Source organism: Capsicum annuum, chromosome 5 (genome assembly GCF_002878395.1).
Source record: "Capsicum annuum cultivar UCD-10X-F1 chromosome 5, UCD10Xv1.1, whole genome shotgun sequence".
Taxonomy (NCBI): Eukaryota; Viridiplantae; Streptophyta; class Magnoliopsida; order Solanales; family Solanaceae; genus Capsicum; species Capsicum annuum.
The window spans coordinates 36,599,558-36,743,736 of NC_061115.1; the positions used below are offsets into that span (position 1 = coordinate 36,599,558).

General features: G+C 35.3%; 1 protein-coding gene across 1 annotated transcript; it reads left to right on the top strand.

The window, feature by feature from the left end:
- The first annotated feature begins 43,010 nt into the window (after nucleotides 1-43,010).
- LOC124898471 lies at nucleotides 43,011-100,014 on the top strand. The gene is made up of 7 exons (XM_047412119.1): nucleotides 43,011-43,373; nucleotides 43,439-43,611; nucleotides 97,461-97,581; nucleotides 97,842-98,015; nucleotides 98,608-98,943; nucleotides 99,060-99,194; nucleotides 99,937-100,014. Exons 1-7 carry the CDS (start codon nucleotides 43,011-43,013, stop codon nucleotides 100,012-100,014), a joined length of 1,380 nt encoding a protein of 459 aa, XP_047268075.1.
- Nucleotides 100,015-144,179: the final 44,165 nt, after the last annotated feature.

The following is a 144,179-nucleotide window of genomic DNA, read 5'->3' on the forward strand; positions in this document are numbered from 1 at the left end:
TAGGGCTGAAGATAAAGCTGAAGTTGAGGAGATATGAGATAATTATAGATGTATTGTGTACGTAGACGTGGGTTTCAATATTCATTAATTAATATAATTAATATTCATTAATAATTTGAGGGGCACGAGGAAGACTAGTTAACATTGAAAAGACAAGATAAGACTACTCAATGAACACATTTTTGAGTTATCCAAGAAAAAAAATTCTTCATTTTTACCGCAGTTTGTAGTACTTACTACTTTATCTACTATGACAGAAGCTTGCTTTAAAATTGAAAGGAAATAAAGATTTTCAAACAGATATGTCATCTGTTGCAATAGATAGCAATATATTTTTAAAAATTCCAACAACACAGTCATCTGTTACAACAGATACTAATATCCGTTTAAAAAAACCCTTTCTATTTGATAAGTAAATATGTCAACTGTTACAACAGATATCAATATCTATTTAAATATTCCAACAGCTCAGTCATCTGTGACGACAGATACAAATGTCCATTAGATAATTAAATTAGATATATAATCTATTAGAATAGATACCAATATCTATTTGAAAATTTCCAACAGCTTAGTCATCTGTCAGAACATATTCAAATGTCTATTTCTTAATTAAATCAGATATGTCATCTGTTAAAAATTTCCACCATCTTAGTTGTTCGTTCCAATAGATTTCATTGAAATTGATTTTGGTGGAACTACGGATGAATGAATGAGCTCATAGGGTCAACTACAACTTCAATTAAGTCTTTGCAATTAGCGTTGGTATTGTGTTCATCTCAACCCGAGTCGTCGATCGATCACTCTGAGTTGAAATGAGATCTCATTAACTTAATGTTAGGATTAATATTACCTAAATGGATTTAGGTGGAAATATGGATGAATCAATGAGATAATAAGGTCTACTACAACTTCAATTGTGTCCTTACAATTGGCGTTGGTATTACGTTTATCCCGACCTGAGTCGTCGATCGATCACTATGAGTTGAAATGAGCTCTCATTAACTTAATGTTAGGATTAATATTTCCTAATTGATTTAGGTGGAACTATGGATGAATGAATGAAATCATAAGGTCAACTATAACTTCAATTGAGTCTTTGCAATTGGTTCTGGTATTGCGTTTATCCTAACTCGGGTCATCGACCGATCACTCTGAGCTGAAATAAGCTCTCATTAACTTAACGTTAGGATTAATATTACCTAAATTGATTTAGGTGGAACTAGGGATAAATGAATGAGCTCATAGGGTCAACTACAACTTCAATTGAGTCTTTGCAATTGGCGTTGGTATTGCATTCATCCTGACCCGGATCGTCGATCGATCACTCTGAGTTGAAATAAGATCTCATTAACTTAATGTTAGGATTAATATTACCTAAATTGATTTAGGTGCAACTAGTGATGAGTGCATAAGCTCATATGGTCAATTACAACTTTAATTGAGTCTTTGCAATTGGTGTTGGTATTGCGTTTATCTTGACCCAGGTCGTCGGTCAATCACTATGAGTTGAAATGAGCTATCATTAACTTAATGTTATGATTAATATTATGTAAATTGATTTAGGTGTAACTAGGTATGAATGAATAATATCATAAGTTCAACTGCAACTTCAATTGAGTCTTTGCAATTAGCGTTGGTATTGCGTTCATCCCGAACTGGGTCGTCGATCAATCACTCTGAGTTGAAATGAGCTCTCATTAACCTAATGTTAGGATTAGTATTACCTAAATTGATTTAAGTGAAACTAGGGATGAATCAATGAGATCATAGGGTCAACTACAACTTCAATTGAGTCTTTGTAATTGGTATTGGTATTGCGTTTATCCTAACCCGAGTCATCGATCGATCACTCTTTGTTGAAATCAGCTCTCATTAACTTAATGTTAGGATTAATATTACCTAAATTGATTTAGGTGGAACTAGGGATGAATAAATGAGCTCATAGGGTCAACTACAACTTTAATTGAGTCTTTCCAATTGGCATTGGTATTTCGTTCATCCCGACCCGTGTCGTCGATCGATCACTCTGAGTTGAAATGAGCTCTCATTAACTTAATGTTTTAAAAACTAGTATATCTTTTAAATTTTAAAAATTAATTAAGATAAATTTAGACCAAATTAATAATTTCAAAACTTGTCATTCTTTTTCAAAATTACAAATCAACCCATACAAATCATCCATTTGCTGGAAAAACTTTTACTCATTTCAAATATCAAGTTCTCACTCCTCTCTCTCTTAATAATACAGACAAAAACTATAAGATATTGCTCAACCCTTCAAAACAGATCGATTTTCTTCCAACAATGGATCTATTAAAGTTATCCACACCCCTTACAATTGGTATCAAATCCTATGCTGTTAAAAGTTACGGAAGTAGTATATATTTGGATTTATTTGGTTAATTTATTTGATTGATTAATTATGAGAAGACCATTTAAAAATAGTGAAACTTTTAGAAAAATTAAAGTCTTAACTTGTAATTATTTAGAATATAAATATTGTTTAGATGAATAACGTACAAAAATTACAAAAATATAAAGAGTTAAAACAAATAATATCTGAAAAACGTAAAGAATTAAAAATAAGGATAGAAAGACTACAGTATAACATAATTGCTGGAGTTAGGAAAAACTCAATAAATGCACAAAAAGAAGAAATATCAAATTTAGAATCAAAAATAGATAGTCTAGAATATATATATATATCAACATAACCTATATACATTTAAATAAAATGAACAAAGAAGAATTTATAATAGATAAAAAAACATATAAAAATCACAAAGGATTAAAAATAAAAATAGTATTCTCTAATTTAGGAAGGAGATATAAGAAAATAGGCGAACATTTATATTTAATGTTAGAAAAAGAAGAATTAAAATTAGAAGATAAGTTGGCAGCCATGGTAAGAATAGAAAGAGAAAATGAAGAGATAGACAGAAAAAATAAAATAGATAAAATAAAAAATCAAACCACAGAAGAAATACGAAAAATAGAAGAAACTAAAAATAGTAGGATTGCTGAATTAGAAAAAGAACTACAAATGCTAAAAGATTTATATGAAAAGAGACAGAAAGAAAAAGAAGAAAAAAATAAAGAACAAAAATTATTAATTAAGATAAATCAATTTAAAGATAAATTAGAAATAAATAAAGAATTAGAAACTAGTGAATTAGAAATAAACGCAACATCTATTGAAGAAAAAGATAATTATGACTCGGAAGGTAGTGAAACATATACAGAAATTTTAGAAAATATAGAAAAACTAGAAATTAATGAAAAACATGAAGTAATTAATAAAGAAAATCTAGAATTAATAAATACAGAAGTAAATACTCTAGATAAAAATATAATACCTAGTACATCAGATATAAGAAAACCAACCTATAATTACAGAAATAAGTTTAAAAGATATAATCCAAAGGATGAATATAATAAATAGACACTAAGACAAATAACTAATTATAACTTTTTAGATTTAGACTGTGTAATAGACACAAATAAAACAATACAACTATGGGTAGGATACATGTCAAAACAATTATTAGATAATAAAATAGATACAACAAATACACTAGAATATATAGAAAAGACATTATTAACAGTAAAATTATGGTTTTTAAACCTAGCCGAAGCAAGTAAAAAAGTATTAAGATCTGATACAAAAACAGAAGGAACATCAACACCTACAAAAATATTACCAACAGAAACATTGAAAAAATATGAAATAGCTATAAGTGATGAATTTAGCAGTATGACAACAGAAGAAGTAGAACAAAATAAAGAAAAATATACGAATAGGAATTTAATGTTAAAATTAGTAATATGTCATATGTGCTATATAGATGAATATACGTGCGCATTTAATGAATATTATTACAAAGGAACATATAATATAGAAGAACGTAAAGAAATAAGAAAATTATATTTTAGTAAATTACCTGAACCATTTAGTTGAAAAATAATAAAGAATTGGGATGAAGCAAAAATAGTAGATACCCTAGGAGCAAGAATAAAATTCAATGGTATAGAAATCTATGTGAAAAATATAGAGAAGAAATAAAAATGGAAAAAACATTAATAAGAAATTTAGCATGTTGTAAAGATAAAATAGCACCTCAATTTGGATGTAAAGAAAGATATTATAAGAAAAGAAAAAGACATAAGAAATACAAAAAATCAAAAATATAAATATAAGAAACCAAGAAAAAGATATTATGTAAAAAATTATAAACATAAAAGACCATATAGAAAAAAGAAATTTATAAAAGAATGTACTTGTTATAATTGTGGAAAACTAGGACATTTAGCTAGAGATTGTAAATTACCAAAAAACTCAAAAAATAAACAAATATCAGAAATAAAAATAGAAAATATAGAATATATACAGATAGATTATATAGATTATGAATTAGAAAGTGAAGATAGTATATATGAAATTTCGGAGGATGAAACAGATAATGAAATAGATAGTGAATTAGATGAATGAAATGACTGAAGAAGATATAAAAATGAACCAAATAACTAAAGAAGATATAAAAATAATAACAAGGAAGAATATTTAAATGAAAAAGGAACAGATCAAAAAATAATATTTGACAGTAATATATTTGACGAAATAAAAGGAAAAGAGTTAGACTTAAGTATAGAAAAATATTTAAAATACCAACAATAAAAAGCATATTTAGTAGAAGAAAGGAAGAATACTACGTAGTAAGTCAAAAGGAACATGTAATAGATTGTAGATATGCAAAAGGAAGAACTAGCATACCACTAGTAACAGAAAGAATACTTAATAAAGAAATGAACGATATAAAAAGTAAAGACCTAATAAAATATGTACACCTTGGAGGAATAGAGATATTAATAAAAGCATGTTTTAGAGAAGGAATAGATACACCAATAGAATTATATTTAGCAGATGATATGATTATAAAAACTATTAAAATAAGTATAATAACTGCTATAAAAGGAAATTTAATAAACAAAAAATTTAAATTTATAATAAGTGCGAATTATTCACTAGCAATAACAGATAAAAATATTGATAAATCATTAGTATTATATTGGAAAATATCAGGAATAAACTAACCCCAGGAAGTAAAATATTTACAGCAAGATGTAAAAATCTATATGTACTAATAACAAAATATAAAATAACAAAAAAAATAAAATTAATAAAATACAAATAGAAAGTCCTTTTGAACAATTCGTAAAAACAATTGATAATAATGACTATAGTTACAAAAATATAGATATAGAAGAAGATTTAGAAATAATAAATGATAGGATAATTACAACAAAAAGAATAGCTCACGAAAAATTAGAATCATCAAATTCATCAAAAAGAACATGTTATGAAACAACGTCAACAGTTAATTTAAATCAATATTATGTAACGGGAACAATAAATGAAAAAGAATATTTAATACTCTTAAACACAGGACAAAAAGAAAATTATATAGAAAAATATCTAGTAAAAAGTGAAGACATAAAATCTAATAGTGATATATTGCCAGATCTACCAAGGAGTCTAATAAACATTAAAGATACGGCAGAAAAAGAAATAATAATAGGAGTTAGAAAAATAAAAATAGAATTTGAAATAAAGGAAGAAATGCAAAAAACAGACATAATATTAGGAATAAAATGGTTAAAACAAGTAAAACCATACAATAGAACATACAGAATTATCTATAACATATAATAAAAAAATATTATTCATAAAAAGAATTTTAACATGATATGAAAATATATGTACTTGTAAAAATAATAGTAGAAACATATTATAATAGGTATTATACACCTATGATAGATACAGAAGCAGAAGCAAACTTATGTAGATACAACTGTTTACCAGAAAGTAAATGAGATAAATTAAAAGCAACAATAGTAGTCAAAGGATTTAATAATGAAGGAAGCTTAATTACATATAAAGCTAAAAATGTAAAAATACAGATATGGGATAAAATAATAACAATAGAAAAAATCTTTAATTATGAACTAACATCAAACGATATGCTTTTAGGAATGCCTTTTTTAGATAAATTATACCCACATATAATAACTAAAATAGATTGGTGGTTTACAACACCATGTAAACAAAAAGTAAGAGCAAAACGAGTTATTAATAAAATAAGAAAGTAAACTGATTGGATAGAAGGAAGTGAAAAAATTACACAAAAGTTAGAAAATATAAAAAATACTAAAGACACAATAGAACTAGTAGTATTTTCGATAAATAAAAAGGAAATAACTATATTTTCAGTAAATAAGATAGAAATAATTAAGAACAAATTAGAAAGATTATATAGTGAAGATCCATTAAAAGGATGGGAAAAACATAAAACTACTATAAAAATTGAATTAATAGATAAAAATAGCATAATAACTCAAAAACCATTAACATATAATTTTGACGATTTAAAAGAATTTAACATGCATATAGATGAATTATTAGAGAAACAATATATACAAAAAAGTAATAGTAAACATAATAGTCCAGCATTTATAGTAAATAAACACAGTGAACAAAAAAGAGGTAAAAGTAGAATGGTTGATTATAGAAATTAAAATGCAAAAACTATGACATATAATTATCCAATACCAAATAAGATATTAAAAATAAGACACATACAAGGATTTAACTATTTCAGTAAATTTGACGGTAAATCAAGATTTTACCACTTAAAGTTAGAAGAAGAATCTAAGGAATTAATTGCATTTACAGTACCATAAGGATTTTATGAATAGAACGTATTACCATTTGAATATAAAAATGCACCAGGTAGATATCAACACTTTATGGATAATTATTACCTAATTGTATAGTTTACATAGATGCTATATTATTATATACAAAAATCAAAGATGAACATTTAAAATTATTAGAACAATTTACAGATATAATAGAAAAATTAGGAATAAGTTTAAGTGAAAAGAAAGCCGAACTTATGAAAAATCAGATAGAATTTTTAGGAATACAAATAGATAAAAGTGGAGTAAAAATGCAACAACATATAATACAAAAAAATAATAAAAGAAGAATTAGATACAAAAAAGAAATTACAATCGTTCTTAGGATTAGTAAATCAAGTAAGAGAATATATACCAAAATTAGCAGAAAATCTAAAACCATTACAGAAAAAAATTATAATAGGATATCGAATATAATTACAATGACGAAGATAAAAAACAAGTCCATAAAATAAAAATACTTTGTAAAGAGTTACCAAAATTACAATTCCCAGACGAAAATAAAAAATTTACATATATAGTAGAAGCAGATGCAAGTGAATATAGTTATGGAGGAGTACTTAAATACAAATACGAAAATGAAGCAATAGAACATCATTGTAGATATTATTCAGGAATATTTAATGAAACGGAAATAAAATGGAAAATAAATAGAAAAGAATTATGTTCATTATATAAATGCCTATTAGCATTTGAACCATATATTGTATATAACAAATTTATTGTAAGAACAGATAACACACAGGTACAATGGTGGCTAACAAGAAAAATACAGAACTCAGAGGAAATTCAGAAACTAGTATTAAATATACTGAATTTTACATTAACGATTGAAGTGATCAATATTAACAAAAATGTCATTGCAGATTACTTATCAAGACAAAGATTCTCAAACTGATTTATCAATGGAAGAGGCTGATGCCAAAGATACCCAGACATTTATTACTTCAAATGTTTGAGCAAATAAAGTTATAACAAGAAAGAGTTATTACACTAACTACTGAAGTTACAAACGTAAAAGTGCAGGTTGAGCACTATAAAAAACAAGATATTGTACAAGAAGAGCACATTAAAAAAATAGACCTAGAAGGTGACAATGAGAAACACCTAAAAACTCAAATTACTAATGAAATTACAGTTACAGCTACAGGCGCAGGAGATATATCTAAAGGAAAAAATATAGTCACTCAAAATAAACCTGAAATACCAAAGAAAAATAATTACAACCTCAACCACATATTCTCAAAACCATATATATCAAATATACAAAGATCAGGATCATTTGCACCTCCCCAAATACATACATATTCTGAATCACTTAACCAAGAAAAAAAGACATACAACTATGTTGCCCCAAAATACATTAAAAATATATACACTTTCCAAACCATGTTAAATACCAAACCTATTCAAAGTGAAGAACTAGCCGCACAACAAAAAGGATATATTACCCAGAAATGCTAAAATTACATTAAACTTATTGCTTTTCAAGGCACAAGTTCAAATTTAATTAAATCATGTTACTATTATGGATTATTATCTACAGTTTACATAACTACTGGAGAAGAGTTAGTAGGAATTTCAGATATTCACAATGGATTTATTACCTACAAGAGAATTACTAACAGACAATTATTTTATGTTCGATTTTATTCCGCCCCAGCAGAAATATTATTTGACGAAGTTAAACAGACTATTACAGAAGTCAAGATAGGTATAACTAGAGATTGTATTATTCCAGAAGAGATATGTGAACAAGAAAAGATATCAAAGACACAGATACCAGGATTTTACCGCAAAAAAAGAGTTATTAGACTTAGTAATATATTATCAGAATTACTTAATAATTATTCAAATTAGAAACCCATTTGGATATATAGATCGAGGAATCAAACATTGGTTTATTCAACTTTTAAAGAAGTTAGAGACCAAGACATGGAAGAACATAGGAAATGGGGATTAACACTCCCCAGACCAGAAGAACAACCATTACCGAGATCTATCAAAAAAGGAATTATTTCAGAAGAAGCTATGGAACAATTTTGTGAAAAAGTTGGCCAAAAATACAATGATCACATATGTAGCAGATGTAGTGGAAGACACAACTTTATTTCAGATGTGATGCTACACTGACAAAAAGATAAAAAAATAGCAAACACGACAAAAAAAAGATAAAGAAAAGAAGATAGCAACGGATCAATAATGGAGATAAAAGACAAAGATATTAATTATAAAAGAGACATGTAACAAAATAAGATAGACTTTTTTATTTCTTTACGTAAATTATTAATCTATTGTATAGGTTTTTTTTACTATTGTTAGTCTAGGTATTAATAGCTTTTGTCCTTATTTGCATTTTTAAAGTCATTCTCTTCTTTTAAAAAAAGAAGACTTTTTGTAAAGTATAGTTAGGACAATAATTAGGTTAGGTAGAATACGTGTAAGAAAATTAGGAAAACTTTTTTAAAGTTTCTCATTATAAATGAAAGGCATCGAAGGCAGAAAGAAGCAAGCCTTCATGCGTTGAAGCAAAAACTCTCTCTTGTCTACAACAAATATTTTGATTATTTAAAAACAGGTATATTTCAATAGAAAAATCTATGGAGGAACAAAGTTTAGAATTATCAAACCTACCAGAACAGGTATATTCATTTACTATTATGAATAACTAAATTCATAAATTCCTAACAACCATGATATGATAAAATAAGTTTATGTTAGTTGCTTTATAGTAGAATTATTTGAAAAATAGCATGTTAAGAAGTTTATTAGCAAAGTGGAAAAGGAGAAAAATCCCTAAAAACTATGCCATCCTAAAGATGAAACCGGTGAGGCAAGAAAGCCGTGATAGGGGAGTAGCCAGAGTAGAGGTGCTGTTTAAGGGAAAAGTATCCAGATTACCATGCTAATAGTGACCGAAGAATATATTATTTAAGAATAATCTAGTATATAGTAATCTAAAATGATCATATGTTGTTATGTATATGATTGAAGTGAATATTTTGAAAAAGCATCATATGAAAAATGAATACTAATTTATCTGATGAAATGGTAGATAAATTTAAAATACTTGTTTTATATGTACTTAAGGATATAGAAATAGTAGATAAAAGAAAAATCATATTGGAAAAAATATTTGATAGATATTTTATGACTAGAATTAATTATATATCACACCTACCTAACTACTCTTATAAATACTTACATACCAAACCCCCACATCAACTATAATAAATTACATATATTTAGAATATTGGAAAATTGATATAAAATATATACAATTTGCTCAGGGAAAATATAGAAGAATTAATGAGATTAAAACAAAAAACAAAAAATATTATAATAAAGTATTTAACCAATTTTAAATGATAGATAATCTTAAAATATTAATCTTATATATATTTAGAATATAAAAATTATGGATATTAAGAGAATAATATTAGAAAAAATATTAGACTATGAAATTGAAGTTATAAATTGGATAGAACAACTATACCTAGATAATTATCTAGATGGATATTATTCAGACTAAAATGTTCGAATATATTAGAAAAATTAGAGAAAACCAAAGTGACTTATATGAAGAAATTAATTATAGAAACCGGCTCAACGAAATAATGGAAAATCTAAAAGAAAAATTAATATGGATAAAAGAAACCTTAGAAAATTTAGAAAAAAGTACAGATAATAGTTTATATAACATAAAAAAGTCATTAAGAGAAGAAGAAAGAGAGAATTAATAGCATTAATAACCTTAATTCATATATAAATTATAGTACAATTAGAGTAGAATATTATACGGAAATTAGTAAACATGCAACTACTTTAGAATAAAATGATAAACTATGAGTATTTAAAATATTGGAGACAAGATATGGAAGAAATAAGATTAGAAGAAATGCTTATGAAAGGGAATTTAATCGAATATTTCAGAACAAAAGATATAGAATATTTCGAATACCTCAAAAATATAATAGAAGAATTACAAAGACTAAGAGAAAAAACTAAAGAATACTAAGTAAAGCATTTAATCAAATACCATTTAATCACCCCCCAAGATATGAACATAAATAAAATAAAAATATTTAGAGAAGTTAAAAAATATCTATGCACAATTAAAAATAGATCCATAGCTACAATAGATATATTAAAGTTATCCGCACCCACATAGTTGTTATTTTCGACTTCATTCTCACTTGTATCCGTTGTTTTCTCTATCTTCACAGGTAACAGAGTTTGAGAAGAGTTCAACATTTGTTCTTTATTCTAAAAATTAGATCTTTCTAGTTAATGATGAAAAAGAAGACTTTTAGTTGTATTATCTGCGAGAATGGATTAACAATTTTGTGTTTTGATGCTAAAAAAGTAGGAATCACCCGAGAAAATCCTAGTTTTTGTCTCAGTTTGTTGACTATCGTGGTATTATTGGATGGTGTTTGTGGTGTTTTTGGTAGATGTTGTTGTTGGTGTCGGTATTTATGTTTTTGTTGGTGGTGTCGGTGGTCTTGGTGTGGGTATTGGTGGCATTGGTTGTGATGTTAGAGATCCATTTTTTGCAACAGTTGGAATATCTGTTGGGAGATATTAAATAGGTCTTCAGACAAATTCCCCATTTGTTCCAACTGGTGGCTTATCCGTTGGAGTATTTTTTTTGTAATGTGGCGTAGAATAAATTATTGAAATTTTTCTAACCTTTTTTTTAAAAATAATTATGCAGACATCAAATGCAATGTATTTGTTGTTTTTGCTATTGTTTGTAGTTAAAATATGTCCCCCAAAAGAAAAAGAAACTGAAAGTGGATCAACTTCTAACCACCAAACAAAACTGGCTTGAGTATAGATAGATTCAGAGAAACTTTCTAAACATTCTCAATCGGGGCAAAATGAAGCCGAGGAAACTGATAACTCCTTATCACCAATGGGGAATAAAATAATATCAAAATCCCAGTATGATTATGTCAAAACCATTAGTATCGACAGGTTTCAAGTTCTGATACCGATAGATAGCCCTGACAAATTAACTGGTGATTTTGTACTTAAATTCCAGTTGGGGAAACATTTTGACGAATTAAGGAGAATTATAAAGAATGAAAACACAGACAGACTTTTTAACAAGAGATGCTTTGCATACTTTCTCGAGCTGCCTAAGGACTGTACTCTCTGTTTCCCAATAAGCATAGTATATGGTCTTCTCAAGTGCAAGATCAAGTACACAGGGGATGATAAATATTTGAAGAAGCGCAAAAAAATGGATAAAATTTGGATTAACTATTGTTTCATGCCAGTTTGTTTTGGGTTGAAAGAGTTTGCCATAGTGACAGGCTTGAGATGCGATCGTCCAGAAGAACCTTTCATTAAGGAAACATCCCACAAAGGGTCCAAAAAATGCAAGGGAAAAAAGATGGGTTTTTGTCCATTGTTGGATGTAGTAGCTACAAAGCGGCAGATTTGATGGTAGATCTCGAGGATAAAGACATACCAAAGCACTGCAGGGAGAAATTATTCTTAGTTTGGTTTGTCCATTCTATTTTATTGGCAAGAGACATAAGAAAGGTCATAGAAGATGATTTGTTAGAGCTTGCACATGATTTTGACAAATTTAATGACTATCCCTGGGGATATGACAACTACTACTTGACAGTCAAATATTTTTTGACAAAGCTATCCACAGGGATGATCACATTATGTAGTTTTCCCTGGGCTTTCATGGTAAAATTGATCACTATTTTTACTCATCCATTAATTTATAATGAATATACTTACTATGAGTTTTTTTCTTCCTTCCTATTTATATTTTTTTAGGCTTGGGCATGTGAATCCATTCCTCCCCTCCAAAAGTAGTTCAAAGATTACCCAGATAAGGTTTCTCATCTAAGGATCCTTAGGAGGTTAGCGGCTGCAAAGGGCGGCAAAAAAAATATTAAGGAGCAGGACACTGATCTATTTAACCCTCCAGATGATGCAGTACATTTTCTTTCAACTAAAATAATTTGCCTCAAACAAAGATATTAAAATAAATGTTCTATCTATTGCGATAGATGGCCCGTCTGCTGCAACAGATTACCCATCAACTGCAATTGGTGCTACAGATGGGTAATCTGTTGTGACAGACGATCCATATTTTGTAATAGATTAACCATCTGTTGCTCTGGTTCTTTGAAACTGACTCAATAGATTACCCATCTGATGTAAATTATGCAATAGATTTATAATCTGATGCAACATATTGTCAATTTATTCTGACATACAGATCAGCTGTTGCAGCAGTTAGATCATCTATTACATAAGTTAGCTGTGTTAACATCCATGAAACCCAACTGATTGTAAATTATTTTTATATGATTTAAATGCATCCTATCTTTCTTTCATAGGTTGTGCATCCTTGGATCGTGCCTACCGATGATGAGCTGGGGATGACTTCTTTTATTACTTTGGGTTTTATTAATATAAAAGAAGACCCAGCGGTGAAGTTAATAAAGAAAGAATTGGCTGGAGCAACATCCATAAGAAGAGAAGTTAGGCAAGGTCAACCTAATGTTAATGCTCTTCACGACCAACCTCAAACTGCAACAGATCTGGATGTTTCTTCTGGGGGTGTTGCTGGTGGAGTTTTTTGTGATGGTGGCAGCCATCCTGATGCTGTTGCTGCTGCCAGTCGTAATTATGAGCATGTTGGTACTCAATAAAAAATAAATACTTTTGAAAACACCCCTTGTACATGTCCCTCTCACCCCTACACCGGTCCCTCCTACCCTTATAGTGGTCCCTCTCACCCCTCCTCACCCTCATATTCTCATTTCAAATGCAAAGTATGCAAGGATAGAGAGGATAAACTCTTTGAAAATCTTGAGGCTATTGCTGAAACTTTCAAGGAGTTGAAATCTAGGAGGTGTGTCTACCATCCAACAAGGTGAGGGAGCCATGCACTCCTACAGTGACGGTTAGAAGGAAGAGAAGAAAAATTAGACAAATTCTTTCCATTTTGAAAATAGCAAAAACTGCAAATCCTCCCTCTCCAAGAGTTATTGAAGTTCAGGGGCCGCTAAAGAAGGTGGACATATTCGTGGCACTTGACAAGGGCAAGAAGAAGAAAATGCAAGAAATCATGAATGATAGGACGAAGGTTAAAAAAGAATACACCATGCATTCATTTACCGCCAAAGACTTTATGAATATGACAAATATGTGTGTGTGGTACGAGTATAATATAAGTTTACTTTTGCTAACCTAGCCATCTAATCTACTCCACGAAGAACAATCTATGCAGCAAGTGTGTAATCTGTTCTAACAACTTGGTATTCTATTGCAACATAATACACATCTATTGCATAAGTTGTGTTGGCTGAGTAATCTATGAACTCATTTAGAGAACCCTCTACATCAGATTCTTTTCACTGTGTCTTTATTCTTTATATTTACTACCCTATTTAAAAATTATTATACCACAGTATGTTGATGAAATTCTTTGCCTCATGAAGGGTAGGCAATTAGCGTACCTGGATGCTTATGATACTGCCGATAGGATAATGGAACTCAACTTCTATAATAATTTTAAGGGTACGTACGCTGATCTCCATAAGCTAACTGATTTCAATGGATCCAAATTTAATAAGTTAGTTTCTACATTTCAATGGAATGAAGAAGTGATTAAATATGTTAGAGGAAAGAGGCCATATCCACACGGCAAGAGTTGGATCAAGGTAAAGAGAATCCTTACAGTCATGAACATGGAAGTCAAACATTTTCTTGCTATTGAGATACTACACTATAAGTGAAATATTAAGGTTTATGACTGCAACTTACCTGTCTTTAGTGAGGACACACTTTTAGCCCACATGCAACCACCCTTGAAGTTGTTGCCCAAGTTGTTGACGTAGAGTAAGCTGATAGATCATTTGCTGGCTGAAGTTTTGACGAAGGAATTATGGAATTTTGAAGTTTGAAATAAGAACATCGATCTCACAAAAAATAAATTGGTGCAGCGTGTGGGCCGTACTCCCTTACATACATCAAGTATTTGCTGACCGACATAAAAATGATTGGTATGTGCGACGCTGTAGTGGGAAAGATGCGATGGGTTTTGGATTATGGGGTACTAACTAAACGATGGGATCCCGTGTATAAAAAAGAATATGTACAAAGACAAAAACGAACAGGATAACAATTTTTTATTTCAAGCCACTTCACTTTACATGTAGTGGAAATGATTTTTAGGTCTGGCCAAGTTGGATTTTTATGATGCAACAAATTTTATATATGTTGTAACAGATATAATACCTGTTGTGAAAGATTGATTATCTATTGGAATAGGTTGGTTATCTATTGCATTAGTAGATATTTTCTAGTCTATCTGTTGCAACAGATATCTAATATATTGTAAAATATAATCTATCTATTGCAACTGATAGGTAATCAGTTGGAAAAAATAAAGAAAGTAGGAAGACCTGTTATATAATTTCCAGCAGAGGATCTACCTGTTGTATATCATGTTGCAATATATGTCTAAATTTATTTGATAATATATGTCGTTTGTTGCAGCAGACGTATTCTCTGTTGCGATATTTGAATCTAGTATTTTATTTCAATTAACCTGTTCAAAACTAAGGATTAAATTATATTCTTAGACAACATAAAATAAATTGAAGCCTTTGAAAATTATATGAAATAACTCAACAAATAAATGAAATGTAAAAAAATTTATTATAGGTAAAAATAATCTACTCTACAAATAAATCAACAAGTTAAACTAAGGAGAATAGGTTATTACATTGACGGACTCAAGATATAAGGATCTAATCAATATGGACAAGTTTTTCTTCATCCGGTATTATGAAATTTGGCTTTGATCGTCATGGATCTTTAATGTCGCTTGTGTACGGCTTTTGAGCTTTCGCTTCTCCGTATTTCCATAAAAGAGCAGCATATCTTTTACGGAGTAATTCAGCATCAAGTCCATCATTTGGTACTTGTAATCCATCACCCAAATACTCGGCGTAAGTGACAACAAAAAGACCATAATTCTTGCATTTTTAAAAAGCAAATAATCCATATCTTGCTGTTTATGCAAGCGTTGTTTTCTACATGATCATTTATATGTGTTAATGTCACATTCTTACAAATAGTATAAACCAATATCTTTAAAAATTGATTTATGTGCTTAGGCATGATGCTTTAACAGTCCATCGACAATCCATTCTGAATGGTCGTTAATCAACTGTGTTAGTTTTTTGGAACCTCGTCTCAGATATTGAACCCTTCAAATGGGTAATTCTTTTGTTCTCCCAAACTGACAGGCTCTACTTTTTATTCTTCTTTAGAAGAAGTTGATGGATTATCCACTATGATATTATGCTCTTCAGCAATGGCTTCTATGTGACATTGTAATACCCCAAATTTTTCTAGCTAATTCCATCCCAAGAATGCCTAGTATTAGCTTCTAAAGTAAATGATGATTATTCCATGAGGAATTTTCAATATTTCCACTTTTTGTCTTATGGGAAATTCGGTAAGCTTTCCACCAATATATGATTCACTTAAATCCGATAATCGGGTAAGAAGTTATGACTATTTCAAGTTCCCATCGTAAAATAGTCTCATATTAGTAAGTGGCGCACCGCGCCACAAGAGGAAATGGAATTTGGAAATTTCCAGTAGATGTCCATGATTATGGAACGTCGTGCCAGTGCTTAAATTCAGAATTGTCCTTTTTGCAGTGTCTCAGTGTGATTTTCCCTGCGTCGCGCCAAGGTTCCAGTTCACGAATGAAAGGGCAACGTGATGGCTCCACATCGCGCCATCCCTTAGTTTTCAAATTGTTTATTTCCAGTGACATGGAGTGATAGCACTATGTCGCTCCAGGGGCCTAGTTTGAGAAAATTTTACTGAAATTAAATGATGCGTCCAGGGTTAAAACGGTTAATTTCCTACCCCTATTTAAACACAATAACACGTGATTTAGCCATTCTTCACCCAAAATATACTAGTTTCTCTCAAGTTTCTCTCAAGAACAATATAGAGTTTCTATTGGGGATTCAAATTCAAGAAGGTTTCACCATCAATCTTCACGAAATCACGAACTAAGGTATGTATAGTGTTCATTCATGGACCCCTTTCATTCGTGAAGTCCAAGAATTCCTTTTCTAAAACTCAAGTTATAGATTTTCTTATGAATTTCATGATTGGGTTGCTTTTTTCATGTTGATAATAAGTAATTGAATTGTATTCCATGAATGAGTGTTAAATTCCATATGGGCTGATTTGTATAGGTATAGATTCATGAAATTCTATGACTAAACCCTTGAATGATTAAATTGGAATTGAATCATGACAGTTAATTGTTGTATGATGTTGTTTACACATTCTATGCCTACCATGTGTTTGATTGAATGCCTAGATGAATGAAAAATGTCTACTTAGCATAATATCATGAAATCCCCATGCATGTACGAGCTTATGCCTATTACATGTTTGATGAAATACTTTAATAAATGTATTATGAATTATGATGTTAGTCATGTGCTCAAGTAAGTTATGCTAAGTCAGTTTTCCTTCCATCGAGTCCTGGGGGTACTTGTACCCAAAATATTAGCTGTGTGCCTAGAGCCATGTCATGTTTTCACGATACTCTCAGTCAAGCTATGAACTCTTAGACTTCAGATAGTCTTATGACTCAGGAAAAATCTCTATGATCTCATAACTCAGTCAGTTATCAGATATCAGTAATATACCGTCAGTCAACAAAATTCAGTCACTCAGTTTATGTTCAGCTCAGTAAATCATGTTCAGTGTCCATTTAGATGGGAATAGGTATTAGCACCGAGTGAACCCAAGGATGGGAACTCACCTGTCATATGAGGGTGTGATTCTTAGAAGCAATCCTTGCATTCCAGAACTATGTAGCCAGCATAGGTTGAGACATCGTAGCCTGCTATATGAGGGTAGATGAGGTGGCTTAACCTGTTATATAAGGGTTTTGACTGTTCTCACTAGAGTTACCTGTTATATTAGGGTTTCTCACTTGTGGTCCTTACCAGTGGTGCGGTAATGACACCTTTCTAATCAAGGCACAGATTGGACCCCAGCTCAGCTATTATAGCATATTTGGGGCATGTCGGTTAAATACTACTTCATATAGTTTCATGTTATAGAATCAGGACTATCGACACAGTCAATCAGTCTCAGTAATAGAACTCAGATAGTTCTTCATATTTTAGGACTTTTAGATATGGTCAGTTCAGATACAATACGAAACTAGATAGTTCCATCAGAATTAGGACTGTCAAATATAGTCATCCATGTTATTAGTTATTTTCAGTTACAATTACGTATTTATGCATGTAATCTCACCCTCATGTTAGACAGTCAGTTAGCATTATTCATGCATGTGAACCCTTACATGTAGCCTACCTCACATGTATAATTAGTACATTCCATTGTACTGATGCATTTGTGCTATAGTTCTTTCTTTTTTATGTTACACCATAGGTTTAGAGACACGAGCTCCAGATCAGCAGTAGATTCCAGTCTCAGCAGTCATAGTTAGAAGTGAGTCCTCATCCTTCGAGGATATGATTATTTCTCTATTACCTCATTGATTAGTTTATTAGTGGAAGTTAGTTGGGGACATATCCCATCAACTCCTTACTCAGATTATTCAGACACTAGAGGCTTTTAGACTAGATGCAGACTAGATTCAGACTATCATATTTCAGACTTAAGTATTTCCAATTTAATTTTTGGGTATTCTATTACCCCACCCATATGTTATGTTATTCAGTTATATTCAGTATTTAACCTTATGGCCTTTTAGTGTATGTTTCCACATTTTTATGTCATATTATGCAGTGTACAGGTACAAATATCAGTCATGGGTTAGCTTGTGGTCATTTGGGGTCATGAGCACCGTGTAGAATTCCGGGCACCAGATTTGGGGCTTACAGAAATCCACTTGGAAAGCCAGAATTGTCAATGCTAATTACAGATATACAACAGATTGTCCATCTATTACAACAGAAGCGCCTTGTGTTGTAATAAATGGATCATCTGTTAGGTATAATTCGAATAGGTAAATCAGAGAAGTACGATAATTTTGGATAGATAATCCGTCTTTTGCAACATAAGACTTATCTATTGTAATAGATAACACATCTGATGCAACATGTTAGACAACAGTTGCAACAGATATATAGATCTATTTGATAATTTTCAACAGATGCATTATCTGTTGAAACATATATGTACCTATTTGTTTGTTGGAATAGGTGATGTACATTTACCTTCTTCGGCTCATGCTGCTCTCCTGTGGCCCTTGCATACTGAACATCAGTGCAAGACAAAGACAGAGGCATTGCAATTTTTCTTTTTTCGATGCTTGATGATGCTATAGAAGTATCTTTCCTTCTCCTCTTAGCCACCTTGATCTCTAGTGGAGTGTATGGATATTAAATTCTCTTTGATGGAATGACACCCCTCTTACATGCCATTTCCTTTACAGAAGCAGTTAGTGCATTAATAGCATTAATTACTCCATCGTGTTTTGCCTTGCAATTTTTATATTTGTATGCAGAACATTCGGTAGATATGGCAAAATCAGAAGAAAAATCTCTACAACCAGTATGATCATAATCATAATGGCTTGTTGTTTGAAAAATGATAAGAGGAGCCTCATTAGCCCCAACAACAACACCACTACCACTACCACTACGACTACTATCATCAACAGCAACAAGCCCACCCTCTAAAATTGTTTTTCTTGTGATTGTTGTTGATTTAAACAATTTTATTTTTAATCCATCAATGACCTCAGGGTCCGGTAAAATTTGCATAGATCGTAAGGTGAGAAAAAATGGCATCTTCAACTCTTGATTGGTCGGAACAAGCAACGGATAGACAATCTAAAATAAATCGGTACATATATTAGAATGATGATGAAATTATTTAAAATAATCATTAATTAAAACAAAAAATTAATTAGAATTGGACTTATTGCTTCCTTGGGGGGGTTGAAAAGATCATGCAATTTTGCATTTCTATCGGTTTTGGACGACAGCCATCTCAAGATTCTTGGACAGCAAACTTATTCCTGGTAGTTCACTTGTTGTCTCAAATAAGGAATGGCTTCAAATGCCCAAGCCTATAACATAACGCCAATAAATCAAAAATATTATTGAATAAAAAAATAATGAATCATATCATGATAAAAGAAATATTTACCATGAAGGTCCATGGAAAGCCATATAAGTTAACTGTCTTTGGCGTTAATGGAGTTAACAAATATTGGACAGTAATTTTAAGGCTTTCATAACCCCAAGGATAGCTGTTAAATGCATCAAGATCCTCGGAGAGCTTTATTAAACCAATGCTTATGCTGTTCTTAACGTTTCTCACCCAAAAAATATTATGTACAAACCAAACCAAGCACAATGATTTCTTATGCTTCTGTGAGAGTCCTTTACCTTTCAACACTTCTATCAAATTTTTATTTTTGAAGCTTGGACCAACAATCGACACCAGGTCATCACGATCACTCAACTTTCCTTTGCCTTTTTGGGTATGCGGGGTGCTTTTTTTTGGGTCAGAGTATGTATAACTTGAGAAGGAGAAGGAGGATAACATTTTAATCCTTCCAACCAAAATAAATAGGCATCCCATAGTAATTTATCCATACCTCATCTATCTTTTCTTTATTTCATACATAAACCTAATCTTGAGAAGATTGTATACTATTTTCATCTGGAAACGAGCATTGTTGTCCTCCGACAAATAAACATATTTCCCAAAGCAGCTTTCCCTAAAATAAGCATCCAATTTTATTCTCGAAGTATTTTTCTGAAGGTGTCGAAAGATTTTTCCATGGATGACTTAACCATAAAATAACCCATTAAATCTATGGCACCATCACACTGTATTCTCACAGGATAATGATCAATGTTGAAGGTTTTGACCAACTCTTCGATGAAAGGGCTATTAGCATTTGGATCATCTCTTTTGAGACATTCGTCCTCCCTGTGTTAATTATCTTCTTCTCCTGATTGAGATAATGCTTGTAAAGCAAGCTCATAGAGTGGTGGATGTAGCAAGATGCTGCACTTGTTCCTTTAGTTGAACTTGATTCAGTTTCTTTTCTTTTGGGAGCCATGTTATCTTAAATTAACAGGAACATAAAATAGATTATAATTGATTAATGCATCTTTAAAAAGGGATAACAATAGTCTAACATGCACAATGGTAAGGTAAAATAACAGTTCCAACAGACCACACATCTATTGCACCAGGTATATTATCTGTTGCAACATATAACCAATCTGTTGCAATGAATAAGTAAACTATTGGAAACAATAAAAATAGATCTATAATCTGTTGCACTAGGTAGTTTATCTGTTACAACATATAACCAACCTGTTACAAGGATGAGTAATCCATTAGAAATAGTAAAAATAGATCACTAATCTATTGTAACATATAACTAAACTATTGCAACGGATGAGTACTCTATTGGAAATAGTAAAAATAGACCATATATCTATTACACCAGGTATGTTATCTATTGCAACATATAACCGACCTATTGCAACAGATGAGTAAACCATTGAAAACAATAAAACTAGATCACTAATCTATTGTACTAGGTAGTTATCTGTTGCACTAGGTAGTTATCTGTTGCAACATATAACCAACCTGTTGCAATGGATGAGTAATCCATTGGAAACTATAAAAATAGATCACTAATCTGTTGCACCAGGTATGTTATTTGTTGCAACATACAACTGACCTGTTGTAATGGATTAGTAAACCGTTGGAAATAATAAAAATAGATCACTAATCTGTTGAAACATATCACTCATCTATTGCAAAATGAGTTATCGATTAGATCAATATTGTTTAGATTTTTTCCAAATAGAAGAGTCTTCTTTCGCAACAGATAAATGATCTGTTAGATTGTTTATCTGTTGCATCAGATTTTCATAGTTTCATCAGATTTTAATCTGGTGCATCAGATATTTTCATCTGTTGCATCAAATGTCATCATATATTACATCAGATATTTCATCTGTTGCAACACCATTTTTACCAAGATAAATAATAAATCAACCCAGCAACACCAACACATCATACACACACTCACACTAAGAAGAGGTATCCACTAAGAATATCAACTATGAACAAAAATCACCAACAAATTCGAATCAACAGTATGACAACAAGAAGAAGAAATGTCAGAAATTAGGGGTTTATTAAGTCCACATTTCGATTCTAGATGAGTACTTGGCTCAAGTTCCTCTATTTCTTCATAATTTTTTATCTGTGAAAAAGGAAATAGGACGATGAAGAACTCAAAGTTGTTGTCGCCAGAGAAGTCTTCACGTCGATTGATGGTTGAAATTTGAAAGGAAAATTGCCCAAATATTTTTTTCCAGAGATTGAAGTTGTAGGGGATTGAAGGGAGAATTTTGCAGAACTATTGATTGGGAGAGAGCTGAGAGAAGCTGTCGAGACAGAGAAAGGAGAAAGACTGGTTGATTTGGATTGAAGAGGGGTGTGGGTTGATTTGTATTTTTGAAAAGATTAGAAAGTTTTAAAAATATTAATCAAGTCAATAATTAACATAATCAAGTTTCTTAATGATGTTTGACCCTTTAAGTTGTTCAATGTCACCAATCCTTCATTCAAGTCTTAAAAGACACCTTTCCTTCAATTTTCTCAACTTACATGCATGATTTATTATTGAATATTTAAATATTAAACTAATAATTATTGAGGTTATTTTTAACATTTTAATTAATTAATGTAGGGGTAAAATGGTAATCTAACTTTACAAGTCTTTTGTTCCCACTTTTATTATAATTCAATTCTTTGGGTTTCTCGATTTTATTTTTCTAAATCAAAAATCAAACCAAAAAAACTAAAAAAATAAGCCAAAAACCAATCCAAATTAAAATCCAGTTTGATTTGATTTGATTTTTCAGTTTAGTCGGAATAATGCACACCCTATAATGGACAAGGGAGGGAGTACCTAGTCAAACTACCCTATATTTTAGCTACCATTAATGTATAAAACTTTAATATTCATATCCTCTCCATATATATAAATATATAAGTAGTATTTATCGTAATACCTTTCAACAACTAAAAATAAATAAAAATGCAATAAGTGATATTGAAGAATTGTGACAAGGCCATGCCAGTAATTGGCATGGGAACTTCTTATGATTCTTCATGTAGGCCCGGGGCGGACTCATCGGAGATGGTGAAATTCTCCCTTTTAGAGGCCATTAAAGCCAGCTATCGCCATTTCGATATGTCTTTTATTTGTCAATCGAAAAATCCTCTAGGAGAAACCACTATTGAGGCTATTCATTTTGGACCTATTAAATCAAGGGATGAACTTTTTATTACTACTAAGTTATGGTGCACTTTTGCTCAACCTCACCAAGTTGTTCATCCTTGTAAACTAAGTCTTGGGCAAGTGATCCACTTCTTGTTCCTATTTTTGTGATGACAAGATTGTATTATTTAATTATACTAAATTTAATATGACTGATTTTCAGATACATATCCCTTATATTTTGAAACCAAACTCTTATACCTCTTATATTATGAGAATTCTATGTCACACCCCTTTTTAACCGAAAAAGTATTATATTTTATGTTAGAAAGAGTTTTTATTATTAAATGACAAAAAGATGAAATTTGTTTCGAAAAGGATTCATTTTATAATTAACTCAGAGTCGCCACCTGGCATAATCGGGTGTTCCGAGTCACTTTTGGAAATCCTATTTCAAAACTATTTTTGACTCTTTAAAACTAGTTTGCGAATAGAGATTCCGACTAAGGAATTCTGTTAACCAAGAGGAAGGTGTTAGTCACCCCTCGATCCCGTGATTCAACCATGGTCACTTGGTGGAGCATATCATCTAATTTAACACTACGAATGGATAAACCACACAAAAGCACATAAAAACAATCAATCAAACAAACAAAGCAAAAAAAAACCAAAATATAGTGTCCAGTCCAATTATGAAGTCCAAAATAGAAAAATGCAAAAAAATATAAATCCTATTCTAAAGTAGTCCTAAATTAAGCTCCATCCGACGTTCTGGGCATTGATCGCATTCCATCTTCAAGTACAAATTTCTCCGGGCATTTTTTAGATAAAAATAATACAGATACCTCGGGGATTTTCCTGGCCAAATAAATACACTTGAATCAAGTATGATAGACTAGAAAATATTCAACACACATTCTACATTCAAACATTCAACAAAAACACCATTCCTAAATTTTGCCTACCTCGAACGTACCTTTGCCTACTAGTTTCGATCTAAAACGTGATATTATCAAAATTAACAAATTCGAATCCTATTTTTGCATCAAACAAACATTAATTAATCCATACAAACTAATCACATTCATTTTTGTCCACTGTTACATAATGTTCTTTAAATGCCTGCACTATCAGGCTCTAGTATAACCTGTATTATGCTTTTCAAGGTGAGGTAGAGTGAGTTACTGTTTTTAGCCCATATGTTGCTCATAATTTTTGATATATGTGGAATTTTGTATAACAATAACCGCCAAATGATAGATAGTTGAGTTATCTTTCTAATAATACCAATTTCAGCGAAAAGTTATGACCATTTTTGTGAGAAACAGTAGGGGGTGGTGATAGCCTAGGACTTTGAGGGCTGTTCCACCTTTTTGGAGGTCGCTTCGCGAGGGATATTCCCCAAGACTAGGGGTCATACCATGAGGTTTATTTATATGGGAAAAAGAGGCAAAGGATAATTAGGTCCCTTTCCCTCAACCCAAATCATCCAAAACATGATTTAGGACATTTAAGAGGGCATTATTTGCTTATATTTCAGATAATCACTTACTAGAAACCCTTCCCTTTCCCAAGAAATAAATTTCAAGCTTTTACTCTCATAAAAAAAAGGATTTAAGGTTTTATTTTAAGTTTCCTTAAGAATCAGTTCAACAATGGGTTTTTTTCATCTATTGAGCCCAAAAATCCTCTCTTTGTTTAAGGTATGATTTTTTCCTTCATTATGGAATTTCACATGTTCAAGATGAGTTTAATCTAAAAGTTTCCCTAGTAATTTGAATTCAATCCATTCACACTTATGATACCATGTAAAATAGGTTATGTAATTCTTCGAATTTCTAGTCCTTTTGCATATTTAAATTGATTTCATGTTAACTTATCCAATTCATGCTTTAATTCAAGTTTGTATATGTTCTTGCCAAGTTTAACTCATTCCCATGTTCCAGCTTATGAAATTCACCAGCTTAATGAAATGTCTTATGTTTTGGGATTTTAAACTATGATTTTTATACCATTGTTTTTAACATTGTTTACATAATTTGTGAGCATTTAGTGGTGAAGGTTTATGAATATCCGATACCTATCTATTTATACAGGTCCTTGTTCTCAAGTTACAAGTCAGACAAGTCATTATTACGATATTCCGATTACCATGATCATGCTGAGAACTTGTCAATCCAGTACCATGTCATATTAAACCATTATTAACACCAGTGTCATCAGTTGGGAGTAGGATTTAGCACTGAGCTAATATAGGGATGGGGGCTACCCTCTAGTTAGGACTTGGTCCTTAGTAGCAGTCCCTAAGTTCTAAAAATATGTAGCCAGCATAGAATTATAAGATTCCATCCCCTAGTTTAAGACTAACACTCTCTTAGGGGTCATCTGCCAATTTAGGACTGACTCACATCAGATTAGTAGATCCCCATAGCCATGTGTTAGTATCCGTGGTAAAGTGCTGACACCCTTCCAACAAGGGTTACAGGTTGGACCCTGATTAGCTCATGTTGGGGTATGTCCGTTACATGATAGCTCCCACAGTTTTAGTTACTATTTAGTTTATCTTAATTCAAGTTTGCTTGACAAAGTAATTTAATATCAGTAATTATTTAGTTGGAGTTACAGATTATTCATATTATTCAGATCATGTTAGTAAATTCTATACTTGGTCTTGTACTCTTAGGTTTACATGTTCATGTTTTCATGCTCAGTAGCTATACAAGACCCTCAGTTCAGATTTACAGCATATTCAGCTTTACATGAGATTTACATACAATATTCATGTTTTACCACTTCCCAGCTCAAGTTCTACTTATTCTACAAAAGTAAAGATTTAAGAAACTAAGTGTAGTACTTCAACAGATTAATAGATTATGTTTGTTACTCATGTTTTAAGATACTTCAGCTTTCAGTTAATTTTTGTCTCATGGTGAGTGTACCTACACTTAGCTGCATGTTTTAAGATTATGTACCTACTCAGTTTTATTTATTGAATTCACCCCAACTTACTCAGTACATGCCAAAGTACTTATCCATAAATATGTCTATGTGCTACATTGTCTCAAAATATAGGTACCAGTTATAGCCCACGCATCATAACCAGACAATTTGCAGCTTCTAGCCATTAGTTGACGAATTCTCCTATTTTGGGAACTCCAGTCAGTTGTAGTTCATGTACTATGTTGTTATTATTCATAGGTATTGATTAGTGGTATTTGGAGGCATGTCCCATATGTCTATAGTTAGCATAGTAGAGGCTTCATAGATAGTCAGTCATAATCATTATATATTATTCTTCTTTCTTTAATATTGTCATGATGTAAAATTTATCAGTATTACATTTATTCAGAGTTTTTCATGATCATGTTTTTGGTCAGAAAATTTAGTTTTTATACAATTTTAAATTAGTTGCTTAAGCGGTATACCAGTACATAGTTTAGATTGGGATTACTGGTGATTCTAAGCATCGTGTTGAGATTAGGGGGTAGCCTCGGGTCGTGAAAGTAACATACAACCAAGATCCCCTAAACCATATCCACATCATACGATAAGTAAAAATTAGTCATATGATGAATAAAAAGCTCAAATTCAGGAAATTTCTAAGGTTCAAAGCTCAGGGTGTTTCAATTTTCCCCCACTTAGATCATTCGTCCTCGAATGATTGAATGAGGTAGTACTAGCACGATTAAACCCACCAAACGTCTCTTCCCTTAACTTTAAGACAGAAAGCATAATACCAAGGAATCAATCTTTCCCTTAACAAAGTTTGAAAACAAAGATGTTATAAAGAACACATACCTTTTGCACAAATTTTTGGAGCAGGAAAAAGGAATAGATACGGGGACTTCATGTCTTCTTCAGCTTCCTATGTATCCTCTTCCACCTTTTGGTTCCTCTATAAAACCTTTACTGTGTCCATATATTTGGTCCACAACCAACTAACCTTATGATCCAAGATCTCAATAGAGATTTTCTCATAAGATAGGGAATTCGAAATACCAATATCCTTGATAGACACAATTTATGATGGATCACCAATGCAATTTCTCAACATAGAAAGATGGAATACCGGGTGAATAGAGCTAAAAAAAAGGCAATTCCAACTCATATGAAACATTACTAACCCTCTTCAAAACCACATAAGAACAGAGCCTCCCCTTCTTCCGAAACCACATCACTCCATTTATCGAAGACACCTTCAAGAATACCTTATCCACAACCTCAAACTCCAACTTCCTATGCCTCACATCTGCATAGTAATTTTAGCGACTTTGGGCGACTTTAAGCATATTTTGAATCACCTTCTCCATAGCTTAGTGAATCGAATCTGGGCCAAACATATTTGCCTCACCAATCTCGAACCACCCGATAGGAGATCTACACCTCCTACCACAGAACATTTTGAATAGATCCATCCCAATGCTAGAGTTGTAGATATTGTTGTATGCAAATAGAACTAGAGGCAAATGCTCAACCCAAATACTGCCATATTCAATAACACATGTACGAAGCATATCCTCCAATATCTGAATAGTCCTTTCTTCTTGCCTATCTGACTACGGGTTAAAAGCAGTACTAAGACTCACCTTAGTGCCCAACCTTTTCTTAAATGACCGCTAAAAGTGAGACAAAAATTGTGTACCACTATCAGAGATGATAGAAACAAGTAACTGATGCAACATCACATTCTAATAGAGATATAACCTTGCATAATCCTCACCCAAGAAGTTAGTCTTCACTAGTAAAAAGTGAGCCATATTTGTCATCCTATCCACGATGAACCAAATCAAATCAAATTGGTTCCAAGAATGAGGATGACCGATAATGAAAACATGTTGATCAATTCCCACATCCATTTAGGCAGCTCAATTTCTTGAAATAATCCTCTGAGCCTCATGTGTTCAACTTTCACTTGTTGGCACACCATGCACTTGGTTAAAAAAATATCCACATCCTTCTTCATATTGTTACACCAACACAACTCCTTCAGGTTATGATACAATCCTTCAAAGCAGGATGAACAACATAGAGCAACTCATACGACTCAGTCAAGATCTTTTCACGCAAACCATCTACGTCAGGAACACATAACCTCCCTTGGTACTAAAAAGTAGAATCACCATTGATATCAAAGGCCATCACCTTTGTCCAACTACATCAATATTTATCCTCATCAAGATAGGATCTAACATCTGCTTCTCCTTAATTTCAGTGCCAAGAGATGACCGTGCCACTTTATGCACTAACACACCATCATCCTCGGAGTCCGAGGGATAAATTCCAAGATTAGCCAAATGGTGAATGTCCTTCACCAACTCTCAGTGCTCCATATCCACAAAATCTAACCTCCCAATGAATAATCTGCTAAGAGCATCAGCAACCACATTAGCTTTACTTGGGTGGTAATGAAGACTCATGTCAGAATTCTTGAGAAGCTTAAGCCATCTCCTCTTCATGAGATTAGGCTCTTTTTGAGAGAACACATACTATAGGCTCTTATAATCAGAAAAGATATCCACATGCACTCCATACATATAGTGTAGCCAAATTTTCAATGTGAACACCACAACTAACAATTTCAAGTCATGAGTCGGATAGTTCCTCTCACGCATCTTTAATTTCCTAGAGGCATAAGCTATCACATTTCTATACTGTATGAGAATGCAACCAAGCCCCCTATGGGACACATCAAAATAGACCACAAACCAATTAGTGCCTTCAGGACAAGTCAAAACTGGAGCCAAAGTTAGATTATCCATCAGCTTCTCAAAACTCCCCTCACATGTATCAACTTATTCAATGGGGTAGCTATAGTAAAAAAACTCTCCACAAACACCCTGTAGTAACCTGCTAAACTCAAGAATCTTTGAATATCAGTTGGAGTCATGGGTCTAGGATACTTCTACACCACTGCTACTTTCAGCGGATCCACCATGATCCTTTACTAGAAATGGTACGACCTACAAAAGTGACAACATTTAACAAAAACTGACATTTCAAAAATTTGTTATACAACTATTGCACCTTTAAGGTCTGTAATACTATGAAGAGGTGATTCATATGATCCACCTCGCTCTTCAAATACACCAAAATGTCATCTATAAAAACAATGAATAACAGATCCAAAAACTGATGGAAATCCTATTCATCAAATCCATGAATGTTGCAGGGGCATTGGTCAACCTAAAAGACATAACCAGAAACTCAAAGTGCCCATATAAAGTTTGAAATGTAGTCTTTGGGATATCCAGCTCCCTAATTTTAAACTAATAATACCTTAATCAAAGATTGATTTTGGAGAAAAACTTAGCTTTCTAAAACTTATCAAACAAATCATCTATCCTTGGAAGAGGATACTTATTCTTTACTGCCACCTTATTCAATTGTTGGTAATCAATGCACATCCAAAGTGAACTATGTTTCTTATGCATGAATAACATCAGTGCACCCCATGGGGACACACTAGGATTGATGAAACCCTTATCTAAAAGATCCTTGAGTTGCTCCTTCAACCTATCTAGAGCCATACTATACGGGGGACTAGAAATTGGATGAGAGTCCAGAACAAAATCAATCCCAAACTTAATCTCCTTATCAGGAGGAACACCAGGAAGGTCATCAGGGAAGACCTTAGGAAATTCATTCAACACTAGAACAGAATGCAAAGAAAGACCACTCGAGTTAGAATCTTTAACCTAGACTAGATGGTAAAGTCACCCCTTGGAGATTAATCTTCGAGCTCTATGATACGATATAAACTTCCCCTTAGCAGCTAGAGAACTACCCTCCTACTCAATGATTGGCTTATTAGGAAATTTTAAGAATACCTTACGAGTTGGATAGTCTGGAAAAACATAGCATAAATTTAACTAATCCATCCTCAATATGACATCAAAATCCACCATATCTAATTCAAATAGATCCACTAAAGTTTCTTTACTGCCAACAACTATCACACCCCCTATAGTCTATTCTAGAAATCACAAAGTACCTACTAAGGTAGAAATAGTTAAGGGGTCTAAAACACACTCTGGACCAAAACTAAAATGTATTGCCATAAATAGGGTCACATAAGAGAGAGAGGACCCTAGATTAAGTAAACAATATATATCATAGGAAAAGAGTTTCAATTTATAAGTCATGACATCAGACGATGCCTCAGACTCCTGTCTGGTAGTGAGAGCATAAAATGGTTCCAACCAGTGTTGGAACTACATGGTGCACCCTTTGGTGACAGAGCTTATGATGAAGCAACTAAAACTTTTTTTCCCCTAAAGCAACCTTACCACCATGATAGATTCTAAGCATATGCACTGGCTGACCACAGTTTAAGCACCTGTCCCTCCCCTCATCACAAAAATGTTGATGCAATCTACTATAAAACCTATAAAAATAATATGATGGAGCATACTTAGCCCTACTAGCCTGAGATTGGGCACCCTATTCCTAAAAGTTATCGCCACCTTGGAAATACCTGTCACCCGATGTCTTTGGGTAGGGAGCACTAACCGTTGAGTATGACCTAAAATTTCCCCACTTCTTCTTGGGCCACTTACCATCATCCCTGCCACTCTAAAATTTTCCACCTTTCTACTCAAAGAACCTAAACTTCTTTCCCTATCTCTCTCCTACTTTAGCCTGCCTTTTCTTCTCTTCCATTACTTGTTGCATGAACATAAACCTGGAGATATCTATGTCTTTGATCAATAAGTCAACCTTACTCTCTAATATAACCTCTCTAGACCACCTAGAAGCAAACTTTCTTATCCTAGCCCTCATGCTAAAAACCATCTCCAGAGCATATTTAGATAGCTAGTGAAACTTCAAGGCATACTCCTTGACCGAAATCTTTCCTTACCTCAGATTAACTAAATCTTCTACCTCAGCTTCCCTCAATAATTAAAGAATGAAGTGGTTCAGAAATGGACTATAAAAACCTCCTACAAAGATGACTCAATGTCGTTACCCCTTGCCTAATCCTATTTCTCGTACTAATGGTATGCTACATCTTTCAGCTGGAAGGCGACAAAATTTATGCCCTATGCATTCATGGTATACATAACATAAAAGATATTTTCTATCTCATTTAGAAAACCTTTAGTATCCTCCTAAAATATATCACTAGTAAATATCGAAGGGTTTAACCTCATTAACTTGCCAACCCTTGTGGCATCAAAAGATGGAGTAATAAAAGTACCACTCTTAGATTGAGATGCTACCAACTGTGCCAACATATGAATAGATTGATGAAACTAAACATTTGTGACATCATTATGAGGGGCTTAAGGATGACTATAGGGAACCGGTGGAACTCCAAGAGTGCAATCAAAAACTAGACCCCTAGACTGGGTCCTCACCCTATAAATAGAATAGGTCACATTAGCATTGTCCTCAGGTAGGACAAAAGAGTTTCCATAAGATTTAGATCATCGAGGAGGCATGATCTGAAAAGCAAACAAACAAGAATTAGAGGAGAATTCAGGACATTAGACTCTATAGATAAAAAAAACACAAGAAAGAGAAATATTTCTAAATGTTTTATAGCCTCTCTATTATGAGTGTGGTACACTATATACCCTTAAAATACTCTACTTGACACAAATTTGTAGACTTCCAAGTGACCATAAACCTAGGGCTTTGATACAAATCTGACATTACTTGAACTAGGGCCTAGTTGTGTCGGACACCTCGGGTCCGATCAAGCCCAAAGACCATTCACAAAACCTAACCACAACTGTTGTGCACCCTATGTCGGATGTATTATAAAGATATGACAAGATGGAACAATCATATATCAAATACATTAGTTAAATTCTATACCTATCACATCGATGTTATCCCAATACCAATACCAATGCCAAGACTAATGCCAATACCGACACCGCCTAAGCCCAAAGTAGTCACATAAAGCCTCTATCTAAAAATAAAAAACATCTAGTCTGGACATGCCCTCGACCATAGCCAAAAACAAAGTCTAATAACTAAAAAATAATATTAGATAGTATGTATTGAGTGAAATAGAGTCTTTCAGAGTATGAAAGCTTACCACTTCTGTAACTCCGCAATTCTATACCTGGGGGACTACACAGTGCTCATAATCCCAAAGGACCATAAGCGAACCCATGTCTGGAACCTGCTGCAGTAACTGAATAATAATACTATTAACTTTTCAAAAATAGGCAAAAATTTTCCATAAGGTTCAAATATAAAATAAATACTGAATATGATATCACAATACCAAAACTAAACATCAATACTGAAAACTGAACAATTGTCTGAAAATACTCTAGTCTGGAAAGCCTCTGAATTATTTGAACTATGGAGTTGATGGGACAAGCCCCTAACTAACTATAACTACTAAAAATGAACTGAAATGCTGAAAAACAATCATGTCCTTGAACTAGAAGGACTCACCACTAACTCAGTCTGTTGAGAATATGAGCTACTAAGGGTGATTCGATCCCGTGCATCTGAACCTATGATATAAGACATCATAGTGCAAAAAAAAAGCATGGGTTGGTACGTTGAATGTACTGTTATGCTCAGTGAGGTAGGCTAAAATGCATGGGTTTATATGCATGAACTATACTAAATGAATAACATTATTATGATTGAATAAGAGTATATGCATGAATATACAGTCTACAACTAAGATTTTCATAACACTGAATATTGAGTCTTAATACTGATTTGTTGATATTTGAGTTTACTGATATTGTATTACTAATAATTGAATGGCTATATCTGATAGTCTTGATTCTGTGGAACTATACAAAGCTTCGTACTAAGTTGACTGACTATAATTGACTGTCCTGAGTCTGTAGAACTGAACTGAGTTCTATTCTAAGACTGAATTTGAAACTAAGACAGTAGGAGAAAATCATCTAACTGACATTCCCCTTTCTAAATAGATTGGGTTCAACTTGTAACCCTAGTTGAAAGGTTGTCAATACCATGCTATGGGTAGAAACAAGTTGTGAGTTAACCCTCTCTCACTGGAAGATCTTTTATCAAACCTCACTAGCAGGAAAACTCAAATAAGATGTATCATCCCTCGTATTATCTCGTAGAAAGATATCTCAACCTACGCTGGTTATGTATTTCTATAATGTAGGGATTGCTACTAGGGGTCAAACCCTCTACTGGTAGGAATGCCCCCATCCCTGGGTTCACTCGATGCTGAATCCTACTCCCAACTAAGTAAACATTTAGCTGATTAGTCTATACTAGGATGGACAAAACTGTTGCTGAATTTACTGAGTTCTGTTGACTGGCGGGATACCACAGAATAGTTTACTATGGTCCGAACTGAATACTGAACTAGATTAGATTAGTACTAAGTCTACTGAGTTTTTACTGAGTTCTCTGACTGACTGAGAGTACTACTGTTCGTGACATGACTGAGATTATCTTTTAACTGACACTGGCTCTAAGTACACAACTAAATTATCGGGTATCAAATACCCTCATGACTCGATAGCATAAAATAAATCATAAAATAGTCTTGAAAAGTATAATCATGTGCACTTGGTCACAACTCATTCATGAAGGCATTTTATCAAATACTTGCATGAAACAATTTGCACATAAGCTGACTTGACATGATTTACTTCTCTTATTGGTTCATATGAGCAATTCATAAAGCACTTAATGAGCATGATATATGTACATAACATTAAACACAAGTAAACATCATAATTCAACTCTAACTTTACTATTTCAAAGGTTCAACATGGATTCACATGATATTACATATATTTATTAATTAATCCCACATGAAACTTACCATAAACATGGATTAGAGTCTCAATTAACCATTTTAAACATGAATATAATTAAACCCAATATCAAATTCATAAAATTCACACACTAGAAGTCTAAAAATAGTTTCTTGGACTCCAAAGGTAGAAGGAAACATTGGATGAACACTTCACATACCTTAGTTGGCAAATTTTTAAAAATTAATGGTGGAATCTGAAGCCTTGAATTTGAATTTAATTTACCTGGGGTTTTTGTTCTTGAGCAATTTGTTAAATAGTGAATATAACTTGCTAAAAAAGGGCTAAATTATATGTTATGGGGGATGAAGGGCATGGGAAAAACACTTAATTAACCCTAAGGATGTGAACTTTTAATGACTCGAAATTGTGTTATAAATGCGTAGACCGACGTGCTACGTCGTTGGCATCACTGTAATGACTAACGCGCCGCATCAATTTGACATTAGTTTACTAGAATTTGTACTAAGCTGAGGGAAAAATTATCTGTCGACTCGATGGATGATATGATGTGTCTATGTTGCATAGACTCACTATTTTGGTTACTCGAACATGGTCTAAATGAGGTCCAAAAAATCCAAAACTTGTTCGGGAACACATATTCACCTTTCTGATAATGAACAAACTCAAATATCAATATTTAATGGACAAAAAGGTTGCAAAATAAGATTGCCAACTTTCAAAGGTTAAAATAACACTAAGTATGAATACTTAGAAAGAACTTTCTAAGTTTGGAACTCCCTTAACAATCTTAAAGGACTGAATTAAGCTAAAAATTTTACGGGATCTTACATTATCTTCCCCTGGGGAACTTTCATCCTCAAATAAGATTGAATAAGATGAGAATACTGGTAGACTGAACTTACTTACTGGAAATGAATATCTGAAATATAATTATCTGACTAACATTACTGATATATTGAATTTCATACTGAACATGTATATCTGATACATGAGTACAAGACAGAGTTGTTTCATGAATGCATGAATAGGATTACTGATAAGCTGAGTTCTTCTTATTGAACATGCATATCTGATGCATGAATACATGACTGAATATGCAATGATGACTTATACCAAGTTTGTAATGAAAATCTGGGCATAAAACAGAATAAGCTTAAGAAAAACTATTACCTTGGGCTGAGTCTGAGTTTGCATAGAAGAGGTGAGGATACTTGGTCTGTATATCTATTTTTGCTTCCCAAGTATCTCCCTCAATGGACTGATTCCGCCAAAGGACTTTGACCAAAGGGAATTTTTTTTTCTTAGTCCTTGAATCAGATAGTCATGGATTTCGACTAGAATCTCTTCATAAGAGAGGTTGTTCTGAACATCTATGCCCCTACAGTGACTATGGTTGATGGGTCACCTATGCATTTCTAAAGTTAATGATGATTATTCCATGAGTAATTTTCAAGATTTTTACTTTTTGTAATATGGAAAATTCAATAAGTTTTCCATCAATATATGATTTGATTAAATGCAAAAATCGGGTAAGAAGTTATGACTATTTCAAATTTTTGTCATAAAACAGTGCCATATTAGTTAGTGGCGCTCCTTTCCACAAGAGGAAATGACATATGGCAATTTTCAGTAGATTTCTAAAATTATGATGCGTCATGCCAGCGTTCCAATTTAGAATTGTCTGTTTTTCAGTGTCTCAGCGCGGTTTCCCCCACGTCGCACCAAATTTTCAGGTCACGAAGAAAGGGGAAACGCGATAGCTCTGTATTGCGCCATCCCTCAATTTCCCAATTTTGAATGTCCAGTAACATGGCACGATAGCGTCGCATCGTGCCAGGGGCCCAGTTTGGGAAAATTTTGATGAAATTACAAGACGCATCTAGGGTTAAAAGAGTCAATTTCCTACCCCTATTTAAACCCAATAGCACATGATCTAGCCATTCTTCACCCAAAATATACTATTTTCTCTCAAGTTTCTCTCAAGAACAAGCTAGGGTTTCTATTAGGGATTTAAATTCAAGAAGGTTTCACCATCCATCTTCACAAGGTCACGAACTAAGGTATGCATAGTGTTCATTCATGGACCCCTTTCGTCCATAAAGCCCAAGAATCCCTTTTCTTAATTCAAGTTATGGATTTTCTTATGAATTTCATGATTGGGATGCTTTTGTTCATGTTAATAATGAGTAATTGAATTATATTCTATGAATGAGTATTGTATTCCATATGGGTTGATTTGTATAGGTATAGATTCATGAAATCCTATGAATAAACCCTTGAATGATTAAATTGGAATTGAATCATCACTATTAATTGTTGTATTATGTTGTTTACACATTCTATGCCTTCCATGTGTTTGATTGAATGCCTAGATGAAGGAAAAGTGTATGATTAGCATGATATCATGAAATCCCCATGTATGTACAAGATTATGCCTATCACATGTTTGATGAAATCTTTCAGTGAATTTATTAGGATGATTATTATGTATTCAAGAAAGTCATGCTTTGTTATTTTCCTTCTATCAAGTCCTGTGGGTACTTGTACCTAAAACATTAGCTGTTTACCTAGATCCATGTCATGTTTTCACAATACTCTTATTCAGGCTATGAATCCTAAGACTTCAGCCAGTTTTCTAACTTAGGAAATCTCTATGATCTCATGACTTAGTCAGTTATCAGATATTATTAGTATTCTGGCAGTCAATGGAATTCAGTATTTCAGCTCATGTTTAGTTCAGTAAATCATGTTCAGTGTCCATTTATATGGGAGTAGAAATTAGTATCGAGTGAACCCACAGATGGGGACACACACTATCAGATGAGGGTGTGATCCTTAACAGTCATCCTTGCATTCAAAAACTATGTATCCAACATAGGTTGAGACATCCATACTGTCGATGAGGGTTGATGAGGTAGATAAGAACTATAAGATAAGGGCTCCACCGTTGTCGTATAGGGGACACTATCAGATGAGGGTCACCCACAGCTTGTCCTTATCAGTGGAGCAGTATTGATACCTTTCCAATTTTAGTTACAGATTAGACCCCAACTCATCCATAATGGCATATCAGGGGCATGCCGATTAAATACTACTTCCCATAATTTTATGTTACAGAATCAAGACTGTCAGCCACAGTCAATCAGTCTTAGTAATAGAAATCATATAGTTCTTTAGTTTTCAAGACTGTCAGATACAGTCAACTCAGATATAGAATAGAATTCAGATAGTTCCATCAGATTTAGGACTGTCAGATATAGTCACTCATGTTATCAGTTATATCCAGATACAGTTATTCATCCTATCAGTTATTAGTATGTCATGTTATCAGTATTCAGATCCAATAATTATGTTATCCCAATGTCAGTTATAGTTACGTATTTATGTATGTATTCTCACATTCATATTAGACAGTCAGTTAGTATTAATCATGCATGAAAATTCTTGCATTCAGCCTACCTCACATATATACTCAGTACCTTCCATTATACTGACGCATTTTCACTATGGTACTTTCTTTTTATGTAAAAGCATAGGTTTAGAGACACGATTTCCAGATCAACAGTAGATTCCAGTCTCAGCAGTCAGGGTTAGAAGTTAGTCCTCATCGTTTGAGGACATGATTATTTCCTTACTATCTCATTAATTAGATTATTAGTTGGAGTTAGTTGGGGACATGTCCCATCAACTCCTTCTTCAGATTATTCAGACATTAGAGACTTTCAGACTAGATACAGACTAGATACAGACTAGATATAGGTTATCATGATTCAAACTTTAGTTTTGTTTTGGGTACTCTATTACCCCACACATACGTTATGTTATTCAGTTATGTTCATTATTAAAACTTATGGCCTCTCAGTGCATGTTTATGCATTTTTTTCTTGTCATACTATGCAGTGTACAAGTACTGATATCAATCATAGGTTAGATTATGGTCCTTTGGGGTCATGAGCATCGTGTAGCATTTCGATTCAGCAAATCAGGGTGTTACAATTTTGAACTCTGAAATTTTTCTCAGCGATTGTGCTTTACACTCAGGTTACGACTTAGGTGATGAGTTATGAGGACTTATCATGAATTAAATAGTGCTAATTGTAGCTTAAACAGTAAGTATTTTCCATGTTTTTATTTGGATCATGGCTACGATGAGGTGTGACTCATAATGCAACCAGTAGAGATTGTCCTGGGCATTACCTAGACAATGAGTCATGGTGATTACTCATGACTAGTGACTATGAGTCATTACGAGACCCATAGGAATTGGGAGTTATTTTTCTATATGTTTCTCATTAAGGGTAGTTTAGTCTTTTCCCTTCCTTTACACTATTCCCATGACTTAAAACATTCCCCTAGCCCTATATCTACCTATTAAATATATTATAAATAGTCTATTTTCTCTCAAATTCTCAAGTCAAAAATAAAGCTAGGGTTTTAAAGGGTTGGTCATCTATTTCTTAAAGTGTGGTTTCTGCTCCAAATTTATTTGTCTTCAGCCATGTATCTCTTCCCTAAACTTGTATTTTTTCTTGGAATGCAATGGTTTGGTATTCATATGCTTTTAAATTTTGGTTTTGGAAATTGGGTTGAGGGTTATGAATGATTATTATTTGAATGGTATTCCTATGGTTTACATGCATTTATTTACGCTTTATTGATAGATTTTTTAAGTCATTGGGTACATGGGTACAAGTAATGGAATGGGGGTCATGGATCCCCCAAATTTATGAATAATTGAATGGGTTCGTGGATTCCCCAAATTTTTTTGGATTTTGATTTGGAATTGGTAATAACCTCAACCCACCTTATGAAATTGGCTTTGAAACATGATTATATACATTATTTAACAATTTTGAAACTATCGCATTACATAAAAGGTTAATGGAATATAAATAGTTTTGAAAAGCCTTAATGGACATGATTTGATTTTAAATTAGAGCTTTGGGGTTTCGATTCCCCCAAGTTGGTGGATGATTTGAATAGCAGGATTCTATAAGCTTGCAAGCTCATTAGTATGATGATACAACGGTAAATGCCCTAGTAATTTCTTGGATAAATGTATCGGTTATGTGTAAATATTTTAATTTGGGCTTAAAGAAGGGTTGTGTAGCTCACCATGAAAGGTGGATTTCTCGAGGGGACCAATACTTGAAACCATATTTACCAACATAGGGGTCTTTATGACTGTGTGTATAGTTCATACTATATATAATACACTTTTGAATGGTTGGGTTTGTGGATTACCCATCACTTCCTTGAAATTCTTTGGTTTATGCGGCTAATATGCATCGGAGCCTTTCAGTGGGGGGAGCCAGAACCATATTGCCAATGGGTGACCTTTGGAAATTTAGAGCTGAACAGTCTAGGTTAATGGTTTTAATCCTCATGATAAGCCTCCCTATCCCTACATCTAATATATATGTATGTATACACGTATGTGAATATGTACATTGAGTTTGGACTTTATTTTGGATTGACATTATTTAATCCCTACCTTGAGTTACATGCTAGTGCTCACCCTACTAATTGTGCTCAGATGTTATATCCTTTCATGATGTAGGGTCCTAGGTATTTCTTCTATTGGTTTGTGCAGTGTTAGGTGGAGCAATCATCTATCGAGTTTGTGGTAAAGCAGTGAGCTTCCATCTTTTGGAAATTTTGGTCATTCTATTAATTTTTTTCCATATTTTAAAATTGAAGAGTTCACATTAACAATATCATTGCCATTGTGACTCTCATGGTTGGGGGCATGTCCTGACCTAGTTTTATATTCAGATTTGTTTAGAGGCTTTTGTGGGCATGCATGGGTTGGATGGCATTGTTGACTGTTAGAGAATATTGATTATCTTTTGCATTATCATTATTCATATTTTACTAGGTTAAACAAGCTGTGGGGTAGTCGCCAGTCTTCAGTGGGCTTGAGATGCTCATCATGGCTTGGCTCGAGGTTGGGTCATGATAAGCTAGGTATTAGAGCCTCGGTTCAAGGTCATTAGGTGAAACACCTTGAGTTTTGATATATGAGCCTATGATAACACATTTGAGGCTTTTAGCTCTAAATAATTGCAAGATCTTGAGCAACTTTAGTTGTTTTTGATTAGTTTACTTTGATTTTCCAGTAAATGTTGAGATGCAGGGGAACCAAAAATAATGGAAGCAAAAAGGCCGAAATGTGTAGCAAATAAAAGACAAGTGTGGCTGACGACATTCATGATAAGTTTTAAGCCTAGTGATAAGCTATCAAAGAAAATATCAGCCTTAAATAGGAGATGAGTTTCAGCTGGAAAAGTTAATGATATTTTGTGATAGGCCATCAGGATGGTGATAAGGCTTCAAGGATACCATCAGACATAGACAGGACATAAAAATTAGAGCAGAAATGTGATGATGTTCTTAATAAGCTGTCAAAATACTGATAAGCCATCGTCATCATCGTCAGTCTTAGACAAAAAGAGCTAAAAGTGAAGAAGAGCTGACGACATCTATGATAAGTCATCAGACTCCTGATAAGCTATCACAGATATCTTTGTCTATTCGGACAAAAAGATGTAACCTTGATTTTTTTTCCATAATTAAGGTAAACTATTTAAAGTTTTGTTTTAGGGTTTTCTATATGGATTGGAGAGATTATTTGACACTTTGAGTTTTTGACAACATACTTTGATATTTTCTCTCTCTACTCCTAATCTTTAACAACACAACTATTTTGAGAGATTATTATCAGTATTTTGGAATTTTCCCTTGTGATCTAATCTACGATTCATTGATTATTATTCATATCTATAAGTTCATCTTTCAAATCATGAATTCAATTATGTGTTTCGTTCATTGCATCATGAGTGGCTAAACTCCATTAACCTGAATTATGGGATCTAGAGTTAGGTCTTGATGAGGTGCTAAGTATTCAAGATTCAATAGGTGGTAGGATCTCTTGATAATTCTGAATCTTTAATTAATGTCTGTTGGTTGCAAATAGTAGACACACCTGCTTTGATTTGCTTGAGAAAGAAATGAAATATAGTAGGAAGTGAATTATCAACAGGGACTCAAAAATACTTCGTTTAATAATCAGCGCTGTAACAAGGTTGATTAAACTGAGGTAAAATCTGGGCAGTGAATAAAAATTCCCTAAGTCCTATAGGATTAGGGAATTAAATGCTTAAGTAGGTCGAGAGACATTTAAGCATAACATCGATAAAGATAGCTTTTCATCCAACCCACCGCGAGAATCTTGAATCACCATTAGCATCTGTCATATACCAAAAGCCCTAGTGAACATAATTATGGTTATTTCATAAACTCTTGATTATAAAGTGACAAACAATTATTTGTTAAACTTAAACCCCCTATTTCAGGAAACATTAGACTATCAGTGAATTAAATCGCAAATGAATTAATTTCATACCATATTCTATGTGGGATTCGACCCCAACCTAGCTGGGTTTTATATTGACAATGATTGCTTACACCCATTTAAGAGTGTAGTTTGAGCGTTATAAAAAAGGGCACCGTTGCTAGGGAATACGGTTATAAACTAAAGTTTGTGTGCGCTAATTGACTGTTAGTTAAGTTTCCTAGATTTACATTTATTTGTTATTTTTATCTATTTACAGGATTTTTATAGTGTATGCCAAGCACCAGAAGTTTTGGAGAATAGTTATTATCACCTAATCCAGAACAGCAACGTATAGGAAGAATGGTAGAATAAGAAGAGGTTGATAGACTAGCAGCCTTAGCGAGAGCTCTGGTGAACATGGAAAATGTCGGGCAATATGCGCGACATCAAAACCTTGAGGATGAAGATTTAGGGGACAAGGAATTATTGAATCCTGGGAACCCAAGGAGTGCAGAGCAGATAGCTGCGCAAGTGCCACACAATGTTAACCGGAACCATCCATTCCAAAGAAGACAAGATTACTAGCTGGTCCAGTATGATATAAATTATAATGATGTTGGTTTAGACGGGGCAGGTGCAATGGGTGGAATCATTCCTCCACGTTGGCACCTAGAGACAAATTTAACATTATGAGCACTATGATCCAACTCCTTAATCTAAAGGGTTTGTTTGGAGGACTTCCTGGGGATGACCCCAACCTATATTTGGTGAATTTTGTCACCATTTGCAAATATTTTGATAACCCAGGAGTGGGCCAGAACGCTATCCGGTTGAGGTTGTTCCCATTGTCTCTGTATGGGAAGGAAACATTATGGCTGAATGAAACTTATGCCTAATTCCATCACCCACTTGAGGGAATTAAAAAAAGCGTTCGTAGAATAATTTTTTCCGCCCTCCAGGAGGGTACAGTTGAGAGATAAGATCAATAACTTTAGATAGATCCCTACTGACTCTTTGCATGAGATATGGGAGAGATTCAAGAATAAGTTGACACAGTGTCCAAACCATAATATGATGGACCTACACTTGATGGAGACTTTGTATAGAGCCCTAAACTCTATAACAAAGCCGATTGTAGAAAATACTGCTACTGACTCATTTGTTGATCTGTCTTTTCATGATGCCTCAGATATGCTGAATAGGATGACCAAACAAAGTAGATCTTGGCATACCAAGGAGTCTGTGGTAGCATGCCCCACTATTTCTATTGGTATGTCTACTAAACAATGCAGGAGAGATAAGGAAAGAGATCAAGATAGGGCCCATCTAAAGACTCAGATGGACTTTCTCACCAAGCACCTATTATCGGGGAAGACTGAGAAAGTGAAGGCTAGGATGTCTCAAGAACGAATTGATATAAAACCTAAAGAAGAGGTCAATTATGTTAATAATTAGGGGGTTTACAAGGCAATAGCCAAGGGAATCAAGGTCGAAACATTTATGTCAAGCGTGGTTACAAAGACACGGAGCATGGAAATTGGACAAGTAATAATGACAGGAGTGTTTTATATATTCCTCTTAGAAAATGTGAAACTACTACAACTAGCTCTAGAAAGATGTCCATGGAGGACATGATGGAGAATTTATTGAAGAGAGTTGAGGCCACCAACTTTAGTGTAACAACCATGAAGACTGATATGACATCCATCAGTCAGTTGGTGCACTCACACTCCAATGTAATCAAACAGTTAGACAGCAGATGATCCATCTTTCCATTGCAATCAACCAAAAAAAGAGTAGAACATTACCAAGAGATACAGTTTAGAATCAGTGAAATAATGGCTCCTGTATGGCGATTACCACTAGGAGTGGTAAGATCTTACCTTTTCTTTCTGGGGGAAAATCTATAAATGATAAGGTAGTTGTGGATGGACCAGAAGAAAATAATCTAGTGGAGTTTGAGAAGCTGGATAGTTCTATTGATGCTTTAGAGAAGGTAAAAGAGAAGGAAGGGGAAGTGGTGCAGAAAACTATCCCAAGACCACTACCTCCCTTTCTTCTACGATTGAAAAAGAAGGCTGATGATGTAAAATTCAGCAAATTTATGGCAATGCTCAAGCAATTGACAGTAAATGTGCCATTGGTTGAGGTACTTGAGCAAATGCCAGGATATGTGAAATTGATGAAGGACCTTATAACTAAGAAAAGAGCGGTGAGCTGTGAATTAGAGAAAGATCTCCACCATTGTATGCTATTTCTACAAGGACATTAATGCAGAAGAAGACAGACTCAGGTGCATTCACTATTTCCTGCACAATTGGGACTATGGAATTTGCCAAAGCATTATGTGATGTGAGAGCACTCATTAATTTGATGTCATTAATTGTTTATAGAAAGCTGGGGCTGGGAAATCCCATACCCACCAATATGTGGCTCGTGATGGCGGATAGGTCAGTAAAGTGACCTATTGGCATTTTGTATGATGTTTTCATGAAGGTGTCCAACTTTATATTCCCTGCCGACTTCATCATTCTGGATTGAGAGGTGGACTTCGAGGTGCCCATAATGTTGGGTCAACCTTTCCTCGTAACTGGAAGTATATTGATTGATTTAAGAGCGAATAAGCTCTTATTTAGGATGAATGATGAAGTGGTATGGTATGATGTGGGTTAGTCAATAAAGTAGCATAAATAAATGAGTGTGTTCTCAGTAGTTGATATGTATTATGAGGACGAACAGGAGGTATCCATAGCTGAGCAACTTGTTATCAAACCTTTGGTGGTAGTCATGATGAATTATAATAGTGAAGGCATCGAGGAGTATGAAGAGACAGTTTGTTCTTTGACAGGAATGGGTTCATAACCGTATGCTCCTAAAAAGCTAGACCTTGACCTTGCTAATTGAACACCACCACCATCCAAGCCATTTATTGAAGAGCCTCCGGTGTTGGAATTGAAAGAACTGCATGGGCATTTATGGTACGTATTTTTGGGCAATGGAAACATGCTAGATGTTATTATTGTGGCTGATTTGGATAAGAAATAGGTAAACACACTTATTTTAGTACTTTGGAGGTGTAAGAGAGCTATAGGCTGGACCATTGCGGATATTATTGGCATTCCCCCGGGCATCTACACGCATAAAATTCAACTTGAGGAAGATTGTATTCCAACCATAGAGTATTAACACCGTCTTAACCCACTAATGCAAGAGGTGGTTAAGAAAGAAATTATTAAGTGGTTAGATGCAAGAGTGGTTTACGCTATTTCTAACAGCAAGTGGGTGAGCCCAATTCAATACGTGCCCAAAAAAAGGGTATGACGGTCGTTATTAATGACAAGAATGAGTTGTTCCACTCAGTCCTTTAACTGGGTGGAGAATTTTCATGGACTACCGCAAGCTGAATTCTTGGATCTGAAAGACCACTTCACGATCCCTTTTATGGACAAAATTTGCATTGCTCTTGAAGATCAAGAGAAGACGACATTCATATGCCCATATGGCACCGTTGAATTTAAGAGGATGCCATTTGGGCTATGCAATGCGCCCGCCACTTTTCAATGGTGTATGATGTCTATCATCTCAGACATGGTGGAGGACACCATAGAGGTATTCATGGATGATTTCTCTATGGTGGGTGATTCATTCGAGATATGTTTGGAAAATATGAACCTATCCTTGCAAAGATGTGTTGAGTTTAATTTGGTGATTAACTAGGAAAATGCCATTTCACGATAAAGGAGGGCATCATTCTCGGCCACGAAATTTCTGAAAAACGAATAGAAGTTGATTGAGAAAAGTGGAAGTTATTGAGAAACTACCACCTCACATTTCAGTGAAGGGAGTGTGTAGTTTTATTTGACATGCCGGCTTTTATTGGAGATTTATAAAAAAAGTCACAAAGATTACAAATCCACTTTGCAAACCTTTGAAGAAAAAAGTGAAATTTTCCTTCGATGATGAGTTCTTGAAGGCATTTGAATGCGTTAAAAAGAAATTGGTTGAGGCCCCTATTGTTGTCACACTTGACTGGTCAAAACTATTTGAGATCATGTATGATGCAAGTGGTTTTACCCTTGGAGCTGTATTGGGATAAAAGAGAGACAAGCTGTTTCATTCGATATATTATGCCAGCAAAGCACTGAATGGAGCGTAAAAGAATTACACCATCACTGAATAGGATTCTGGCTGTAGTGTATGCTTTTGAGATGTTCAGAGCTTATCTACTTGGAACCAAAGTAGTGGTCCACACCGACCATGCTGCCTTGAGGTATTTGATGGCTAAGAAAGATGAAAAACAAAGGCTGATTATATGGGTATTGCTATTGTAAGAATTGACTTTGAGGTCAAGGATAGGAAAGGTTGTGAAAAACAGGTTACAGATCATCTGTCTAGAATGAAAGGTGCATAGAAAATTATTGATAAAACAAAGAAAAATGATGCATTTCCTGATGAGGAGATCCTGTTTGCCGCTATGGAAAAATTTCCTTAGTACGCAGATTATGCAAATTATGTTTGAGTGAGGTCATCCCAGAAAATCTTTCTTTCCACCAAAGAAAGAAATTCTTCCATGATGTGACACATTACTTTTGGGATGAGCGGTACCTATTTTAGTGATGTGCAAATAATATTATAAGAAGATATGTGCCAAAAGTAGATGTATTGTGCATATTGGAAGCATGTCATGCTTACCCAGTTGGGGGTCACCATGAAGGTGACCGAACGGCTAGGAAGGTGTTCCAGAGTAGCTATTATTGGCCAACATTATTCAAGGATGCCTATGAGTTTGTGCTAAAATGTGACCAATGTTAGAGGCAGGGGTCAATCTCTAAAAGACATGAGATGCCCTTGACTAAGATGATTGAAGTGGAATTATTTGATGTCTGGGGCATTGAATTCATGGGTCCTTTTGTAAGCTCGTACGGGATAAAGTATATTTTAGTTGCTATTGACACGTCTTGAAATAGGTTGAAGCTATGGCCTTGTCTGATAATGAAGGGAATAGGGTTGTTGTTTTTCTCAAGAAGAACACCTTCTTTCGCTTTGGAGTACCATGTACGATCATAAGCGATGGAGGATCTCATTTTTTTACAACAAATTGTTTTGAGCAGCTTTGGTAAATTATGGGGTGAAACAGAACGGAGTAGCTACTCCATACCACCCATAAACCAGTGGGTAAGTGGAGGTGTCAAATCATGAGATTAAAGCCATCCTAGCCAAAATGGTGAACGCTAGTTGGAAAGATTGGTTTCAAAAGATCGATAATGCCTTGTGGGCATATCGTACTGCTTTCAAGACACCCATTGGCATGTAAAAATTTTAGCTGGTCTATGGAAAAGCTTGCCACCTACCAATAGAGCTGGAGCGCAAGGCCTTATGGGCACTCAAAAGACTGAATTTGAATTGGAAGGAAGCAGCAAAGCTGAGACTGGGAAAATTGAGAGAGAGGGATGAATTTTGTCTCAGGGCATATGAACAAGTGGATCTATATAAAGAAAGATAAAAAAGTACCTTGATTAAAGGATAGAGAAATGGGAGTCCTACAAGGGTGACTAGGTGCTTCTGTTCAACTCTAGACAATTTGTTCCCAGGTAGGCTGAAATCTAAGAGGTCAGGTCCTTTTAAAGTTATCCAAGTCTACTTATCTGGAGTAGTGGAACTTGAAAATGATGACAATAGTACCTTCAAGGTAAATGGGCAACGTGTCAAACTTTACATTGGTCTAAAAAAGTCAATGAAAAGTATTACCATTATTTGTATCGATGAAGTCTGAAGTAATCGAGATACCTGATACTTTCCACGATGTTAAATTAGGCACTGCATGGGAGGCAACCCATGAACCCCAGAATTGATCTATTTCAGGTATACTTTAGCCCTCAGTTTAGTTTTGTTTTGATTTTAAGTTAAGTGAATAAGGTAGGATGTTGTTGTAATAATTTTTGGTAGATAATTAGGAGTAATACAGGTACTTGAGACAGTTAGCTTGGTTTGTGACTTTTGAGCACCTTTCCATTGGTCTGAGTTTATAACTATGTGAATTGCATTCATTTGTGATCGCAGTGCATCTTTTTATGGCATTAGTCTGGCAACTTGACGATTTTTGCTGAACAATTTACATGAATCAGATAAGTAGTGATGTGTTATATACTTGTGTTCTACATTTGTGTGTGAGGTCTTACTTAGTTCCTGTTGTGTGTCGAATATAGAATTTTCCCTTTAGTCCTGCCTAGGTTGTAGGATAGGGGTTAGGAAATGATCATAGGCTGTTTTGATTTTTGTCCACTTTATCCAAAATGACCTTCCCTTTGTACATAAGATCCCTTGATCCCTATTTTGAGCCTAATTAGCCTATTTTTTTCTATGACATCTCTCACCTTCCCATTTATATCATAATGAACCTGTTTTGGCCCTGGTCCTTCTTTGATACTGTACACCTTGACTTAGGCAAACAACCTAAGTTAAGGGTGTCTTTCATAGGGGTTCGTGATGGAAAATGAATATAAAGAGAGGAAGAATAAGAGAAAAAAATAAAAAGTTGGGTGCGATGAAAAAGAAATAAGAAAAGGGAAAGCTACGTAAAAGATGATAAAAAGATAATATGATGATTGAAAAGACCGCATCCATCTTGATCATGAGGAAGAAGAAAAGGTTGAGAAGTGAAACCCTAAAAGTTTAGTGTAGTGTCAAGGAGGCATAGTCACTCTAAAATGTCCATGAATATCATTCCAACCCTGACCGACGTTACAAGCTTAAGAAAAGTCCTATAGTGATCCTAACTGACCTGTCTGAAGACTTAGGTACTGACTATAAGGGCAAGACTATATAATTTGACATGCAGTGTTTGGAACTTTATTTTGAGAGTGAGTCTTGTGATTGTCCCTATATTTATGTATATGAATTCTAATATGAGTAAAAAAGGGATTTCTTTATTGTGAGGGCACACTGGGTATATTGCTAGTCACTGACTTGTTCAGATAGTGTGATCTTGGTATGTCATGGTTGTTTTGATAATTTTTTGCCACATCTTAATTCTTGTGAGTAGCATGAGTGTTCTTCAAAACATCAACAGTGAGTTTTAAATTAACTGACCTTGGAGATGGTGAATGTATTCTGAACTAATATGAATAGTTAGCTGCCAAAGTGTACTTTGTATTCTCTTAGTTATGTCATGGTTTCTTTAGGACAAGCAATTATTTAAGTTAAGGGTGTTGATGTGTGAGCCTATGCTAACATATTTGAGCTTTTAACTCTAAATAATTGCAAGATCTTAAGCAACTTTAGTTGTTTTTGATTAGCTTACTTTGATTTTGCAGTAAATGTTGAGATATAGGGAACCAAAAATAAGGGAAGCAAAAAGGCTAAAATGTGAAGAAAATAAAAGACAAGTGTGGTTGATGACATTTATTATAAGTCGTCAGCCCAGTGATAAGCTATAAAAGACAATATCAACCTTAAATAAGAGATGAGTTTTAGCTGGAAGAGTTGACAACATTTTGTGATAGGCCACCAGGATGGTTAAAAGGTGTCAAGGATAGCGTCAGACATAAGAATTGAAGTAGGAATATGATGATTTTCTTGATAATCCGTTTAAATTATGATAAGCAATCTTCATCGTCGTTAGTCTTAGATAGCAAGAGACAACAGTGAAGAGGAGCTGACGACATCCGTGATAAGTCGTCAGACTCATGATAAGCTCTCACAGATGTCGTCGTCATTTCCAAGGAAAAGCTGTAATCTTGATTTTTGTTTCCATAATTAGGGTTAACTATTTAAATCTTTGTTTTAGGGTTTTCTAGGAGGATTGGAGAGATTATTCGACACTTTGAGTTTTTGACAACATACTTTGATATTTTCTCTCTCTACTCCAAGACTTCAACAACACAATTATTTTGAGAAATTATTATCAGTATGTTGGAATTTTCCCTTGTGATCTAATCTACGATTCAGTAATTATTATTCATCTCTATAAGTTCATCTTTAGAATTATGAATTCAATTATGTGTTTTGTTCATTGCATCATGAGTGGCTAAATCCATTAACCTAAAATATATGATTTAGAGTTAGGTCTTGATAAGGTGCTAAGTATTCAAGATTCAATAGGTGGTAGGATCTCTTGATAATTCTGAATCTTTAATTAACGTCTGTTGGTTGCAAATAGTAGACACACCTGCTTTAATTTGCTTGATAAAGAAATCAAATATAGTAGGAAGTGAATTATCAACAGGGACTCCGAAATACTTCATTTAATAATCAGCACTGTAACAAGGTTTGTTAACCTGAGGTAAAATCTGGAAATTGAATAGAAATTCCCTAAGTTCGAGAGGATTAGGGAATTAAACGCTTAAGTAGTTTGAGAGACATTTAAGCATAACAACAATAAAGATAGCTTGTCATCCAACCCACTGTGAGAATCTTTAATCACCTTTAGCATCTGTCATGTACCAAAAGCCCTAGTGAACATAATTCTGGTTATTTCTTAAACTCTTGATTCCAAACACCAAAATGAAAGTGACAAACAATTATTTGTTAAACTTAAACCCCTCATTTCAAGAAACATTAGACTATCAGTGAATTAAATCGCAAATGACTTGAGTTCATACCATATTCCCTGTGGGATTCGACCCGAACCTAGTTGGGTTTTATATTGACAATGATTACTTACACCCATTCAAGAGTGTAGTTTGAGCATTATCACTTTTTGGACCTTGAAAATTTCCTAAGCTTTGAGCTTTCTATCTTATTGTCGACTTAACCATACATTCAGTAAAGTGGGTAAGGGTCAGGTGATCTTCATCGTTAGCTATCCAATGGGTAGTGATTGGGTTTCATTCCGACTATCCTTAATCATATTAGTAACCTGCTGACATGACTTGTATCAAAGTATAATGGGTCATAAAAATCCTTGAGGATAGGTTACGAGTGGTAGGGTTGCGTCGCATATTGTCCAATGTACAATCCCTTATGGTCATTTCTTGGATATGACTAAACCATACAAGTCATATGTTCTGGTAATAAGTGGACCATGGAGTCATATGGTGGACTGTGTATAGGTGTGCAACTCACTATCTTTGTGATGACTTAAGGGTATGAGTCTTATGTTGTAGTCATGAGTCAAGGGGGTCAACACGTAACCACCTGCATCCTTTTTTCAATTTTAAGTTTGGGGCTTTCTGGGAATTTCCCCTTTTAACTCCCTTTGATATTATGACTTGAAACACCATTTGGTACTTTATTAACACATTATTCACATTAAAACACTCTTAGATTCTCTATCAAACTCTTTGTTTAAGCAAAAGCTAGGGTTTCATCAAGATAATAAATTAAGGCTTTCAAGGGTGGTTTGTCTCCATACTTCTTAGTGTCTAAGGCATGTGAATCTTCGATCATTGTTATTTTACCAAAAACATATGTTTTAATGTATGATTTTATAGTATTGTTATGGTTTTGAAATAAAGGTTGGGGGTTTTAGATGATTCATTAATGTTTCTCATGATTTAATTATGGTTTTTTTAAGTTTTAATTATGGTTTTACATATATGTGTGCATGGGAATGGTGATTTAATTGAGTGGTCATTGTTGTCCCAAATTTGATGATTTTGGATTTGATAATGGCATACCCTCAACCTGTTTGTGAAATTGTTAATGAGAATGATTTTGTCTCATAATTTTACTCTTCTTGGATTCTTTACATTGCATAAGTGGTTAAAGGAACATGAATTGGTTTTGGAAAGGCCTTGGTGTTCATAGTTTGATTATAAATTGTTTTGGTTTAATTGGAAATGGTGGAGTCTAATTTAATTTAATGGTTTATATGTCATAAGAAAATAGACTTGCAACCTCTAATTTTGGTATGACGATACCAATGGTTAATGCCTAATTAAAAGACTTCTTGGTAAATGGTTGGGAAGGTGTAAATGATTTTGTATGGTCTTAAAGGGGTTTGAGTGGCAAAGTCGTTAAAGGTGGAGGTATCGAGGGGACCAACACCGGAAACTCATTTTTGCCGATGTGAGGGTGCTATTAGTGACCATGTGCATGATATCGCATGTTATATTTTTGGGATGTACTAGTCATCTCAGGTTCTTTTCTTCAGTCATACGACTATCACACACTGGGGCCTTTTCAGCAAGGGGAGTTGAATCCAAATAACTTATGGGTAGTTTTAGGACAGTCAAGCTACACAACCCAGGTTAAAGTTTTAAATAAATGCTAAACCTTGTTCCCTATCCTGACATGATATATATATATTTATATATGATTGCATATGGTTATTTGATTTGGCTTAGAATTATTTTATCTTTATCCCTGAGTTACATGCTTGCATTCACTCCGCCAACCCTCTTCGAGCGATGTATCCACACACGATGGAGGAACCGTTCATACTACCATTCCTCTTGTTTAGTCACTTGGATTTCGGGACAGATTTAAGTTAGATTAAAGTGGTGAGATTTAATACTCAACAATACCCTATTTCATGCTTTGGACTTCTTTTCATTATTATTTCTTTGGTTTTGGTTTTGGCTATAGTCGGGGGCATGTCCCATTCGGATATTCCTTATTCTGGTTAAAGGCTTTGTCAGACTAATATAGGCATGGGTGGTGTCGGTATTAGTGTTAGCATTGGTATTGGTATTGGTTGGATATTTAGTTGAGGTTGTTTGGTTATAATTATAAACTTACTTCACTGTGCTTAGATTATTATTGTTTTATCTTGTTATGTGATTGAAATTCATCCAACATGGGGTGTAGTGTGGTTAATGATGGGGTATTAGGGTATGTCTCCACTCCTATTTTAACATGATATACTCGACACGACTAGGCCTTCATTTAGGTCATGTCAGATTTGTATCATAGCCCTAGACTCATGGTCATTTGGGTGTCCGACATAGCCATGTCGAGTAGAGTCTATTTTATGGGTGTGTAGCACGCCACACTTATAAGGGAGAGGCAACGAGATATTTAGTATTGTTTCCCTTTCTTGTTATTCTGTTTCAAGTTACAGAGTTTGAGGTCCATAGTCTCTCTAATTTCTATTTGTTTGCTTTTCAGATCATGCCTCCCCAATGATATAAAGCTCATAGAAAATCCTCTATCCCACTTGGGGACAATGCTAATGGGATACACTCTTCTTATGGGGTATAGACTTGGTGTAGGTGTCCAATTCCTGATTACCCTTCTAGAGTTCCACCAGTCTCCTCCATCCTTCCCGAGCGTCTTAGGTTGATGTGATGAATGATGAGTTTTGTCAGTCTATCCATATATTAAGGTTGTTAGATTCTTAGGACGAGCATGGTGTTTCCGTTATTCAATATTCTGAGGCCACATGGGTTGTCCATTTTATGAGGTTAAACCCTTCAACCTTTACCGATCATTAAGGTTGAGGACTATCCTTAAGGTTTTATTGATGACACAGAAAAGATCTTCCATATTATACATTCTATAAACATCGAGGGTGTGAAATTTTCTGCCGACCAACTAAAATATATAGACTATCAATGGTATTAGGAATGGGAACATTCTAGGGTTATCGATGTTGAGTCATCCTTATGGGATGATTTCTCTAGTGTTTTTTTGGACCGCTTCTTTCCTCCAGAGCTGAGGAAAGCGAAGGAAGAAGTGTTTGTTAACCTGAAGCATGGTAAGATGTAATTCAAGGAGTATACCTTGAAGTTTCACCAATTGTCGTGGTATGCTCCGGAGTTAGTTTCTAGCATACGGGCTAGAATGAGGAAGTTTGCTTTTGGATTATCATGAGACTTGATTTTGGAGAGTACGGCTGCCTTATTACACAAGGACATGGATATCTTCAGGTTTGTTGTGTACATGCAGTAGGTTGAGGAAGAGAAAAGGAAATCGGCGGAGATAGAGGAAAGGCAGAGCAAGAAGTTTAGATATTTTTAGTAGGGTGGTGTCCAACAGCAAAGTTGTATAGGTGGTTGAAATTGGTCCAAAAAGAAGTGGGGCAATTCTGGGTCTTACTCGACGGCTAGTGTTCCCTACCCAAAGTTATTTGGTGATAGGCATAATCATGGTCGAGACAATCATAGTGCGTAGGGTGACCAATCGCAAGCTAGTGGGGCCTAATCAACAACATTATATCCTCCCTGCAAATTTTATGGTCGATTGTATCAGGGTTACTGTGATGAAGCAAACGACAAGTGCTTTAATTGTTGTCATCTAGGGCATATACTTAAAAGTTTTCTTATTGGTAAGGTTACCTCTGGGGAAAACAATATTCCTATTGCCACCTCATCAGATACGACACCAACGAGTGCACCATCTTTTCAGAACTGACTCTATGCACTCACTAACCGTCAGGAGTTCAAGGCATCGCTTGATGTCGTTACTGGTATGTTGAAACTCTTTTCCAATAATGTGTACTATTTACTTGATTCGGGGTCCACTATCTCTTATGTTACCCTATTTGTGGCTGTGCATTTTGGTTTTGGTCCCAAGTGTATTTCAAACCCTTTTTATATTTCTACCTTGATGGGTGACTCTGTCGGGGCTAGAAGATTCCATACGAGTTGTGTGCTGTATATAAGTGGTCGGGAGACCTTGGTGGATTTGTTCAAACTAGACATGGTTGACTTTGGAGTCATATTAGGATACATTGGTTGCACTCGTATTAAGCTTCTTTAGATTGTCAGACCTGTAAGTTTGTCTTTAAATTCCCTAATGAGCTGGTTATTGAATAGGAGGGTGGCTCTTATCACCTAAGGGGAGGTTCATATCATATCTTAGAGCTCGGAGACTAATCTACAAGGGGTGTCTCTATCATTTGGTCAGGGTTAAAGATTCTAACTCAGAAGGTCCTTCTTTACATTCCACCCCAGTGGTGAATGAATTTCTTGAGGCATTCCCTGATGGCCTCCTGGTGTTCATCCCGATAGAGAGATCGATTTTGGGATTGATCTTGTTTAGGACACTCATCCAATATTTATTCCCCCGTATATAATGGCTTTGACTAAGTTAAAGAACCTTAAGGAGCAACGAAAGGATCTTTTAGACAAGGGTTTCATCCATCCTAGTGTGTCTCCTTGGGGTGTACCACTTTTATTCGTGCGTAAGAAGGATGGGTACCTTCAGAGGTGTATTGATTATCGGTAGTTGAATAGGGTGGTGCTAAATTTTAAATACCCACATCCAAGTATAGATGATTTGTTTGATGATAAGACCTGAACTAGGGCCTAGTTGTGTCGGGCTCGTTAGGTCAAATCAGGACTGGAGAGCCCCCCCAAATCTAATCATAACTATTTTGCACCCTATGTTGGATGTATTCCGAACATAGGACAAGATGGAACAATCATAAATAAAATACATTGGTTAAAGTCTATAAATCTATCCAACAAGTGTCAACCCAATACCAATACCAATTGCAAGGCTGATACGAATACCGACACCGCCATGCCCAAAGTAGTCACACAAAGCCTCTATCTGAAAACAAAGAACATCTAGTTAGGACATGAACCCGACCATAGCCAAAACCAAACTCCAAGAAATAAAAAAAGTATGAGAAAGTATCCATCATATGAAATGGGGTATTCCAGAGTATGGAAGCTCACCACTTTATCCGACACAAAGTTGTCCTCGAATCCAAGATCAATGAGCAGAAAAATAGTATGGTCGATTCCTGCATTGCGTGGGGATATAACATCAGAAGACAGGTTAGAGGGTAAACATTAACATGTACTCAGGAATAAGGATAAAGTAATGCCATTGTTCAAAACCAAAGTAAATATCCAAATGGAATCAGTTTTATACATATATAAATATTATGCCGAGAAAGGGAACTAGGTTTAGCATGCATTTAAATAGTTAACTTGGTTGTGTAGCTTGACATTCCTAACACCATCCATTGGGCTATATGGGTCCAGTGTTACCCCCTGAATGGGCCCCAGTGCATGTAGCCGCACGAATAAAAAATATCATAGGGGTTGAGGATTCCCTTATACCCTTCACCCTCCATGATACATATATATAAGTGTAACACCCCGAGTCTATACCCCGGATGCTACACAGTGCTAGCAACCCCGAAGGACCACCAAATAACCCATGATTGGTACCTACTGTGAACTAAAATACTGATATTACTAAAATAAATGCAGAAGGTAGGATGGAATCTCCACAAGGTTCATAACTAAAAACAAATACTAAATACTGAAATATCTATTTGAAATACTCTAGTTTGAAATCCTCTAATTGTCTGAATTATAGATTTGATGGGACAAGACCCCAAGTAACCCTGACTACTGAAAACTATACTAAAATACTGAAATAATACTCTATCCTCGAACTATGAGGACTCACCACTAAGTCTACTGCTGACAGGGTGGACTGCTAAGTACAGTCAGGAGCCCGTGCATCTGAACCTATGATATAAGACATCATAGCTCAAAAGAAAAGTATGCATCAGTACTTTGAATATATAGGTATGATAAGTGAGGTAGGTTGATATGCATGTGTTCATATGCATGAAAAATAACTAACTGAATAACATGAACATATCTGAATGAGAGTGCATGCATGAATACATAAACTGTAGCTGAGATCATGTCAACACTGGTTACTGAGTTCTAAATAATGATTAACTGATATCTGAGTTTACTTATCTGGGTGACTGTATCTGACAGTCCTGATTCTGTAGAACCAAACCGAGTTCTATACTAAAACTTAAATTATGGGAGGTAATCATCTAACCGATATGCCCCTCTCTGAATGGATTGGGGTTTAACCTATAACCCCAGTTGAAAGGGTGTTAGTACCGTTCCATGGGTAAAAACAAGCTGTGAGTTAACCCTCTCTGACAGGAAGCTCTTTGGTCAACCCTTATTGGTAGGAAAACTTGTGTGAGATGCATCAACCCTAGTCTAGCAGGAAGATATCTCAACCTATGCTGGCTACGTAGTCCTATAATGCAGGGATTGCTACTTAGGATCAAACCCTATACTGTTAGGAGTGCCCCCATCCCTGGGTTCGCTCGGTGCTGAATCATACTCCCAACTGAATATACACTAAACTATTTTTTAGTCCATATTAGGCTTGACTAAACTACTACTGATAGTACTGTCTAACTGAACTGAATTGAATTCACTAGGTTCTGCTAACTGACAAAATAATATTGAATCTGGTTAACTAACTGAGTTTACCAAATTATGGACTAAATACTGAACTGAGACTGTGACTGATTACCGAATACTACTATTTGTAACACTGTTGAGACTTTTCTGTAACTACTGTAGCTCTAGTTAGGTAGCTAAATTTTTGGGTATTGAATATCCCCAGGACTCAATAGCATGAAAAGCAAAGCATAGAGTAAACTTGAAAAGGATAACACTGTGCACTAGTTCATAACTCATCCATAGAGATATTTTATTAAACACCTATAAGGTATAATTTTACATATATACAAACATTCCATGAATTATTCCCCATTTAACTCACATGAGCATTTTAACAAATACTTGGGGAGCATAACTATGCACATGATACTAAAACAACATCTAGGCATCATAACATAAATTCCCAAATTCATAAATTCAATGGATTTAACATGAATTAACATGATACTACACACATAATAATCAATTCCACATAAAACTTGTAATAGACCATGAATTAGAAACCCAATTAACATTATAATCATGAATACACTTAAATCCAATCATGGAAATCATGGAATCAATTTACTTGAAGTTTAAAAGAGTTTCTTGGACTCCAAGGGTGAAAGGAAACCTTGGATGAATACTTCACATACCTTGGTACTTGAATTGACTAAGGTTGATGGTGAGTTCTTTAATCTTGAACCTTGAATTAGAAGCTTTAGGGTTTTGTTTCTTGAGTAATTTTGAGAATAGTGAATGGATTTTGCCTCTAAAGTGGATAGATCTTGTGTTTTGGGGAATGATAGATGTGGAAAAATGACCCAAATACCCCTGCCGATGCATCTTTTTAATGACTAAAAAATGGCCTAGTGATACGCCGACCGACACCCCATGTTAAAGGGATTGACACTATGGCTAATGCACCGCGTAGAGTCTATGTCGGTACACTGGAAATTGCACTGGGAGTTGGAAGAAAATATTCCTCGACACGATAGGCGAGGTGGCACATCGAGATCGCATCGATACATTAGTTTGAACTCCTAAACATACTTCAAACGATGTTCGAAAAATCCAAAACTCGTCCGAGAACACCTATTGACATTCCTGATCATGAAGCAACTTAAAGATTGATATTTAATGGTGATAAGGGTCTTGTTATAAGATCACCAACTATGAAGGCTAAAATAACACTATGTATGAATACTTATCTAAAATTTTCTAAGTCTGAGACCTCTTATCAATCTTTAAAGAACTGAATTAAGCTTAGGATTTTGTAGGGTTTTAAAACAAGTATAAACTTAGGGGATTCCAATGTACCCTACAAGTATACGGTCACCATGACCAACCCTCATGTTGGCAACCATGAGTTTCTAGTGTCCATCTAATGGTGTCACACCTTCATGGTTAGCTATCATAACCCGCCATTATTGACCTTGTTAAAATATTTAGCACATAATCAAACCACCAATTCTAGAGTTTATTACCAATGAATTATAAAGTTGTATAGTCATACCGACTATATCTTGCAAGCAATGTAATTAGCCAACCTTTAGGAAATTCCCATATACCCCATAGGATTTGTAATCAACCAAAACCATGGCCACCAAGGACTTTCCAAATAATTTAATTTATTCAAATCATTCAGGGTTCCATTATCATTTTATTCAATGCAAGGTTTTCAATAAAAGTCAAGCTATGTGATAAAACATTCTCTTTGGCATTTTAACAAATATGTTGAGGGCATATATTTTCAAAAACCAAGAACTAAATAACCACTCCCATGCAACCATATGTTCAAACCAAAATTAAAACATCAAAACCATCAATAGAACATGGGAAAACATCATCCAACCATTAGAAACCAAAAACCCCAATATATATCAAAAAACCAACATAAACCCACAATAATGCCATGAAAAAAATTAAGTTAAACATGCGTTTAGTTTTAATTAACAATGAGGAAGGAGTAACATGTCTTACATACGAAAGATGATGGAGAGAACTACCCTTGAGAGCCTTAATTGACCACCTTGAGGAAACCCTAGCCCATTTTGTAACCAAGTCCTTTGAGAGTGTTTAAATAGTGTTTGATTGTGAATAAGAGGTTAAGGAATCCTCCATAGGTATTTTAAGTCTTGGTGGTCAACAGAAGTTAAGAGAGAAAATGTCCAGTATAGCCCCAACTTAAATTGTAAAGATTTTGCAGTAGGGTATGGTTGGCTCCCCTCCAATCGTACACACACCATATGAGTGGTACCTTCCACTTTTAACTTGATCAAAATGTTGGACATCATATTATTTCATACATACGAATCCCCTAACCCTAATCATACCTTTACCATACGACAAGTACTAACCTAGTCGTACCTTAAGAAAAATGTGAATGGGTAGACATTGGGCAACATATGGTTTGGACCCTACTTATCATATAATGTACATATGAATCTTATGGATTCATTTTGTAGCTTGGACAGAAAATAACCAAAACCACACTGAGTAGCTATAACACCCCGCATTTTTAGGCTAGACATTGAACCATTGTTCTTACGTGTGTAAACTATAACCCCACGATTTATAATTTAATACATATGTAATAATATTATCCTAGTGTGTGAAGTTATATCTTGGTAAAAAATATTCGTATGAATCACTTAGAGCAAATTTGAGCTAAGAGCCTTTGATTCGACTAAATTTTTAGTATTTGATTCTACAAGGGTCAACTTTGAATGTGTATATCTTTTGATATATGTTTAATTTTATAGATCAATAACCACCAAATGATTTATAATTGAGTTATCTTTCCAATGATACTAATTTTTCCTTAATCCGATACTCGACCAAAAAAATATGTCTATTTTTGTGAGAAATAGTAAGGGTTCACGATAGCCTCGCGTTGCAAGGGCTATTCCACCTTCTTGGGGTTGTGTCACAAGGGATATTCCCTAATAATAGGGGTCATTTCATGAGGTTTAGTTACACGTGAGAAATAGGCCAAGGGTAGTTGGGTCCTTTTCCTCAACCCAAGTTGTCCAAAAAATATTTTGGGACATTCAAGAGGGAATTATTTGCTCATGTTCCTCAAAATTACTCACTAGAAACCCTTCCCCTTTCCCAAGAACAAAAGGTCAAGATTTTCCTAAAAAGAACACAAGGATTGAAGGTTCAATTTCAAGATATCCTCAAGAATCAATTCAATTAAGGTATGTGGGTATTCATCAATGAGATCATTTCACCAATTGAGACCCAAAACCCTTTCTTTTATTAAATTATGAATTTTTCCTTCATTATGGAATTTCACATGTTCAAGATGATTTAAATTCATGGTTTTTCTTAGTAATTTTAATTCAATCCATGCCCACATATGATTCCATGTAAAATAGGTTATGTAATGCCTTGAACTTCAAGTCCTTATGCATATTTAAATTGATTTTATGTTAACTTATCAAATTCATGCATTAATTCAAGTGTCTAAATGTTTTTGCAAAGTTTAACTCATTCCCATGGTACAATTTATGAAATTTACCATGTTAATGAATTGTCTTATGTTTTGGGTCATTTAACTATTATTTTTATACCACTATTTTAAGCATTGTTTACGTATTTTGTGATCATTCAGTATTGGAGGGTTATGAACACCCGATACCCATCTATTTATACATGTCATTGTCTTTAAGTTACAAGTCAGACAAGTCATGATTTTTATTACTATATTCAGACTACCAAGTTCATGTTGAGCCTTATAAGTATAGTACCATGTCATGTTAAACCATTAATAACACCATTGTCATTCAGTTGGGAGTAGGATTTAGAACTGAGAAAACCTAGGGATGTGGGCTCACCCACCAGTTAGGACTGGGTCCGTAGTACCATTCCCTATGTTTTGGAAGTATGTATCTATGATATTTAACCTACCAATTTAGGAATGACACTCTCTTTGGGGTCACCCGCTAGTTTAGGACTGACTCCTTAGTCCTTTGAGGCATCAGATTAGTGGATCCATATAGCCATGTATTAGTACCCGTGGTAAGGTATTGACACCCTTCTAACTAGGGTTACAGGTTAGATTATGATTAGCTCAAATTGGGGAGTGTTGGTTATGAGATAGCTCCCACAGGTTTAGTAAGTATTCAGTTTATCTTAGTTTAAGTTTTCTTGACCAAGTAATCAAATTTAAGTAATTATTCAGTAAGATTTATAGATTATTCATGTTATTCAGATCATGTCAGTACATGCTATACTTGGTCTTGCATTCTTTATTTTCCTTGTTCATGTCTTCATGCTTTGTATCTATACATGACCCTTAGTTCAGATTTATATCATGTTTAGATTTATATGAAATTTACATACAATATTCATGTTTTACCACTTCCCATCTCTGAATCTACTTATTCTACAAAAGTAAATATTTAAGAAACTAAGTGTAGTGATTCTCCAACTTAATAGATTACATTTTGTTTCTCATGTTTTAAGATACTTCAGCTTTTAGTTGATTTTAGTCTCTTGATGAGTCTACCTACAGTTAGTAAGCATATTTTAAGATTATGTATCTACTCACTTTAACTTATTGAATTCACCCCTACTTACTCAGTACATTCAAAAGTACTAATTCATATATATGTCTATGTGCTACATTGATTCATAATGTACGTACGAGTTATAGCCCATACATCATAATCAGACAGTTGGCAATTTCCAACCAGCAGGTGATGAGTTTCCTATTTTGGGACTCCAATCAATTGTACTTTATGTACTATGTTTTTATTAATCATATGTATTGATTAGTTGTTGTTGGAGGTATTTCTCATCTATCTATAGTAATTATAGTAGAGACATCACAGATAGTCAGTAAGAGTCGTTACATATAATTTATATTTTTTTCTTCAGTTTATCATGATGTGAACTTTGTCAATATTACATTTATTCAGAGTTTTTCATGATCATGTTTCTGCTCAGAAAATTTAGTTTTTATGAGATTTAAGTTAGCTGCTTAAGATGTATGCCAGTACATGAGATAGCATGGGATCACTTATGATTCTAAGCATCATGTTAATACTGGGGTTAGCCTTGGATCATGAAAAATTTGGTATCATAGCACAAGGTTCAAGTGTCCTAGGTTGTCTATAAAGCCTTGTCTAGTAGAGTCTTGCGAAATAGTATGGATATGTTTGTACTTTTCTTCGATAGGCTACCGTGCATTTAAGAAATATTTTCCTTCTTTCATGTATTAGATCATGAAGAATAAGTGTTTTATATGAAATTATGAAGTTACTTATGTTAATCTATTCATGAGAACTCTGCCTTATTCTTGAGCAAACGAAAATAGCCAAACTTATATCCTTATAGATAGAGTTTTCTCAGACAATCCCCATAGAATGTTATGGGATTATATGCAGTCTCAAAAGTATCCCATCGGTTCCTTTATTTTTCAAGGTAAGAAAATTATGCTTTCACATCTCTTCTCAGAATACTATGATAGCATATGATCTCGAGTTAGAAGCATGGACTCAGAATTTTAAACGTAGTAGAGTTAGGATAATGTTTTCTAGATTAAGCAAATTATGTATCTATGTGGATACTTTTATGAAAGGTGAACCTGTAGGTTTGAACTAGTGCATACAATAATTTAAGCTTATTGATTCCAGATTATGTATGATAATATGATTTAAAGATGTACCCATGGTGATATGGGTGTATTATTTTTATATTTTTATAGTGTGTGTTCTTGATGGTACCCTTAAGTTGCTAAGTGTGAGTGAGGCTAGTTGTCTAGTATATGATGTTCTTACTAACTAAGTTACGGGATATAGGTTTTTGATGTTGGATATTCAGGTGTAATGGTAATTCTCATGGTTTAGGAAAAAATTTAAGTTTAGAGATGTGATACTAGTAGGCTATGATGGAAGTATGGTTTATTAAAGGTTTGGAAATATCCATGTTACATGTTAGAATCTAAGATTGAATTGTGTATGATTGAGCTACAAGAAAGAAGAGTTGAAATTCTAGTTGGTGTGAACTAATGTTACGCTAATACTCCTAAAGATTCTAAGTTTTCCCGTGTTTAAATTATTATATAATGGCTATTGGGGTTATAGAAAGTTAAGAGTTCTATCTCAGAAGAAAGTACTAGTAGAGGGTTGTACACTTTCAGGTGTAGTCTTTCAGGGTAAATTTATTAGTGATGTTTATTATTATATCCCAGACTCTAGAGTAAAGTTGTTGTAATTCAGTTTAGAATTTATAAAAGGGGTCCAAAAACTTAGAATGATGGGTTAATGCTAAGGGGGATATGATAGAACAAAAAACCAAGTCAGGCTCTCAGATTCTAGTAATGATGCCTATGACACCCCAAATCTCATACCGGAAATGCTACATGGTGCTCATGACCCCGAAGGATCAAATGCTAACCTATGACTGATATATGTATATGTATACTATATACTATACTATAAAATGTGGAAACATAAACTGAAAGGACATAAGGTTCAAATTGTGGCATAATATCTAATTAAAATAAAACAACTGAGTGGGGGGGTATGAAATACCCAAAACAAAACTGACATAAGCTATCTGAACATACTGTAGTCAGGAAGTCCTCTAAAACATAACTATCTGAATAAGGAGTTGATGGGACATAAACCTAACTAACTCCAACTAATAAATTAATGAATTACATAATAACATAATGATCATGTCCTCGGATGATGAGGACTCACTTCTAACTCTGGCTACTAAGACTAGAATACTAATGGTGCTTTGGAGCTCGTGTCTCTGAACCTATGGTATAAAACACCCTCGCGTAAATGCGTCAGTAAGATTGAATATATTGGTATGCATGTGAGGTAGGCTAAATACATGAGGTTCATATGCATGAACAATAATAAATACATATTGACTATCATGACCATGAGAATACATGCATAAGACATAATAACTGACACTGATACCATGATAATATCATTACTAAATCTAAATACTGATAAAATAACATCTTGATAACTGATATAAATGATAACATGAGTGACTATATCTGACAGTCCTAAATCTGAAGGAACTAGCTGAGTTCCATACTGTATCCAAGTAGACTATATCTAATAGTTCTGAAATCTGAAGAACTATCTGAGTTTTTTTACTGATACTGATACTAAAACTTTAGGAAGTAGCTATCTAACTGATATGCCCCAAATGATGTATTATAGCTGAACTGGGGTCCAATATGTGCGCTGATGGAAGGGTGTCAATACTGCACCACTGGCAAGGACAACATGTGAGTGACCCTTGATCTTGGGTGTATTTATATGCCTAAGCACCAAAACTTATCCATGTTTTAGCTAAGTTTAGAGAAAAAATGCCTAGTTTCTTATTTTTTTACTCTACTTTTATGTAATTGAGCTAACCGATGTGATTAGCATGATTTTAGGTATTAATTAGGTAGATGAAGACATAATAGCACTATGGAATGCAGATGACATATGCCACAAGAGAGAGTAGTAGTCTGGACCAAATGTGGTGCGTAGAAACTATGTCCAAGACTAGTTTGTCATTTATAATTAGTTCATGGACTTAGAAGGAAATTATGAGAGACAATATTATTAAAAGGCTTAATGGTGAATTTTTATTCATTATTGAATTATTCTGTATTAGTTTTTGAAAGGAGAGTGGCGGCTTAGCTTGGGGTGAGAGAGATAAAATGTTTCATCTCTCTTATTTTTACTATTCGCACACCAAGATCATCTTCTAGTTTTGGTATGATGAATATTTCTGTTGTGATTTCTATTTTATTCATGAGTAGCTAAGTTTTTAGTTAGGGTTATGGAAGCGTTGTAGCATACAATGTATTACTTTGGGTTTTGAATTCATTATGCATTAATTTGTTTACATCATACTCTCTTCGCTTATCTTGAATTCTCGTGGTAGCAAACATAGAGGATATTCCTTAAAACGTAATTTGTTTGAAAGAAAGGTTGATGTTCAGAAAAGAGAGTAGTGACAAGAAAATAGGATTACCAACCCCTATTTCATATGTTAATGCCTTAGCAGGATTAACTACTTGGAGATTTTGTATTGTTTTTGGTAAATGCTTTTGATTCCATAGAACTAAAGTGAATTAGTCCTTAATGGTTAAGAAACACTAGGATTATGTTATTAAATACAATATGTTTCTCTGCAAGCATGATGCATGTATGAATTCGTAAAGCCTATAGTTAGAAAGTATTGAAAACTACAAGGTGAACATAACCCTAGCTTGCTATTTCTCTAAATTTTAATACTGCTGCACGTATTTCATCTTGTTAAACTGAAAGCATTAATTTATGAACTGAATCAAATCCCCCTATTTATTTTATGGAAACGAATGATTAAAAAGTCAACTAATCTACATACAACTTAATTAACACCATATTCCCTGTGGGATTTAACCCCAACTTAGTTGGGTTATATATTTGACAACGACCACTTACTCTCTTGTAAGAGAGGTGAAATTTGAGCGTATCAAATTTTGGCACCGTTGCCGAGGAATGCGGTTGATGATTGAGTTTATGTGTATCAATTGATTATTAGTCAAGTTTCCCTATTTTATATTAATTTGTTGTTTTTGCTTGTTATAGGCTCATTGTTGTTTATGCCATAAACCTAAAGTTCAGGAGAACCATTATTACCCTTTAATCCTGAACCTCATCTCATTGAAAGAATGGCTAACCAATAAGAAACTAAAATATTATCCGCTTTGGTTAATGCTCAAATAAATCTATAGAATGCAGATAACCTAGGTTGGGTACCTAATCAAGATGAAGAAGACCTGGGAGATGATAATTTAATTGACCCAGCTAGTAGGAGGTGTACAGTAGGGGTAGTTGCACCTGTAAATCAAAATTGTCCATTCAAAGGAAGACCAGACTGCCAAGCTGCACAGTTTGATGTTGACAATAATGAGGATGATTTATATTGAACTGGATCTATAGAGGAAATCATTCTACCACTACTAGCTCCTGGGTGAAATTCAACATCACTAGTACTATGATCCAACTACCGAATATGAAAGGACTATTTGGTGGATTACCTGGTGATGATCCAAATCTATATTTGGTGAATTCCATCAGTATTTATAAGTCATTTGATAATCCTGGAGTGGGACAAAATGCTATTCTTCTAAGATTGTTCCCACTGTCTCTGTCTGGAGAGGCAACAATGTTGTTGAATAAGCTGACTCCTAATTCTATAACAAACTAGAGGCAATTGAAAGGACCTTTCCTGAAAAGGTTCTTTTCGCCCTCCATAATGTTACAATTTAGGGATGAGATCAAAAACTTGTGGCAATTGGCCAATAAAACTTTGTATGATACTTTGGCGAGGTTTAAAAAGAAGTTGACTGAATGCCCAAACCATAAGATAACTGACGAACACTTGATGGAAATATTATATAGACCTTTGAACTCACTTACAAAGCAAGTAGTGGATAATACTGTAGGAGGAGCTTTTATGGATCTCACCTTTACTAAGGGTGCGGACATGTTAGAAAGAACGACTAAGACAAGTAGAGCTTGGCATACCAAAGATTCTATGGTAGCAAGTAATACTGGGTCTAGTGTAATATCAGTAGAGCAGCATAGGAGAGAAGAGGAGTGTGATCAGGATATGGCTCACATGAAAACCTAGATGGATCTGCTCACAAAACATTTACTAGAAGGGAATATAGAAAAGTTAAAAGTTGTGGGGTACCATGGCAAGGGAGCTGAATCAAACACTGAGGAAGAGGCTAACTACTTACATAACTAGAAGGTTTCCAGACCGGTGGTCAAGGAAACCAAGGTTGGAACCATCAAGGAGATTGGAAGAATAAAAGTGACAGGAGTGGACTGTATGTACCTCCTAGAAGTTGTGATAATGCTGCCACCAGTTCAGGCAAAATATCCATAGAGGACATGATAGAGAAACTATTAAAGGGAGTTGAGGCGACCAATTCTGGGGTGACTACTGTGAAGAGTGACATATCTTTCATGAGTCAACTAGTAAAATCACACTCAACTGCTATTGAAAAACTGGAGTAGCAAATAAGCCAATTCTCCGCAACATTCAACTAAAGACAAAGTGGGACTCTACTAAGTTATACAGTGAAAAATCTGAGGACTGATGGATCGTGTATGGCCATTACCACTAGGAGCAGTAAGATGTTATCTAGTCCAAGATTAGAAGCATCCTCTCATACTGATGTGGTCAAAATAGATTTGGAGATGGTTGATAAATCTTCAGTGGTGCCTGTGGAGTTGGGAGGTTCAAAAAAGAAGAGTGCGGAAGTAGAACAACATACTAAGCTGAAGCATGTTAGTGATGTGGAAAAAGACATAAAAAGGGAGGTAAAAGTTTCTCCAACTGAAATCCCAAGGCCACCGCCCTATTTCCACAATGGTTAAAGAAGAAAGAAGATAATGGAAAGTTTAGTAAATTCATGGCTATATTAAAGCAGTTGACAATGAATGTGCCCTTAGTTGAAGCACTGGAATAGATGCCCAGCTATGCTATGTTTATGAAAGACCTGCTGACAAAGAAAAGGACTGTGAGTTATGAAATGATAGATAATCTTCATCATTGTGGTGCTATTGCTACAAGATCTATTGTCTAGAAGTGAGCTGATCTGGGAGCATTTACTGTTTTATGTACAATTGGATTACTGAAGTTTAAAAAGGCCCTTTGAAATCTTGGGGCAAGTATAAATCTTATGCCATTAATGGTTTTAAAGGAACTGGGTTTGGGAGATCCTACGCCCACTAATATGCGGCTTCTAATGGCCGATAGATCTGTAAAAATGCCGATGAGCATTCTACATAATGTACTTGTAAAAGTTATGAATTTTATATTTCCTGCCAACTTTGTAGTTCTTGATTGCAAAGTGGACTTTGAAGTATCCATAATTTTGGGTAGGCCGTTCTTAGCAACTGGGAGAGTGTTAGTTGACATGGAGCTAAATGAGCTAAAATTTAGGATCAATAAGAAAGAAGTTAGTTTTGAAGTATGTCGGTCTATGAAACAACAAAAGGAGATGAGTGTCTTCTCGATTGTTGATGTATTCTATGAAGATGAGCTAGATGTACCTATTAACGATAGGTCTGTTGTGGAGACCATAGCTGGTTTAGTTGAACTTGCAAGCAAATATATGAGTGACTTCGAAGTTGTTGGACTAGGAGTAAAGCATTGTCTTGATCCAACAAATAAGGTACAAATGGTATCATCGATGTATCTTGATGAAGTCTGAGTAGTCAAGATAATGGATTCATGCCGCGATGTTAAATCAGGCGCTACATGGGAGGCAACCCTTGATTTTATTTTAACTTTATTGTGTTAAACAAAAATACAAAAAGAAGAGTCGAGCCACGACTAAAACTACGACGCTTGGTGGGAGGCAACCCATCCTTATAATCACTTTTGTTTTTTTCTAGTAAGTGTAGGTGGATGAAGTACTAAGGAAGATATTAGTACCAAATTTTATTTTGGAATTAAGCTATGTCAATGTGGTAAGTTTAGGAGTGATGGCAACATTACAGCTAAATTGGAGTAGTCAAATGTGTAAGGCTCATGTATGATTCAAATTAGAGTCGTGCCTCGAATTATGTTAATCTGACCCAAAATGTTTCGCGGTGTGACTTTATTTTGTGACTTTCAATGAGGTCTGTGGTGTATCATAGGGATTGGGCCAATGTATAGAGCTTTCCCACTGCCTCATATAAAAATTATTATGCATAGTGTCAAATTTTAAGTGTACTATTGGGTGTGGCACTCAATTTCACTTGAATATTGGTAAGGGAATCATTTAGCACTTAACATAGGTGCATTGCTTCTTACTAGGCAAAACGAGGGCATGTGTGCATCGCATACCTTCATGTGTGCGACTAAGAGTGCGTCGCACATTCCATCGCACATGCTCACTGGACCAACTATGAACAATGTGTGCAACAAAGATTGTGCCGCACATCCCATCGCACATGCTCACTGGACCAACTATGCGATGTTCAATATGTTGCACACTTTAACATGTGCGATAAGATATGCGTCGCACATCTAGCCGGACATGTCCACTACCTTAAGTCTGCGATACCTTATGCGACGTACAACTTGATGTCTGCGATAGGTAGTGCGTTTCCCACTTCTCTGCATAGGTTCACTGTCCCAACTATGCGACAACGTATGAGATACATACTTTGAGATGTGTAATATGATGTGTATTGCACATTTAGTCCAAATAAGCGTAAAAACTGACTTCCAACTTTAACTTGGGTCAACCCGACTCAGATATTCATTCTTCAAATAGACTTCACACCATAAATGCCCAAATTCATTTTTATTTCACCATTAAGCCATCGAATATTGAGCTCAAGCCATCGAATATTTTCCTTCACTAATCTTCCATCTTTGAGGTAAGTTTTACTTTTTTTAACCCTTAGTTATTATGACTCAGTGTTATAGTTAATTGATTTCTTAAGGATTACAAATTAAATTCTTGTCATGGCGATGTTGTGAAAGTGATAGTGTTTTGTATATTTTGGTATGGTTGAAAATATAGAGCATAATTCTGTTTAAAAAGTGCTTCAGTGCAATAGAATTGGGGGAATTAAAGTGAGTGAATTGTATTGAGAATAATGTAGGTGCACCATACCAAAGTGTATGTCGGCGAAGTCTGAGCAGCCGATAATATACTTAATTGGCTTATACTAACAAAATAAGTGTGGGGTGGTGCCTTCACTACCTTCATATTAATTGTAGTTAGTTTCATTATGTGTGGCTGACGTGGATGATATGATGAACACAGGAAAAATGGCTCTGATGATGATCTCAATGTAGGTGGCATGACTCCTAATGTGGATGAGGAGTACTACTAGCCAGGTTCTTTATCTTGTTATTTGCACTAGGGATAGTGCTGATCTTGAGTGTAGGGTACCTGATTACTTTGCTACTTGTTTTGTAAAAGAATAGTACCTTTTCCTTAGCATTCTTCTGTGATAGGATTAGTTATTTTGTTTATTTTGTTTCTTATTAGATGTTTATTCGATTTAGTCATAATTAGGTGTTTTTCTCGATGATGGATGGATGACGACCATCATAAGAGAAAATTAGTCATTTAATTGTATGTAACTGTTCTTCTGGATCACATGACATCATAACATAAGTATGTGATGGATCATTATTTTTGAAACACCTAGGCTCTAGTTGTGACTCTTGTTGTGATTGTTGGTTTTATTTGAATTCATGTAATTGTTGGGTCAAGAAAATATAATGCTCCTAATTGAGTTAACCATGTACCATGAGTGTGTAAGAATGTTGTATATTCATTATTGTAACTGATGCTAGAACATGCCTGGTGTGTGTGCACAGCAAAATAAAGATTCTGAGTTTAGGAGATAATTTAGGAATTTCTTTGATATCCATTATTCATACCTTCTTTTGACGTACCTTTGTACATTATCTTAGCTAGCCCCATTGAACCTTTAACTTGTTCTTCTGTTAGCCTCATATGTAGCCTATTCCATTCTTTAATAAACCTAATTTAATACAAAATTTCCTTAGCACTTTAATGTAAAATCAATTTGAGTTAGGAGTTTGACAGTTAGAGGAAAAAGGTGAAATTGATGCCCCAAAGTCTAGTTATTGACGTGTGAAATTGATGTTGTTGGGAGTAGCAAAAATTGTAAAAAAAGTTCCAAATTTTATCTTGGACATGTTACAATGAACCTGTTTTGGCCCTGGTCTTTCTTGGACATTGTGCACCTCAAATAAGGCAAATCTCTTAAGTTGAGAGTGGCTATTATAGGGCTAAGTAATGTTAAATTATGTAAAATAATATATTTGAAAGGGTTGCATACTCCCACCATATTGTTATTAATTGTGCTTAACGAGTTGGGGTGAAATGAAAATCTGTGAAGATAGCAGAAGTGGAAGTTGGTTGTTAGAGATTGGTCTTAATTGCATAATATAGTGTATTAAAGCTCTTAGGGAAGATAGTCACTATTTTTGGCCAAAATAGTTTCTACCCATCCTTTAGCCTGATTACAACCCGTAAAAGACCTATTTGATCCTAATCTTAATATTATGATATTAGTGAAGTATTACACTAAGGGAAAACATGTGGTCATCAGTTGTAATTGGAGAATTCTTTGTGAGAGTGAGCGCAAATTGATTCTTGTACCCATTTTGTTAGAAATTGCATGATTGAGAGTGATTATGGGTAACTTTCTTGTTGTGAGGGAATATGGTTGATGAAGGTTGGGTAATTTATATGATTTCTTTGCTTAAATGGTATGCATGAAATTGCCAACTTAATGACTCTATTCTTGAGGGTAGGTTGTCTCTAGTAATGATTCCTGAATTTACTTCTTGTTCATAATTGTTGTGTGAGCCTATTTGAGCATCTTGTCTTCCTTTGTGAGTGCTAAGACTTGTGTAGTATGCATAAATGGATATGTTGTTCGAGGACGAACAAATCTTTAAGTGTTGGGTGGTGATCTTGGATGTATTTATATGCCTAAGCACCATAACTTATCCATGTTTTAGCTAAGTTTAGAGAATAAAATGCCTGGTTTCTTATGTTTTTACTCTACTTCTATGTAATTAAGCTAACCGATTTGATTAGCATGATTTCAGGTACTAATGAGGTAGATGAAGACATAGTGGGACTACGGAATGTGGATAGCATATGACAGAAAAGAGAGTAGTAGTCTGGACCAAATGTGGCGCCTAGAAACTATGTCCAAGACTAGTTTGTCATTTATAATTAGTTCAGTGACTTAGAAGGAAATTATGAGAGAAAAGATTATTAAAAGGCTTAATGCTGAATTTTTATTCATTATTGAATTATTTTGTATTAGTTTTTGAAAGGAGAGTAATGGCTTAGCTTGGGGTGAGAGAGAGAAAATATTTCCTCTCTTATTTTCACTATTCGTACACTAAGATCGTCTTCAGGTTTTGGTATGATGAATATTTCTATTGTCATTTCTGTTTTATTCAGGAGTAGCTAAGTTTATTAGTTAGGGTTATGGAAGCCTTGTAGCATACAATCTATTACATTGGGTTTTGAATTCATTATGCATTGATTTGTTTACATCATACTCTCTTTGCTTATCTTGAATTCTCGTGGTTGCAAACATAAAGGATATGCCTTAAAACACAACTTATTTGAAAGAAAGGTTGATGTTCGAAAAAGAGAGCACTGACAAGAAAATAGGATTACCAACCCCTATTTCATATGTTAATGCCTTAGCAGGATTAACTACTTGGAGATTTCATATTGTTTTTGGTAAACGCTTTTGATTCGAGTGAACTAAAGTGAATTAGTCCTTGATGGTTGAGAAACACTAGGATTATGTTATTAAATACAATACGTTTCTCTGTAAGCACGATGCATGTATGAATTCATAAAGCCCATAGTTAGAAAGTATTGAAAACTACAAGGTGAACATAACCCTAGCTTTCTATTTCTATGAATTTTAATACTACTACATATATTTCATCTTGTTAAACAGAAAGCATTAATTTATGAACTGAATCAAATCCCCCCTATTTATTTTACGAAAATGAACGATTAAAAGTCAACTAATCTGCATACAACTTAATTAACACCATATTCCCTATGGAAATCGACCCCAATCTAGTTGGGTTTTATATCTGACAACGACCGCTTATTCTCTCATAAGAGAGGTGTAATTTGGGCGTATCAACTCTCAACTAGAAGGTTACTCTAATGTTAACGGTAGGACACCTCAGCTAGTAGGTTAAACCATCTCATGTACCCTCAACTAGCAGGTATGATGTATCAACCTACGCTGGCTACATTGTGTTGGAACAGAAGGACTGATTGCCTTTACCGTCATACCTGGGCGGTTCTGATTGCCTTCTATAAAATGGCCATAACTTCCTTATCCGATACCGGATTTTGATAAAATTGGTTTCATTGGAAATATAATTTAATTTCCAACATGACAAAATGTGAAAATCTTAAAAATACTATATGTACAAAAGTAGATTCATATTTCAACACAAGTTTCCAACATACTTAAGATTATTTCGAGCTAGGAAAAGGTATGGGGTATTACAATATCTCCCCCTTGAAAACATTTGTCCTTGAATGAGACTGATAGTAAGGGGAAGAACATAAATTGATGTACATAGATAACATGAATAACTTAAATATGATCTCATGACTTACATGACTGAAAAAGATGAACATATCATACTAAACATGCATATCTGATGCATGTGTAACTGATTCATGAATGCATGACTGAATGTTCTGTAGAACTAAGTTTCTCACAATAAGAATAAATTTAAAATTCATAATTATATAATTGAACTCATACATGAATGTATGACTTAATAAGCAATGGTATCTAATACAGGGTTTATAATGAAATCCTGAACATGAAGTGGATACCAAGTTTATAACTGAAATCTGAGCATGAAACTGAAAATCTTAAGGAGAACTGTTACCCAGAGCTAGATATGAGTTGGAGGAGAAGAGGTAAGGATATTTGGTACGCATGTCTGCTTCTACTTCCCAAGTAGCTCCCTCAATGGATTGATTTCACCAAAGGACTTTGAATAGAGGGACTTCTTTGTTCCTCGGTCTACGAGTCTGATAGTCTAGGATTTCTACTGGGATTTCTTTATAAGAGAGACTATTCTGAACATCAATGCTCTGAATAAGGACTAGAACTACTGGGTCACCTATGCACTTCTTGGGAAAAGAGACATGGAAGACTGAATGAATTGAGGCTAGATATAAAGGCAACTCATGCTCGTAAGCTATCTTGCCGAAATGATTAAGAATCTTGAAGGGACCGACATATCGAGGACTAATCTTTCTATTCTTACCAAACTGATCCATTCCCTTCATGGGAGAGATCTTTAGATAGAAATAGTCACCAATCTAAAACTCGGGATCTTTTGTACGAACATCCGCATACGACTTCTATCAGCTCTGATCTGCCCAGAGTCTTTGTCTGATCAACTGGAATTTCTGTAAGGCGTCAGATACCAAGTCAAGACCTATGACTGAAGCCTTACTAACTTCGAACCAACCTATTGGAGATCTACATCTCCTACAGTAGAGAGCTTCGAATGGAGCCAACTTAATACTGGAATGATAGATTTCGTTGTATGCAAACTCAGTCAAGGGCAAGTGGTCATCCCAACTACCCTTGAAATCAATTGCACACGCCTTTAGCATATCTTCTAAAGTCTAAATGGTCCTTTTTGCTTGACTATCTTTCTGAGGATGGAAGGCTGTACTAAGATGAACTTGGGTACCAAGACCCTTTTAGAATGTTTTTCAGAAGTGAGAGGTGAACTAGCTACCTCTGTCTGAGATAATAGATAGAGGAACACCATGTAATCTGACCAACTCCCTAATGTAGAATTTGGAATAATCCTCGGTTGAATAAGAGGTATGAACTGGAAGAAAATGAGCTGATTTGGTCATTCTGTCTACAATGACCCAAACTGAATTATGCTAATGATGAGTTCGAGGCAAACCCGTCATGAAGTCCATGTTCACTTCTTCCCACTTCCAAGTAGGAATAATGAACTCTTGCATAGGACCACTAGGCTTCTGATACTCTATGTTAACCTGCTGGCATGTAGAGTACTTAGCCATAAATTCTACAACATCTCTCTTCATCCCACTCTACTAATAGATCTCCCACAAGTCACGGTACATCTTTGTGGACCTTGGATGAATAGAGTAGCGCGCACCTTGCGCTTCTGTAAGAGTCACTACCTTAAGTAATATACACCTAGAACACAGAGACAATCCTAACAACTCAGAATACCATCTCCCCCTTAGGAGATAACCTCTACTTTCTGATCTTGGACTGACTCTTTTAACTTGATAAGGCTGGGATCTGTATCTTGCTTTTCTTTCCACTTGGAAACAAGAGTTGATTCTTAATTACTCTGAACCCAGATATCACCCTCTTTAATATCAACTAAGTGAATGCCTAGTTTTGCAAGCTAATGGAATTCCCGAGATATCTTCTTTTTACTATCCTCCACATGAGCAAAACTAACCATAGACAGTCTACTAAGAGCATCGGCCATAACCTTGGCCCTTCTTGGATAATTAAGGACACTCATGTCATAATCTTTTAAGAGCTCTAACCACCTTCTCTGATGAAGATTGAGATTTTTCTTAGAAAAGACATACTGAAGGCTCTTATGATCTGTGAACACATCTACATGGATACCGTAGAGATAATGCCTCCAAATCTTTCAAGGAAAATACTATGGCTGCTAACTCAAGATCATAAGTAGGATAATTCTTCTCATGGGATTTAAGTTTTCTAGAGACATAGGCTATGACCTTACCATGATGCATAGTACACAACCTAAACCTACTCTGGATGTATCATAATACACCATGAACCCATCTGAACCATATGGAAGAGCTAGAACTAGAGTTGAGGTAACTCGAGTCTTCAACTCTTGAAAACTATTCTCACAAGGATCTGGCCACTGAATCTTGACTTTCTTCTGAGTCAATCTAGACATAGGGGATGCAATGGAAGAAAATCCTTCAACAAACCACCTGTAATAGCTAGCTAGACCCAAGAAACTCTTGATATCTGATGGACAGATAGGGAGAGGCCAATTTCTTACTGCTTTGGCCTTTTGAAGATCTACTCTAATGCCATCACCAGAAATGATATGACCAAGGAATGCTACAAACTTTACCCAAAATTTGTACTAACTGAATTTAGTGAATAGTTGATGATCTCTAAGAGTCTGAAGTACTGTTATAAGATGGTTTGCATGATCTTGCTCACTGCAGGAATATACCAAAATATCATCTATGAAGACTATGGTGAATATGTCCAAGTATTGTTGGAACACACAATTCATCATGTCCATGAAAGCTGCTGGGGCATTGGTAAGTCCAAAGGACATAACTAATAATTCGAAGTAACCATACCGAGTACGGAAAGTTATTTTCGGAAAGTCACATTCTCTAACTCTGAGCTAATGATAGCCGAAGCTGAGGTCTATCTTAGAGAAATAGCTGGCACCCTTAAGTTGGTCAAACAAATCATTGATTCTGGGAAGAGGATACTTGTTATTGACCGTGACTTTATTGAGCTAATGATAATCAATGCACATTCTAAGAGAACCATCTTTCTTATGCATAAACCAGACTGGTGCGCCCCACTGGGACCTACTGGGCTTGATGAATCCCATATCTAAGAGATCCTTCAACTGTTCTTTCAATTCTCTAAGTTCTGATGGTTCCATTGTCTATGGTGGAATAGATATAGGCTGAGTATCTAGGAAGAAGATCAATGCTGAAGTATATTTTCCTTTTGGGAGGAATTCCTGGAAGATCTTCGGGAAAGATATCTGAATATTCATTCATAACCAGAACTGATTCAAGACTAGAGTCTCAGAAATGGAATCCTTAACATGAACAAGATGATAGACACATGACTTAGATATCATTTTCCTTTCCAGGAGTTAGGAAACAAGCTAACCTCTAAAAGATGAAGTATTACCCCTCTACTCTAGGACAGGTTTATTCAGAAATTAAAATTGGACTATTCTGTTTATACAGTTGACTGCAGCATAGCAGGAATGAATACAATCTATGTTGAGAATGACATCAAAATTGGTCATCTATAATTCAACTAAGACTGCAGAAGTGACTTTCTAAAATATCATAATCGGGCAGTTCCTGTATACCCGCCGGGCTATCATGGTTTTACCTACTAGGTAGAAACTGAAAAGGGCTCTGCTAGAATTTTGAGATTGATTCTAAAATCAACTGCTATATAGGGATTAACAAATGATAAGGAAGAACGTGGATCTAGCAAAGCATAAAAATGCACATGAAAGATCTGTAATGTACCAGTAACCACATCAGGAGAATTTTCTTGATCTTTCCAAGATTGGAGAGCATAGAGTTTGTTTGGGCGTTGCCCACTAGTAGCACTAGAAGAGGCACCCTGCTGATTTGGGCGATTGAACTGAGTTGAGGAACAATTCTATTGACCTGGAGGACCTGACTGCAGACAATCTCTAACTCTATGGCCTGGCTTTCCACACCCGAAAAAAGTATCACTACCATCTCTGCAAGTACAGTGGTGGTGCTTGCCATAAGTCTGGAAAAGAGGATAGGAGCGGGTACTTCTAACACTGTCTTGATACTAAGAGCCTGGCGCTCTATCTTTGAACTTAGGAAATGGAGCACTAGCTGATGAAAGAGATGGAACTGATGACTTAGGATGAAACGGAGAACGGTTTCCTTCTTCTAACTTAGGCTGAGCAAAGTTGAAACTACCTGTCCTTGCTTTCTTATTTTGCTTCTCTCTTATCTTAATCTTTTACTCATCTATCTGCTGAGCATGAGTCAAAACCTTGCTAAATTTAGTCACTGTTCAGCATGGCGAATCTGCACTCATTAACCACACTATCATTCACCCCTGAAATGAACTTATTCATCCTTTCCCTACTATCTGGAACTACATAAAGGGCATATCTGGCTAATTGAGTAAACTTAAGTGAATACTCTTTCAGTGTCATATTGCCCTGCCTGAGGTTGATGAATTCTAGCACCTTAGATTCTCTAAGATCTAGGGGAAAGAATCTATCAAGGAAAGCAAAAGCAAACTCCTCCCACTCAACTGACCTTGTATCATCTGCCCTCTCTGCCTTCCACTGCTTGAACTAAGTATGAGCCACATCCTACAACTGATATGCAGCTAGCTTTGCACTCTCACAAGAAGTAACCCCTATTATGTTTGTAACTTTCTACACCTGATCTAAGAATTCCAAAGGGTCCTCATCTACTTTAGACTCGAGAAAAGATAGAAGGTTCATTCGAGTAAAGTCTTGAATTTTTGCTGCAGCTAATTTGGCCACTGGGTTGGTCTGAATGACAGCTAGTCATTCATTCTGAGCAGCAACTGATTGAGCAAGAGTAGTGAATACAACTCTAAACTCTGCATAAGAAATATGTTCATCCAAGGGATCTTCTTGGATAAGCTATTTTCTTCTCTTGGGAGGCATGTTCTGAAATAAAAAGGGGAAATGAATTAGACTGAGAGATTGTCTTGAGATTATACTCAGTAGCATAGCATGAATACTAAAAAGAAGGAAAACTATTCCTAAAACATCTTATATCCTTCTGCACATAAATATAGCGCGCAACACACCCATGTACAAGACTCTACTAGATGCAACTTTCAGACTTTCTAGGACCCTATTTAACCTTAGGCTCTAAAACCAAGTTTAGATCGCCCCAAATCTGGTACCCGAAATGCTACACAGTGCTCATGACCCTGAAGGACCACAAGTTAACCCATGACTGATATTTGTACCTGTATATTGCATACTATACTGTAAAATATGAAAACATGAACAAAAAGGCAATAAGGTTCAAACAATGGCATAATATCTAACTGAAATAAAACATCTGAGTGGGGGTATGAAATGCCTAAAACAAAACTGACATAATTTATCTAAACATACTGTATTCTGGAAAGCCCCAAAAACATGATTGTCTGAATAAAGACTTGATGGGACATGTCCATAACTAAATCAAACTAATAAATTAATTAATGACATAATAATGTAATGATCATGTCCTCGGATGATGAGGACTCACTTCTAACACTGACTAATGAGACTGGAATGCTACTAGTGCCTTGGAGCTCATGCCATAAAGTGAATGTATCAGTACGAATGAATATACTGGTATGCATGTAAGGTAGGCAAAAATACATGGGGTTAATACGCATTAATAATAATAAATATAGACTGGCTATCATGAACATGAGAATACATGCATGAGACATAACAATTGACACTGATACCATGATAACATGATTATTGAATCTAAATACTAATAAAATAAGATATTGATAACTGATATAACTGATAACATAAGTGACAGTATCTGATAGTCCTGAATCTGATAAAACTAGCTAAGTTCCATACTGTATCTAAGTTGATTATATCTGAGAGTCCTGAAATCTAAAGAACTATCTGAGTTGTTTTACTGATACTGATACTAAAACTGTGGGAAGTAGTTATCTAATTGACATGGCCCAAATGATGCATTATAGCTGAACTGGGGTCCTATCTGTGCCCTAATTGGAAGGGTGTCAATACCACGCCAATGGTAAGGTTAACATGTAAGTGACCCTCAACTAGTAGGTTACTCTAATGAGAATGGTAGGAATCCTCAACAAGCAGGTTACGCCACCTCATCTACCCTCAACTAGAAGGTATGATGTCTCAACCTACACTGGCTATGTAGTTTTAGAATACAAGGTCTACACCTATGAATCACACACTTAACTAGAAGGTGAGTTCCTATCCTTGGGTTCAGTCAGTGCAAATTCCTCCCCCGATCTGAATGGACACTGAACATGATTAACTGATCTGAACATAGACTGAGTTACTGAATCCCATTGACTAATGAAATACTGTAGAAGCCTGACAATTGACTGAGTTCATGAGATTATTAAGATTTCCTGAGTCATAAGACTGTCTAAAGTCTAAGGATCATGGATTCACTGAGAGTATCATGAAAACATAACATGTCTCAAGGCACACAGCTAATGCTTTAGGTACAAGTACCCCAGGACTCAATAGAAGGAAACTGACAAAGCATGACTTACTTGAATATATGACTAACATCATAATCCATAATTCATTTATTGAGGCATTTCATCAAACATGTGATATGCATAAAGTTGTTCATAAATGGGGATTTCATAATATCATGCTAGTTGGGCACTTTTCCTTGACATAGGCATTTAATCAAACACATGGTAGGCATAGTATATATAGATAACATTGTACAACAAACAAACATCTTGATTCATCTTTAATTTCATCATCCAAGAGTTTTAATCATAGGAGGACATGAAACTACACCTATACTAATCAATTCCATATGAAATTTATCACCAAACATGTATTAGAATTCAATTAGACATTATCGACATGAACAACAACAACCCAACCGAAAACACATAAGGAAAATCCATAAACTTGAACTTAGAATGGAGATTCTTGGGCTTCATGGACGAAAGAAGTCCATGAATGAACACTGTGCATACCTGGATTGAGTTTCTTGAAGTTCTTGATATTGAATAATTTAAATCTCTTTGATTCTTGAAGAATATTTGAATTTTGTTCTTCAAGTTAATGTTGGAGAGAAAATCCTAATTTTTGATATTATGGATGAATAATAAACTTTCTGAGCTTAGGCTGGATATTACTAGGTATATAAATGAGTGTTAAAAGACCAAAATACCCCTATTAAAAATAAATTAAAATAATTAGAAGGGACATAAGACGTTGGGGTACAATGATTCGTTACTGGATTAATGGTCCGCTTCTGGGTCGACGGTCCATTGGACTCGCCGTCGAACTAGGACCAGAACTGGAACTTACTGCCTTAGTGCGATGGTTGTGTGCGAAGGTCCATCTCTGAGTCGATGGTCCATCAGACCTCTTTGTTGCACTCAACCAGAGAATGAACTCACTGCCTCAATACGACGGTGGGGTACTACAGTCCACGCTAGTTCGACGGTCCATCGGCCTTTACCGTCGTACCTGGGTAGTTCTAACTGCCTTTTATAAAATGGCCATAACTTTCTCATCCGATATCGAATTTTGATGAAATTAGTATCATTGGAAATCTAATTCAATTTTCCATGTGACAAAAAGTGAAAATCTTAAAAATACCACATGTACAAAAGTAGATTCATATTTCAACACAAGTTTCCAACAAACTTGATATAATTTTGAGCTAGGAAAAGGTATGGGGTATTAAAATATCTCCCCCTTGGTAACATTAGTCCTTGAATGATACTGAGAGTAAGGGAAAGAACATAAATTGATGTACATATAGAACATGAATGAATGAAACATGATCTCATGACTGACATGATTGATAAGATGAGCATACTATACTGAATATGCATATCTGATGCATGTGTAACTAATTCATGAATGCATGACTTAGTGTTTTGAGGAACTAAGTTTCTCATAATGAGAATGCATGTCTGATGAATTATTATATAACTGAACTGATACATGAATTCATGACTTAATATGCAATGGTATTTAATACCAAGTTTATAATGGAATCCTGAACATAAAGTGGATACCAAGTTTGTAACTGAAATCAGAGCATGAAACTGAAAAGCTTAAGGAGAACTGTTACCTTGAGCATGATCTGAGTTGGTGAAGAAGAGGTGATGATACTTGGTATGCATGTCTGCTTCTGCTTCCCAAGTAGCTCCCTCAAATGATTTATAATTTGAGTTATCTTTCCAATAATACTAATTTTACATTAATCCGATAAATGACAAAAAAGTCATGTCCATTTTCGTAAGAAACAGTAATAGGTCACGATAGCTTCGTGCTTCAAGGGCTATTCCACCTTCTAGGGGTTGTGTTGTGAGGGATGTTCCCTGACACTAGGGGTAGTTCCATGAGGGTTATTTGTATGGTAGAAAGAGGCAAGGGGTATTAGGATCCTTTTCCTCAACCTAAGTCATCCAAAAAATATTTTAGGACATTTAAGAGGGCATTATTTGCTCATTTTCCTCAAAATTACCTACTAGAAACCCGTCCCCTTTCCCAAGAACCAAAGTTCAAGATTTTCCTAAAAAGAACATAAGGATTTAGGGTTCAATTTCAAGATTTCCTCATTAATCAATTTAATTAAGGTATGTAGGGTATTCATCAATGAGTTCATTTCACCAATTGAGCCCAAAAAACCTTTCTTTTGTTAAAGTATGAATTTTTCCTTCATTATGAAATTTCATATGTTCAAGATAAGTTTAATCCATTGTTTGTCTTAGTAATTTGAATTCAATCCATGCCTATATATGATCCCATGCAAAATAGGTTATGTAATACTTTGAATTTCAAATCCTTATGCATATTTAAATTGATTTCATGTTAACTTATCAAATTCATGCATTAATTCAAGTGTGTATATGTTTTTGCAAAGTTTAACTCAATCCCATGTTACAATTTATAAAATTCACTAGCTTAATGAATTTTCTTATGGTTTGGGTCTTTCAACTATTATTTTTATACCTCTATTTTAAGCATTGTTTACGTATTTTGTGATCATTCAGTGTTGAAAAGTTGTGAACACCCGATACCCATCTATTTATACATTTTATTGTCTTTAATTTATAAGTCAGACAAGTCATGATTTTTATTACTATATTCAAACTACCAAGTTCATGTTGAGCACTTATCAGTACAGTACCATGTCATGTTAACCATTAATAACACCATTTTCATTCAGTTAGGAGTAGGATTTAGAACCGAGAGAACTTAGGGATGTGGGCTCACCTGCCAGTTAGGATTGGGTTCTTAGTACCATTCTCTAAGTTCTAGAACTACGTAGCCAACATAAGATTGTGAGATTTTACCCACCAGTTTAGGACTGACACTCTCTTTGGAGTCACTCGCCAGTTTAGGACTGACTCTCTAGTGCTTTGGGACATCAGATTAGTGGATCCACACAACCATGAATTAGTACCCATGACAAGGTATCAACACCCTTCCAAATAGGGTTACAAGTTAGATTCTGATTAGCTCAAATTGAGGCATGTTGGTTACAAGATAGCTCCCAAAGGTTTAGTTAGTATTCAATTTATCTTAGTTCAAGTTTTCTTGACCAAGTAATCAAATTTTAGTAATTATTCAGTCAAATTTATAGATTATTCATCTTATTCAGATCATGTCAGTATATGCTATACTTTGTCTTGCATTCTCTATTTTTCATGTTCATGTCTTTATGATTTGTATCTATACATTACCCTCAGTTCAGATTTATAGCAATATTTAGCTTTACATGAGATTTACATACAATATTCATGTTTTACCACTTCTCATTTCGAGATCTACTTATTCTACAAAAGTAAATATTTAAGAAACTATGTGTAGTGACCATCATCTTAATAGATTATGCTTTGTTTCTCATGTTTTAAGATACTTCAGCTTTTAGTTGATTTCAGTCTCTTAATGAGTCTACCTAAACTTAGTAAGCAGGTATTAAGATTATGTATCAACTTAGTTTAACTTATTGAATTCACCCCCACTTACTCAGTACATTCTAAAGTACTGATCTATATATATGTCTATGTGCTATATTGTTTCATAATGTAGGTACCAATTGTAGCCCACACATTATAATCAAATAGTTGGCAGCTTCCAGCCAGCAGGTGATGAGTTTTCCTATTTTAAGGACTCCAGTCAGTTGTACTTTATGTACTGTGTTGTTATTGATCATATGTATTGATTAGTGGTAGTTGGAGGTATTTTTTTTATCAATCTATAGTAATTATAGTAGAGACTTTATAGATAGCCAGTCAGAGTCGTTACATGTAATTCATGTTTCTTTCTTCAGTTTTATCATGATGTAAATTTTATCAATATTATATTTATTCAGAGTTTATCATGATAATGTTTCAGCTCAGCAAATTTAGTTTTTATAAGATTTTAAGTCAGTTGATTAAGCAGTATGCCAGTACATGAGTTAGCTTGGGATCACTTATGATTCTAAGCATCGTGTTACGACTGGGGTTAGACTTGGATTATGAAAAATTTGGTATCAAAGCACAAGGTTCAAGTGTCCTAGGTTGTCGATGAAGCCTTGTCTAGTAAAGTCTTGCGGAACGGTATGGATATGTTTGTACTTTTCTTTACGAGGCTACCATCTATTTAAGAAATGTTTTCCTTATTTGATGTATTAGATCATGAAGTAAAAGTGTTGTATATGAAATTTATGCAGTTACTTTTGTTAATCTATTCATGCCAACTCTGCCTTATTCTTGAGGAAACCAAAATAGCCAAGCTTATATCCTTATAGATAGAGTTTTCTCAGATAATCCCTACAGACTGTTATGGAATTATATGCAGTCTCGAAAGTATCCCATTGGTTCCTTTATTTTCCAAAGTATGAAAGATATCTTTTATGTTTATGAAAATCATGCACTAAGACAATGTCAGATATGCTTTCACATCCTTCTCAAAATCCTGTGATAGCATATCATATAGAGTTAGAAGAATGGACTCATAAGTTAAAAAGTAGTAGAGTTGGGATAATGTTACCTGGATTGAGCAGATTATGTATCTATGGGGATACTTGTATGAAAGGTGAATAGGTAGGCTTGAAATAGTGCATGCAATAATTTAAGTTTATTAATTTGAGATTATTTATGATAATATGATTTAAAGGACCCATGGTGGGTGATATGGGTGTATTATTTCTATGTTTCTACAGTGTGTGTTCTTTCTAGTACCCTTGAGTCGCTAAGTGTGAATGAGGTTAGTTTTCTAGTATATGATGTTCTTACTAACAAAGTTATGGGATATAGGTTGTCGATGTTGGATGTTCAGGTGTAATGGTAATTCTCATGGTTTAGGAAAAAAATTTAAGTTTAGAGATGTGATACTAGTAGGCTATGATGGAAGTAGTATGGTTTATTAAAGGTTTGGGAATATCCATGTTACATGTTAGAATCTAAGTTTGAATTATAGATGATTGAGCTACAAGAAAGAAGAGTTCAAATTCTAGATGGTGTGAACTCATGGTATGGTAATACTCCTTAAGATTCTAAGTTTGCTAGTGTTTAAGTTATTATATGATGGATATTGGGGCTATAGAAAGTTAAGTGTTCTATCTCAGAAGAAAGTACTAGCAGATGGTTATACACTTTTAGGTGTAGTCTTTTAGGGTGAATTTATTAGTGATGTCTATTATTATATCCCAGAATCTAGAGTAAAGTTGCTGTAATTTAGTTCAGAGTTTAGAAAAAGGGTCCACAGACTTAGAATGATGGGTTAATGCTAAGAGGGATATGCTAGAACAAGAAACCAAGTCAGGTTCTCAGATTCTTGTAGTGATGCTTGTAACGCCCCAAATCTGGTACCTGGAATGCTACACAGTGCTCATGACCCCGAAGGACCACAAGCTATTGCATGACTAATATCTGTACCTGTATACTGCATACTATATTTTAAAATATGGAAACATGAACTGAAAGTCCATAAGGTTCAAACTGTGACATAATATCTAATTAAAATAAAACATCTGAGTGGGGGGTATGAAATACATAAAACAAAACTGACATAAGTTATCTGAATATACTGTAGTCTGGAAAGCCTCTAAAACATGACTGTCTAAATAAGGACTTGATGGGACATATCCCCAGCTAACTCCAACTGATAAATTAATTAATGACATAATAACGCAATGATCATGTCCTCGGATGATGAGGACTCACTTCTAACTCTGACTGCTGAGACTGGAATGATACTAGTGCTCTGGAGCTTGTGTCTCTGAACATATGGTATAAAGAACCATAGTGAAAATGCATTAGTATGATTGAATGTACTAGTATGCATGTGAGGTTGGCTAAATTCATGGGGTTCATATGCATGATAATTAATAAATACAGACTGACTATCATAAGCGTGAGACATAATAACTGATACTGATACCATGATTACATGATTACTGAATCTAAATACTCATAAAATAACATCACGATAACTGATATATAACTGATAACATGAGTGACTGTATCTGACAGTCCTGAATCTGATGGAACTATCTGAGTTCCGTACTGTATCCGAGTTGATTATATCTGACAGTCCTGAAATCTGAAGAACTATTTGAGTTCTTTTACTGATACTGATACTGAAAGGGTGGGAAGTAGTTATGTAACTGACATGCCCCAAATGATGCATTATAGCTGAACTGGGGTCACATTTGTGCGCCAATTAGAAGGGTGTCAATACCACGTCACTTGTAAGGACAACTTGTGAGTGAACCTCAACTAGTAGGTTACTCTATTGAGAATGGTAGAAACCCTTAACTAGCAGGTTAAGCCACCTTATGTACCCTCAACTAGTAGGTATGATGTCTCAACCTAAGCTGGCTACATAATTCTGAAATGCAAGGAATGCTCCAAGAAATCACACCCTCACCTAGCAGTTGGGTTCCTATCCTTGGGTTCACCCAGTGCTAATTCCTACTCCTATCTGAATGGACACTAAACATGATTAACTGATCTGAACATGGACTGAGTTACTGAATCTCATTGACTGACAGAATACTACTGATACCTGACAACTGACTCAGTTTATGAGATTATTGAGATTTCCTGAGTCATAAGACTGTCTGAACTCTATGTATCATGGCTTGACTGATAGTATCGTTAAAATATGACATAGCTCTAGGTACACAGCTAATGTTTTAGGTACAAGTACCCCCATGACTCGATAGAAGGAAACTGACAAAGCATGACTTACTTGAACACATGACTAACATCATAATCCATAAATTATTTATTGAATCACTTCATCAAACATGTGATATGAATAAACTTCTCCATAAAAGGGGATTTCATAGTATTATTCTAGTTGGGAACTTTTCCTTTACATAGGCATTTAATCAAACACATAGTAGGCATAGTATATGTAGATAACATTATACAACAAACAAACATTATGATTCATCTCAAATTTCATCATCCAAAAGTTTAAATCATAGGATTACATGAACCTACACCTATACTAATCAATTCCATATAAATTTTATCACCAAACGTGGATTAGAATTCAATTATTCATTATCAACATGAAAACCAGCAACTCAACATGAAACACAATAGGAAAATCCATAAAATTGAACTTATATTCTTGGACTTCATGGATGAAAGGAGTCCATCAATGAACACTATGCATACCTGGGTTGAGTTTCTTGAAGTTCTTGAACTTGAATAATTTCAATCTCTTTGATTCTTGAAGAAGATTTGGATTTTGTTCTTGAGGTTAATCTTAGAGAGAAAAATCCTAATTTTTGATGTTGTAGTTGAATAATGAACTTTCTGAGCTTTGGCCGGATATTACTAGGTATATAAATGGGTGGTAAAAGACAAAAATACCCCTATTAAAAAATACATAAAATAACTAAAAGGGACATGTGATATTAGGGTGCGACGGTCCTCCACTGGGTCGATGGTCCATCGGACTCACCATCGAACTGGGACCAAAACTTTAACTTACTCTCTTGGTGCGATAGTGGTGTGCAATGGTCCGTCGCTGGGTTGACTGTCTGTCGGACCTCTCTGTTGCACTCAACCAGAGAGTGGACTCATTTTCTAGATACGACGGTGGGGTGCGATGATCCATCGCTTCTCCGATGGTCCTTTATCCTTCACCATTGTACCTGTGCAATTCTGACTGCCTTTTTTTAAATGTCCATAACTTCCTCATCTGGTACCGGGTTTTGATGATATAGGTATCGTTCAAAAGCTAATTTAATTTCCCACATGACAAAAAGTGAAATTCTTAAAAATGCCACGTGTACAAAAGTGGATTCATATTTCAACACAAGTTTCCAACATACTTGATATGATTTTGGGCTAAGAAAAGGCACGAGGTATTACAATATCTCCCCCTTGGGAATACTCGTCCTCGAATGAGACTAAGAGTAATGGGAAGAACATAAACTGACATACATACAGAACAAGAATAACTGATGCACAATTATATAACTGAATTGATACATGAATGAATGACTGAATATGCAATGGTATTTAATACCGGGTTTATCCTGGAATCCTTGAACCTGAAGTTGATACAAAGTTTGTAACTAAAATCTGATCAAGAAATTGAAAAGCTTAAGGAGAACTATTACCTTGAACTTGATCTAAGTTGGCAGAGAGGTGAGGATACTTGGTACGTATGTCTGCTTCTGCTACCCAAGTAGCTCCCTCAACGGACTGATTTCGCCAAAGGACTTTAACTAGAGGGACTTCTTTGTTCCTCAGTCTACGAGTCTGATAGATAGGATTTCGACTGGGATTTCTTCATAAGAAAGACTATTCTAAACATCAATGCTTTGAATAAGGACTACAACTACTAGGTCACCTATGCACTTCTTGAGGAAAGAGACATGGAAGACTAGATGAACTGAGGCTAGATCTGAAGGCAATTTTAGATCGGAAGCTACCTTGTAGAAATGACTGAGAATCTTGAAGGGACTGACGTATCAGGGACTAAGCTTTCCATTCTTACTAAACCGCTTCACTCCCTCATGGGAGAGATCTTTAGATAGACATAATCACCGATCTCGAACTCGAGATCTTTTCTATGAGCTTCTACATAAAACTTCTATCAGCTCTGAGAAGCTCGGAGTCTTTCTCTAATCAACTGGACTTTTTCTAAGGCGTCGGATACCAAGTCAAGCCTTATGACTGAGGCCTCACAAAATTTGAACCAACCAATTGGATATCTACATCTTCTACCATAGAAAGCTTCGAATGGAGCCATCTTAATACTGGAATGATAACTGTTGTTGTATACAAACTCAGTCAAAGGTAAGTGGTCATCCCAACTACCCTTGAAATCAATTGCACGCTCCCTTAGCATATCTTTTAAAGTCTGAATGGTCCTTTTTGTTTGACCATTTATCTGAAGATGGAAGGCTGTACTAAGATGAACTTGGGTACCAAAATCCTTTTGGAATGCTTTCCAGAAGTGAGAGGTGAAATAGGTACCTCTGTCTGAAATAATAGATAGCAGAACACCATGCAATCTGACCAACTCCCTAATGTTGAGTTTAGCATAATCCTCGGCTGAATAAGAGGTATGAACTAGAAGAAAATGAGCTGATTTGGTCATTTTATCTGCAATGACCCAAACTGAATTATGCTGATGACGAGTTCGAGACAAAACCATCACAAAGTCCATGTTCACTTCTTCCCACTTTCAAGTAGGAATAATGAACTTATGCATAGGACCACTAGGCTTTTGATGCTCTATCTTAACCTGCTGGCATGTAGAGCACTTAGCTATAAATTCTATAATATCTCTCTTCATCCCACTCCACCAATAGATCTCCCCATGTCATGGTACATCTTTGTGGCTCGTGGATGAATAGAGTAGCGTGTACCATGAAATTCTACAAGAATTTTATGCCTTAAGTTATCTACACCTAGAACACAAAGACGACCCTGACAACTCAGAACACCATCTCCCCTTGGGAGAAAACCTCTACTTTCTAATCCTGGAATGACTCTTTCAACTTGAAAAGGCTGAGATATCTATCTCGATTTTCTTTTACCTCAGAAACTATAGATGATTCTTAACTACTTTGAACCCATATATTAACCTCTTCTGTATCAACTAAGCAAAAACCTAGTCTGGCAAGCTAATGGAATTCCTGAGCTATCTTTTTCTTACTGTCCTCCACATGAGCAACACTACCCATAGACAGTTTACTTAGATCATCGGCAATAATGTTGGCCTTGCCTGGATGATAGAGGACACACACGTCATAATTTTTCAAGAGCTCTAACCACCTTATCTGACGAAGATTGAGATTTTTCTGAGAAAAGACATACTAAAGGTCTTATGATCTGTGAACATATCTACATAAACACCGTATAGATAATGACTCCAAATCTTTAAGGCAAATACTACGGCTGCTAACTTAAGATCATGAGTAGGATATTTCTTTTCATGGGGTTTAAGTTATTTGGAGGCGTAGGATATGACCTTACCATGCTGCATAAGGACACAACCCAAACCTACTCTGGATGCATCACAATACACCACAAACCCATCTGAACCATCTGGAAGAGCTAGAACTAGAGCTGAGGTGAGTCGAGTCTTCAACTCCTGAAAACTATTCTCGCAGGGATCTGACCACTGAAACTTGACTTTCTTCTGAGTCAATCTGGACATAGGGGATGCAATAGAAAAAAATCCTTTAATAAACCACTTGTAATTGCTAGCCAGACCCAAGAAACTTCTGATATCTAATGGAGAGATAAGGCGAGGCTAGTTTCTTACTGGTTCAGTCTTTTGAAGATCTACTCTAAAACCATCACCAAAAATGATATGATCATGGAATGCTACTGACCTTAGCTAAAATTCGCACTTACTGAATTTGGTGAATATCTGATGATCTCTGAGAGTGTAAAGTACTATTTTGAGATGGTCTGCATGATCTCGATCACTGCGGGAATAGACCAGAATATCATCTATGAAGACTATGATGAACATATCCAAGTACTATTCTAACACGCGTTCATCAAGTCCATGAAAGCTGCTGGGGCATTGGTAAGTCCAAAGAAAATAACTAAGAATTTGAAGTGAACATACCGAGTACGGAAAGCTATTTTTAGAATGTCACATTCCCTAACTCTGAGCTGATGATAGTCGGATCGGAGTTCTATCTTAGAGAAATAGCTTGCACCCTGAAGTTGATAAAAAAATCATCGATTCTAGGAAGAGGATACTTGTTTTTGACCGTGACTTTATTGAGATGACGGTAATCAATGCATATTCTAAGAGAACCATCTTTCTTGTGCATGAACAAGACAGGTGCGCCCCACGGGGACACACTGGGCCTAATGAATCCCTTATCTAAGAGATCAGTCAACTATTCTTTCAATTCTCTGAGTTCTACTAGTGCCATTGTATATGGAAAAATAGATATGGTATGAGTATCTGGTATAAGATCAATGCCGAAGTCTATTTCCTTTTTGGGAAAAATTTTTGAAAGATCTTTGGGAAAGATATCTAAATATTTATTCATAACTGGAACTGATTCAAGACTGAGAGTCTCAGAACTAGAATCCTTAACATGAATAAGATGATAGACATATCCCTTAGATATCAATTTCCTTGCCCAAAGGTAAGAAACAAGCTGTCCTCTGAAAGCTGAAGTACTATCCCTCCACTCTAGGATAGGTTCATTTGGAAATTGAAATTGGACTATTCTATTTCTACAGTCAACTGTGGCATAGAAGGAATGAAGATAATCCATGCCCAGAATTTCATCAAAATCAGTCATCTCTAATTCGACTAAGTCTACTGAAGTAACTTTTTGAAATATCATAAATGGGCATTTCCTATATACCCGCCGAGCTATGATGGTTTTACCTACTAAGGTAGAAATTGAAAAGGGATCTGCTAGAATTTTAAGACTAATTTCAAAATCAACAGCGATATAGGGAGTAACAAAAGACAAGGAAGAACCTGGTTCTAGCAAACCATAAACATGCATATGAAATATCTATAACGTAATAGTAACCACATTAGGAGAATTTTCCTAATCTTCCCAGGACTGGAGAGCATAGAGTCTATTTGGGCGTTGGCCACTAGTAGCGCTAGAAGTGGTACCCTGCTGATTTGGACAACCAAACTGAGTTGAGGAATGATTCTGTTGAACTGGAGGACCTGACTGCAGACAATCTCTAACTCTGTGGCCTGTCTTGCCACACCCAAAACAAGTATCACTGCAAGATTTGTAAGTACCCTAGTGGTGCTTTCCATAAGTCTGGAAAAGAGGATAGGTGCGAGCACTACCAACACTACCCTGATACTTAGAGCTTGGCGCTCTATCTTTGAACTTAGGAACTAGAGCACTAGCTAAAGAAGGAGCTGGAAGTGATGACTTAGAATGAAACTGAGAATAGATTCCTCGTTCTGAATTAGGCTGAGCAAAGTTAAAATTACCTGTCTTTGCTCTTTTATTATGCTTCTTCCTTATCTTAATCATTTGCTCATCTATCTGCGGAGCATGAGTTGTAAGCCTGGCTAAAGTTTTGTCACTATAAAGCATGGAGGATATGCACTCATTAACCATGCTATCATTCACCCCTGAAAGGAACTTACTCATCTTTGCCCTACCATCTGCAACCACATGAGGGGCATATCTAGCTAATTGAGTAAACTTAAGAGAATACTCTTTCACTATCACATTTCCCTACCTGAGGTTAATGAATTCTAGCACCTTAGCTTCTTTAAGCTCTAGGTAAAATAATCTATCAAGGAAAGTAGAAGCAAACTCCTCCCACTTAACTGACCCTGCATCATCTGCCTTCTCTGACTTCCACTACTTGAACCAAGTATGAGCCACATCCTGTAACTGATATGCAGCTAGCTCGACACTCTCACTATAAGTAACCCCCATTATTTCTGTAACCTTCTACACCTGATCTAAGAATTCTTGAGGGTCCTCATCTACCTTAAACCCAATAAACTATAGAGGGTTCATTCTAATAAAGTCCCTAATTCTGGCTGCATTTGAATTGGCCACTGGGTTGGCCGGAATGACAACTAACATTTATTCTGAGCAACAACTAACTGAGGAAGAGTAGTGAATACAACTCTAAACTCTGCATGAGAAACGTGTTCGTCCAACGAATCTTTTTGGACAAGCGAGTTTCTTCTCTTGGGAGGCATGTTCTAAAATAAAGAGGAGAAACAAATTAGACTGAGAGATTGACTTAAGATTCTACTCACTAGCACGATATGAATACTGAAAGAAGGGAAACTATTCCTAAAATATCTTATTACCTCCTGCACATAAATGTGGCGTACATCACACCCATTGCAAGACTCTACTAGATGTGGCTTTCAGACTTTCTATTACTCTATTGAACCTTAGGCTCTGATACAAAGTTTTTAATGCCCCGAATATGGTACCAAGAATGCTATGCGGTCTCATGACCCCAAAGGACCACAAGCTAACCCATGACTGATATCTATACCTGTATATTATATACTATACTGTAAAATAAGGAAACTTGAACTGAAAGGATATAAGGTTCAAACTATGGCATAATATCTAATTAAAATAAAATATCTGAGTGGGGGAAGGGTGTATGAAGTACCCAAAACAAAATTGACATAAGCTATCTGAACCTACTGTAGTTTGGAAAGCCTCTAAAACATAACTGTCTTAATAAGGAGTTGATGGGATATACCCCCAACTAACTCTAACTAGTAAATTAATTAATGACATAATAACGTAATGATTATGTCCTTGGATGATGAGGACTCACTTCTAAATTTAGAGCTGGTGTGTCTGAACCTATGGTATAAAACACCATAGAGCTAATTAATCAGTACGATTAAATGTACTGGTATGCATGTGAGGTAGGCTAAATGCATGGGGTTCATATGTATGAACAATAATAAATACAGACTGACTATCATTAGCATGAGAATACATGCATAAGACATAATAACTAACACTGATACCATGATAACATGATTACTGAATGGGAATATTGATAAAATAAAATACTGATAACGGATATACCTGATAACATGAGTGACTATACCTAACATTCCTGAATCTGATGGAACTAGTTGAGTTCCATACTGTATCTAAGTTGACTATATCTGACAGTCCCAATACCAGAAGAACTATCTAAGTTTTTTTACTGATACTGATACTGAAACTGTGGGAAGTAGTTATCTAACCGACATGCCCCAAATTATGCATTATAGCTGAACTGGGGTCCAATTTGTGCCCTGATTAGAAAGGTGTCAATACCGAGCCACTGGTAAGGACAACATTTGAGTGACCCTCAACTAGTAGATTACTCTAATAAGAACGGTAGGAACACTCAACTAGAAGGTTAAGCCACCTCATCTAACCTCAAATAGCAGGTATGATGTCTCAACCTATGCAGACTACGTAGTTCTGGAATGCAAGGACTACTCCTAGCAATCACACCCTCTACTAGCAGGTGACTTCTCATCCTTGAGTTCACTCGGTACAAATTCCTACTCCCATTTTAATAGATACTGAACATGATTAACTGATTTGAACATGGACTGAGTTACTAAATCTCGTTGACTAACGGAATACTGCTGATACCTAACAACTGATTGAGTTCATGAGATTATTGAGATTTCCTAAGTCATAAGACAATCTGAAGATTAAAGATCATAAAAATATGACATGGCTCTAGGAACACAACTAATGTTTTGGGTACAAGTACCCCCAGGACTCAATAGAAGGAAACTGACAAAGCATGACTTACTTGAACACATGACTAACATCATAATCCATAATTCATTTATTGAAGCATTTCATCAAACATGTGATATGCATAAACTTGTCCATAAATGGGGATTTCATAATATCATGCTAGTTGGGAACTTTTCCTTTACATAGGAATTTAATCAAACACAGGTAGGCATATTATATGTAAATAACATTATACACAAACATCTTGATTCATCTCTAATTTCATCATCTAACAGTTTTAATCAAAGGATTACATGAACCTACACCTATAATAATCAATTCCACATAAAATTTATCACCAAACATGGATTAGAATTCAATTAGTCATTATCCATATGAACAACAACAACCCAACCTGAAACACATAAGGAAAATCCATAAAATTGAACTTAGAAAGAAGATTCTTAGGCTTCATGGACGAAAGGAGTCCATGAATGAACACTATGAATACCTGGGTTGAGTTTCTTGAAGTTCTTGCACTTGAAGAATTTGAAACTCTTTGATTATTGAAGAAGATTTGGATTTTAATATTGAGGTTAATCTTAGATAGAAAAACCCTAATTTTTGATATTGTAGATGAATATTAAACTTTCTGAGATTTGGTCGAATATTACTAGGTATATAAACGGGTGGTAAAAGACCAAAATACCCCTATTAAAAATGACTCAAAATAAATCAAAGGGACATGTGATGTTAGGGTGCAACGGTCCATCACTGGGTTGATGGTCCATTGGACTCACCGTCAAACTGGGACTAGAACTGTAACTTACTGCCTTAGTGTGATGGTGGTGTGCGAGGTACGACACTTGGTCGATGGTCTGTCAAACCTTTCCATCATACTCAACAAAAGAGTGGACGCACTACCTCAATGTGATGGTGGGGTGCTACCGTCCATCGCTAGTCCGATGTTTCATCGGCCTTCACTGTCGTACCTGGGCTATTCTGACTTCCTTTTGTAAAATGGCCATAACTTCCTCATCCGATATCAGTTTTTTATGAAATTGGTATCGGTTGAAAGGTAATTAGTACCTGGGCGGTTAAAAATACCATGTGTATAAAAATGGATTCATATTTCAACACAAGTTTTTAACATACTTGAGATGATTTCGAGCTAGGTGATGTGTGAGCTGATGCTAACAAGTTTGATGCTTTTAACTAAGAATAATTGCAAAGTCTTATGCAACTTTTGTCATTTTTTATCGTTTTATCTTCGCTTTTATAGTTGAAGATAAGATGCTAGAGAACCAACAAGGATGGAAGCAAAAGAGTTGAAATCTGATGCAAAAAGAAGAGAAGTGTGGCTGACGACATTCATTATAAGTAGTAATCCCTATGATAAGCTATTAGCTTCATTGTTAGCTTTAGACAGAGAATGGACCTCAGTTGAAAGTTGTGACAATATTTCGTGATAAGCTATCAAGGATTTAATAGGTCATCAAAATTGTTGTCAGTCTAAGGTAGAACATGGGAGCGGAGGTAGATAAGTGACGACATTCGTGATAAGTCATCAAATATCTAATAGGCCATCATAGTTCAACATCATCCTAAGATAGCAAATTTCAAAATCAAAGAGGAGATGACAATATTTGTGATGTGTCATCAGCCTCCTGATAAGGCATCACGAATGGCATCACCTATCCGACAAATTATGATACTCCATGATTTTGTTTCCATAATTAGGGTTAACTAATTAAAGAATTGTTTAGGGTTTTCTAATGAGAGTTCCGAACATATGTTGGAGACATGTATTTTGTTACTTTTCTCTCTAGTTTCTTGGCTTGAAAAACAATCAACTTTGAAGAGATTTCCATCAACACTTTGATACTCCGATTGTGATCTAATATAAGAATCACTAGATGTTATTAATCTTTGTGGTAAGTTTATCTTTCAAATTATGAATTCATCTAGTTGTTTCGATCATTACATCATGAGTGGCTAAACCGCTCTAACCCAAATTATGGGATCTATGGGTTAAGTTTTTGTAAGATGCTAAGTGTTTAATATTCGAAAGGTAATAGGACTCCTTGACAATTCTAAGATTTTAATAATTGTCTATTGGTTGCAAATAATAGATAGCACCTGCTTTGGTTTGTTTGAGATGAGAAATCATATACAGTAGGAAGTGAATTATTGACAGGGACTTGGAAGCACTAAAAAACTTCCATTTAATAATTGAAGTTGTAACAAGGTTGGTTAACCTGAGATAAAGTCTGGTCAGTGAATATGAATTTCCTAAGTCCTAGAGGATTAGGTAATTAAATGCTTAAATAGGTCGAGAGACATTTAGGCATAACTTCGATAAAGATAATCTGTTGTCCTACTTACTGTGAGCATCTTGAATCACTATTAGCATTCTTCAAGTACCAAAACCCATAGTGAAGATAATTCTAGTTTTCCATAAACTCTTGATTACAAACACTGAAGCTAAAGTGACCAACAGTTATTTGTTAAACTCAAAACCCCCCATTTCATGAAACATCGAACTATCAGTTGATTAACTCAGAAATGACATAAGTTCACACCATATTCCCTATGGGATTCAACCCTAACCTAGTTGGGTTATATATTAACAATGATCACTTAAATTACCATTAGAGATGTATAGTTTGAGCATTATAAAAAATGATGCTGTTTTCGGGGAATACCATTGTAAATTGAAGTTTATGTGCGCTAATTGACTGTTAGTCTAGTTTCCTAGTTTTATGTTTATTTGTTATTTTTGTTTATTGCAGGATCTTTGTAGTGTATGCCAAGAACCAGAAGTTCTGGGTAATCATTATTACAATTTAATATCGAACTGCAATGAATTGGAAGAATGGCAGACCAGCAAAAGGCTGACAGATTAGCAGTCTTAGCTAGAGCTCAGGTGAATATGTAGAATGTCGATCAATAAGCTCAACATCGAAATCCTGAGGATAAATATTTGGGAGACAAAGAGTTGTTAAATCCTGGTAACCCAAGGCGTGCAGAGCAAGTAGCTGCACTAGTACAACGTAATGCTCACAGGAACCGTCCATTCTGAGAATGGCAAGATTACCAGCCAGTCTAGTATAACCTCAATTATGATGATGATGGAATAGATGGAGCAGGTGCAATGGGTGCAATTATTCCTCCACCGTTGGCACCTGGGGAAAAATTTAACATTATGAGTACTATGATTCAACTCCTAAATCTGAAGGGGTTGTTTAGTGGCCTTCCTGGGGATGACCCAAACTTGCATCTAGTAAACTTTTTCACCATCTGTAAATCTTTTGATAACCTAGGAGTGGGCCAGAATGCTATTCGATTGAGATTGTTTTCGTTGTATCTTTCTGGGGAGGCAACATTGTAGTTTAATAAGCTGACACCAAATTCTATAACCAACTGGAGGCAGTTGAAAGGATCTTTCCTAGAAAGGTTTTTTTCGCCTTCCAGAAGGGTACAGTTCAGGGATAAGTCAACAACTTTAGGTAGCTCCAAACTAAAGCCTTGCATAAAACCTGGGTTCAAGAAGAAGCTGACACAGTTTCTGAACCATAATATGATGGACATACACTTGATGGAGACTTTGTACAGGGATCTTAACTCTGTTACAAAGCCAATTGTAGATAATGCTGCTGGTGGTTCATTTGTTGATCTTAAATTCCCAGAAGCTTCAGAAATGCTAGAGAGAATGACCAAACAGAGTCGGGCATCACATACCAGAGACTCTATAATAGCTAGCCCCATTGTTTCTATGGCTATGACTACGGAACAATGTAGAAGAGATAAGAAGCGTGACCAAGACATGGCTTACCTAAAAATATGGATAGATTTTCTAACCAAGCACTTGGTATCAGGCAAAACTGAGAAGATAAAAGCTGTGAGATCTCAAGATAGAGTGGATACTGAGGTAGAAGAAGAGGCAAACTATGTTAATAATTAGGGGTTTCCAAGGCAATGGCCAAGGGAATCAAGGTCAAAATTATTATGATAATCCTGATTATAAAGATAGGGAGCAAGGAAATTAGAGGAACAATAATGATAGGAGCAGGCTCTATGTCCCTCGTGGAAATTGCAGGGTTGCTACAACAAGTTCTGAAAAAATGTCTATAGAGGACATAGTAGCTATGTTCTTGAAGGGAGTGGAGGATACCAAATCTAGTGTGACCACCATGAAAACCGATCTGTCATCTATTAGTCAGTTGGTAAACTCACACTCCACTGTAATCAAATATTTGGAGCAGCAGATGAGCCAACTCTCTGCAGCATTCAACTATAGGAAGAGTAGAACATTACCAAGTGATATGATCCAAAATCTATGGAATGATGGCTCATGTATGGCGATTACCACTAGAAGTGGTAAGATATTACCTGGCCCTTCTAGGGGCAAAAATATAGTTGAGGAGGTAGTTGATGATGAACCAGAAGAAGGTAGTCTAGTGAAGTCTAAGAAGCTGGATAATTCTGATGATGCTACAAGAAAAGAGAAAGAGAAGGAGAAGGAGGTAGTGTTGAAAACACTCCTAAGACCACCACCTCCCTTTCCATAATAATTAAAGAAAAAAAATGATGATGCAAAATTCACCAAGTTCATGGCAATGCTCAAATAATTGACGGTGAATGTGCCATTAGTTGAGGCACTCGAGCAAATGCCAGGATATGTAAAGTTCCTGAAGGGCCTTGTAACTAAGAAAAAAGTGGTGAGCTACGATCTGGAGGATAATCTCCACCATTGAACGCTATCTCTACGTGGAATTTGGTGTAGAAGAAGCCAGATCCAGAAGCATTTATTATTCCCTCTATTATTGGGTCTATGGAATTTGCTAAGGAATTATGTGATCTGGGAGCAAGCATTAATTTGATGTCGCTAGCTGTATATAGAAAGCTGGGCTTGGGAAATCCCATACCCCACCAATATGCAACTAGTGATAGCGGACAAGTTGGTAAAATGACCTATTAATATTTTGTATGAAGTATTGGTGAAGGTAGTTAGCTTTATATTCCCTACAGATTTTGTGATTCTGGATTGCGAGGTTGACTTTGAGGTGCTCATAATCTTCTATCGACCTTTCCTCACAACTAGAAGTGTGTTGATTAATTTAAGAGCGAATGAGCTCTTATTTAGGATAATGATGAGGTGGTAAGATTTGATGTGTGCAAATAAATGAAATAGCATAAAGAAATAAGTGTGTTCTCAGTGGTTGATGTGTATTATGAGGACGGACAGGAGATGTCAATAGAGGAATAACTTGTTGTCAAATCTCTAGCTGCAGTTCTGATGAATTTTAATCATGAAGGCATTGAAGAATATGAAAAGACTATTTTTGCTTTGTCAGGAATGGGCTCATACCCTTATGCTCCTAAGAAGCTAGACCTTGATCTTGCGAATTGACCAACACTGCGGCTAAGCCATCCATTGAAGAGCCACCGATGTTGGAATTGAAACAACTATCTGGGCATTTAAGGTACGTGTTTTTGGGCCATGGAAATACTCTACCTGTGATATTATGGCTGATTTGGGTGATGATTAGGTAGAAGCACTTATTTCCATACTTCAGAGGTACCAGAGAGCAATTGGATGGACTATCATAGATATTATTGGCATTCCTCCTGGCATCTACATGCATAAAATACAACTTGAGGAAGATTGTATTCCGACTATTGAGCACCAACGCCGTCTTAACACACCAATGCAAGAGGTTGTTAAGAAGGAAATTATTAAGTGGTTGGATGCAGGGGTGGTTTACCTTATTTCAGATAGCAATTGGGTGAGCCCATTTCAATGCGTGCCCAAGAAAAAGGGCATGACAGTGGTTGCAAATGATAGGAATGACCTGATTTCACTTAGTCTTGTGATTGGTTGGAGAGTTTGCATGGACTACCACAAACTAAACTCATGGACTTTGAAAGACCACTTATTGATGCCCTTTATGGAACAAATGCTTGATCGATTGGCTAGATCTGTATTGCTCCTGAAGATCAGGAGAAGATGACATTCACGTGCCCATATGACACCTTTGCATTTAAGAGAATAACATTTGGGTTGTGCAATGCACCCGCTAATTTTCAATGGTGCATGATATCTATCTTCTCGGATATGATGGAGGACACCATAGAGGTATTCATGGATGATTTCTCTATGGTGGGAGACTCATTTGAGTTGTGTTTGGAAAACCTGAGTATGGCCTTGCAATGATGTGTTGAATTTAATTTGGTGCTTGATTGGGAGAAATGCCACTTTATGATAAAGGAGGGCATCGTTTTCGGGCACAAAATTTCAGCAAAAGGAATAGAAGTTGATTGATCCAAGTTTGAAGTTATTAAGAAACTACCACCTCCCATTTTAGTGAAGGGAGTGTGTAGTTTCCTTAGGCATGCTGGTTTTTACGGAAGGTTTATAAGAGATTTCTTGAAAGTTGCAAATCCACTTTGTAAACTTTTAGAGAAATAAGTAAAGTTTTCCTTTGATGATGAGTGCTTGAAGGCATTTGAATGACTTAAAAAGAAGCTAGTTGAGGCCTCTATCATTGTTGCACTGGACTGGTCAAAACCATTTGAGATCGTATATGATGCAAGCGGTGTTATCCTTAGAGCTATATTGGGACAAAAGAGAGATAAACTATTTCATCCAATATATTATGCCAACAAAGCACTGAATAGAGTGCGAAAGAACTACACCTTTAGTGAGCAGGAACTTTTGGCTGTAGTATATACTTTTGAGAAATTCAGGGCTTATGTGCTTAGGACCAAGGTGGTGGTTCACACTGACCATGGAGCTTTGAGGTATTTGATGGCTAAGAACGATGCAAAACCAAGGCTGATTAGATAGGTGTTACTACTACAATAATTTGACTTTGAAGTTAAAGATAGGAAACGGTATGAAAAAGGTTGCAGATCATCTGTCTAGAATGGAAGTTAAGCAGGCAATTAGTGATTAAATAGAGATAAATGATGTATTTCCTGATGAGGAGATCTTGGCTGCTGCTGTGGAGAAATTGCCTCGGTAAGCTAATTTTGGAAATTATGTTATGAGTGAGGTCATTCTAGAAAATCTTTCTTTCTATCAAAGATGTAGTTTGAGCGTTATCACTAGAAAAAGGTATGGGGTATTACATGCCAGAGTACTATAAAACATCAACAGGGGAGGAAGATGCCCGAACCATTCTTATCTCAGGGCAAATTTTGTACTTCAGTTATCACAACAAGTACTCAAGCTTTACAAGTCAGCTTTATAATCTAAGCTCATATTCATGCACTTTCCATAGAATCATGTACGCTTCTAATTCCTTGTAAAATGAGTTTCAGTTCACTTAGTGGTGCAAATCATAATCCATGAATTTATGAACTCCAAACTTAGGTCATCCAGCTCACAACTCATGTACTCATGATTTACAGTATGCTCAGTTCCCATAACTTATTGGTGCCCTCTTAATGACCTGTGAAATTTAGATTATGTCATGTATATCTGTAGTTTAGATCTCTTAGAAGAATTCATGCCGTTGATACTCTATACCTCAGGCCACAGTTAAGTTTCAAATAAAGGTATAGTATTCTTTTAGGTTTCAAAATCTCATGTTTTAACAATTCAGTGACCTTTCTTTATCAAATGATAGTAGTGAAAAATAATTATTTAGAGGGGAAAGAGTAAAAGTTTCTTATTGGAGAAGTACTGTTGTATGTTTGTTTTATGAAAGGCTATAGGTTTGAAGGAATACTAAGGTACATCTTTTTATATATGTCATGGTTAGTTGAAATTTTATGTGTGTTTTCTTAGGGATAGTGCATGGAAGTTTATCATAATAGCAGTTTAGAGAATATGAGAAAGATTCTTTAGTGGTTGTTTTCTTAGAAGTTCGTATGTGGTTATGAAGATAGGTTTTAATGTCATGTTGGTGAATAAATGGATGAATGCATTGTTCTTTAGTGAATTCCTAGTAAGAGGTTGAATATAGTTATTGAAGTGTCAATAAAAATTATTCATGAAATGAAAGATGTGAAACATGCATGTGATATTGAATTCATGGTTCGGACTAGTATTATGGTGTTATGTGCAGTACCTTAGGATTTCAATTTTTGCTTGAACATGGTAAGGGTATGTAGTTCAACTTAGACTTGGGGCAAAGCTTGAAAGTTAGAAGTTGCATTGCCTAAGGCCTAGAAATTCTATCCTAGCTTATGTTTTATAGGCCTATGTTCCATGTTACAGAGTTATAGCCATATTAAGATTCTTTACTCATATATTTTATTCAGATCATGCCAAAGGGTTTTTGCTCCCTAATGTTATTAGAAATTCATAGAAAGAGTGTTAAGGAAATACTTCATTTTGAGTATAAGCTTTTAGTATGATTTAGTTTGTATAGCAGTAATTCAAATTAGCAATCAGACAGATAAGCTCCTATGATTTTTAATTTTCCATCAAGTCTTACTATCCAAGGTTTCATGAGTATGGATATTCACTGAGATATTTCATTAACGTCCATATAATTTATGAACATAGTTCAGTCAATACATCATGTTTTTTTATTCAGATATCTAGATAAGATTCAGTTCATAAGTATTCAGTGAATGATCTTAGTTTTGTAAGCATTCTAATTCAGACATTGTGATACTCATTGTACGACTTTAGTCTCATTATCTCATGATTTGTGCTTGCATAAGGTACATGGTGATACCATGAAGCCTTTCTCTCTTGATTTTTATGTGTTTTGTTGAGGAAGAGTTCCTAATAAGAAGTTACATACTTTATTCCATCCTTAGTAACTCTTTGATTTTATTGTATCAGTTGTCACTTTGTGTTCTATGTGTATGATTTTATCATGAACATTTCAAATGAGTTCTAATAGTAAATAAAGTCAAGTCAGCCTAGAAATCAGTTTCATGATAAAGTTATAATGCTTCAGCTTAGCTATATCCTTCATTACCAAACATGTCATGTATACATCATTCCATACTTATAAGACTTCAACAATTTTCTATCCATCATTCGAGGACGAATGATTCCAAGAGAAAGATAATGTCACACCTCGTATTTTTGGTCTAGACATTGAACCACCATTCCTATGTGTGTAAACTCTAATCCCACAAGTTATTTCTGAATATTGTGTCATAATATTTATCCTAGTGTGTGAAGTTCTATCGAGGTGAAAAATGTTCGTAGGAATCACTTAGAGCCAAGTTGAGCTAAGAGCCTTTGATTCGGAAAAATTTTTGGTATTCGATTCTACAAGGGTCGACTTTGAATATTTATAACTTTTGATATGTGGAATTTTGTATCTCAACACCCACCAAATGATAGATAGTTGAGTTAGCTTTCTAACGATACCAATTTCAACGAAAAGTTATGACCATTTTGTGAGAAATAGTAAGCGGTGGTGATAGCCTCGTACTATAAGGGTTGTTCCACCTTTCTGGAGGTTGCGTCATGAGGGATATTCCTCGGGACTAGGGTTCATACCATGAGGTTTATTTACATAGGAAAAAGAGGCCAAGGGCAATTGGGTCCCTTTCCCTCAACCCAAATCATCCACAACATGATTTGGGACAATCAAGAGGGCATTATTTGCTTATCTTTCAGATAATTACTTACAAGAAACCCTTCCCTTTCCCAAGAAATAATGTTCAAGATTTTCCTCTCACAAACAAAAGGATTTAAGATTTGATTTTAAGATTCCTTAACAATTCGTTCAACAGTGGGTTTCTTTCATCCATTGGGCCCAAAAATCCTCTCTTTGTTTAAGGTATGATTTTTTCCTTCATTATGGAATTTCACATGTTCAAGATGAGTTTAATCTAAAAATTTCCCTAGTAATTTGAATTCAATCCATTCATACTTATGATACCATGTAAAATAGGTTATGTAATTCTTCGAATTTCTAGTCCTTTTGCATATTTAAATTAATTTCATGTTAACTTATCCAATTAATGCTTTAATTCAAGTTTGTATATGTCCTTGCCAAGTTTAACTCATTCCCATGTTCTAACTTATGAAATTCACCAGCTTAATAAAATGTCTTATGTTTTGGGATTTTCAACTATGATTTTTATACCACTGTTTTTAACATTGTTTACATAATTTGTGATCATTCAGTGTTGGAGGGTTATGAACACACGATACCTATATATTTATACAGGTCCTTGTTCTCAAGTTACAAGTCAGAGAGGTCATGATTTTATTACGATATTTAGACTACCATGATCATGCTGACAACTTATCAATATAGTATAATGTCATGTTAACCATTATTAACACCACTATCATCAGTTGGGAGTAGGATTTAGCACCGAGTTAATCCGCTAGTTAGGACTTGGTCCTTAGTAGCAGTCCCTAAGTTCCAGAAATACGCAGCCAGCATAAAATTATGAGATTCCATCCCCTAGTTTAGGACTGACACTCTCTTAAGGGTCACCCACCAATTTAGGACTGACTCACATCAGATTAGTAGATCCACACAGCCATATGTTATTATCCGTGGTAAGGTGCTGACACTTCCAACAAGGGTTATAGGTTGGACCCTGATTAGCTCATATTGGGGTATGTCCGTTACATGATAGCTCCCACAATTTTAGTTACTATTTAGTTTATCTCAATTCAAGTTTGCTTGACAAAGTAATTTAATTTCAGTAATTATTTAGTTGGAGTTATAGATTATTCATATTATTCAGATCATGTTAGTACATTCTATACTTGGTCTTGTATTCTTAGTTTTACATGTTCATGTTTTCATGCTCATTATCTATACAAGACCCTTAGTTCAGATTTATAGCATGTTTAGCTTTATATGAGATTTACATACAGTATTCAGGTTTTACCATTTCGCAGCTCCAGTTCTACTTATTCTACAAAAGTAAAGATTTAAGAAACTAAGTGTAGTGATTCAACAGATTAATTTCTGTCTCATGGTGAGCGTACCTACACTTAGCATGCATGTTTTAAGATTATGTATCTACTCAGTTTTATTTATTGCATTCACCCCAACTTACTCAGTACATTCCAAAGTACTTATCCACAAATATGTCCATGCGCTACATTGTCTCAAAATGTACGTACTAGTTGTAGCCACACGTCATAACCAGACAATTTGCAGCTTCTAGCCATCAGTTGATGAATTCTCCTATTTTGGGGACTCCAGTCAGTTATAGTTCATGTACTATGTTGTTATTATTCATAGGTATTGATTAGTGGTAGTTGGAGGCATGTCCCATATATCTATAGTCAGTATAGTAGAGGCTTCATAGATAGTTAGTCATAATCATTACATGTTATTCAAGTTTCTTTAATATTATTATGATGTAAACTTTATCAGTATTACATTTATTTAGAGTTTTTCATGATCATGTTTCCGCTCAGAAAATTTAGTTTTCATACAATTTTAAATTAGTTTCTTAAGCAGTATGCCAGTACATAGTTTAGATTGGGATCACTGGTGATTCTAAGCATCGTGTTATGATTAGGGGGTAGCTTCGGGTTGTGAAAGTAACATATAACTAAGATCCCCTAAACCATATCCACATCATACGATAAGTAAGAATTAGTCATATGATGAACAAAAAGCTCGAACTCAGGAAATTTCTAAGGGTCAAAGCTCAGGGTGTTTCAATTTTCCCCCACTTGGATCATTCGTCCTCGAATAATTGAATGAGGCAATACTAGCACGATTAAACCCCCCAAATGTCTCTTCCCTTAACTTTAAGATAGAAAGCATAATACCAAGGAATCAATCTTTCCTTTAACAAAGTTTGAAAATAAAGATGTTATAAATAACACATACCTTTTGCACAAATTTTGGGAGCAGGAAACAGGAACGGATATTGGGACTTTATGTCTTCTTCAGCTTTCCATGTAACCTCTTCCACCTTTTGGTTCCTACATAAAACCTTTACTGTGTTCACATATTTTTTCCACAACTGACTAACCTGATGATCTAATATCTCAATAGAGATTTTCTCATAAGATAGGGAATTCGAAATACCAATATCCTTGATAGACAATTTGTGATGGATCACCAATTCACTTTCTCAACATAGAAACATGGAATACCGGGTGAATAGAGCTCAAAAAAGAAGGCAATTCCAAATCATATGAAACAGTACTAACCCTCCTCAAAACCACATAAGAACAGAGCCTCCCCTTTTTTCTCAAACAATATCACTCCATTTATCAAAGACACCTTCAAGAATACCTTATCCACAACCTCAAACTCCAACTTCCTATGCCTCACATCTGCATAGGAATTTTAGCAAATTTGGGAGGCTTTAAGCCTATTCCGAATCACCTTCTCCATAGCTTAGTGAACCGAATCTAGGCTAAACATATTTGCCTCACCAATCTCGAACCAGCCAATGGGAGATTTACACCTCCACCATAGAACATTTTGAATAGATCCATCCCAATGCTAGAGTTGTAGCTACTGTTGTATGCAAACTAAACTAGATGAAAATGCTCAACCCAACTACCACCATATCCAATAACACATGCACGAAGTATATCCTCCAATGTCTAAATAGTCCTTTCTTCTTACCCAACTGACTGCGGGTTAAAAATAGTACTAAGACTCACCTTAGTCCCCAACCCTTTCTGAAATGACCGCTAAAAGTAACACAAAAACTGTGTCCCACTATCAGAGATGATAGAAACAAGTACCTGATGCAACTTCATATTCTAATAGAGATATAACCTTGCATAATCCTCACCCAAGAAGTTAGTCCTCACTGGTAAAAAGTGAGCCAACTTTGTCATCCTATCCATGATGAACCAAATCAAATCAAATTGGTTCCGAGAATGAGGGTGACTGGTAATGAAAACATGTTGATCAAATCCCACATCTATTCAGGCAGCTCAATTTCTTAAAATAATCCTCTTATGTATTCATCTTTCACTTTTTGGCACACCATGCAGTTGGTTAAAAATTACCCACATCCTTCTTCATATTGTTAAACCAACATATCTCCTTAAGGTTATGATATAATCATTCAAACCAGGATGAACAACATAGAGCAACTCATGCGCCTCAGTCAAGATGCTTTCACGCAAACCATCAACGTTAGGAACACATAACCTTCCTTGGTAATGAAAGGTAGAATCACCATTAATATCGAAGGCCATCACCTTTTTTCTAACTACATCAACCTTTATCCTCATCAAGATATGATCTAACATCTACTTCTCCTTAATTTTAGCTCCAAGAAATGACTTTGCTAGTTTATGCACCAACATACCATCATCCTCAGAGTCCAAGGGATGAATTCCAAGATTAGCCAAATGGTGAATGTCCTTTACCAATTCTCAGTCCTCCATATCCACAAAATCTAAAATCCCAATGGATAACCTGCTAAGAGCATCAGCAACAACCTAGGTGGTAATGAAGACTCATGTCATAATCCTTTAGAAGCTTAAGCGATCTCCTTTTCCTAATATTAAGATCTTTTTGAGAAAACACATACTACAGTCTCTTATAATCAAAAAAGATATCCATTTGCACTCCATACAAATAGTGTAGCCAAATTTTCAACGCGAACACCACAGCTAACAATTCCAAGTCAAGAGACGGATATTTCCTCTCACGCACCTTTAATTTCCTAGAGGCATAAGCTATCATATTTCTATGCTGCATGAAAATGCAACCAAGCCCTACACAGGACACATCACAATAGACCACAAACCAATCAGTGCCTTCAAGACAAGTCAAAACTGGAGCCGAAGTTAGATTATCCATCAGCTTCTCAAAACTCTCCTCACATGTATCAACTTATTCAACGGGGTAGCTATAGTCAAAAAACTCTCCACAAACATCCTGTAGTAACCCTCTAAACTCAAGAATATTTGAATATAAGTTGGAGTCGTGGGTCTAGGATACTTCTTTACCACTGCTACTTTCGGCGGATCCACCATGATCCCTTTACTAGAAATGGTACGACCTAGAAAAGTGACAACGTTCAACCCGAACTAACATTTGAAAAACTTGTAATACAACTGTTGCACCTTCAAGGTCTGGAATACTATGCAGAGGTGATTCACATGATCCACCTTGCTCTTCAAATACATCAAAATTTCTTCTATAAAAACAATGACAAACAGATCCAAAAACTGATGGAAGATCCTATTCATCAAATCCATGAATGTTGCAAGGGCATTGGTCAACCTAAATGACACAACCAGAAACTTAAAGTGCCCATATAAAGTATGAAACATAGTCTTTGGGATATCCACCTCCCTAATTTTAAACTAATGATACCTGAATCAAAGATTGATTTTGGAGAAAAACTTAGCACTCTAAAGATTATCAAACAAATCATCTATCCTTGAAAGAGGATACTTATTCTTTACTGTCACCTTATTCAATTATTGGTAATCAATACATATCCAAAGTGAACTGTCCTTCTTACACACGAATAACATCAGGGCACCCCACGGGAACACACTAGGATTGATGAAACCCTTATCTAAAAGATCCTTGAGTTGCTCCTTCAACTCATCTAGAGCCATACTATATGGGGTACTAGAAGTTGGATGAGAGTCCAGAATAAAATCAATCCCAAACTTAATCTCCTTATCAGGAGGAACACCAGGAAGGTCATCAGTGAAGACCTCAGGAAATTCATTCACCACCAAAATAGAATGCAAAGAAAGACCACTTGAGTTAGAATCTTTAACCTAGACGAGATAGTAGAGACACCCCTAGGATATTAATCTTTAAGCTCTAAGATACGATATAAGCTTCCCCTTAGAAGCTAGAGAACCAACCTCCCACCTAATGATTAGCTTATTAGGGAATTTTAAGAATACCTTACCAGTTGGTCAGTCTAGAGAAGCATAGCACGAGTTCAACTAATCCATCCTCAATATGAAATTAAAATCCACCATATCTAATTCCAATAGATCCACTAAAGTTTCTTTACTGCCAAGAACTAACGCACCCCCTATAGACTCTTCTAGCAATCACAAAGTCACCTATTAGGGTAGAAATAGATAAGGGGTTTGAAACACACTCTAAATCAAAACTAAAATGTACAGCCACAAATAGGGTCACATAAGAGAGAGATGACCCTAGATTAAGTAAACAATGTATATCACAGGAAAAGAGTTTCAACTTACAAGTCATGCCATCAGGCAATGCCTCAGACTTCTAGCTGGTAGTGAGAGCATAAAAATGGTTCCAACCAGTGTTGGAACTACATGGTGCACCCTTTGGTGACAGAGCTTATGATGAAGCAACTAGACATTTGTATCCCCCTAAACAAACCTTACCACCAGGATAGATTCTAAGCATATGCACTGGCTAACCACAGTTGAAGCACCTGTCCCTCCACTCATCACAGAAACCCTGATGCAATAACCTATAAAACCTATAGAAATGATATAAAGGAGTACACTTGGCCCCGCTAGCCTGAGATTGGGCACCCTATGCCTAAAATTTATTGCCACCTTGGAAATGCCTGCCACTTGATGTCTTTGGGTAGAGTGCACTAGCCATCGAGTATGACCTAAAATTTCCCCACTTCTTCTTGGGCCACTTACCACCATCCCTGCCACTCTACTTTTTTCCACCATTCTATCCAAAGAACCTAAACTTCTTTCCTTGCCTCTCTCCTACTTTAGCCTTTTTTTCTTCTCTTTCACTACCTGTTGCATGTATATAAACCTGGAGATATCCATGTCTTTGATTAATAAGACAACCTTACTCTCTAATATCAACTCTCTAGACCACCCAGAAGCAAACTTTCTCATCCTATCCCTCATTCTAGAAACCATCTTCAGAGCATATTGAGATCTCTAGGGAAACTTCAAGGCATACTCCTTGACCAAAATCTTTCCTTACCTCAGATTAACTAACTCTTCTACCTCAGCTTCCCTCAACAATTAAGGAACAAAGTGGTTTAGAAATAAACTAGAAAAACCTCCTACAGAGATAACTCAATATCATTACCCCTTGCCTAATCCTATTCCTCATACTATTGGTACGCCACATCTTTGAGCTGGAAGGCAGTAAACTCCATGCCCGATGCATTCATGGCATACATAACACAAAAGATATTTTCTATATCATCTAGAAAAACTTTTGTATCCTCCTAAAACTTGTCACTAGTAAAGATTGAAGGGCTCAACCTCATGAACTTGCTAACCCTTGTGGCCTCAAAAGATAGAGTAATAAAAGTACCACTCTTAGCTTTAGAAGCAACCAACTGTGCCAACATATGAATAGATTGATGAAACTAAAATTTTTTGACATCATTATGAGTGGATCAAGGATGACTATAAGGAACTGGTGGAACTCCAAGAGCACAATCAGAAACTAGACCCCTAGACTGGGTCCTCACCCTATAAGAAGAATGGGTCACATCAGAATTGTCCTCAGGTAGGACAGAAGAGTTTCCATAAGCTTTAGATCATCGAGGAGGCATGATCTGAAAAGCAAATAAACAAGAATTAGAGAAGAATTCCAGACATTAGACTCTATATCTCAATAAAAACAAAAGAAAGAGAAATATTCCTGAATTTTTTATTGCCTCTCTATTATGAGTGTGGTACACTATATACCCTTAAAATATACTCTACTTGATACAAATTTGTAGACTCCCAAGTGACAATAAACCTAGGGTTTTGATACAAATCTGACATGACTTGAACTAGGGCCTAGTTTTGTCATACTCCTCAGGTCCGATCAGGCCCAAAGATCGCTCACAAAACCTAACCACAACTGTTGTACACCATATGTCGATATATTATGAACATATGACAAGTTGGAACAATCATATATCAAATACATTAGTTAAATTCTACAAACCTATCCCATCGATGTTATCCCAATACCAATACCAATGCCAAGACTAATGCCAAGACCAACACCGTCTATACCCAAAGTAGTCACATAAAGCCTCTATTCAAAAATAAAGAGCATTCGGTCGGGACATGCCCTCGACCATAGCCAAAAATAAAGTCCAATAAATAAACAAAAGTATTAAAAGGTATGTATTGAATGAAATAGAGTCTTTCAGAGTATGGAAGATCACCACTTCTATAACTCCCCAATTCTATACCTCGGGCACTACACAGTGCTCATAATCTCGAAAGACCACAAGCTAACCCATGTTTGGAACCTGCTGCAGTAACTAAATAATAATACTATTAACTTTGAAAAAATAGGTGAAAATTTTCCATAAGCTTCAAATATGATATACATACTGAATATGGTATCATAATACCAAAACTGATTATCAATACTGAAAACTGAACAACTATCTAAAAATACTCTAGTCTGGAAAGCCTCTAAATTCTCTGAACTATGAAGTTGATGGGACAAGCCCCTAACTAACTCTGACTACTATAAATAAACTGAAATGCTGAAAAATAATCATGTCCTTGATCTAGGGGGACTCACCACTAATTTGGACTGCTGAAAATATGAGCTACTAAGGGTGATCTAGATCTCGTGCATCTGAACCTATGATATAATACATCATAGTGAAAAAGAAAAGCATGCGTCAGTATGTTGAATGTACTGGTATGGTCAGTGAGGTAGAATAAAATGCATGGGTTCATATGCATGAACTATAATAACTGAATAACATTATTATGACTAAATGAGAGTACATGCATGAATACGTAGACTGTAACTATGATTTTGATAACACTGAATATTGAGTCTGAATACTGATTTGTTGATATCTGAGTTTACTGATATTTATTACTAATAATTGAATGACTGTATCTGACTGTCTTGATTCTCTAGAACTATACAGAGCTGCGTACTAAGTTGATTGACTGTAACTGATAGTCTTGAGTCTGTAGAACTGAACTGAGTTCTATTCTAAGACTGAATCTGAAACTGAGACTATAGGAGCTAATAATCTAAACGACATGCCCCTTTTCAAAATATATTAGGTTCGACCAGTAACCTCTATTGGAACGTTGTCAATACCATGCCATAGGTAGAGACAAGCTGTGAGTTAACCCTCTCTAACTGATAAGCTAAATTCCTCTTACTGAACATACATATTTGATGCATGAATACATGACTGAATATGCAATGGTGACTTATACCAAGTTTGAAATGAAAATCTAGGCATAAAATAAAATAAACTTAAGGAAAACTATTACCTTAGGCTGAGTCTGAATTTACGGAGAAGAGGTTAGGATACTTGGTTTGTATATCTGCTTTTGCTTCCCAAGTAGCTCCCTCAACGGAAGGATTTCGCCAAAGGACTTTGACTAAAGGGACTTTTTTTTCCTTAGTCTGCGAGTCCGATAGTGAAGGATTTTGACTAGAATCTCTTCATAAGAGAGGTTGTCCTGAACATCTATGCCCCCTACGGTGACTATGGTTGATGGGTACCTATGCATTTTTTTATCAAGGAGATATGAAACACTGAATGAACTGAAAATATATCTGAAGACAACTCAAGCTTGTAAGCCACCTTTCCAAAACAGTTGAGAATTTGGCAAGGACCGACATATCAGGGACTAAGTTTTCCCTTCTTTCAAAACTACTTCACTCCTCTCATAAGAGATATTTTCAAGTACAAAAAATCACTAATATCAAACTAGAGATCTTTTCTTCATACATCAGCGTACGATTTTGTCGGCTCTAAGCTGTCTTCAGCCTTTCACTGATCAACTGAACTTTCTCTAATGCATAAAATACCAAGTCAGGCCCTATTACTGTGGCCTCCCCCACTTAAAACCAACCAATGGGAGATATACACCTCCTTCTATAAAGCACCTCAAATGAATCCATTTAAATATTGGAATTATAGTTGTTATTGTTGTATGCGAACTCAATCAAAGGCAAGTGGTCATCCCAACTACCTTTAATGTCTATCGTATATGCTCATAGCATATCCTTTAGAGTATGAATGGTCCTCTCTGCTTTACCATCTGTCTGAGAATGAAAGGTCATACTAAGATAAACTTGGGTACCAAGACCCTTCTGGAATGCCTTCCTGAAATAAAAGGTAAACTGGGTACCTCTATCTGAGATAATGGACAATGGAACATCGTGTAATATGACCAACTCCCTGATATATAGTTTGGCATAATCCTCGTCTGAGTAAGAGGTATGGACTGGTAGGAAATTAGCTGATTTGGTCATTCTATCTATAATGACCCAAACTGAATCATGCTGATGACAAGTATGAGGCAAACCCATCACAAAGTCTATGTTTAGTTCTTTCTATTTCCAGGTGGGGATAATGAACTCCTACATGGACCCACTAGGCTTTTGATGATCTATCTTAACCTATTAGCATGTTAAGAACTTAGCCATAAACTCTGAAATATCTCTTTTCATTCCACTCTACTTATAGATCTCCTGCAAATCATGGTACATCTTAGTGGCCCCTGGATGAATAGAGTAGCGCGGACTATGAGCTTCTACAAGAATTCATTGCCTTAAGTTATCTATACCTAGTATAAATAGTTGACCCTGATAGCGCAACACGCCATCTCCCCTTTGGGAGAAAACCTCCATTTTTTGATTTCTGACTGATTCTTTCTACTTGACTAGACTGGGATCCCTATCCTGCTTTTCCTTCACCTTAAAAACTAGGGATGATTCTGAACTACTCTGCATCCACACACTACCTTCTGCTGAATCAACTAAGAGAACACCTAGACGGCCTAGCTGATGAACTTTCTGAGCTTAATTCTTCTTATCATCTTCAAAATAGGCAACATATCCATAGACATTCAACTGAGAGCGTCGGCCACTACATTGGCCTTTCCCGAATGATACAAAACACTCATGTTATAGTCTTTCAACAACTCCAACCACCTTCTATGAAGGAGGTTCAGGTCTTTCTATGAGAATACATACTCTAGGGTTTTATGATTAGTGAACACATCGACGCACACACCATACACATATTGCCTCCAAATCGATACACTGCATCATTGGCATCGATACGATCACCAATACTCCACGTTAAATCTGTGTCTGTTCACTAGAATTTTCACTGAGCTAAGGGAAAAATTATTTGTCGAAATGATGGATGACGCGACACATCGATATCACGTCTACTCACTATTTTGGTCATTAGAACATGGTCTAAATGAGGTACGAAAAATCTAAAACTTATCTGGGAACACATATTGACCTTCCTGATCATGAACTAACTTAAATATCAACCTATAATGTATAAAAAAGTTGCATAATAAGATTTCCAACTTATGAAGGCTAAAATAACACTAAGTCTGAATACATAGCTAGAATTTTCTAAGTTTGTGACCCCCTGAACAAGCTTACAGGACTAAATTAAGTTAAGAATTTTGTAGGATCTTACAACTTCAATTCGACACAAAGCTATCTGTGAGTTCAAGATTAGTGAAAAGATGAAGTAGTATGTTTTGTTCCTACATCGCGGTGGGTTACAGCACCTGAAGATGGGTTAGCGAATGAACGATAACATACACTCGGGAGTAAGAATAAATTAATGCATTATTCAAAACAAAAGTAAATATCAAAATACAATCACATTCATACATAAATAAATATTTTGTTGGGAAACGGAACTAGGTTTAGTATTTGTTTAAATCTTTAACCTTCCTATGTAGCTTAATCATCCTAATAACACCCACGGGCTATATGGGTCTAGTGTTACCCCCTGAATGGGCTAGCCATATGAATTTAAGATATCATAGGGGTCGGGGATTCCTGTGTACCCTTAATCCTTTATGATACATATATACAAGTATAAACTTATGGGATTCCCATGTACCCCGTAAGTATATGGTCACCATGACCAATCCTCATAACGGCAAACATGAGTTTGCAGGGTCCATCCATTGTACTTACACCATCACGGTATCTATGAAAACCCTCCATTATTTAACAATTAAAATCTTTATCACATAACCAAACCACCAAATCAATAGTTTATTACCAAGGCATTATGAGGTAGTATCAACATATTAACTATAGTTTGCAAGCAATGTCATTATCCAACCTTTAGGGGATTCTCATATATGCTATAGGCTTTTCAATCAACCGAAACCATGGCCGCCAAGTCCTTTCCAAATCATTTAATTCAATCAAACCATTTAGGGTTCCATTACCATATTATGCAATGTAGGGTTTTCAATAAAAGTCAAGCTATATGACAAAAGCATTCTCTTTAGAATTTTAACAAGCATGTTGAGGGCATATATTTTCCAAAACCAAAATTAAGAACAAAATAAATATTCCTATGCAACCACATGTACCAATATTATAACATGAAAATCATAAATAGAACATGGGAAAATATCATCCAACCATTAGTAACCAAAACCCCCAACACATAATTCAAATCTAACATAAACCGATACTAATTAGAGAGGTGGATGTTCCTAATATTGTCTCTCATACACAGTATGGTCATTCTAAGTTTCTGGTTATGTCTTTTGTATTGACCAATGTCCTGATGGTATTCATAGACTTGATGAATAGGGTCTTTCATCAATTTTTAGATTTTTTATGATTGTATTCATAGACGATAATCTAGAGTACTCAAAGAGTGAGGTGGATCATGTTGATCACCTTTGCATTGTATTGTAGACCCCAAAGGTATAGCAATTTAACGCCAAATTTTAGAAATATGAATTTAGCAATAATCAATATGAATTTTGTTACTAGTCTTCCTCAATCTCGAAACCATTTTGATTTAGTTTGGGCCATCATGGATAGAATGAAGAAGTCTATTTATTGTTTGCTAGTGAGGAAAAATTTCTCGACAGAATATTAAGGTTGTACCTCCAAGAGATTGTGATGTTGTATGGGGTTCCTATTTCTATCATCTCAGATCATGGTACACAATTTTCATTACACTTTTGGTGGTTGTTACATATATGTTTGAGGACTAAGGTGAGTCTTAGTATGGTTTCCACCTGCAGTTGGATGGGCAAGAGGAAAGAACTATTCAAACATGGGAAGATATGCTTTGAGCATGTGTGATTAACTATAATGGTAGTTTGGTTGAGCATTTGCCTCTTATAGAGTTTACAAATAATAATAGCTACCACTCTAGCATCAAAATGGATCCATTTGAGGCCTTGTATAGTAGGAGGTGTAGGTTTCCTATTGGGTGGTTCAAGGTTAGTAAGGCAGAGACGTTTGGCCTAAATTTGGTTCACCAAGCCATAGAGAAGGTAAAGTTGATTTAGGATAGTCTTAAAGCTGCCTAAAGTCTCAAAAATTCCTATATAGATATGAGGCATAGAAAGTTAGAGTTTAAGGTTGGGGATAGGGTGTTCTTGAAGGTGTCTCCCATGAAGGGAGTGATGCAATTTGGGAAAATGGAAAAGCTTAGTTCTTGGTATGTCGAATCGTACTTGGTTTTGAAAAGGGTCATAATGTTGTATATGAGTTGGAGTTTTCTTCTAGTTTGTGCTCCATTCACCCAGTGTTCCATGTTTCTATGTTAAGGAAGTGTGTGGTTGATTCGTTGCAAATTATGCCTATCAAGGATATTTGTATTTTGGATTCCCTGTCTTATCAGGAGGTCCCAATTGAGATCTTAGATCGACATGTTTGTTGATTATAGACTAAGGACATAACTTTGATAAAGGTTCTATGAAGGAATAACAAGGTCGAAGAGGCTACTTTGAAAGCTGGAGAGGACATGAAATCCAAGTATTGATTTTTATTACTTATTCTGGAAAATCGTACTTAAGGTATGTGTTGATCTTAGCATCTTTGTTTTTTGTCTTTGATAAAGGTAGATTGTGAATCCCTTGGTATTCTACTTTCTGTCTTAAAGGTAAGAGTAGAGATGTTTGGGGGTTTAATCATGCTTGTCACTGCCTTGTTCTATTATTCGAGGACGAACGATCCAAGTGGGGGAGAATTGAAACAACTAGGTTTTGGCCCTTGGGAATTTCCTTATTTTTGAGCTCACTGTCCTGTTGACAATTTAACCATATGAGTCATATAGAGTGGGTATGGGTCAGGTGACCCTAGTCTTTAGGTATCCAGTAGGTAGTGGTTGAGTTTTCAGTCTTTGTAATGACTTGGTGGTACAAGTCATTATGGGTGTTGATAAGTCATTAGGACGGTCATTAATCAAATCAGTAACTTAGTGGCTTGACTTGAATCTGAATACGAGTGGCACATTAAGAGCCATTAGGATAGGTTACGAGTGTTTTCTAAGGATTTTCCTGTCATTTCTCCTTATAGGGAAGTAGATTTTGGGATTGATCTTTTACTGAATACCTATCCTATCTTTATTCCTCCTTAAGGGAGCAATTAAAAGATCTTCTTGATAAGGGTTTCATTCATCCTAGTGTTTCTCCGTGGGGTGATCTTGTGCTTTTTATGCATAAAAATATGGTTCTCTTTAGATGGGTATATATTATCGGCAGTTGAATAAGGTTATAGTGAAGAATAAGTATCTTCTTCCTAGGATAGATGATCTTTTTGAAAAAATTCAGGGTTCTAGATATTTCTTTAAGGTTGATCTTAGTTCGGGTTATCATTAATTGAAAATTAGGGAGACAGATATCCCTAAGACTACTTATGAACCCGGTATGGTCATTATGAATTTTTGATTATGTTAGTTGGATTGACTAATGCTCCGGCTGCTTTCACGGACCTTATGAATGAGGGTTTTAGGCAGTTTTTGGATTTGTTTGTTATAGTATTCATTGATTATATCTTGGTTTCTTCTAAGAGTGAGGAAAATTATTCCTATAATCTCCAAAATCTATTGCAAACTCCTAAGGATTGAAGTTGTATGTTAAATTTTCTAAGTGTGAGTTATGGTTGAATATTATGACTTTTCTTAGGCATGTTGTTTCTAGTGAGGGGATCAAGGTAGATCCACAGAAAGTTGAGGCGATTAAGAGGTGACCTAGACCCATGACTCCAATCAATATTCAGAGCTTCTTGGGCTTGGCTGGGTATTATAGGAGGCTTGTGGAGAGCTTTTCATCTAATGTTGCACCGTTGATGAAATTGACTCAAAAAAGGTAAAGTTAATGTGTTTTGATACTTGTGAGGGTATCTTTGAGAAGTTGAAAGATAGGTTGACTTTTGTGTCGGTATTAACCTTACTCGAGCATACTAATGGATTTGTGGTGTATTATGATGTGTCCCTATGGGACTGGGTTATGTATTGATGCAGCATGGTAAGGTTATGTCCTACGCTTACAGGATGCTCAAGGTTCCTAAGAAGAATTATCCAACTCATGATTTGGAGTTGGCGGTTGTGGTTTCTGCTTTGAATATTTGGTGCCATTATTTGTATGGGGTGCATGTTAATATCTATTTAGATTATAAAAGCCTACATTATGTGTTTAGTAAGAAGGAGTTGAATCTTTGACTGAGGCAATGTCTTGAGTTGCTAATGGACTATGATATGAGTCTTTACTATAATCCAGGTAAAGCTAATGTTGGTGCTGATGCTCTTAGCAAGTTATCCATGGGGAGTTTATCTCATATGGATGAGGAGAAAAGAGGATTGGTGAAAATCGTTCACTGGATGGCTAATTTGGGAGTTCATCTTTTAGACACTGAGGATGGAGGGATGATTGTTCAAGAATTGGTTAAATCATTTGTCAGTGATAAGGTGAAGGAGAAGAAATCTTTGGATCCCATCCGTATGCAGATTAAGGATGACGTAGGTTAATAAAAGGTTATGGCCTTTGATATAAGTGGTGATGGTATTCTGAGGTATCAAGGTAGGCTGTGTGTTCCTGATATTGATGGGTTGGGGCTCATGAGGCGAGGTATATAGTTCATCCAGGCTCGACGAAGATGTATCATGATTTGAAAAAGATATTTTGGTGGAACAATATGAAGATAGATGTGGCTAACTTAGAGGATGAATGATGGTTTACCAATAAGTAAAGGTTGAGCACTTGAGGCCTAGTGCAAAGTCTTAAGAGATTGAGTTGCCCGTGTGGAAGTGGGAGGTGATCAACATGGATTTCATTACAGGTCTTCTGTGGTCTTGTAATTAGTATGATTTCATTTGGGTTATTATGGATAGGATGACTAAGTCGGCTCACGTCTTGCCTGTGAGGACTACATACTCTAGAGAGGATTATGCTAAGTTGTTTATCGATGAGATAGTCAGATTGCATGGAGCACCGATGTCTATCATTTCATATCGAGGTACACAATTTTCTTATCACTTTTAACATTCATTCTAGAAAGGTGTGGGGATTAAGGAGAACCTTAACACCTCTTTCAACCCTCAAACGGATGGACCAGCAAAACAAACTATTTAGACCTTGGAGGATATGCTAAGTGCTTGTGCGATTGACTTTAAGGAAAGTTAGGCTTGTGTGATTAAGGTAGAATTGGAAGAGTTGCAAAGAGGACACGTTTATATATAATTTGGTGGGTCATAATCTCCAAAATTCCATATATTCCAGAAGTTATATGCATTCAAATTTGATCCTCGTAGAATCAAATATCAAAATTTGGTCGAATTAAAAGCTCTTAACTCAACTTTCCTCTAAGTGTTTCCTATGAAAACTTTTCACCTCATAAGCACTCTTCACACAAGTCTATTGATAATGACACTTATATTCACATAGGAATAATTGGTTTTGAACACGATCATTAGAACTATAATTCCAAGCTAACCCATGTAATGGCATACTACTTAAGCAACTTATTATATATCTATAATATATTAAAAATGTGAAGAACCTTAGAAAAGTGTTTTAAACTTTTTGCTCTTCATTAAAACAGTTTACAATAGACAAAATCATCTTTTCATATTTTTAAAGTTATTAATTAATTATTTATTTGATTAAAAAATAAGATTAGCATCAGGTTCCTACAAGGGAAAAAAATTATGGTAACTCAAATTCATTTCCTAAAATAGTAAGGAAAAAAGGAAAAATATGGTAGTCTTTCAAAAAAAAAAATCAATCACAAAATTCGGTGCATAATAGTAACATATATGATCACATATAATAAAATTTTTATGTGTCAATATTAAGAATACAAAAATTAAATTACGGACCCAATTCCATCATAAAGTAAGAAAATGTACTGAGTTAAAGTGGGGAAAATGTTTTGCACATGTGTCTCGTGTTACGTGTACGTGCTTTGCATGTGTGTCTCGTGTTAATAAATAAAATTATGTGTAATAGAATAAAATTATTTAAAAATAGCAATTAATAGTTAAAATAAATAAACACCAAATAAAAGAAAAAAAACAATAAAGAGAAATACTTATCTTATGACCACATAAGTGCATATATTAAGTGTTGTGCCGATTAAAACAACCAAATAGACAGTACATTGCACTTTCGTTGTAAGATATCGTAGAATGGAGTCTTGCACTTTTTTGTTCAAAATATACGTGTCTAGCAAGTTTTTAACTCTTTATATAGTGGTAAGAGACAATTCTAAGTGTTTTTATTCATGTGGAATTCATAAAGTTTGTATATTTAACAATAGGTAGAACAATGGTATGTGTTTTAGAGGTTCTATACAAATTTATATATACACTCCTGTTAAGAAGAGTTTTAAAGTACTTATAGTAAAACTTGTGCTACAACAATAAATTATTAGATATTTTTTTTAAATTTAAATGATAAGTTTAAGATCAAAAGATTTAAAAGACTACACACATCTTTAATTTAAGATCATAAGATTCAAAAATCTCTATATATTTCTTAAACTTCACGCTTAATCAAAAATCAAATGAAGACACCTAATTTAAGACAAAGAATGCAACAAAAGTTTATCTCTTTAATCAAGTCCAAACAAAGATCATATTTGATGTCTCTTCTAAAGCCCTAAGAAAGGTTGCTTATGATCTCGCATTCGTCAATCCAATGTGTTGCTGCAAATTTTTGCAGCTCATTTCGATCCCCTTCTTGAATTCTTGAGGCAACCTTCTTCTCCTCATCCACTATATTATATTCCTCTTTTTTCATAATACTGCCTATTTCTTTGATATTGCTGCATGCAAGAGTACCTATCAAACGTGATATCATCATACACCATAACATATAAAAGACACAGACACAACTATAGAAATTGACAAAAACAAATCAGTCTATCACTATTTGTTAGTGCTTCCTCCCCCTCTTCATATTTTTGTTACTTCTTATTTAGCTTCTATAATTTTCTGTAAGAGAATTACCAAGTGTTATTGCCTGGTCTTTTATTTGTTACATATGCAATAGTTTCATGATTTTTGAGGTAGAATTTATGATTCTTTTTTATATATGCAGGTGCATTAGATGGGTGTAAAAGTCGCAAATTAAGATAAAATATTAAATTCTTTTTAATTTATGAATTAAGTTTTTCATAATGTCGTAGCTGTTATGCATTGTTTAATTCTAATATTGTTGCACATCCACGGTATATTTATTTTCATAACTTTGTGCTTCCTTTTTATACATGTACATTAGATATGAGGGTATAGAGAGGTCGTGCATTAGGATAGAAGATTAATTTTTTTTAATTTATGAATCATATTTTTTATAATGTCGTAACTTTTATTTAGAGTCTAAAAGCATATATATGTTGGTCGTAGATTTAGTCGCACAACATTTATTCTTAATGAAGTTTCTATTTATTCCTAGAATAGTATTAATTTTTTTAATCATTTGTTCAAATGCAAAATAAGGTAACTCTTCACTTGCTTAATGTACCAACTCCGTATAACCACTACAACGGACCTCTTGCCTAAGAGGGGCAGCCCTCGTGGGCACGTAAAGTCTAATGAAGGACTCCCTCTCTAGAAGGGATAAAAATCAATCAAAATTTTACCATATAAAAGAAGAATTCCGAAAATTATATTTAATATTTTGGATCAAGCTTTAATATATGAGCGCTTCATCTACTTTAATTTTTTTTTTCTTCTTCTTCTACCACTTCTATATTTATTGTTTATTTTCTTTTTAATTCAAGTCGTTTTCTTGCATTAATTATTATCACTGTCCTTGTCTTTCCTTATTTATTTTAGTTAATAATTTTAAAGATTATTTATATGTTCTATAGAATGGTGGTTACATTGATTATGTTGTATGGAATGGATATCACACAAATTTCAGCTTATCGAAAACATGAACTTTGATAGGACATTATGAAAACTCAGTTTAGGGTAGAAGATTTGTTAGATAGCTAAGATAACATTTCTCCTTATTTTTATTACTATTAGCATCAATAATCAAATCGTATAATTATGAGATAACAATCATGCTCTCATCAAGTAAGATAGACACGCGAGGCGTGTATGCCTAAACTAGTATATATATATATATATATATATATATAAGAATGCTAAATAACTGAGCAGAAGAATAATAAACATAAAATAAGTTATTTCAATACATTACTGATCAAAATTTACAACACTGAAATTTGAGAGAGAGAAAAACTTAAGTTTCAAATACTGACTCTAACTGATCATCTATGAAGCCTCTACTGTACTGGCTATAGGTAGCTCGAACATGCCTTCAACTACCCCAAATCATTACATAAGAATAATGAAAATAAAATATAGTAATTACAACTGACTTAAGTCCTCAAAATAAGAGAACTCATCACCTGTTGGCTAAATGCTATGAACTATCTGATGTGTAGGCTACAGCTAGTACCTACATTATGAAGGAATGTAGCCATAAACACATATACGTGATCAGTACGTTGGCATGTATTGAGTACGTGAGACATGAAATAAATCATTGAAATACTTAATGTATGCTTTAAAACTGAGGACATAAGTTATTTACTGAAATATACATTTAAATCATGGTTGTACGTAAAATCAATAAGACTTAGTGACATTTCTAAATCATTAGTTGAAAACAGTTTTGTAAGATAGGATGTGGTAGAAACATGGATGTCATAGGTAAATCTCAAATTAAAATGAATAGATTGCAAAATCGTATTGAGGATTATGTATGTATACTGATCATGAATGCAAGAGAAATTAAAGCATGTACTAAAATAATCTGTGAAATTTACTGTCTTAATAATTAGTAAACTAAACACCTGGTCATGCAAACCTATGTACTGATCTGAAATTGTGAGAGCTATCATGTAACCGACATGCCTCAATCTGAGGTAATCGGTTTTAAACTTACAACCCTAGTAGAAAGGGTGATAGTACCTTTCCAGGGGTATCAACACATGGCTGATAATGTGGATTTAGCAAAGCTAATATCCTGAGGACTAGAGTGTACATCATAAACTCATGGGTGGCCCTTAATAGAGTGTCAAACATAAACTGGAGGGTGACATCTCATAGCTTAAGCTAGCTACGTAGTTCTTGAACTTAGAGATTTCTACTATAGTTCTCGCATAATCCTCAGTCAAAACGTCCTCACTGGAAAGAAGTGAGCCGACCTTGTCATCCTATCCACGAAGACCCAAATTGAATCAAATTGATTCTAAGATTAAGGAAGACCGATAATGAAATCCATAGTGACGACCTCCCACATCCATTCAGGCAATACAATTTTTTAATACAACCCACCAGGCTTCATGTGCTTAACTTCACCTTTGGCAAACCATGCATTTGGCCACAAAATCAGCCACATCTCTCTTCATACCAATCCACCAATACATCTCCTTGTGATCATGATACATTTTTGTTGAACTGAGATGTACAACATAACGCGATTCATGTGCCTTTTCATGCAACAAACATACATGAGGAACACATAACCTCCCTTGATACCTTAAGGTACCATCACTACTGATCTCAAATACCATGACCTTTAGCCCACCTACATAACCCTTGATCTTCATCAAGATAGGATACAACATTTGCTTCTCCTTGATCTATGCGCCAAGAGATAACCGAACCACTTCTTGTACCAATACACCACCATCCTCGGTGTCTAGAAGAAGAACCCTAAGATTATCCAAGTGTGAATATCCTTCACTAATTCCCACTTCTCCTTATCCATATGAGGTAAACTCCCCATGGATAATCTTATAAGAGCATCAACAATAACATTATCCTTACCTGGATGATAGTGAAGACTCATATCATAGTCCTTGAGAAGCTCCACCCATCTTCTCTACCTGATATTTAGCTCCGTCTGAGTGAACACATATTGTAGACTCTTATGATAAAAAAAAGATGTCCACATAAACTTCATACAAATAATGTCGCCATATTTTCAAAGAATAAACCACAGCTAAAATCTCCAAATCATGAGTAGGATAATTCCTCTCATGCACCATCAATTGCCTAGAAGCAGAGCCAATAACCTTCCCATGCTACGTCAAAATTCAACCATGTCCCACAATAAACCACAAACCCCTCACTGCTTTCAGGCAAAGTCAAAATTAGAGCCGAAGTTAACTTATCCTTCAGCTTCTCAAAACTCTCCTCATAAGCATCCGGCCAAGAAAACTGTATATTCTTCTTAGTTAACTTAGTCAATGGGGAACCTACTGTCAAAAATCTTTCCACAACCTCCTATAAAACCCAGCCAAACCTGAGAAGCTTCGAATATTAGTTGGAGTTGTGGTTCTAGGCTACCTCTTCACCACCATAACCTTTTGTTGATCCACCATGATCCTCTCACTAGAAATAATATGATCCAAAAAAATCACAGCATTCAATAAAAGCTCACACTTGGAGAATTTGGCATACAACTACTTCTCCTTTAATGTTTGCAACACATCCCGGAGGTGATTAGCATGACCCATCTCACTCTTAGAATACACCAGAATATCATCAATAAACACAACAACAAAAGGATCCAAAAACTTCTTAAAAACCTTATTCATCAAATCCATAAATACCAATAGGGCATTAGTCAAATTGAATGGCATAACAAAGAACTGAAAGTGCCTATACTGAGTTTGAAAAGCTATCTTAGGGATGTCCAACTCCTTAATCTTAAGATGATGATACCTAGATCGAAGATCTATTTTAAAAAATAATTTGGCACCTTGCAACTAATCAAACAAGTCATCTATCCTTGGAAGAGGATACTTGTTCTTAACGGTTACCTTATTTTATTGCCTATAGTCAACGCACATCCAAAGAGAACTATCCTTTTTCATACGAATAACACTGGTGCACCTCATGGGGATACACTAGGAAATATGAAACCCTTATCCAGAAGATCCTTAAGTTGCTCCTTGAGTTCCCTCAACCCAGCCAGAGCCATTCTATAAGGAGGAATAAATATTGGACAAGTGTAAAGAAGATCATCTGAAGGAACACTAGGAAGATCATCTGAAAAACCTCAGGAAACTCATTTACCACCGGAACCAAATGTAAGGACCTTTCAAGTTAGAATCTTTAACCTAAATTAGATGATAGAGACACCCTTAGAGATTAATCTCTGATCTTTAAGATAAGAAATAAACCTCCTCCTAGGAGATAGGGAACCACTCTCAAACTCAATAACCAGTTCACCTAGAAACCTAAAGATAGCCTTTCAGGTCCAATATTCTAAGGATGAATAAGAAGAATGTAACCAATCCATCCCCAGAATAACATCACAATCCACCATATTAAGTTCAAACAAATCTACCAAGGTTTCGCTACTACCAATACATGCTACACACCCCTTATAGACTATTTTAGAAATCATAAAGTCACTTACGAGTGTAGAAATAGAAAAAGAATCTGAAATAACCTCGAGATCAAAGACAAAATACATAACCGCATATGGGGCCATATAAGAAAGAGTGGACTCCCGATCAAACAAGCAATATATGTCAAGATATAAGGTGTTGTAATGTACCAATCACGACATCAGGTGATGCCTTAAATTTTTGCCAAGTAGCGAGAACATATAACCTATTCTGACCTATGCCAGTTCCAGGAGTAGAAACTAATGTAGAAGTAGCACCGTTTGGCGCAGGAGCTGAAGTTGAAGAAACCAAAGCCTTACTTACTCTTGAAGAACCCGTACAACATAGAAAGTTTCTAAGATTATGGCCTGTCTGACTATATTTGAAAGATCTATCCCTCTTATCATCACAAAAACCCCTTTACAACCTACCACAAAATCGGCAATGAGGGTATAATGAGTCCAGCTGAGCCCCACTTATCTGAGACTAGGAACCCTGTACCTAGAAATTATCACCACCCTGTTGATGCTTATCACTCGACTGTTCCGAGTAAGAAGCACTAGTTGTAGAGAAGTAAATAGAACTCCTCCACTTCTTCTTTGGCCACTTACCTCCATCCTAGCCACCTTGCTGTTGAGCACCAACCTATTCAGATGACCTAAACTTATTACCCTGACTTTCCCCAAACTTAACCTACTTTCTATTTTCTTCCTCTATCTTTTGCATATGAACCACCAACCTATAAATATCCTTGTAAAATATAAGAAATATTGTCTTTCTTTCAAGGATAAAATCCCAAGACAATCCTGAAGTAAACTTTTTCATCCTAGACCTCATATCAGCTACCAATTCTAAAGCATACCTAGACAACTAGTGAAATTTCAAGGTATACTCCTTAACTGACATCTTTCCATGTTTCAAATTAACAATTTTTTTTGCCTTCGGTTCGCTCAACACCTGAGGAATGAAGCAAACCAGGAAAGCATTGGAGAAAGTCTCCCACAATAATGACTCCTCAAAATCATCACCCCTTACCTAATCGTATTCCTCGTACCATTTGTATGCTACATCCTTTAGGTGGTAAGAAGTAAAATTCACCCCTTCTACATTTATGGCCTGCATCACCCTAAAGATTTTTTCTATTTCATCCAAAAAACCTTGTTGATCCTCATCTACCTTCACACTAGTAAAATTAGAAAGATTTATCTTAATAAATTGGCCAACCCTTATGGCCTTAGTATTTGAAATACCAGATGCATCCCGCTCAGCCTGAGTAGAAACTAACTGACCAATAACATGAATCAATTAACAAAATCCCGCATTAGTCACCCCACCTTAAGGAGGACTAGTAACAATCAGTGGGACTCTAGAAACATCAGGTACTGCACCCCTAGATCGAGTATGGATCCCCTGAGTGGAGTGTGTCCGATCAACATTGTACCCAGTTGGGATAGAAGAGTTACCTTGCATCTTAGATTATCGAGGAATAATCTTAAAAGTGAACAAATAGGAATTAGAAAGAACCTTAGACCTTGCAGCTTGAAATAGAATACCAAGAAAGAGAAATATTCCTAAATGTCTTGTAGCCTCTCCCTTATAAGTGTGGCATACTGCACACCCTAAAAGTTTCTCTACTAGACATGGCTTTTTGGACTCCCCAATTGGACATGAACCTAAAGCTCTGATACCAACTTGACATGACCTGACCCAGGGCCTTGTTGTGATGGACATCCCAAGTCCAACAAGGACTAGATACAACCCCCGTTACCCAACCCAACCTCCATCTACCTACCCTGAGTTGGCTTAATTTTGAGCGTACAACAAGATAGTGCAATTGTCCAATTATAGACTCTATGATACGTCTATGATGGAGAACGACCTAAATAAGTCCAACCATCAAAACCAAACTAGAAACCAAACCAAACCTTAAACCAACTACCAAGTAATAACTAAGTTCCTGTCCATAACATAATACAAAAGGATGGAACAACAAAAAATATCATCCAAGGTTGTCATCCCCAATACCAATGCTAATACTAAGGCTGACACCTCTACCAATCCTACCCTTTCTAGCCCATAGTAATCTCACAAAAGCCTCTAACCAAAAAAAACAATATAATGTTGGGACATGCCCTCAAACATAGCCAAAACCAATATCCATAAAATAATCAAAGTATATAAAAACATCCATGATATAAAATGGAGCCTTTCACAATACAAGCTCACCACTTCAATCCAACCAATCTGATCCCAAAATTTGACCACTATGTCAGAGGAGTAGAGTTATTGGTTCCTGCATCGCATGTGGATACAGCCGTCTAAAGATGGGTAAGCGGGTGAACTCTAGTAAGAAACACAGGATAAGGATAAATCAATAGCAACTATTGAAACCAAGTAAACCAATAATATGCATTCACAACCATACATGTATATATATAACACCACACCGATAAAGAGAACTAGATTTAGCATGTATTTAAGACCATTAACCAGGGTATGTGTAGTTTAACCATCCTAGAACCACGCACGAGATATATGGGTCCAGTGTAACCCCCTGAACAGACCTCGGTGTGTGTAGCCACACAAACCAGAGATACTGTAAGAGTAGGGGATTCTCAAGTACCTTTTGCTCTCCATGATACATATGTATAGTGTACTTAGAGGATTCTCGTGTAGCTTGTAGTATCATATAAGGTCTCTATGACCAATGCTTATGTTGGCAAACATGAGTTTCCAGTGTTTATCCATTGGACTCACTCCTTTACGGTTAGGTATCACACCCCTTCATTACTAACCAATTAAAACCATTCCATCCAACCAAACCATTATACCATTATTATTAACCAAGGCTATGAGTTGTGGTATTATTATACCAACTATAACTTGCAAGTAATGTCACTATCCAACCTTTAGTAGAATAAGAGATTCCCATATATGCATAGATTACCTTATTTAATTGCTTGGGGGATTCCCATGTACCCCACAAGATTGTTTATTGGTATGCTTGCTTGGAGAATTCCCTCGTACCCCATAAGGCTTTCAATTAGACCATCCCTGATAACCAAAGACTTTCCAAAACCATTTAAACCATTTATACTATTTACGATTCCATTACCAAGTTATCCCATGTAATAGTTCCATTAAAAGTCTAATAGTATAGTAAAAGTATTCTTATAGGCATTTTATCAAACATGTTAAGGGCATAGTGTTTCCAAAACCAAATCCAATTACCAATTAACCATTTCCATGAAACCAATTGTCTGAACCAGTGTTGTAATTACATAATTAAAACATAGGAAAACCATAGTCAAACATGTAATACCAAAACCCCAATGGATATTTGAAAACCACAAAATGATACAATAATCATGCCATGAAAACATTGTTTAAAACATGCCTTTAGTTGGAACTAATAATGAGGGAGGAGTAACTTGCCTTTGATTATAAGATAATAGAGAGAAATTACCTTAGCAAGCCCCAAATTGATCCTATAGATTAAACCCTAACCTTTTTTTACCCAAGAGCCTTAGAGAGAATTAGCGAGTGTCTCTAATTGTTTTGCAATAGAATAATAGGGTAAATAATGTTCCGAGTATGATATAAGTCGTGGGGTCCCAAGGAGTTATATAGGGAAATATCCATATTATCCCCAACTTAAACTGTGTAAGATCCTATCAGAGGATATGACTCTCTCATACCAATTGTAGCCTACCACTCATAGCCTAGGCCTCTCCCTTGACCCAACACTATCCACCATACAACTTACCCAACCCAAGTCGTACCTAACCATGTGCTCAGTACCCCGAAACTGTATCCTTGGAAGAATAGAATCAAAGGAAGTTTGAACATTATCTACCATATGAGCTGATGGTATGACTCGTACCCTAGCTCACAACCCATAGTGGCCACTCATACTCAGATCCGAGTTATTTTACTAAGTCTTAGATTAAGTGAAGGAAACACCCAAACCATATGACTCATCACCAACCATACAAATCATACCAACTAAGTCGTACCTATTCCAGAAACAAATTCAACCCACCAACCATCATTGGTTAGCATACAACCAAGGAATACCACTCATACTCGATCATATGACTGGTACTACAAGTCATATGCTACCCAAAATCCAAAATTTTAAGAAATTTCCCAAGGCTACAAAACCCATGGAATTTCATGTATGGTTTGTGAGATGCTACTTATCATAAAGCACAAGGTCCATGCCACATTTAAATTTCAGACCCTCACTAGTTTGTCATGAAAATTTTCATAACGTCTCTCTCAAGTATTGTATTAAGGAAAAATTATATGCGTTGGAAAGAGGACACATTTATATATAATTTGTTGGGTCTTAAGATCCCAAATTCCATGTACACTAGAAGTTATATACATTCAAAGTTGACCCTGGTAGAATTGAATACCAAAATTTGGTCGAATCAAAAGCTCTTAACTCAACTCTGCTCTAAGTGTTTCCTATGATCATTTTTCACCTCATAAGAACTCCACACACTAGGATATTGATATTGACACTTATATTTACATAGGAATCATTAGTTTTGAGCATGGTGCTTAGAACCCAAAGTGAACTCAAGCTAACCCATACATACTACTTGAGCAACTTATTTAATACTCCCTCCATTTAAAAAAGAATGACCTACTTTGACTTGGCACAATGTTTATGAAAATAAAGAAGACTTTTGAATCTTGTGGCCTTAAATTAATGTTGTATCAAATGTATCAAATTCCCTTTAATCTTATGGTTCTAAACATGTCATGTGGAAAGTTGAAATTAAAGTATTGCCAAAAAAAAAAAAGAAATGGGTCATTCTTGTTGAAACAAATTAAAAAGAAAAGTAGGTCAATCTTTTTGAAATAGAGAGAGTATATATGAAAGCTAAAAAACTAAGCAAAAAAATAATCCAGATGAGATAAGCTATTTTAGTTTATAACTGATCAAAGTGTACAACACTAAAATTTGAGAGAGAGAGAAACTTAAATTTAAAATACTTACTCTGACTGGCCATATATAAAGCCTCTACTATATTGACTATAGGCAATTGAGACATGCCTCCAACTACCCCAAAGAAATACAGAACAATAATGAAAATAAAAATTAAAAACTATAAATAAATTGAGTCTTCGAAATAAGAGAACTCATCACCTACTAGCTGAATGTTGTGAATTGTCGGACCCTAGTGTGTGGACTACATCTGGTACCTACATTATGAAGGAATGTATCCAAAAACACATATATATTATCAGTACTTTCGAATGTACTAAATATGTGAGATATGCACTAAATCATAGAAATTCTTAATGTATGCTTCAAAATAGAGGATATATGTGACACGACCTAAACTAGGGCCTAGTCGTGTCAGGCATCACAAGTCCGACCCTGACTAGAGACTGCTCTAATACCCAATCATAACTGCCCCCACCCTATGTCAGATGAATTCCAAACATATAAAAAGATAAAACAAAATCAATTGAAAGCCATTTAAAGAAATTCATGACCAAACCAACCAAATGTCCAACCAAATATTAAACTAGTGTCAACCCCAATACCAATACCAATGTCAAGGTTGAGACCAATACCGACACCACCCATGCCCATAGTAGTCACATAAATCCTTTAACTAAAAACCAAGAACATTCGATCGGGACATGCCCCCGACCATAGCCAAAACCTAAGTCCAAGAAATAATAATGAGTAGAAAAAGAAGTCCATAGCATGAAATGGAGTCTTTTGGAGTATGGAAGCTCACCATTTTAATCTTATATAAATGTTGTCCTCGAATCTAAGTCACAGCATAGGAGGACTAGTGTAGTCGGTTCCTACATCACGTAGCGATACAACATCCAAAGATAGTTAGTGGGTGAATGCTAACATGTACTCAGGATAAGGATAAAATAGTTCCATTATTTAAAACCAAAGTAAATAACCATAAGCAGTCACATATATACATATGTATACCATGTGAAGAAACGGGGTTGGGTTTAGCATGCACTTAAAACTTTAACCTAGGATGTGTAGATTTGCCGTCATAATCCACCTACAAGCTATATAGGTCTAATGTTACCCCCTGAACAGGCCCTAGTGTGTGTAGCTGGATGAATCGAAGATATCATAGGGGACGGGGATTCCCATATACCCTTCGTCCTCTATGATACATATATACAAGTATAAAGTTTGGGGATTCCCATGCACCCAATAATTATATGGTCACTAATACTAACCCTCATGTCGGCAAATATGATTTTCCAATATCCATTCATTGGACTCATACCTTCATGGTTAGCTATCAAAACTCGATATTATTCCCCAATTAAAACATTCAGCACATAACCAAACCACCAATTCAAAGATTCTATTATCAAGGCATTCTGAAGTGGTATCATCATACCGACTATAGATTGCAAACAATGTCACTAGCCGACACTTTGGGGATTTCCATGTTTCCCATAAGATTTCCCACTAAACAAAAACCATGGTCATCAAGTTTATTCAAAGACATTTAAAATCATCCATACTAATTTAGGTTCCATTTCCATTTATGCAATGCAAAGGTTTCGAGATTAGTCAAACTATATGACAAAATCACTCTCTCTGTTATTTTAATAAATATTTTGAGGGCATATAATCTCCAAAACCAAAACCAAGTATCAATTAACCATTCCCATGCAATCAATTATTCAAAACCATAAATACAACATTAAAACCATAATAAAACATGGGAAAGAATTATCAAATCATAAACAACCAAAAACCCCAAGATATATTTCAAAATCAAAATAATACCACAATATTACCATGAAAGCAATCCATTAAAATATGATTTTATTTGAACTAACAATGAGGAAGGAGTAACATTCCTTATACAATAAGAAAGACAGAGAAAAACCACTCTTACGAGCCTTAATTGATTGCCTTGAAGAAACCCTATCCTCAGATCCAAGTCAAGTTACTAAATTTAAGATTAAGTGAAGGACCAACCCAACGAACAGTCACCAAACCGTATGACCCATACCCACCAAATCGTAACCACAACAGAAACCCAACCACCAGTATCTTGATTCCAAACAACTAGGATTCCTTGACGTACATATACCATATGAATCATATAGTGAGTAGTTTCTAGGACAGTGAGCTCAAAGCTCAGAAAATTTTCAAGGGCCAAAATATAAGGTTTTTCAATTCTCTCCCACTTAGATCATTCGTCCTTGAATGATGGAACAAGCAAGTACAAGTATGATTATACCCCCAAACTCTCTACTCTTACCTTTAAGATAGAAAATAGAACACCAAGGAATTCACCTTTTATCCATTAACAAAGACATAAAATAAAAGGGTTATGAATCAACACATACCTTAAGCACGAATTTCTAAAACTAGGAATAGGAATGGATACTTGGACTTTATTCCCTCTTCATATTCCTATGTAGCCTCTTCTACCCTATGGTTCCTCCATAAACCTTTACCGAGGCCACACCCTTGGTTTGTAGCCGACAAACTTAAAAATCTAAGATTTTTATCGGGATCTCCTCATAAGATAGGGAATCCAAAATATCAATATCCTTAACAGGCAGAATTTGTGATGGGTCTCTTATAAACTTCCTTAGCATAGAAACATGGAAAACCGGATGAATGGAGATCAAACTAGAAGGCAACTCCAACTCATATGTAATATTACTATTGCTTCTTAAAATCACGTATGGACCAACATATCGAGGACTAATCTTCCCCTTCTTCCCAAACTGCATCACTCTTTTTATGGGAGACACGTTCACGAAAACCTTATCCCAACCTTAAACTCTAACTTCCTACAACTCATATTTGTGTAAGACTTTTGGTGACTTTAGGTAGCCTTAAGCCTATATCGAATCACCTTCACTATCTCCATAGATTGGTGAACCAAATTAAGGCCAAATATATCATTCTGACCAATCTCAAACCACCAAATAGGAGACCTATATCTCCTACCATAAAAAGTCTCAAATGGAGGCATCCAATGCTAGAGTGGTAGCTATTCTTGTATGCAAACTCTACAATAGGAAAGTTCTCAACCTAAATACCACCATAGTCAAGCACGCAAGCATGAAGAATACTCTCCAATATCTAAATAGTCATTTATGCTTATATATTTGACTGAGACTGAAAAGTAGTACTAAGACTCGCCTTGGTCCCCCAACCTTTCTATAATGACCACCAAAAGTGTGATGAAAACTGTGTAACACGATCAGAGATGATAGAACAAGTTCCCCATGAAACTTCATAATCTTGTGGAGGTACAACCTTATTGTAATACCCCGTATATCGCTAGCATGATATAAGTCCCGATTCATGAGTATTCATATATAAAATTTCTAAAATGCTCATTATTTTTTAGCTTAGAGCCTGCCATTGTGGCTCCTATTTTTCAGGTGGCCAAAATGGCATCCTAAGGCTTACCATGATATTGGCACATCGCGTTGTCTGTCCAGGTCCCAGCTTTCCCTTTTCCAGTGGCTTGGTGCAATAGTGGCGCATCGCGCCAAGGCCAAAAATTGGGATAGTCAGTTTTTGGATTTCATTTTTAAATTTGTTTAAGGGTATTTGGGTCTTTTTCCACTGCCCTAATTAACCTAAAATAAGAAATTTAACCCATAAACACTTTAAGTAGTCATCATTATTTCAATTTCTCTCATAGTAAAAAATCCCTCTCTCAAGAAGAAGAAATCGTAGCTCTCAACTTCAAGGCATTTTCTCAATAACTCTCCATCAATCCTTTCAGATTGATTAACCTAGGTATGTTAGATGTTCATTCATGGATTCCTTTTATCCATGAAATCCAAGCAACCTTTTTAAATTATAAAATTATGATCTTTTCAAGTTATCATGTCTTAAATTATGATTTCATCCATAAATCTCCATGAACTATAATTTTATATCATTTTACCATGAAATTACTATTATTATTCAATCTTCCATGTTTTAATATTATGATTTACTAAATTAAACCATTATTTAATGCTATTATGATTAATTCATGCTATTTCTACAAGTTCCATGACATTCCTACGATTGTTTTAAAACCATGAACTACAAGTGTTTGATAAAATTCCTACGAGAGTGATTTATTTATTAAGAGCCTTCAAGTTTTAGTGTCCATTTAGTATTGTTGTTTTGAGTCCTGGGGGTATTGAATACCCAAAAATAATAGATGTTTATTTATTCTAGCCTCAATACATTACAGAATAGTCTCATATTATAATATGAGCATCCTCATAATAGTCAAATATAAGTTATTATAGTCTGGTACCTTAGTGTCTTTCAGTTAGGAGTAGGATTTAGCATCGAGCGAGTGTAGAGATGGTGGCTTCCCCGTAAGATAGGCAGAGGTCATTAGTAGCAGTCCCTATAATCTAGAACTATGTAGACAGCATAGGATATGAGTATTCACCCATCAGATTAGGCTTGACTATCTCGCAGGGGTCACCTATCAGTTTAGGCTTGATACCCTGAGTCCTTTGGACATTATATCAGTTTAGTGGATCCATACAACCATTGTTAGTACTCGTAGCACAATATTAACACCCTTCCAGTTGGGGTTACAGGTTGGACCCCGATTAGCTTAAATTGGAGAATATCGGTTAGATGATGCCTTCCACAGTCTCAGATATGGTCTCAGTTACATTTATATTTCAGTTATTCAGTCTTAGTGTTTTTTGAACAAAGCATATAGATTATAGTTATCTTAGTATTTCAGTTTATAGATTTTACTCAGTTATGTTATATTCTAGGTCACGCATCCTTCGTATTTACAGATTTCTATTCATTATCAGTATTTACAGGCTCGATATTCTCTACTCAGTACTTTATGCTTTACATGCATATCCAGTTAATTATTAGTTCTATTCATGAAACTATGTATATCATCCTACCTTATTTAGCATACTAGTATAACCAAAGTATTGATTCCATATCTTTTATTTTGCATTGTGATGTAATATATCATAGGTTCTGATGCGTTGTTCTCGACTCATGAGTAGACTCATCAAATTCTCAGTAGTAGCAGTCATGAGTCCTTATACTTTGATGATAGGCTTACTTTATTCATGTTTAAGTTAGTAGTTTGTTGGAGTTAGTTGGGGCTTATCCTATCAACTCATGTTCAGTCAGTCAGTTATAGTGGTTTTTTAGACATTAGAGTAAGTTAGTTAGTATTCAGCTATTATAGTTTGTTATCTTGTTTATCATTATTTTATTAGATTCATAATTCAGTAGTTACTTCTTTATGAAAACCTTATGGCACTTCAGTTTTTTTTCTTTCATGATTATATTATTTAGTTCTCACAGCAGGTACCAGCTCATGGGTTAGCTTGTAGCCTCTCGAGATCGTAACCACCGTGTAACGACTAGGGGATAGTGTCGGGTCATTACTAACTTGGTATCAGTGCCTGAGGTTTTAAATATCCTAAAAAGTCTAAAATTTGCATCGAGTAGAGTCTTGGGCATGGGTGTGTAGCGCGCCATACTTATGGACGAGAGGCGACAAGAAAATTAGGAAAAATTTCCTTTCTTTTAAGTATTCAGGTCATGCGATTGAGCATGAGATAAAGTTAAACTCTCAATGTAATTCATTTCTTCCTTCCATTTATAGAACATGCCTTACAAAAATAATGAAAGAAGAATAGGAACTCAGCCATCCCCATAGCTCGTCCATGAAGATCCTCTGGACGGGCATGTCTCTCACAGAGAATTCAGGCTGCGTTCACTACTCTATCCAATCCTATAGCAACACAAAATGAACGACCAACTATTGTTCTGGCCAATCCAGTGGCTAATACTACTGTAACTAGAATTTGGAATTTCACCCAGATAAATCCTTCTTCTTTTACGGGATCCAATTCTAAAAAGATCCATAAAAATTCTTAGATATAGTTTAGAAAGTCATGAATTCTATGGGGGTGACATCTAGAAAGATTACCGAGTTGGTTGCATATGAATTATAGGATATAGCCCATACTTGGTTTAAGTAGTGGAAAATTGATAGAGGTGTTGATGGAGGGCCTATAGAATAGGAAGAGTTTGCCATGGTTTTCTTGGATAGATTCTTTCCATTAGAGTTGAGGGAGGTGAAAGTGTTAGAATTTATTAATTTAAGGCAAGGCATCATGAGTGTGAGGGTGTATTCTCTCAAGTTCACTCAGTTAGTGAGATATGCTCCTCATGTGGTGGCTGACAGTAGGTCCAAGATGAGTAAGTTTGTGTCTGGCATGTCTGATAGTGTGTTTAAGGAGTGTAGGACCGCAATGTTGATTAGTCAGATGGACTTGTTTAGGATAATGGTTCATGCTCAACAGATAAAAGACTAAAAGATTAAGGAGAGGGAAAAAAGAAAAAAGAAAGCTAGAATGGTAGTTTTAATTTTAATCAGACAAAGTCAGGGGGTTGTAATCATCCTCAGTTTGATTAGAGGTCTTCAGCCCTTGTACGTTCTTCAGCCAGTGCCCCAATACCCAAATTCTAAAAAGATAATATGGATAGGGCATCGGGCTCTAAGTTCCAGGTCAGTGTTAGCAACACTCGTACAAATCCTTTATGTTAGAGGTATGGTAGACACCATCAGAGGAAGTGTAGAGTGGGTAGTAATATGTGTCTCGAGTAAGGCAAGCTAGGCCTTCGGATTTAAGAGTGTCGAGTAGTTGCTCAGAAAGGTAGGGATGCACGTCAACAAGGCCAGTCCCATCAGTCATTAGTTCCATCCAGTCGCCCAACTCAGTAGGGTATCGCTTCCAATGCTACCAATGGTTAGCATCTGAATAGATTATATACTCTTCAATCCCACTAAGATCAGAAAAATTCTATTGATGTAGTTACTGATATGTTGCAGGTCTTTAACTTACATGTTTATGATTTACTAGACCCTGGAGCTTCTCTTTCTTTTGTAACTCTATATATAGCTTTCAATTTTAGAGTCAGTCCCAAAATTCTAGCAGTGGCCTTTTTAGTGTCTACCACAGTAGATGTTTCCCTTATAGCAAAATAGGTATACAGCAACTGTCCAATCATAATATCTCAGAATATTACTTCATTTGATCTCGTGGAGTTAGAGATGACAGATTTTGATGTCATTCTCAACATGGATTGGCTCTACTCATTCTATGCCTCAGATGATTGTAGAAATAGAATAGTTCATTTTTAGTTCCAAGTGAGTCAGTCCTTGAATGGAAGGTGGTACTACAGTTCTTAGAGATCTGTTGATTTCTTACCTTAGAGCCAAAAAGATAATATCCAAAAGGTGTGTCTACCATCTTGTATGAGTCAAAGACTCTAACTTAGAAGCTCCTACTCTAGAGTCAGTCCCAGTAGTAAATGAATTCTCAGATGTTTTCCCTGAAGATCTTCTTAGAGTTCCTCCTGAAAGGGAAATCAACTTCGAAATAGACCTTCTCCAAGATACTCAGCCTATATCTATTCTTCCATATATAATGGCCCTAGCTAAACTCAAAGAAATGAAAGAACAGTTGAACGATCTCTTAGATAAGTGATTTATCAGACCCAGTATCTCCCCATGGGGCGAACCTATTCTATTCGTGTGTAAGAAAGACGGTTCTCTTAAAATGTGCATAGACTACCGTCAATTGAACAAGGTTACAATCAAGAATAAATATCCACTTCCTAGAATCGATGACTTATTCGACGAACTTCAGGGTGCCAGTAAATTTTCCAAGATAGACCTTAGATCAAGCTATCATCAACTTAGAGTCAAAGAATGTGACATTCCCAATATACCTTTCCGAACTCGGTATGGTCACTTCAAATTTCTAGTCATGTCCTTTGGTCTTACAAATGCCCCAGTAGCCTTCATAGACTTGATGAACCAAGTGTTCATGCAATACATGGACATGTTTATCATAGTCTTCATTGATCATATTCTTGTCTATTCTCGAAGCGAAAACGATCATGTTGACCATCTCAGCATAGTACTTCAGACTCTTAAAGGCTCATCAGTTGTTTGCTAAATTCAATAAGTGTGAATTCTTGCTAAGATCAGTGGCATTCCTTGGTTATATTATTTCCAGTGATGGCATTAGAGTTGATCCTCAAAATACTAAAGCGATGAGAAACTGGCCTAGACCCATCTCTCAATCAGATATCAGGAGTTTCTTAGGTTTAGCTAGGTATTACCATAGGTTTTTTGATGGGTTTTCTTTTATTGCATCCCCATGTCTAGATTGACTCAGAAGAATTCATGAGTTGAAGACTCAACTCACCTCAGCCTCAGTCTTGACTCTACCAGACGATTTTGATAATTTTGTTTTGTACTGTGATGCATCCAAAGTAGGCTTGGGTTGTATCCTCATACAGAGAGGTAAGTTCATAACCTATGCCTCCATACAGCTTATACCCCATGATAAGAATTATCTGACTCATGATCTTAAGTAGTAGCTGTAGTGTTTTCCTTAAAGATTTGGAGGCATTACTTGTATGTGGTGTATGTAGATGTGTTCATCAATCACAAAATCCTTTAGTATGTGTTCTCTCAGAAAAATTTGAAATTGTGTTAGAGAAGATGGTTAGAGTTATTGAAACATTATGACATGAGTGTTCTTTATAATTTGGGCAAGGCCAATCGATGTGTGAGCATACGCTAGCACATTTGAGGCTTTCAATTGAGAAAGATTACAAGGTCTTAAGTAAATTTTGTTGTTTTTGATTGTTTTATCTTTGATTTTGTAGTAGAAGCTAAGATACAAGAGAACCAACAAAGATGGAAGCAAAAGAGTTGAAATCTGAAGCAAATAGAAGAGAAGTGTGGATGATAACATTCCTGATAAGTCATCAGCCCTTTGATAAGTTATCAGATATACCATCAACCTTATATAGAGAATGGACCTCAGTTGAAAGTTATGATGACATTTCTTGATAAGTCATCAAAAAGTTGATAAGTCGTCAGAGTTGCTATCAGCCTTAGGTAGAACATGTGATCTAAGGTAGAGAAGTGACGACACTGTCTGATATGTCACCACACTTTTGATAAGTCATTTGGATTTATCATTAGCCTTAAGCAGGAAGTGCTAAAACTAAAGAAGAAGCTGACGACATTTGTGATAAGTAGAAAGACTCCTGATAAGGTGTCACGAATGTCGTCTCCTAATTCGAGGAATTATTAAACTCTATGATTTTGTTTCCTTATTTAGGCTGAACTATTTAAAGAATAGTTTAGGGTTTTCTAAGGAAATTCGAAACATATTTTGACACACGTATTTTTTTACTTTCCTCTTTAGTTTTCTAGGCTTGAAAAACAATTAACTTTGAACAGATTTTCATCAATATTTTGGGATTTCTATTGTGATCTAATCTGAGAATCACTAGTTATTATTCATCTTGTGGTAAGTTCATCTTTCAAATATGAGTACAACTAGTTGTTTTGATTATTACATCATGAGTGGCGAAACCCCTTCAACCCGAATTGTAGGATCTATGGGTTAAGTCTCGGTAAGATGCTAAGCATTTAAGATTCTAAAGGTAATAGGACTCCTTCATAATTCCTAGATTTTAATCATTTTCTATTGGTTACAAATGATAAATAGTACCTACTTTGATTTTCTTGAGATAATAAATCAAATACAGTAGGAAGTGAATTATTGACGGGTACTTGTAAGCACTAAACTTCTATTTAATAATTAACATTGTAAAAAGGTTGATGAACCTGAGGTATATTTTGGCCTATGAATATCAATTCCCTAAGTCCGAGAGGATTATGTAATTAAATACTTAAGTAGGTCAAGAGACATTTAGGCATAACTTTGATAAAGATAATTTGTTGTCCTACATACCATGAGAATCTTGAGTCACTATTAGCATCTATCAAGTACCAAAATCCATAGTGAACATTATTCTAGTTTTCCATAAACTCTTGATTACAAACATTGAAAGTAAGGTGATCAACAATTATTTGCTAAATCTCAAAACCCCGCTTTCAGCAAACATCCAACTATCAATCGATTAAATCACAAACGACTTAAGTTCAAAACATATTCTCTATAGGATTTGAACCCAACCTAGTTGGGTTATATATTGATAACGATCACTTATATTCTTATTTGAGAGGTGTAGTTTGAGAGTTATCAAATATGTAAGTAGACGCTAGCATATTTGAGTCTTTTAATTGGGAATGATTGCAAGGTCTTAAGCAACTATTGTTTTTTTGATTGTTTAATATTTGATTTTGCAGTAGAAGGTATGATATAAGAGAACCAACAAGGATGGAAGCAAAAAAGTTGAAATCTAAAGAAAACAAAAGAGAAGTGTGGCTAACGACATTCCTAATAATTCGTTAGCCCTGTGATAAGTTATTAGATATACTGTCAGCCTTAGACATAGAATAGACCTCAGCTAAAAGTTGTAAGGACATTTCCTGATAAGTCATCAAGAAGTTGATAAGTCGTTAGAGTTGCCGTCAGCCTTAGGCAGAAAATGTGAGCTGAGGTGGAGAAGTGATGACATTTTCTGATATGTCTTCACACTTTTGATAGGTCGTCTGGATTCATCGTCAGCCTTAAGCATTAAGTGCTAAAACTAAAGAGGGAGTTGACGACATTTGTGATAACTCGTCAGAATCCTGATAAGGTGTCACAAATGTCGTCTCCTAATTTGAGGAATTATTAAACTCTGTGATTTTGTTTCCTTATTTAGGCTGAACTATTTAAAGCACAGTTTATGGTTTTCTAAGGGAGTTCGAACATATTTTGACACACGTATTTTGTTACTTTTCTCTCTAGTTTTCTTGGCTTGAAAAACAATTAACTTTGAAGAGATTTTCATCAATATTTTGGGATTAATATTGTGATCAAATCTGAGAATCACTAGTTATTATTCATCTTGTGGTAAGTTCATCTTTCAGATTATGAGTACAACTAGTCATTTCAATTATTACATCATGAGTGGCTAAACCCCTTAAACCCGAATTATGGGATCTATGGGTTAAGTCTTGGTAAGATACTAAGTGTTTAAGATTCTAAAGGTAATACGACTCCTTGATAATTCCTAGATTTTAATCATTGTCTATTGGTTGCAGACGATGGATAGTACCTACTTTGATTTGTTTAAGATGAGAAACCAAATACAATAGGAAGTGAATTATTGACAGGGACTTGGAAGGAATAAACTTCCATTTAATAATTGATACTATAACAAGGTTGATTAATTTGAGGTATAGTCTTGTCTATGAATATCAATTCCCTAAGTCTGATAGAATGAGGAAATTAAATACTTAAGTAGGCCGAGAGACATTTAGGAATAACTTCGATAAAGATAATTTGTTGTCCTACCTATATTAGAATCTTGAATCACTATTAGCATCTGTCAAGTACCAAAACCTGTAGTGAGCATAATTTTGTTTTTCCATAAACTCTTGATTACAAAAATTAAAACTAAAGTGATCAACAATTATTTGCTAAATCTCAAAACCCCCATTTTAGGACACATCCAACTATCAATTGATTAAATCATAAATGACTTAAGTTCATACCATATTCCCTATGGGATTTGACCCCAACCTAGCTGGGTTATATCTTGACAATGATCGCTTACATTCTTATTTGAGAGGTGTAGTTTGAGATTATCAAATATGTTAGCAGACGCTACCACATTTGAGGCTTTTAACTAAGAATGATTGTAAGTTCTTAAGCAACCTTTGTAGTTTTTGATTGTTTTATCTTTGATTTTGCAGTAGAAGCTAAGATATAAGAGAACCAACAAGGATAGAAGCAAAAGAGTTGAAATTTGAAGCAAATAAAAGAGAAGTACGACTACCGATATTCCTAATAAGTCGTCAACCATGTGATAAGTTATTAGATATACCGTTAGCCTTAGATACAGAATGGAACTCAACTGAAAGTTATGACAATATTTCTTGATAAGTCATCAAGAAGTTGATAAGTCGCTAGAGTTGCCTCAGCCTTAGGCTGAACATGTGCGCTGAGGTGGAGAAGTGATGACATTGTCTGATATGTGTTCACACTTCTGATAAGTCATCAGGATTCATCGCCAACCTTAAGTAGAAAGTGCTAAAATTGAAGAGGGAGCTGAGGACATTTGTGATAAGTAGACAGACTTCTGATAAGGTGTCACGAATGTGGTTGCCTAATTTAAAGAAATATCAAACTCTGTGATTTTGTTTCCTTATTTAAGCTGAACTATTTAAAGCATAGTTTAGGGTTTTCTAAGGGAGTTCAAACATATTTTGACACATGTATTTTGTTACTTTTCTCTCTAGTTTTCTTGGCTTGAAAAACAATTAACTTTGAAGAGATTTTCATAAATATTTTGGGATTTCTATTGTAATCTAATTTGAGAATCACTAGTTATTATTCATCTTTCAAATTATGAGTACAACTAGTTGTTTCAATTATTACATCATGAGTGGCTAAACCCCTTAAACCCGAATTATGGGATCTATGGGTTAAGTCTTGGTAAGATGCTAAGTTTTTAAGACTCTAAAGGTAATAGGACTCCTTGATAATTTCTAGATTTTAATCATTGTCTATTGTTTGTAACCGATAGATAGTACCCACTTTGAATTGCTTGAGATAAGAAATCAAATATAGTAGGAAGTGAATTATTGGCAGGGACTTGGAAGCACTAATCTTCCATTTAATAATTGATGTTGTAACAAGGTTGATTAACCCGAGGTATAGTCTTTTCTGTGAATATCAACTCCCTATGTCTGAGAGGATGAGGTAATTAAATGCTTAAGTGGGTTGAGAAATATTTAGGCATAACTTTGATAGAGATAACCTGATGTCCTACCTACTGTGAGAATCTTGAATCACCATTAGCATCTTTCAAGTACCAAAATCCATAGTGAATATAATTCTAGTTTTCCATAAACTCTTGATTAAAAACACTAAAACTAAAGTGACCAACAATTATTTTCTAAATCTCAAAACCCCCATTTGAGGAAACATCCAACTATTAGTTGATTAAATCACAAACGACTTTTCATACTATATTCCCTGTGGGATTCGACCCCAACCTAGTTGGGTTATATATTGACAACGATCACTTACATTTTCACTTAAATTTTCATTTGAGAGGCGTAGTTTGAGTGTTATCACCAATGTAGTGGCTGATGCTCTTAGTAGAATAAATATGGGTATTATAGCTCATGTTGAGAGCTTACCTGACTAGGTGTCCATTTACTTGATTTAGCAGAAGGTAGTGTATGGGTGGAGAGTAGCTCAGAGTCATCTCTAGTCTTCAAGGTGAAGGAAAAAAAGGATACAGATTCCAGTCTAGTTAAGTTAAAAGAATTAGATAGAGATTAGAAAGGGGAGGTTTTCTCACAAGGGAGAGATAGTGTTTTGTGTTGTCAGGGTAGATTGTGTGTGTCTGGTGTAGATGACTTGAGCCAAAAAATTCTTACAAAAGCACATGGGGTGCGTTACTCTATTCATCCAGGGGCTAGTAAGATGTATTGCAATTTGCAGGAGATCTATTGGTGGAGTGGGATGAATAGAGATATTGCAGAGATTGTAGCTAAGTGCTCTACATGTCAGCAAGTTAAGGTTGAGCACCAGTAGCCTAGTGGGTCCATGCAGGAGTTTAGTATTTTTATATGGAAATAAGAGATAGGAAATATGGACTTTGTAACAGGTTTGCCTCAAACTCATCATCAACATGACTCTATTTGGGTTATCATAGATAGGATGACCAAATTTGCTTATTTCTTGCCAGTTTGTACCTCTTATTCAGCCAAGGACTATGTCAATCTCTATCTTAGAGAGTTTGTTAGGTTTCACGGTGTTCCCTTATCTATCATCTCTGATAGAGGTACTCAGTTTACCTCTTACTTTGGGAAAGCATTCTAATAGGGTCTTGTACCCTAGTCCACCTCAATACAACCTTCCACCCTCAGATAGACAGTCAAGAAGAAAGGACTATTCAGGCTCTTGAGGATATGCTTAGAGCATGTGTTATTGATTTCAAGGGTTGTTGGGATGACCATTTGCCTTTGATTGAATTTACATACAATAACAGCTATTATTCCAGTATCCATATGGCTTCATTTGAGTCTCTCTATGGTAGGAGATGTAGGTCTCCAATTGGTTGGTTTAAAGTAGGTGAGGCTACCATAGTAGGGCCTGACTTGGTATTTGATACGTTAGAAAAGGTTTAGTTGATCAGAGAAAGGCTTAGGGCAACCCAAAGATGATAGAAATCATATGCCAATATGAGGAGATATGATCTCGAGGTTAAGGTCAGTGACTTTGTGTACATGAAAATCTCTCCTATGAAGGGAGTGAAGAGATTCGACAAGAAAGGAAAACTCAGTCCCCAATATATCGATCCCTTCAGAATTATCAGTCGTTTCAAAAAGGTAGTTTACGAGCTTGAGTTGCCTTAACATTTAGCCTTAGTACACCCAGTGTTCCATGTGTATTGTTGAAAAAATGTGTTGGGGATCCATCTGTAGTTGTTCCCTTAGAAAGTGTAAACATTATGAATAATATTTCCTTTGAGGAAGTTCCAGTCAAAATTTTTTATCATCAAGTTCGCAGACTAAGGAACCAAAAATTCCACTAGTCAAAGTTTTTTGGCAGAATCCATTCGTTGAGGGATTCACTTTGGA

What these genes read in the sequence shown, in the direction of transcription:
- LOC124898471 (XM_047412119.1), top strand. Translation starts at nt 43,011, where the DNA reads ATGGCGATTACCACTAGGAGTGGTAAGATCTTACCTTTTCTTTCTGGG. An exon ending in TGGCTCGTGATGGCGGATAG is followed by an intron (nt 43,612 to 97,460) that starts GTCAGTAAAGTG and finishes TGGCCCTTCTAG; the next exon opens with GGGCAAAAATATAGTTGAGG. An exon ending in TGATGGAGGACACCATAGAG is followed by an intron (nt 99,195 to 99,936) that starts GTATTCATGGAT and finishes TTGACTTTGAAG; the next exon opens with TTAAAGATAGGAAACGGTAT.